The following is a 144,179-nucleotide window of genomic DNA, read 5'->3' on the forward strand; positions in this document are numbered from 1 at the left end:
GCTTATGGAATCTACTCTTTCTCCTTGGTGTTCTGAAATGATACAATGATGTGCTTTGGAATAGGTTTTCCTCCATCCATGTTGATAGTTCAATTATAGAAAATTTTCTTGAATTATCTCATTGATAATTATCTCCCTTCTGTGTTTCTTGTGTCTTTCTGGAACTCCTATTATAGGACCTCCTAGACTGGATTGATCTTTTAATTTTCTATAGAGGAAATTTCTTTCCTACACTTCATGCTTTTGGCATTTTTGCCTCAGTTTTATTGTTCCAGCTCTTCTGCTGACATTTTTTTTTATTTCTGTCATAAAATACTTAATTTCTAAAGGCTTTTGGTTTTTGCTGTTGTTCTTTGAAGGCCCTATTTTACTTGTGGTGTGTGTGTGTGTGTGTGTGTGTGTGTATGGTTGCAATATTTTTCTCTAATTTCTTTGAGGATTTAAATATACATAATTTCCTGGAAGTTTTCTTCCTCATGTTATCTCCAAATAGCTCTTTCATATTAAAGACTTTCTATTAAAAAAAACAACAACACCTTTTTTCTCTTTTTCTTCTTTTTCCAAGTGAGAGGATGGGAGATGGAGAGACAGACTCCTGCATGGGCCCCAACTAGGATTCACCCGGCAACCCCCATCTGGGACCAATGCTCTGCCCATCTGTGGCCATGCTCAAAAATGAGCTATTTTTAGCACCTGAGGCTGAGGCTCCATGGAGCCATCCTCAGTACCTGGGGCGATGTGCTCAAACCAATTGAGCCATGGCTATAGGAGGGGAAGAGAGAGAGAGAAGGGGGAGGGGGAGGATTGGAGAAGCAGATAGTCACTTCTCCTGTGTGTGCTGACTGGGAATTGAACCTGAGACATCCATATGCCGGGCCAACATACTACCAGAGTCAACCTGCCAGGGTCTTAAAGACTTTCTAAAATTAAGATTTAATTAAAAAGTTTTTATTTTTTGTTTGAGAGAGAGAGAGAGAGAGAGAGAAGTGTCGACTTGTTTTTCCACCTATTCATGCACTCATTGGTTGATCCTGTATGTACCCTGACCAGGATTGAACCTGCAATGTTGGCATATGAGGACAAGGATCCAACCAACTGAGCCACTGGACCAGGGCTAAAGACTTTTCTTTTTTTCTTTTTTTAAAGGTTTTTTTTTTCCGTTTTTTGTTTTGTTTTGTTTTGTTTTTTTAATTTTTCTGAAGCTGGAAACGGGGAGAAACAATCAGACTCCCGCATGCGCCCGACCGGGATCCACCCGGCACGCCCACCAGGGGGCGACGCTCTGCCCACCAGGGGGCGATGCTCTGCCCCTCCGGGGTGTCGCTCTATTGCAACCAGAGCCACTCTAGCGCCTGGGGCAGAGGCCAAGGAGCCATCCCCAGCACCTGGGCCATCTTTGCTCCAATGGAGCCTCGGCTGCAGGAGGGGAAGAGAGAAACAGAGAGGAAGGAGAGGGGGAGGGGTGGAGAAGTAGATGGGCGCTTCTCCTGTGTGCCCTGGTCGGGAATCGAACCCGGGACTTCTGCACGCCAGGCCGACGCTCTACCACTGAGCCAGCCAGCCAGGGCCAAGACTTTTCTTTTTTTTTTTTTAGATATAATAGTTGCTGTTTGCTTATATTTGACAGGTGGGACCAAAAAGCTGAGTTAAAACTCTGTTAACATGAGTGGAGTTTATCAACTCTAGGCTTCACAGGAGGGCAGTCTGGCTTGGCCGTTTCCTTGGGGAACCCTGATGTAAATACTTTCCCTCTCACTAATTAGTTTTCCAAGAGACACCTCTCTGCTTGTGCTCTGGAAGGTGAGGCAGGGAAGAACCCTTGCAGAGTCTCAGCACAGGTAAGAACACAGTTTCTTACCTCATTGTGGTTTGTTTGTTTTTGTTTTTTGCAGATGATAAATCCTGTCTTCTGCCAGATGAGGAAGAGCTGTTAAAAGACTACTCAAAGTATGGTAGAAGTTCTACGCATATAATTTCTCTTTAAACTGCGTTCAAACAATTTTCCTGGTTTTAATGCCAATTATCTGCCCCCTTGCCTCACCTCCACTTTGAAAGTTTCCTGGTGCCACCAATTTCTGAGACTTTGAAGGTGTAAATTGTATTGGTTTTGAGTTCCCTCACGACCTACTTTGGAGTCAGCTTTCTCCAGGCTGTTAAATCAGTTAGCACTTACCTAATGGTGCCCAGCTCTCCAGATTTTGTGGTTGTTTTGTCTCCTCCCCATCTCACCATCCTCGTGGGTTTAGGTTAAAGACAATCACTTTACTGTTAATTTTGTGGGACTTCACGAGGAGTAACAATAGATGCATGTGCTCGCCCACTCAGTAACCAACTCCCCCCCCTGACTCCACCCCCCTCTGATATTGCTCTCACTTAGTCACCTGTGACCCCCACGTTCTCAAATCCAACCAACCGTGTTTCATCCCTGACTTTCACACTCTCAGCAGCCTTAGTTAAGACCAAATTCTCTCTTCTTGGCAGGTGCTCTTCTCTTGGCTTCTGGAACAACAAACACATCTTTTTGATTTTCTCCCTGCTTCTCAGATGCCCCCTTCTCAGTTTTTTTCTTAGTTCATTTTCCTCTATCCATTCTATAAAGGGTGGTGTCCTCAGGGCTGATCCTAGGCCATCCTCCCTCCTCTCCGCACTTACTCCTTCAGGAATCTCACTCTTGGCCCTGGCCGGTTGGCTCAGCGGTAGAGTGTCGGCCTGGCATGCGGGGGACCCGGGTTCTATTCCCGGCCAGGGCACACAGGAGAAGCGCCCATTTGCTTCTCCACCCCCCCTCCTTCCTCTCTGTCTCTCTCTTCCCCTCCCGCAGCCAAGGCTCCATTGGAGCAAAGATGGGCCGGGCGCTGGGGATGGCTCCTTGGCCTCTGCCCCAGGCACTGGAGTGGCTCTGGTCACAGCAGAACGACGCCCTGGAGGGGCAGAGCATCGCCCCCTGGTGGGCAGAGCGTCGCCCCTGGTGGGCGTGCCGGGTGGATCCCGGTCGGGCGCATGCGGGAGTCTGTCTGACTGTCTCTCCCCGTTTCCAGCTTCAGGAAAAAAAAAAAAAAGGAATCTCACTCTTTTGTTCATGGCACCAACACCGGCCTCCTTTGATTACCCAATTTTTCTATCCAATTGCCTAAGTATCTCCCAGGCATGTTTAACTTTAAATCATGTATTCAAAACAGAACTCCTTTGTTGGGATTTTTGATTACTGATTCAATCTCCTTACTACGGATTGGTCTATTCAGGTTTTTCATTTCTTCCTGATTCAGTCTTGGTAGGTTTTACGTTTTTAAGAATTTTCCCATTTCTTCTAGGTTGTCCAGGAACTTGTTGGCATCTAGTTGTTTCTCATAGCTTCTTATGAACCTTTCCATTTCTGTGTCTCAGTTGCAATGTCTTCTTTTTCATTTGTAATTTGGTTGATTTGCAAAACAGAACCCCTGATATTTTTGTCTCTAAATTTATTCCTCATCAAGTTTTCCTCACCTGCCCAGATATACAAGCAGAAATTGGAGAATCAGTCTATTTTTCCCTATTCCTTACACTCAACATCCAAAACACCAACCAGCCTTCTTGACTCTACCTCTGTAATGTGTCTTCAGTCTATCCATTTTCTCCATCTTCGCTGCCATCCCCTGAATCTATATAAACCATCTCTTGCCTTGACTATTACAACAGTCTCTGAACTGGTCTCCCAACTTTTTCTCTTGGTTCCCTAAAATCTGTCCCCCATACAAATGATCTTTTAAAAACTGAGTATTCTCTTTTCTGATGAAAATATTTTCCTTGTTCTTAAAATCCAAACTTGTTACCATGATTTACACCAGACACAGTGGCTTTCCTACTAGAGACCCTTGTGGTTTCCCTTGGTAACACCGCTTCTTCTGGGTACCACAGTCTCCTGTTAGGACATGGAGCCCTCCAGGTGCCAACGCACAGATCTCTCCTATTTTTGTATATTTCATCTGGTTAGTAGAGTGCCAGGGAAGTGAAATTCATGCCTTCATAGCAAACAGCTTTGAGTGAAAACTGCTTTCTAGTTTTGCTTATGGACTCCTCCTTTCAATAGATTTGGACACAGGTTCACAGAGGAGGGCAGTTCGGGAGGCTGGGGTTTGAGTGGGCAGGAGGTGAATCTGAGTTACAGCACTGGGTGGCACTAACAACCATTTTTCTTATCAACAGCTAAGACCTTGCTTTTTGAGCAAGATGCTCTTCCCAACAGACTCCTCCATCTTTCAAGCAATCACAGTTCACCAGAATCTTTGTCTAAAAATTTAGGGGTCCCCAAACTTTTTACACAGGGGGCCAGTTCACTGTCCCTCAGACTGTTGGAGGGCCGCCACATACAGTGCTCTTCTCACTGACCACCAATGAAAGAGGTGCCCCTTCTGGAAGTGCGGCAGGGGGCCGGATAAATGGCCTCAGAGGGCTGCATGCGGCCCGTGGGCCGTAGTTTGAGGACGCCTGGTACGTAGTTGGTTATCACCACCTACTTTTAAAAAATTCTCTAATTACCCTATTTCCCTCTAGAATATCAGCATATATTCTTGAGGGTCCAAAAGAGATACTGGTGTTCCACCCCCACCCACCCAATCTGGGGCATATTCAATAAGGTCCTTTTTAAAATTTGTGATCCTAAAGTTCTATTTCTATTTGAGATGCTTTGATAAGTGTGAAACCACCTGTTTTCTGACCTACGAGATAGCAGCAATTCTCTAAGATTCAGAAGTGACTTGTTTGCTGATAGCTGAGAACTTGAAATGCACATCAGCTAATTCAACCTCATGAAATAATCTATCAGGAGGTAAAATCAACAATGCAGATAATTCAGATATCCTACCAGCCCACACAATTTTCACTAGGCTCATTTCTCCCTGGGGCAGGCAGGAGAGCACCCTGTGCAACATAGACAATAAACACAATCAAATTATCGTTCTTATATTCATGGCTTGTTCCTGGGTTTGGCCATATGTTTATGAGGGAATTCTAAATTGTGGAAGAAGTATTTTTCACTCTATTTCCAGTAACTGTTCTATTTTTCTCTGAATTCACTATAGGATTACACATAGCATAGATACTGCTTGGAACTGGAACATTTCTCCCAAGGCCCTTAGTAATCTTCCTTTTTCTTCCCTTGAAGAGCAGGAGAGCACATGGAATTTTCTTGCAATGAGGTTGCCCTTGAAGAAGATTTCATGGGCTCCATCTGGGTGAGGGACATGCACAGTGACTTAGAAGTTTGTAGCTCCCTGGGAACAACTCTTAGATTGGAGATTGGCAATATGATCATTGCATGGACTTTAGTGTCATAGAGGCCTGGGTTTAAATACTGGCTCTGGCATTATGGTTGATATTGGACAAATCACAAATCATTTATCCTTCCTAAGTCTTAGTGTTCTCATTGTGAAAATGGGACTTTTAAAAGCACCTTTGTCTTAGTGTTGCTATGAAGATTACATGAAGTAATCTGTATTCAAAGTACTTATTGTACAGAGATGGGGCCATAAATGTTAGCTATCATTAGTCATCAGAGCCAGGTGGAGAACTGTGCCTTCCTCAGACTGTAGCAGTTCTGTGGAAGCCTGTCCGTGTGCACCAAAGAGCCAGCTGATGCACTGTTTATCAGAAGGGCTGTCCTTGCAGGGATGTATACCCTTCAGGGTCTCCTGTTGGTTTCCATGGTTGACTCTGGGTGCAAAATGTGCTGCATCTGTGCAGAAAGCTGGTCCTGCCTGTGACTTTTGCTTCTTTGGCCAGAGGTGGGACACAAAGAGAGGGAGAGCTGCCCCCCACATTTGGAGTTCCATTGGGAGTTAGCGCTCTGTCTTGCTCTGAGGATGCAAGCGCTCTCAAGGACATTGTGAGAGAGCAGGTAAGGGCAGTCCTGCAATGTCAAAGCAGAACAGAAATTAGACCTAGCTATACTAGTTAGTCAAGGGATAACAATGATAAGAATAAAATATTTTTTGGCCCTGGCCAGTTAGCTCAGTGGGTAGAGCATTGGCCCAGTGTGCAGACGTCCTGGGTTTGATCCCTGGTCAGGGCACACATGAGAAGCAACCATCAGCTTCTCTTCCCCTCCCTTTCCCCCTTCTCTTACTCTTCCCTTCCCATAAGGGCACATGCAAGAGTCTATCTCCCCTCCTCTCACTTAAAAAAAAAAAGAATTAAACATTTCTAAAGATTAAAATAATAGCCTGTTCAGAACTTACCATGCACTGGCCTGCTTCCCGACAACACTGTGAAGCTGATACCCTGCCCATTTCCAGTTGTAGATGAGCTGAAAGACAGAAAAGTACCTATGGTCTTATAGTTGGTAAGCATCAGAGTCAGAATTTGAACACAGGTTTGTTTGAGGGGGAAAAGGAATGTAAAAACATTCTAGTCTCTCTTTAATTACCCCCAAACACAGGCGGTCTCAGACCAACCCCTCTAATGGGCAGTGTAGGGGAGCTTCAGGCATATGGACAACTTCCGCCCTCAGATGCCCTGTGGGCACCCCATCAGCCCCTGAGCTGCCCGCTCCCTCCGCTCCCGCCGGAGGAGCGGTTTCAATAGGTAATTACAAATGAAAGACCTGGTTGTCTGCTCTGCTCATTTCTTTCTCCTTCCTCCTATTTACTATAATCAGGACGTCCTGTTTTTCATTTAGAATAGGCAATTACTTTTCTGTCGACTGAAGACTCGTGGAAGCAGACTGAGCCTCATTTCTACAGTCATTTACAGGGACGGGATTGAGAGATAGCCTGACTCCCCAGCGTCTCTCCCCCTCTCGTCATATACCTTATCTGATGATGACATCAATCACAGCAGCAACAGCCAACATGGCAATGACAGTGTAAATGACTGTGGCGCTTTCTCCCTTATCTGGAAAATGATGACTACAATTCTCCATCTGTTCCCCTGAGCTGCACTGTGGTGTGGTCTAACTTTATACAGAAGTATAGTTAACAGCCTGCCCCACCCTAGGGGTGGTATAATAAACACGAAAATAAATTTGTGTTTTTCCACTTGCCTGGGACTCATTTTCATTTGCAAAGCAACTCTTTTTTAAAGGAAGTGAATAAGAGGTACCACGTCTCTTTAATGCCAGAGGGTCCAGGTTAGCTGTCATATAATTAAGCAAATAGCAAACAAAACTTGTCTGGAAGTGCTTTCTCTTCTTTCTGATGAAAAATCTCAATTATCTGACCTACTTTATGCTATGCAAACATTTTTGAGAACCTTCAAAAGCCCCAAGAAACAGTTTGTCTCCATGTTCCTGGCCATGGTCAGAAGTGAGAACATTCTAGTCCACATCTTGAGCTTTGCCTTAGAAACCCAAGCCCTGTGCTCCTGGGATCCTGGCATTGCAAACTAGCAATCTTCTGCCAAAAGCACCAGCCAAACTCTATTCCATCTATTTCAGTTCTTCTCTTTTCATCAGAATATATTTTTACAGGTGCATGCTGATTCTCAAACTACTCTTCAGCTTCATATGTTGTTAAAATCTTCATGGGTTCAAGGTGAAAGTGTAATCAGAGAAAGCTGATGAACGGGAACGGGACCACTGATCTTTTCCCTCTCCCCACCACCTCTCATTTTTTTTAAGTGAGAGGAAAGGAGATAGAGACAGACTCCACATGTGCACCAGCAGGAGTCCACCCAGCAACCCCTGTCTGGGCTGATGCTCAAATCAACCTAGCTATTCTCAGCATCTGAGGCTGACGCGTTCAGACCAACCGTGCTATCCCTCAGCACCCAGGCCAACTTCAAACCAATCGAGCCACTGGCTGAGAAAGGGGAGAGGGAGAGGAAAAGAAGCAGATGATCTCTCCTCCTGTGTGCCCTGACTGGGGCTCAAACCCTGGACATCTGTACACCAGGCCAACACTCTATTCACTGAGCCAACCAGCCAGGGACTGCCATTGATGTTAATTAACATTGTGGAAGGCATTATTTAAATCTAGAGAAAACACTTTGTCCACACTCAGGAAAAAGTAACAATCTCCCCTTCCCTTTTTTCTAAAGAGAAGTAAGATTCCATGTGTGTGGACTAAGAGATCTAGGCTCTAATCATTCTCTCTCTGACATTTAGAGTAACCTTTGGCAAATTACTCAACCTTTCCTTGTTCCAGGTGAAGAGGAAGTACAGAGGACAGTATTATTAATTTACCCAGTACAATGTTAGAAGACACAGATAATGATGGCTCTAATGGTCCTTAAGAATATGTAATGTGGCCCTGGCTGTCTGGCTCAGTGATAGAGCGTCAGCCTGGCGTGCAGGAGTCCCGGGTTCGATTCCCGGCCAGGGCACACAGGAGAAGTGCCCATCTGCTTCTCCACCCCTCCCCCTCTCCTTCCTCTCTGTCTCTCTCTTCCCCTCCTGGAGCCAGGGCTCCATTGGAGCAAAGATGGCCCAGGCGCTGGGGATGGCTCCTTGGCCTCTGCCCCAGGCGCTAGAATGGCTCTGGTTGCAACAGAGCAACACCCCAGATGGGCAGAGTGTCGCCCCCTGGTGGGCATGCCGGGTGGATCCCGATTGGGCACATGAGAGTCTGTCTGACTGCCTCCCCGTTTCTAACTTCAGAAAAATACAAAAATACAAAAAAAAAAAAAGAATATGTAATGGATATTTTATCAAAATTTCTCCAGGTTTTCAGAATTCTCTTGGAATGAGTACTGTGAGAATATGACTTTCTGTTCTCACCCCGATCTAGTCCCCTTCTATTACAGTTCACAACTTGAAGTTGTTCTGTCATTTAAAAAAAAATTACCCATCCACCTCATCATCACCAGATTTTTCTCTCCAAGCCATTTCCAGCAGAATGTGCCTCAGAGAATAAATCAGATATTCATTGCATCTTATCAATGAAAGGAAGTATTATATAATGAAATCAGAAACTTAGAAACATCAGCAGCTGCTTTGTCCTGGGTTTTCATTTGGGGTGTGATGAAGTGCCACCAGACATTAATTCAGGCAGCGGGACAAATTCTGAAGACATTGAAAGAACTCGCCAAATCTCTTTAACCCAATGTTGCTGACCTCTCTTCTTGTGAGAATTACTTGGTTTAAAGATTAGTGGAGGAAGAATTTATAGTGTTTAGTTTCACATTTGAATTTCATTTCCTATATTAATGTTTTATGGTAACATATCCAATTACTTTTTTGGGGGGGGGTAAAATTTCCTCTCTCACCTTTTCTAACTTCTTAAACCAAGTCAAAAACTCATGTATCCTCTTGCCATTTTAATAATTCAGTTTCCCTTGTTCATCCCATCTGTCTGCAACACCTCAATTCCAGGTGTACCATGTTTCTGCCTGGAGCTGGAGTCATTCTTCACAGGTGAGAGATGCATGAATGGGCCTGTGTCAAATGACACTGCTGACTTTTTTACCCAGGGGTAGGAAGTGGAATCAGAATTTGTGCTTTAGGGTGCTAACTCCAAGCTCTCTTCTTTTTACCACAAAATTGCAATTTGTAGATCAATGAGGGTGTGCCAGCTAGCCAGGACGGGGGACTTGATGGTGGCGGGGAGGCAGTGCTCAGTGGAAAGTGCTTTAAAATCCTCCAGAGGGACGACAGGGGGTGTGGTGGGGCACTTGCAAAGGTATGGCATTCAGGGCGAGAGAGACTTACCTGGGGTCTGCACCCCATTTGCCAGAATTATTGCTGCTACTGCTCCTCATTTATATTACTTTTTCACAGGGAAAAACTGAAACTTACAAGGCAGTGAATCCAGCTTTACTATCTTTCAGACAACTCATCCTGACAGCAGGTTTAGGGTCGTATGCAGCATCTGTTCTGTCCTGGACCCTGACTAAAGGTCTCTTCCCTCGACTCACAACATTGGGGCAGACCCCAGTGATTCTGGGTCACAGAAATAAGACCTGGAGGTGGAATGGTTTGGGGACTCTAGAAATGAGCCAGGGGTGGTACTCACCACAAAGGGTCTTAAAGCCACAGATACATTATTTTGAGAATCCCACCAGGTAACAAATATCACTCAGCAATAGCTTTTAAAGGCATAGTAAAAAATAAATAAATAAAGGCATAGTCTACTGTATGGCTCTGGATAGCTTTGGCTGAGGTTTTTCAATTTCCTGTTACAACCTCCCCCCCCCTTAGAATAATTCATTCTTTTTGTTGCTTTTAAAATTGATGGTAAAAGATGAGCAGTTGATACCATTCAAAATAGAAAGTCTGAAGAGATGGTTTAAAATAATTTATTATATTTCTATAATTATATTTAATTTATTACATTTATTGAAGTTTTGGGAGAATATTCAATGCCAACTCAAAGAGTTGTAGTTAAAAGAACACTGAGCCATTGGTCAGAGGCTCCAAGCTGCCGTTGAAACTTCAGCTCTGTCGGAAATAACAACTCACTCTGTGACTTTGGGCGATTCCACAAACCTCTCTGAGCTATGATGTCCTAGCTGGTGAAAACAAAGGACTGGATCAACTGATCTCTAAGTTTTTTGGACTTAAAATGTCTCAGAATTTATGGTGTATGTGATAGCAAGAAGAGAGGCCATTGGAAAAAAAAACAACAGATGGTTGCTCCAGAGATAAATGATTACGTAACAATGGTAGTAAGAAATTTTATTTGCAGAAATGCTGTCAGTAGTAACATCAGAAAGGAAGGAAGAAGGAAGGAGGGCAAACAAAAAAGACTACCATTTTCCGAACTTCTGCTGGGTGCTAAGCACCTTCGCAGTGATCTCATATGAGATCACTCCTTTCAGATATTTCTTCCTTGAAAGAGAGAGATGCCACTGTTGTTCCTTGCTCTGAACATGCAGCAATCGCCAACACTGATGGAGGCTTCCTGTGTGCCAGGTGAGTGCTTTCCAAGCACTTTACACATCCTCACACAATTACCGCCATTCACAGCTGAGAAAATGGAGACTCCTAGAAAACGGAGGCGCGGGTCCTGGAGGATCTTCCAAAGCTGAGTGTGCGCCGTATCTCCATCCATCAAGTCTCTGACATGCCTGAAGAAAGTGTTAAGCGGTGACTGGAATATCAAACTAGGAGTCAGAAGCTGGGACAGAGATAAGTTGCTTTTCATAAGAAAAGGAGCAAGACCAGGACAGGGGAGACTGAGGTGGAAGTGGGGAGCCAGGTGTTGGGAAGTGAAGATAATCACTAGAAAATCAAAGCAGGAAATCAAAATATTTGGGGAAAGAAATGTTTCTTCAGATATCTTTCACAGGCTGATGCCTCCTAAATTTATTTTTCTAGCCTCTATCTTGAGTTCCAGATTTGGAGCCATGTGGTCATGAAAACTAGCCTTTATAGAGCTACTTTTGCTATATTCAGGTAACGAGGTTGTTTTACGTATGTAAACTCAAATTTCACAGGCATCTCAAATTCAATCACAACAGCACTCCTCATCCACCTGCCACTTCCAGCCCTCTCCACCCCAATAAATTTCTTACCAGAGGTTTGCCTCTAGTATTCCTCTTCTCAGTAACTGGCCATCCTATTCACCCAACGCCTCGAACCATCCACTGTCATCAGCTCTCTCTGGAGTCTCCCAGTGCTCTCCCAGGTCCCACTCTGCCTCTCTGGAGTCTCCCAGATCCCACTCTGCCTCCCTGGAGTCTCCCAGTGCTCTCCCAGGTCCCACTCTGCCTCCCAGGAGTCTCCCAGTGCTCTCCCAGATCCCACTGTGCCTCCCTGGAGTCTCCCAGTGCTCTCCCAGATCCCACTCTGCCTCTCCGGAGTCTCCCAGTGCTCTCCCAGATCCCACTCTGCCTCTCCGGAGTCTCCCAGTGCTCTCCCAGATCCCACTCTGCCTCTCCTGAGTCTCCCAGTGCTCTCCCAGATCCCACTGTGCCTCCCTGGAGTCTCCCAGTGCTCTCCCAGATCCCACTCTGCCTCTCATGAGTCTCCCAGTGCTCTCCCAGATCCCACCCTGCCTCTCCGGAGTCTCCCAGTGCTCTCCCAGATCCCACTCTGCCTCTCATGAGTCTCCCAGTGCTCTCCCAGATCCCACTCTGCCTCCCTGGAGTCTCCCAGTACTCTCCCAGATCCCACTCTGCCTCTCTGGAGTCTCCCAGTGCTCTCCCAGATCCCACTGTGCCTCCCTGGAGTCTCCCAGTACTCTCCCAGATCCCACTCTGCCTCCCTGGAGTCTCCCAGTGCTCTCCCAGATCCCACTCTGCCTCTCCGGAGTCTCCCAGTGCTCTCCCAGATCCCACTCTGCCTCCCTGGAGTCTCCCAGTGCTCTCCCAGATCCCACTCTGCCTCTCCGGAGTCTCCCAGTGCTCTCCCAGATCCCACTCTGCCTCTCCGGAGTCTCCCAGTGCTCTCCCAGATCCCACTCTGCCTCTCATGAGTCTCCCAGTGCTCTCCCAGATCCCACTCTGCCTCCCTGGAGTCTCCCAGTACTCTCCCAGATCCCACTCTGCCTCCCTGGAGTCTCCCAGTACTCTCCCAGATCCCACTCTGCCTCCCTGGAGTCTCCCAGTGCTCTCCCAGATCCCACTCTGCCTCCCTGGAGTCTCCCAGTGCTCTCCCAGATCCCACTCTGCCTCTCATGAGTCTCCCAGTGCTCTCCCAGATCCCACTCTGCCTCTCATGAGTCTCCCAGTGCTCTCCCAGATCCCACTCTGCCTCCCTGGAGTCTCCCAGTGCTCTCCCAGATCCCACTCTGCCTCCCTGGAGTCTCCCAGTGCTCTCCCAGATCCCACTGTGCCTCTCCTGAGTCTCCCAGTGCTCTCCCAGATCCCACTCTGCCTCTCCGGAGTCTCCCAGTGCTCTCCCAGATCCCACTCTGCCTCTCCGGAGTCTCCCAGTGCTCTCCCAGATCCCACTCTGCCTCCCTGGAGTCTCCCAGTGCTCTCCCAGATCCCACTCTGCCTCCCTGGAGTCTCCCAGTGCTCTCCCAGATCCCACTCTGCCTCCCTGGAGTCTCCCAGTGCTCTCCCAGATCCCACTCTGCCTCCCTGGAGTCTCCCAGTGCTCTCCCAGATCCCACTCTGCCTCCCTGGAGTCTCCCAGTGCTCTCCCAGATCCCACTCTGCCTCCCTGGAGTCTCCCAGTGCTCTCCCAGATCCCACTCTGCCTCTCTGGAGTCTCCCAGTGCTCTCCCAGATCCCACTCTGCCTCTCATGAGTCTCCCAGTGCTCTCCCAGATCCCACCCTGCCTCTCCGGAGTCTCCCAGTGCTCTCCCAGATCCCACTCTGCCTCTCTGGAGTCTCCCAGTGCTCTCCCAGATCCCACTCTGCCTCCCTGGAGTCTCCCAGTGCTCTCCCAGATCCCACTCTGCCTCTCTGGAGTCTCCCAGTGCTCTCCCAGATCCCACTCTGCCTCCCTGGGGTCTCCCAGTGCTCTCCCAGATCCCACTCTGCCTCTCTGGAGTCTCCCAGTGCTCTCCCAGATCCCACTCTGCCTCTCTGGAGTCTCCCAGTGCTCTCCCAGATCCCACTCTGCCTCTCTGGGGTCTCCCAGTGCTCTCCCAGATCCCACTCTGCCTCTCTGGAGTCTCCCAGTGCTCTCCCAGATCCCACTCTGCCTCTCTGGAGTCTCCCAGTGCTCTCCCAGATCCCACTCTGCCTCTCCGGAGTCTCCCAGTGCTCTCCCAGATCCCACTCTGCCTCTCCTGAGTCTCCCAGTGCTCTCCCAGATCCCACCCTGCCTCTCCGGAGTCTCCCAGTGCTCTCCCAGATCCCACTCTGCCTCTCTGGAGTCTCCCAGTGCTCTCCCAGATCCCACTCTGCCTCCCTGGAGTCTCCCAGTGCTCTCTCAGACCCCACTCTGCCTCTCTGGAGTCTCCCAGTGCTCTCCCAGATCCCACTCTGCCTCTCTGGAGTCTCCCAGTGCTCTCCCAGATCCCACTCTGCCTCTCTGGAGTCTCCCATTGCTCTCCCAGATCCCACTCTGCCTCTCATGAGTCTCCCAGTGCTCTCCCAGATCCCACTCTGCCTCCCTGGAGTCTCCCAGTGCTCTCCCAGATCCCACTCTGCCTCCCTGGAGTCTCCCAGTGCTCTCCCAGATCCCACTCTGCCTCTCCTGAGTCTCCCAGTGCTCTCCCAGATCCCACTCTGCCTCCCTGGAGTCTCCCAGTGCTCTCCCAGATCCCACTCTGCCTCCCTGGAGTCTCCCAGTGCTCTCCCAGATCCCACTCTGCCTCTCCTGAGTCTCCCAGTGCTCTCCCAGATCCCACTCTGCCTCTCTGGGGTCTCCCAGTGCTCTCCCAGATCCCACTCTGTCTCTCTGGAGTCTCCCAGTGCTCTCCCAGATCCCACTCTGCCTCTCTGGAGTCTCCCAGTGCTCTCCCAGATCCCACTGTGCCTCCCTGGAGTCTCCCAGTACTCTCCCAGATCCCACTCTGCCTCCCTGGAGTCTCCCAGTGCTCTCCCAGATCCCACTCTGCCTCTCCTGAGTCTCCCAGTGCTCTCCCAGATCCCACTCTGCCTCTCTGGAGTCTCCCAGTGCTCTCCCAGATCCCACTCTGCCTCCCTGGAGTCTCCCAGTGCTCTCCCAGATCCCACTCTGCCTCCCTGGAGTCTCCCAGTGCTCTCCCAGATCCCACTCTGCCTCCCTGGAGTCTCCCAGTGCTCTCCCAGATCCCACTCTGCCTCCCTGGAGTCTCCCAGTGCTCTCCCAGATCCCACTGTGCCTCTCCTGAGTCTCCCAGTGCTCTCCCAGATCCCACTCTGCCTCTCTGGAGTCTCCCAGTGCTCTCCCAGATCCCACTCTGCCTCTCCTGAGTCTCCCAGTGCTCTCCCAGATCCCACTCTGCCTCTCCGGAGTCTCCCAGTGCTCTCCCAGATCCCACTCTACCTCCCTGGAGTCTCCCAGTGCTCCCCCAGATCCCACTCTGCCTCTCTGGAATCTCCCAGATCCCGCTCTCCCAGATCCCACTCTGCCTCCCTGGAGTCTCCCAGTGCTCTCCCAGATCCCACTCTGGCCTCTCTGCCCACCCGTCCCGTTCTTCACCTGCCCTCAGTGTGACAGTTTGCTAGAGCAGATCTAATGCTGGCAGTGTGTGGCTTAAAGCCCTCTCACGTTTCCTACTCTGTTAGGATAAAGTTCAAATCCTTTCTTTGGCTGTTTCCACGCACAGGCTGGCCCAGCCTGCTCCTCCACCTCCTCTCATACTTACCTCATTTCCTCTGCTCAGCGGGCTCCAGCTCTAGGGGCCTTCTTCCATTTTCACCAACTGCCTGTCTCCTCCCCAACTCAGGCAGTCTTTCTGTTTGACTCCTCTGCAGACGGTGACATCGCAAAGTAACTGGATAGGAAAGAAGTATCTCACCCTAAATCCGAGGGAAGCAGAGGCTTCTTCAGCGATCTTGAGAATACTCTGTCTCAGAGAGCTGGTTCTTCTTAAACCCAAATATTCAGGGAGAAAGGAAAAAGGGCATAGGGCACCTGAATTCCAACGGGGTGGGGCAGCTACGACATCCTGGAGGACTGCACCACTGCCACCTCACAGCTGAACCAAGGTGACAGGTGGGGCCACCTCGAAAGGAGAAGCAAAGCCTGCAGGGGAAATGCCAGCCTGGGCTCTGGGGTGGGAGCAGGCTTAGCGTGAGGGGGAGGGGACCCTGGTCTTGGCTCAGGGGTCTTTACACACTTCTGCCTTATGGATTCTGATTAGTGCCTGCCAGAGTGATGTCTAATGCTCTGCTCTAAACTGGATCGTCTTTCATCTAAATTAAAATAATTGAAGTGAACTGAATTACTACAGAAAGATTATTTATCCAGGGGACATTTATTGGGGGCCTCCTGTGTGCCAGGTAATGCCCTGGACTCGTCCTATGAACTGGATGCTACATACTGAATGTTATTGACAATGTACTCTAGTCTACACTCTAAAATTATATAGAGTATAACAAATACTATACTTATATATTCTGTATATTTTATAAGATGTATTAAACAGTACACACTACAGTCTATAGACAATAGATAATATACACAATATATTGTATGGATAGTGTTTTGCTATAATAGGTATTTTGTGAATACATGTTGAATGAAGGAAAACATTCAATACCATGTATTCTGGCAGTACCTGGTCATTGAGGATTTATTCTTCCAATCCTCCTTTCTTAGCCCCCTTTATCAGGGAGGTTTCCTTCCTTTATCACATATTCTGGTTCCTTTTAGTAAGTTTGTTTGCCCACCCAAGTCTGAGTGGGGTCTGTACGAGGGAATGGAGGGCTGATGGAAGCTGGGCAGTGGACCCCAGAAAGTCAAGGCCGTCCGGTGGGTTTGGAGGGAAGCCAGCCGTACTTCGCAGCCCCATCCAGCGAGGGTGTCCAGATGTCACACAGTTCCTGGTCTTTTGCTTTCTTGAGAACAAAGTTCTGATCAGGAAGTGGCAGAATAGGAAAGGGTGTTAATGACAGAGTCTACTCCAACTCTTTCAGAAATCATAGGTCCCACTCCTTACTCCCCAAACCAACTAAGACAGGGTGGGCTGTGGCTGCTCCTTAAATATTCTCCCCTAGTTTTCCAGAGTTGAAACACGCTCCAGGGCCGCCTTTCATTTTCCACAACTGGCACCTCCCCAACTCAGATACTTTATTTTATTTATTTATTTATTTATTTATTTATTTATTTATTTATTTTTTTGTATCTCTCCCAAGTTGGAAATGGGGAGGCAATCTGACAGACTCCCGCATGCGCCCGACCGGGATCCACCCGGCACGCCCACCAGGAGGAGACACTCTGCCCACCAGGGCTTCGCTCTGTTGCAACCAGAGGCACCCCAGTGCCTGAGGCAGAGGCCAAGGAGCCATTCTCAGCGCCCAGGCCAACCCTGCTCCAATGGAGCCCTGGCTGCGTGAGGGAAAGAGAGAGACAGAGAGGAAGGAGAAGGGGAGGGGTGGAGAAGCAGATGGGCGCTTCTCCTGTGTGCCCTGGCCTGGAATCGAACCCGGGACTCCTGCACGCCAGGCCGACGCTCTACCACTAAGCCATCCGACCAGGGCCAATACTTTTTAATTTATTTTTTAATTTTTTAAAAAATTGATGAGAGATGTTGATTTGTTGTTCCACTTATTTATGCATTCATTGACTGATTCTTGTATGTGCCCTGACCAGGAACTGAATCTGCAATGTTGGCTTATTTGCACAACGTTCTAACCAACTGAGCTACCCCACCAGGCCCAGGCACTGTGTTTGAACTAGGAAATGAAGTGAGCAATAGTCACTGCTACTGAAATAAGTATGCAGAGAGCCTGGGGTCTCTTCCTCAGTGCTTCAGCTTCCCCCAGAATGGTGAATGGAATCAAGGAGGAAGAAAGGGGAAAAGGAAAGAAGGAAAAGAAAAAGGAAAGAAGGAAAGAAGGAAAGAAGGAAAGAAGGAAGGAAGGAAGGAAGGAAGGAAGGAAGGAAGGAAGGAAGGAAGGAAGGAAAGAAAGAAAGAAAGAAAGAAAGAAAGAAAGAAAGAAAGAAAGAAAGAAAGAAAGAAAGAAAGAAAAAAGAAAAAAGGAAGGCAGGAGGATGGATGGATGGATGGATGGATGGAAGGGAGGATGGATGAATGGGTGAACAGGTGGATGGGCGAATGCATGAATGCTCAGAGCCTGAGCCCTAACTCCTGCCCCCGGGCCAAACCTCTGGTGGGAGCTCCCCCGTCCCACACCCCGACACCCGAGACCCTTCTCCTCCTGTCTTGGGCTGCGGCCTCTGCGCCCCCGCAGGCTCCGGGGCACGGAAGGAGGGTGCGGGGGAGAGGGGACGAGGGGTGGGGTGAGGGAGAGAGGAGCGGGTAGGGGAAAGTGGGGAAGGCGAGGTGGGGAAGGGGAGGGCCTTGCAGGGCGAGAGGTGGGGCCCTCGGGGAGAGGGCGCAGCGGAGGGGGCGGCTGAGCGCCTAGCCGAGGCTCGGTGGGCTCAGGACGCGATGCCGCCACCGCCACCGCCACCGCCGTGTCTCGCCAGACCGGGCTGAGCCGCGGGGCTGAGCCGCCGCTCCCGCCTCCAGCCTCCAGCCTGCAGCCGAGAGGCCGCCAGGCGCGTCCGCCGCGCGGGAGGATGGGCTGCGGCGGGAGCCGGGCTGATGCCATCGAGCCCCGCTACTACGAGAGCTGGACCCGGGAGACCGAGTCCACCTGGCTCACCTACACCGACTCGGACACGCCGCCCAGCAACGCCGCCCCGGACGGCGGCCCGGAGGCGGGTGAGTGAGCCTGGCCCCCCGCAGACCCCCGGGCGCAGGGCGCAGGGGAGGCCGGGGCAGCGGGGGAAGCGGGCAGGATGCGAGCCGGGCGGCGGGGGGCGCCGAGGACGGGGCCGTCAGCCGGAGAACTTGGGGAGGGGACAGGGAAGGGGGAGACAGACAGCAAGTGCCCAGCCCGGCTGACAGACCCAGGCCCGGGGAGCAGGGTCGAAGAGGAACCTCAGGGGCTGAGCGCACCTCTCGTGCCTGGGGGAAGCCCAGCACTGCTCTGCTTCCGCCCGGAGTCTCCCTCCTGGGCCGGGTGGGGTGGGAGAACAGCACCTGGCACGCATACTACCTTCAGCCCACCCACGCTCCCGGCGTCCGGGTTCGCCTCCGCCCCCACTTCGGTCCGTGTCCCGTCTGGCCTCCTGTGTTCCCAGCCAGGTCACTTCTCCATGCACCGGCCACCTGACCTCTTGCTCTCTCTACCTGGACTTAAGAGACACAATGCCTAGCTCAGATCCTCTGTGTGGAGTCGACTTCGTTGCTTCTCCTTACTCCCTGCTGGGAAGATGTCCCTTCCATACCTTCCAAAGCCGGAATCCTAGGTCAGGGCAAAATAAACGCCCTCTGGTTTTATCATGAGTTCTATACTGAAGCTTACTTTTCAGGCAGTTGTTTAATAGTGACGACTTCCCTCCGAATCCCCTGGTGCCTCAGTGCCTTTACATGAGGCAGGGCATGAAAGTGGATCAGGACTAGAAATCGAATGCTCTTACCTAGGTCATCCCCCACTAGCAGAATTCTGATGGAAGGATACGCCAAGAATTTTCTGGTCAGGTCACAAAATCGGGTTTGTTATTATTGCTGTTATTATTTTAGCAGACACTAATAATTGTAGGCTGGAAATGAGAACAGACAAACTATTGCCACAGACTGATTTTTACATAAACTGTTGGTGATGTGAAAAGGCAAAATCTCACTACTTTTTATATGGATGTTGTCAAAAACCAGATCAGTATTTGGATTGCACTGTTTCAACCATTTTCAGGCCTCTTCATGTTATTGGCATTATTGAATAATGAAATCTAAAACAGAAAATGAGGTTAATTTGAAGTATAATGTATAACATAAGGAGGAGGAAGGAAATGTGAACTACTCTTAAAAGATCAATAATCCTAAACCCATGCCTCCTAAATAAAAGCTGTCACTTTAATCTGGAAAATCGGTCTCTCCATCTTTTTAGGACTGAAGCTGGCTCCCTTTTCACATGACCTCTGTGACTTCCTTTTTTTAAAAGTGATAACTGTCAGTGAAAAATGTGCAAGGAATAACACTATATTTGTCTCTAATTATTCTGACTCAACAGTAGCAATCAGAATGGTTATTTTGTGTTGCTGATGCTTTCAGCAACTTTCGAAATGACATGATGGCCGAATTCAGTGTCAGAATGAGGATAAGAGGTAAGCCTTTAAAGTAGACCTGGTAAATGTTACATGTAACTACCGTTCCCAAAGAGGTGTGGTACTTCTTAGCAGAGTCAAAGGCCAGACTGTACTCCAAAGAAATTAGGTTGAAAAAGGTTGAAAAGATCTAGTGTGAAAAAGAACCAAGTATAGCATCAGGGAATGGTTGCCATGGTGACTGGGAGTCTATGGTGTGTGTGTGTGTGTGTGTGTGTGTGTGTGTGTGTGTGTGTGTGTGTGTGTTGTGTGTGTTCATATTTATGGGTATGAGAGAATTATTATGTGCTGGCTAAATATGTACATATTTATTCATTTCCAAAGGTTATTCACTTACTACTCTGCTATCCTGAGTCATATCCCATTATGCATCATGAAATCTGGTCCTTGCAATGGGTGGGGCCTGGGACAGGCAAGCTCCTTTGTGGTATCCTGCCAACAAGGGCCCACCCTGCCAGGCACATGCTCCTGAAGACCTGCATCGTTCACAGGAAGAGCTCAGCTTCCATTCCGGTACAGCAAGTAGCCTAAAATTGGCAAGACTCTTAGATGGGCAGGATCATTTCAATTTCTTAGAAATTTTCATCAGCCTCAGGGGAGAGGGACTTCTGGAGATCAAGATGGACCTTGGCCAGTTGGCCCAGTGGTAGAGTGCTGGCCTGGCATGTAAATGTCCTGGGTTTGATTCCCAGTCAGAACACACAGAAGAAGTGCCCATCTGCTTCTCCACCCCTCCCCCTCTTGCTTCTCTCTCTCTCTCTCTCTCCCTCTTTCTCTCTCTCTCTCTCTCTCTTTCTCTCTTCCCCTCCTATAGCCATGGCTCCATTGGAATGCATTGGCCCCAGGTGCTGAGGATGGCTCCATGGCCTCCACCTCAGGCACTAAGAAGAGCTCAGTTGCTGAGCAATGGAGTAATGCCCCAGATGGGCGGAACATCATCCCCTAGTGGGCTTACCGGGTAGATCCCCATTGGGGTGCATGCGGGAGTCTGTCTCCGCCTCCCCTCCTCTCACTGAATAAAAACAAACAAAAGAAGAAGATCAAGATGGAACCAAGGCTTCCATGGAGGCGTACTGGCAGTCCCTAGGGCCTTTAGAAAAGTGGCCTCATTTCTGTGGACTTTTCAGAATGGGAACTGGACATCTTTAGATAGAGCATTTGAGAAAACTACAAATCTCCTGTGTTTCAGCTGCCCTGGGAAGGTAGCCAGGGTTCTTTATTCCTTTCTGCCTCACTGCCCCACATCTCACCCACACCCCCCAGTGAACTCCGTCCCCAGCTTCTGGGAGGCACCTACTGGCCCACAGTGAATGTGCTGTGATAGGAAGCCGGATGCCATCCCCCCCCTTTCCATCAACTGCTTTCTGATTGGGGACAAAAAGAAAGCCTGGATTCAGGAGAGTCCAGATTGTAAAATCACAAATATGGCTTCATTACTAGAATTCAAAAGCTAGAGAGGTCTCTGGAGGTCACCTATTCAAGGCAGAAGGGACTTAATTAAATTGCCCTGGTATACACATTCTCTCAACCACTTCATAGCTCTTACCCACAGTACCCTCTGTCTTTAAAGGTCCTTTATTTCTGAACCCCTGGTCACTCTCCTTTAGTGTTAAATCAAAGCCACTTTCTCTGGCCAGCCCAACCTCAGGGGCTATGAGGACAGGGAGTGGATTCATCATCTCTATGTCTTATGTGCTAGCCCCGTGGGCACCAATGACAGGTGCTCAGTAAATATTGGTGGAAAGGGGGCCTGTTTTTTTGTCAGTCCCACAAAGGAAAGAGCTTCTTGCATCCTCCTTATTCAAAAAGTGGTCCTGAGCCTCTGGTCTCCATTTCTGGAGATCATTGCCAGAAGCCAGCAGAATTCAGTTAGGTTTTTAGCTTCAGCTATTATGTATGCTTAGAATTAAAGACTTAGCTGAAGCCACGGTAGCTGATATCCATTGCTTCCCTGTGTCATCGAAGCTTGTCTTTCTGTCACAGGAGGAAATTAAATTCATCTGGCATGATTTAGTCCTCATAAAATCAGTTTGCTAGATTGATTTTTACTTCTGCTGTCTGATGGGGGTCTCCCACAGAGAAAAGGAGGCCGAGATTGCCACGCCCCAGTGAGCAGCCATTCGGTATGTGAATAGCTTCCTAGCTTCACTTTGGTTTAATCACAAGTCCCTTTAATTGCATCCTTAAACATCCCCTTTTGTACTGTTATCTTTTTCTAACTTCTCTAGAGAATAAGACATTTCATATTTCTCTAAAGTGCTTCTATTTCTTAGTTTTAAATTGGTATAATAATTGATTTAGTAAATGCAACATGAAAGACTGTGGACAAATGATTTACCTAAATAAATGGAAATGTCAACTAAAAGGAAGAGCACCTAATAGCACCCTTAGCTGGAGTGTATTGATGAGTTACGGGGGGCCAGGCACTGTATCAGTGGCCCCTGTGGAAACCTGGGCTCACCCTCACAGCAGGGATAAGGTGGGAACTGTTACTCTCCCCCTTTTTACACACGAGGGTTAGACTGTGTGGTAACTTGTCCCTGCCTAGGACCAGAGTCCAAAACCCACACTCCTAAATACTGCCTTCCTGATTAATGGAGAGCTAAGTATAGAATCCTTGATTTTGCAGTTGATGAGACTCAGAGACTAGCCTGACCTCCTGATATTCTAGTCCGGTCTCAGACTGCAGTTTTCTCCTCCAACACCCCTGAGGGTGGGCTGCCTCTCCCTAGGGAACAAGGCTGCCCCGCACCTTTGTGGAGCGGTTTGTGGGAAACTATTCCTTCTGCCTTGTAATTTCTCCCTGGTGAGCTCTGGGTCCTTGGGATCAAGTCTGCACAGACGACTATCTCGGTATCTGAAGGCTGCCATTGCATCTCCTTTACCACTGGGCCTCGGGTCATTTCCCAGACCTCTGTAGGCTCAGACATATTCCTCCCAACCCTGTTTGGTTTGTCAAAGTACCTCTGCATACAAGGGGACCTATGGCTAGCTCCAAGCCACGTACAGATGACTCACATAAACCTGTGGTTAGTTAAAATACTTAGATCTCTCACTCTAGTTAAATTTAAGTTCTATGGTATCAGGGATGTTGTGTTTTCACTGCTGTAGACCCAGCACCAGGAACATGTAGCCAGCCACAGGAACAGGGACTGGAATGTAGGTGGCATTTAATAAATGTTTGTTGAATGGATTTTCTCCCTCTGAACTCTATATTTATACTATTGATTTCAGTAACCCAGATTTGGGATTTTTGTATTTGTTCTTGTTAAAATGAATTTTGTTGGTTTCAGTTTAATGTTTATACTTTCTGACCTTGATTTATTTTGATAGTGCCATGAAGACAATGTCCTAGGTCTTCCTACAGTGGCGGGATAAAGACATTTACTTGCTCTTCTGCCCGTGCAATATATATTTGGTACAAAGATGAGTAAGTTAACAGAACAGGGGAGACAGGCATAAAGGACCAGCATGAGGGAAAGACGCAAGAGAGTGCAGGGACTGAGCGGTTCGCGTCTGAGCAGTGTGTGTCCAGACCCCGCGGGCCCACACAGCCTGAGGGAGTGAAGAAAGGTTGTCGGAGTTCCTTCTCTGAGATGAGAGTATCTGCAGAGAGCCCACCTGGGGCTTTCTGATGGTTAGCCTCCTCCTTCTACCCAGATCTCTGTATACACCTGTTACACTTGTGGTTGTATTTTCAAATAACTATTGACTCATGTCTGCCCCCTTGGGAAGGACAAGGCCAGTTAAGTAAGGGGTCTTTCTTGCTACCATTGTATTCCTGTCCTAATGCTATGCCAGGTATAGTAGGACATCAAATGCTCTCTCTTGAATGAATGAATAAATCTCCTAAAACTTCCAGGTGCCTATTTTTTTCTTCCAGTAGTCCCCAGAGGCAATGTTTTCTTTCCTCAAAAGTTCCATTTATGCCTGACCGGTTTTGGCTCAGTGGATAAAGCGTCGATCCAGAATGCTGAGGTCACTGGCCCTCATCGGTGCGGGATTGCTGGCTTGAGCAGGGGAATCATCCACACAATCCCAAAGCTCACCAGCTTGAGCTCAAAAAGTCACTGGCATGAACAGCCCAAGGTCGCTGTCTTGAGCAAGGGGACACTGGCTTGGCCCCATTAAGGAACATACGAGAAGCGATTGCTGTACTGTACAACTAAAATGGAAGCAACTATGAGTTGATGCTTCTTGCCCTCTCTCTCCCTTCCTGTCTCTCTCTCTCAAAAATAAATAAGTAAATAAATAAAAATTTTTAAGAAATTTCATTTGTTTCTTCTTTTGGGTTCTTGTCTACCTGATTGGTCGCAAGTTGAGAAAGCATCCTGGCCTCTACACAGCCCTCTTTGTCAAACACAAGCCTCTTTGTTATAAGGGTTGTTTTGCAAAAACCACTACAAAAAACAGCTGGTAGCAAACCTAGGCAGTATATACAGTTTTAGGAAGTCTCATGTTCTCATGACCCTGTCATGTTCTCATGACAAAGCCCAGCTCCTCCCACAGGCTCACCAGGCACTTGTGCAGCCCAGCGCTAGGCTGATCATACTGCATTGCTGGGCTTGTTCATACTTCTTGCTTTCCAGTTAGTCTGTGAGCTCCACCACATTGGGGACCGTGTGATCGACATTTGCACGCCTGGCATCTACCACATGTTTGTTCAATGACTGTAAAAATGAAGAAGTGGATGAATGATCCAACTATGCAAATGAAGTTTTGTATGTCTGTCTTGGACCTTCTTTCCTAAGTCTTAGATGATTTTGTCTTAGAAATTGGTCCACTGAACCATGTGTTTGTTGGACACTAGATAAGCTATTCTGACTCTAATCAGAGGTGAATTTAGGATCCCAGGTTTGGGCTTTGCTGGGCTTCTCAGTCTGCAAGAAGTGTTTTTCTGGCTTATCCTGCATTCAGCAGTCCCTCCGGCTGGTACCCTGGGAGGCCCCACCTCCACCCTTGGATCTGTGCACCTGTGACCCACAGCACCTTCCCCTGAGAAGGCTGTTCTGCCTGCAGCAAAGTTGGGTGTCTGAACCTGTTGTTCCTGGACAACGGTGCCTAGGCTTTTCCATGACAGGCCCAAGGCCTCTGGCCACTCTCAGAAGATCATGTGGCTTCTGTTGAAAATCTTATTCCAGCCAGGATTCCTCCAGAGATTCTCTGACCAGTCTGAATGCCATCTTTGCCGCTGCCAGTTATAGAGAAGACTCGATGGGTGTTCCCTGAGCCACGTTCTCTAGCTCCTAACAGCATTCACTTCCTCACATGCTCTCCTCCCACTCTCTTCCTGCCCAACCACCTCCATCTCTCTGGAGAGAACACTTTTGTAGAATATTATTATGAATTGTGCCTCCTCCAAATTTATGTTGACATCCTAACCTCCAATATATTAGAATGTGACCTTTTCTGGAGATAGGATCTTTTCAGAGATAATCAAGTTAATGCAATCATTAGGGTGGGCTCTAATCCAAAATATGCCTGATGTCCTTATAACAAGGGAATGTTGGACCCAGACACACAGAGGGAGAACGCCATGTGAAGATGAAGGTAGAGATCAGGAGATCAGAATGATGCTTCAGCAATCCCAGGAAGGCCAAAGATTGCCACCGGAAGCAGGGAGAGCGGCATGGAATGGACTTCCCTTGGCTTTCAGAAGGAACCACCCTGCCAACACCTTGATCTCTGACTTCCAGCCTCCAGAACTGTGAGACAGTCCATTTCTGTTGTGTAAACACCCCGGTTTGTGGGGCTTTGTTATGGCAGCCCTGGAAAACTAGTAGAAACATGTTTATGAGCACACACACTGTGAACATTTGGAAACCACGGGAGGACTGCTGCTGTCACTGTTTTCTAAGATTGGAGCTATTTCCTTATCATTTAAATTCAAATAGCATTTATTGAACATCTGTTATATATGGGAATTTTTCTTTTGGAGATTAGTTTAGGTAACTCCCTAAAATATCCTCAGTAACCACTGTGACCACCATTTCCTAGGTGAGGAAGCAGGTTCAGTGAGGTTAAGGGACAGAGCAAGGTCACCCAGCGAAGGAGTGAAGAGCCTGAATCAGAAGCCAGGCCCCTTGTTCCTAAATGCAGGGCGTGTCCATTGTACTGTAACAGCTAACCACCAGCCTAGAACCCTCCTCCACCCCATCTGCCTTTGGAGTTCTTGAAAATATGAACCACTTGGAGTGGGGGCCTCCTGCCAGTGTTTACCAGGCTGAAGACCTGGGTCCTTGAGGGGACCCCTGCAGCCCCTCGCCCGGCCGCCGCAGCCCCTGTGCCGGAAGCCTGAGCAGGGCGGCGGGGGTGCTCAGAACCGCGCCTGCGTCCCCGTCGCCGGACAGACGCGCTCACGGGAGGCGAACAGTCTTTGGGCAGAATAATAATTTTCCTGGTTTCAAATGCAGTGCACGTTCCCGATAGAAACTGCAGGACGGATAGAGCAGCACACAGAGGGGAGCCAGGCCTCTGTCAGCACCGAAGTCCTCCTTCAGGTCCTGTCCGTGCGATGCGTATTCAGAGTTGGTGGGTGTGGGGAATCCCTTTAAATGCTTGGAAGCTCAATGCCGCCGAAGGAAAAAACTTTTCTGTTTTTCTTTGTGTTTAGGAGGTTGTGAAATATTGAATATTTGGAGGTTGTGAAAACTAAAGTCTGATGTGAATGGAGAAAGAGCAGGGGGAGAAGCCTCGGAGAAGCGAAGGGGCTTTCCCCCCTTTTCTGTTTCAACACTGAGCCATTGTGAGTCGAATGCAAGTAAATTTCATACCAGGTAAATGCAAGTCGTAACTCCACTGTATAATTTCCCGTGTCCCACTTACTGCCCTCCACAATTGGCTCAGCTGAGAATGCTGTTTATATTCTGCCCAGCTGTTTTCTAGAATTTATGGTTGCTTTATGGATGTAGAAACCTGGCTTGTGGTGTATGGTGCGTGATGTGTGAGTGTGTGTGAGTGTTTGTGAGTGTGAGTATGTATGGGGTAAATGGTATGAGTGCGAGTGTGGTATGTGTGTAGTGTGCAATGTGTGAGCATGTGTGTAGGGTTGTGTGTGAGTGTGTAAGTGTATGTGGTGATGAGTATGGTGTGTGAGTGTCTGTGTGTGTGTGGGACCAGCTCTCTGTCTGAGTGTCAGACGCCCCAGTGGCCATGCGGTTGGCCGCCCAGCATTCTGGTTGGTCCAGCCCCTCACATTTCCAGCTCTGGGTCTCTGTCAGATGGGACAGCACAGAGGGTCTGCCTACATCTTGCCACGTGGCTTCTGTGTAATGAGGCGAGCCAGAAACCTCAGTGGATTTTTTCCTTTCTTTTCTCCTCTTCTCTTCTCTTCTCTTCTCTTCTCTTCTCTTCTCTTCTCTTCTCTTCTCTTCTTCTCTCTCTCTCTCTCTCTCTCTCTCTCTCTCTCTCTCTCTTAGTGAGAAAGAGAGACAGGGATAGACAGACAGGAAGGGAGAAAGATGAGAAGCATCAATTCTTTGTTGTGGCACCTTTGTTGTTCAGTGATTGCTTTCTCATATGTACCTGACCAGTGAGCTCCAGTTGAACCAGTGACCCCTTGCTCAAGCCAGCAACCTTGGACTTCAAGCCAGTGACCTTTGGGCTCAAGCCAGTGACCTTTGGGCTCAAGCCAGCAACCATAAGGTCATGTCTATGATCGATGTTCAAGCCAGCGACCCCACACTCAAGCTGGTGAGCCTGTGCCCAAGCCGGCAACCGTGGGGTTTTGAACCTGCATCCTCAGCACCCCAAGCTAACGCTTTATCCACTGCACCAGCGCCTGGTCAGGCTGGGTGGATTTTTCTTAATCTAGACACATCTACTTTACAAGTGGTGCTGGTTTCTCCCAGAATCTGGGATTAGGTTATCTGTTAGTCTCTGTTTTGGGTGCTTTTGTGCATCTTGGTCCTCTTCTGACTTCATGGGCATTTTAGTGGGCAGTTGAGCAAGGCTGAGTCAGCAGCTGCTAGCCATACGCCCTTCAGCCTGGAAGTCCAACCCAGAGCCTCTTGATCTCCTTCTCCAAGCCACAGCACACCCTCTGGTAGAGCCATGTCCATGGGGCCACTCAGCCAGATCTGGGCTCTCAGTCGCAACTTCATACACCTCCCTCCAATGAGCCAGCACTGTAGCCATAAAATCAGCTCAAACTGGTCCTAGCCCATTTCTGAGAAGATCCAGAACTAGTGGTGGGATTCAAATAATGTAGTAACCGGTTCTCTACCCTAATGACCATTTTAAGTATAAAAAAGGTTTACCAAAAGGTAGTTTATTATTTCATGCATTTAATACTTAAATAAAAACCATAAAAGAGGTACACAAAACTAGATTATAAGAAAGAGTTTTCCGGGTTCGATTCCCGGCCAGGGCACATAGGAGAAGCGCCCATTTGCTTCTCCACCCCCCCTCCTTCCTCTCTGTCTCTCTCTTCCCCTCCCGCAGCCAAGGCTCCATTGGAGCAAAGATGGCCCGGGTGCTGGGGATGGCTCCTTGGCCTCTGTCCCAGGCGCTAGAGTGGCTCTGGTCGCGGCAGATCGAAGCCCCGGAGGGGCAGAGCATCGCCCCCTGGTGGGCAGAGCGTCGCCCCTGGTGGGCGTGCCGGGTGGATCCCGGTCGGGCGCATGCGGGAGTCTGTCTGACTGTCTCTCCCCGTTTCCAGCTTCAGAAAAAAAAAAAAAAAAGAAAGAGTTTTAAAATGTTAATGAAAAAATATTAAATAATATCTGACAAAAAACAATAAAACTGTCATTTAACCTATTTCCATATTGCTTCCTGATTGGCATCCTCACTTGCAGTTTTTTTCACGTACAGATGAAATGAGCATTACTACGGGGGCTTAGAATACGCTGTTGCACAATGAACATTAAAAAAGAGTAAGGAATGTAAATTTGTGATTTCCACATTGGGCCGCTGCCCAGGCGCCCACCTTAGAGAGAACTCTGATTACAAGTGCCATTTTAACAACCAGTTCGCTGAATCCAACAAGAAATTAGGTGTCAGTTCTGCTAAACTGGTTGAACCGGCTGAATCCTACCACTGTCCAGAACCCAAGTTTATGAGTAGCACGTGTGAACCCCACTCATGAGTAATACCTGTGAAACCTTCACTGTTTCCGTCCATGGAACCAAGGGACCAGGGTATGACCGGTATCCAAATGCCAAAACCCTTTTAGAAGTGAAGGGTCCATTGTCCTGGTGGTCTGGTGCTAAAACTCCTTAAATCTTGAACCCTGGATCAGAGGGTAGATTTGAGCCTTGACGCCTGTCTCGTTGCTGGTCAACCTTGCAGTAAAAGCTTTTTCCCCTCAAAAGCCAGTGCCATAGTGTTAGCCTCTGTGTGCCTGGGCAGCGAGCCTTTCCTCGGTGACAGGTTCTCATGGTGTATCATGGCCTCCTGGCACATCCCTGGATCTTTTCCTGCTTTTTTCATCATCATCTTCCTTGTCATTTTGCTTGGAGATACTACAGTTCAATGGTTAAGGAATTAGACTTGACAACAGATATTGACCAATGGTGTGAACGTGAGCAAGTTTCTTAGCTTTTCTGGGTTTCAGTTTCTACAGCGTAGGATGGGGATCATTGAAGAAGTAATGCGTTTACAAATATGAAGGGTGTCATGTTTCAAAGCTGCCCATTGAAGCACCCAGGTCCCCTCACCTCCCCAGCCTTGCGCTGGGCTCATCATTCCAATCACACACCTGGGTCACCCTCCCTCTCTGCCTTTTGTGCCCCTGTTTCTCAGCTGCCTGGCACTGCTGGAGATCCAGGACCTCAGTGTTCCTACCACCTCTTGGAAGTCCTATTCATTCCTTATTAATATGCGCTGACAGTCCCCATGTAGCTTCTGATGCTATCCTATTCTTTCCCTTTGAAAGACATAAAAACATGTGCTGTGAATAAAAAATAAAAAATAAAAACATGTGCTGTGAATTCACCCATCTTTTCCTCCCAGACCTTATATTGTATCAATATTTCCTTCTTGCCACCTCAGTGTTTTAGAAACATCTTTCTCTATTCCCTCTTCGAATCTGCCTGTTTGGATTCTAAGTGCACCGAGGAAGTCGTGCCCTGTAGCCAGCCACAGGCGGGGACATCACAGGCACTTCCATTAGGGTGAAGGTCTACTCTGCATCTCCACAGGCCCTCCCTGAGCCCAAGCCACCATGATCTTTCACTTGGACCTCTGTAATAGCCTGTTTTCACTTTTACCTTTGACAAGTCATTCATCATGTCACAGAGAGAACAATTTTTTTTTTTTTTTTTTTGAGCAAGAAAGAGCAAGAGAGGGTCAGACAGGGACAGACAGGCAGGAAGGGAGAGAGGTAAGAAGCATCAATTCTTCATTGCAGCACCGTAGTTGTTCATTGAGTGCTTTTTCATATGTCCTGACTAGGGGGCTGCAGCCGAGCCAGTGATCTTGGGCTCAAGCCAGCGACCCTAGGCTTCAAGCCAGCGACCATGGCGTCATGTCTATGATCCCACACTCATGCCAGTGACCCTGGGGTTTTGAACCTGGGACCTCAGCTTCCCAGGTCAATATTCTATCCACTGCTCCACTACTGGTCAGGCAAGAGAAAACAATTTTTGAAAACATATATTAGGTCCTATTCTTCTCTTGTTTAATATTTCTGGTAGCTTTCCATTCTGTTAGACATAGAATAAAATTCCAACCCTCGCCCTGCCTCCCTCTCTCCCTCTCTCTGCTCCGGCCACACTGGCTTCCTTTCTGTTCTGTGAACACACCCACCACTTTCCTGCCACCAGGATTTTGCCTTTGCTGGAATGTGCTTGCCCTCTTCCCACTCAGTACATGACTGACTCCACCTCGCCCTTCAGCTCTCAGTTCAGATGTCACTTCCTTAGGAAGACCAGCCTTCCAGTTACTGTCTGGTTATTTCCTTCCTAACACCACAGCCTGTCATTGTCTTGTTCATTTATTGTTTATCTCTACTCAGCACGGTGCCCAGCACAGAGTAAGCACCCAGCAAACATTGTTGAATGAAGGGAACCCTCCTCACCTTTTGTACCAGATTGGAGTTGTGTTTAGTGGCATGAATAGAAACCACACAAATATGACTTAGTATGTAGAGGGCTTATTTTTGCAGTTAAAGTTTTGAGCTAGGCAGCTACACTGCTCAAGGATGCTCTCAAGGACCTGGGCTCTTTGAGTTTAGTTTATTGCTTTCTGTTGTTGGTGTGTGGATTTTATCCTCAGAGCTGCAAGATGCTGCAGCGTCTCATTTTAGATAGGAAGAAGAGGGAATGCAGAAAAGAGCAATCCACCTGTTTCTGTTTGTTTTAAATTCGTAGAACAATAGCTTTTCCCAAACCCAGTAAGCTCTGCTTGAGTCTCCTCAGCCAGGACTATATTATGTGGCTACCTAGCTGCAAGAGGGAAGGAAATCACATTAGCTGGACACATACCCCCCTTAAAGTACTGGCTCCATTAGCGAAGAGGAAAAGAGAACAGGGATTGGGTAGGCTGCAGCAGGGAGACTGCCCCCTTCATCCTAAGGCTGTGTCAGAGAGGGGAGAAGGTTAGCAGGAGCAAGGGAGAAGGAAGGAAGTAGGAAAGTGAGGAGGGGGAGATGGTTTGTCAGAAACCGTGGGGTCAAAATTACTGATATAGTAAGATTTTTCAATATTAATAATAATGATTTTTTGGGAGGGGGTTGGGGAGAGGAGAGGGGCACAAAGAAAACCAGATAGAAGGTGACGGAGGACAATGGGACTTTGGGTGAGGGATATGCAACATAACCGAATGTCAAAATAACCTGGAGATGTTTTCTCTGAACCTATGTACCCTGATTTATCAATGTCACCCCATTAAAATTAATAAAAAAATAATGACTTTTTAACATTCCCATGTGTCAAGTGAGTTCATAAAAGAGAATATTTGCTGAGAAATACGCGTTAATATTGAACTAGTTTTAGAAATAATGCAACAATACCCTAATCTTAAATCTTCTAGAATGATCTGCTGACATCAGACTCTGATATGTACATGAGATACGTGGTGGCCATTTCTTTGTTTTCTGCTTTTTTTTCATGCCAAGTTAATGCCAGCAGGAAACTGATGTGCCAGCTGATATTCTGTGGCACTGATTTCCAACTAGTAGGAGCATTTATAGAGGTTCACTGTGCAGGGTCACACTGATGCTCAGTCTGGGGCTTCTGTTAGAGAAGCCGAGATAGCCAACTGACTAATTCAAGGAGTTGAAAGTATTTCTTGTCGAAGCTCTAAAATATCACCCTGCTATTGTCTCAAGGGCTTATGGACTTTCAGGCATGAGGAAACTGAAAGGATTTGTAAAAAACAACGGGCTGTTTGGGAAATCGGTCGTCATAACAACAGAGCAGGCACCGGTTACAATGGAAGTAGAGAGTGCCCACACACCATAAGAGGGACAATTCAGGTTTAAGCACCTCAATAAACAACAGGCGTGCTTGAAATTGAGGCCTCATTAAATTATTATGTCCAAGAATAATCGCTTTTCAGGGACAGTCTTCATAGCACCAGGCTCAGATTTGCTTGCTGGGGTGATAAGTGATGTGTGTGCAAACACAAATGAACACAGCCACTGCCCCGCGAGCATGGTTCAGTTAATTACGCACCCAGCATGTGCCAGGCATTACGTATAATATTTATCACCTGCTTCTGTTATCCCCGTGAGGTACTTGCCCCAGTGCATGCAGGTTCTAAGTGGCTGAGTTGGGTTTGGAAGGCAGGTCTGGATTATTCCGAGCCTCGTGGTTTTTTCTCTGTGCCAGCCCCTTCACTGGTCACTTCTGTCTTTTTATTGCTTTTCACCTGACCATTTGCAACAGCTTTCTGACCAGTTCCCTACTCCAGTCATTGTCACTCCGATCTCTTTCAAACCATTGCTAGGTAAAAATTACAGAAGCATAGTCGGGGTCATTATCGTGTTATTCCTCTGCTCTGAGACTTGTGTGATTTCCCTTTGCCTACTGAAGGCAAATGTCTTAGCCTGGCACGTAAGGCTTTCCCTCCAGCCGTATCTTCCACCAGCTGCCCGCAAATCTGCTCTGCCCAGCCTGACTCAGGGCTGCATTTTGTCTGCAGCACCTTATCCCACCTCCCGCGCACCCCTGAGAGGCCTACAGCTTCCTCACATCGCCCGGTCACCTGTTTCCTTCCAGCGCTCACCTTCAGGGACTCTTACTCTGTTTTGAATTTTCTTGTTTATAACCACAAGTTACCTCATCTCTCACACTGTGTATTTATTTATTTATTTATTTATTTATTTATTTATTTATTGTGACAGAGAGAGACAGATAGGGACAGACAGCAAGAAAGGGAGAGAGATGAGAAGCATCAATTCTTTGTTGCAGCACTTTAGTTGTTCATAGATTGCTTTCTCATATGTGGCTTGACCGGGGCTACAGCAGAGTGTTACCCCTTGCTCAAGCTAGCAACCTTGGGCCCAAGCCAGCGACCATGGAGTCATGTCTATGATCCCATGCCCAAGCTAGCAATCCCGTGCTCAAGCCGGATGAGCCCACTCTCAAGACGGCAACCTTGGGGTTTTGAACCTCAGTCCTCAGCATCCCAGTCCGATGCTCTATCCATTGCACCACCACCCGGCCAGGCTCGTGCTTGATTCTTACAGTGCACTTGGTTTTATAACTATAGAAACACTTGTTTCTGCTAGCCTCTGCTCCTGAAATACTGCAGGGCTTCCCTTTGGTTGTTTTTCTTCCAGATAGTGGGAGAACAAGATGGAAAGAAGCCAGATAAAGAGAAGATGGACGCTAAATATTCATCATTTAAAAGGAGAGCAGGAGGGCCCTGGCCAGTTGGCTCAGCGGTAGAGCGTCGGCCTGGCATGTGGGGGACCCAGGTTTGATTCCCGGCCAGGGCACATAGGAGAAGCGCCCATTTGCTTCTCCACCCCCCCCCCTTCCTCTCTGTCTCTCTCTTCCCCTCCCGCAGCCGAGGCTCCATTGGAGCAAAGATGGCCCGGGCACTGGGGATGGCTCCTTGGCCTCTGCCCAGGCGCTAGAGTGGCTCTGGTTGCGGCAGAGCGACGCCCCGGAGGGGCAGAGCATCGCCCCCTGGTGGGCAGAGCGTCGCCCCTGGTGGGCGTGCCGGGTGGATCCTGGTCAGGCGCATGCGGGAGTCTGTCTGACTGTCTCTCCCCGTTTCCAGCTTCAGAAAAATACAAAAAAAAAAAACAAAAAAAAAAAAACAAAAAAAAAAAAAAAAAGGAGAGCAGGAGGATTTTGCTATAACAGACTTATTTTCCTGTTGTTTTTACCTTCTCTGGCTAAATCCAGAGCCATGCTTCTTGTGAGGCCAAGCCTGAGAAAGCAAAGTGGAAAGGTAGCACGGAGTTCTCTGATGTTGAGATGATGTGGGAACTGTTGGTGTGGTGGGCGCAGGTATGTGACTCCAGAGGAGCCTGAATGAGTTTACTATGAACACACATCAACTTTTAATTCAACAAACCCTTTCTACAAGCCTCTTTGCCACAATGCAGGAATTAAGAAGGAGATAAGCTTTCAAGAATGATTACAACATTTCCGAGCAAGATTGCTTCTTATCCCCCTTTTTGTTTTCTTTGTCCAGATTCCAGCCAAAAAGACTCAGCTCGAGGAATTGCATTCTTGGAGATGTCGGGAAAAGTTCCCTGGGTCTTGGAAGATGACTTGAAATATGCAGGGAAGGAATAAAATTGAAGGGTGTTCTTATTACAAAACACTTGTCTGATTTATCTGATCAAAAATTCAAAGATTTATATAATGGGCGATAAACCTATGCAACATTGTACAAAAATAGATAGTCAAAAGAGGGAATTGGTCAACAGAGATGACAGTAAAGAAATGGAAAGTGACAACACAGGAAGTGAAGTTGGACGTGGTGAGACTTGAAAATGGTGACAGCGTAGATAGGATGAGACTTAGTTCTACATGGAGCTACTGTATGAACCATATTTAAAAGTCTGATGAATATAAAAAACAAGGTAAAGTTGCTTCAGCATCCTTCAGATTAAGCTGTATTAGTAACAGAAAGCTGCTTAAGAAATAGAAGATTCACATCTACTTTGGACAGGGTAGTGTAATCAAATCATATCCCAGTCATTTTGGCTAGGATTCAGGCCAAAACACTGAAATGCTGCATCGAAGGAAATGGTAATTACAAGGAGATGAATACAATATTTTACTGCCAGTAAAGGCTGGTTCCATCATTTTAGAAGTCTAAATGAATTGATTAATGTTAGGCTGTCTAGTGAAGCTGGAAGCTCAGGTATGGATGCTGCTGTGAAATTTGCACCCACATTCCAAGAATTACAGGCAGTTCTGGCTTTGGACAGTAGAGCAAGACTGTACTGTGCAAAATCCTTAGTGGGATTTGAGTGAAATGTCAATGGAGTTGCAGAGGAGGTAGCAGACCAGGGAATGTTGCACTGCCTCCATTCAAGAAGTAGTTCTGGATATGCAGGCAGAGGAACTTCGTGATGGCAAACATATAGTTATAAATGGAGAAAGTCATTGTGTTGTAAAGGATGAACATGTCTCAGAGGAAGTGATGCAGATGGAAATATTTCATGTTGGATGACGTCAGAGTAATGACAGTGTGAGAGATACTTCTGATCTCTTTCCTTGAAATTTCAACAAATTGAATGACTATAATGCAGCAAAGAAACCCTAGCTGGGCTCACAGGTGTGTCTGAAAAATCCACACACTGAATGGACTAAAGGTGGGATGGGGTGAAAAGGGGGGCAGAAGACAAAATGCAGGCACCTGGGCTTTGGAGAGGAGAGGAGACAAACCTGGAGTGATTGGGTTTGTTTGTTTTTTTTCTTTGATGGACTATGGAAAGGAGCAAAGCTTAGTTTCTCTGGATTTTTTTTGAGGGTTACGGACAGGGAAACCTGGAGTGACTGGGTCTCCTTCTGCTGGGAGGAGTGGTAAGACAGAGAGGCAGAGGGGAAATAAACCAAAGTGGCCAGAGCATGGTATCACAGCCAGTGTTCCTGCAGTCTGCCTGCAGCTTGCACTCAGCAGAGATAGAAAGCTAATGTGCGTTTCCCTCCAAGTCTCCCAGATCCCACCTCCCTCACCTTGAGGTACCAAAAGTGGCAGAGACAAACCCCATAACTAGTTCTCTAGAGCCACTCTCTCCATGGAAGAACAGAGGTGCTCTACTTCTGGTCCCCAGGTCTGTTAAGATGTGGGGAGGAGCACCTAGAAGCCTGAGATTGCTATTGCTAGAGCTGTAAATCTGGAAAGCTGAAGCCATAAGGCCTAAGCTGTAAAGACCTTACAACATACCCTACCCACCAACGTGACTGTGATCCCATCTACATTGTTGCAAAAGCAACATCTCAGTGGAGGACAGCTCAAGAACCTCAGAGCTAAAAAGTTGTAATACAGCGACACCTACTGGAAGAAACCTCTCAAAACCAAAATTTTTTCTTTTTACCTCTTTTTCTTCTTATTCTTTTTTTCTCTTTTGAATTTCATTTTAATTTTTATATTTTTTATTCTTATTTTTGGTGGGTGTTTTGTTTTTGATTTTTTTGTTTTCTTTTAATTTTTTCTTCATATGGGTTTTATTTTTTACTTGTCATAATATCTTAAAATTTTGTATTTTTATTGTATTTTTAATTATTCATTTTGTTAGTTGTCTTTTTGTTAGGGTTCTTAACAATATCACTCTCAAATGCCATCAAGGAAAAAGAAATCAAATATGATGGCTACACAAGACAGAGACGTAATTCAGAAAGTAAATAAAAAATTTCTAGAAAAAAATCTCAATCACTTGGAAACCTTGGAGTTAAATGGTTGAGAATTCAAAATTGAAGTTCTGAAAATACTCAATGAGATGTGAGAAGACACCAATAGGCAACTTAATGAGCTCAAAAACAAATTAATAAACAAAACAAATGCCTCACCAAAGTGATTGAAACTTTAAAAACAGAGATAAGGAACTCAATACATGAATTGAAGACTGAGGTTAGCAAGTTTAGCTAATAGAACAAGCCAGATAGAGGAATGAATCAGTGACATCAAAGACAGGCAACTAGAAATGCTACAGAGAGAAGAGGAGAGAGACTCACAAATTAAAAGCCTGAGAGAGCTCCACAAAAAATGTCAAACTCCATCAGAAAGACCAATATAAGAATAATGGGTATATCAGAAGAAGAAGAAGGAGAAGGAGAAGAAGAAGAAAAAGAAGGAGAAGAAGAAGAAGAAGAAGAAGAAGAAGAAGAAGAAGAAGAAGAAGAAGAAGAAGAAGAAGAAGAAGAAGAAGAAGAAGAAGAAGAAAGAAGGAAGAAAGAAGAAGGAGAAGGAGGAAGACAACCCTGGCTAGTTGGCTCAGTGGTAGAGCATCGGCCCAGCATGTGGAAGTCCCAGGTTCGATTACCAGTCAGGGCACATAGGAGAAGCACCCATCTGCTTCCCCACCCTTCTCCCTCTCCTTTCTCTCTATCTCTCTCTTCCCCTCCTGCAGCCAAGGCTCCACTGGAACAAAGTTGGCCTGGGTGCTGAGGATGGCTACGTGGCTTCTGCCTCAGGCACTAGAATGGCTCTGGCTGCAACAGAGCAATGCCCCAGATGGGCAGAGCATTGCCCCCTGGTGGGCATGCCAGGTGGATCCTGGTCAGGCTCATGTGGGAGTCTGACTGCCTTCCTGCTTCTAACTCCAGAAAAGTTCACACACACACACACACACACACATACACACACACACACACACGAAGAAGGGAATGGAGAGCCTATTCAAACAAATAACACTGGGGAACAAAATTTTTGTTGCATCCACAAAAACACTTGTTCTTACCTAATTCGAGTGTACTGATCTCAATTCTGACATTAGTTTTTCTCTGTATGCTACAGTTATTTTGCAATTCAAGATTTTAAATTTTCATCTTTGCGTAAAATTTTCAACATTTAGTTTGACATAATGAAGTAGAATGTCTTCTTGGGCATCATCTTTGTGAAAATATAATAATTTATATAATGCAGTAAATACACTAATACAGTAAAAGATATGACTGCATCAGAATTTGTCTACAATTTCAAAATAGAACATATTAAAACACTTATTTTAATCATAAAATTTGCGCAAAACTTTTTAAATTCTATTCAGGCAAAAATTTGCGTTTGTAGCTCTTGCGTTTGTGTACTTGTTGAGGGCAATCTTGTTTGATGCTCCAGCAGTAGTCTGCTCATCAATAACAGTTCCAAGATTCTCAGGAAACTTATCAAGGTGACTGTTCAGGAAGTGAATCTTAATGCTCATGTTACATCCAATGTCGTGGAAAGCCAACAGCATCCTTTGAACCAGAAGTTCATCGTTTTCTGCTTTTTTGTTGCCAAGGAAGTTCTTTGTAACTGCCACAAAAGACGGCCATGCTGCTTTTTCCTCCTTACTCATCTTCCTGGCAAATTCTTCGTCACTTATGAGGGTTTGAATTTGAGGTCCATCAAATACACCTGCCTTTATCTTCTCGAAAGACAAGGCAGGAAAAGCAGAAATAATATGTTGAAAGCATTCACTTTCTCTATCCAAAGCCTGAACAAACTGCTTTATTAAGCCAAGTTCGATGTGAAGTGGGGGAAAATTATCCTGTCTCAATTAACTACAGGTTCATTCACAATATTTTGCATCCCTACTTCCAGAGCTTCACGTTTTGGCCACTCCTTCTGTGTCCAGTGTTTCTTCTGAGCTTGGCTGTCCCACAAACACAGAAAGCAAGGATACTTCATGAAACCTCTCTGTTGTCCTAGCAGGAAATTTACCATTTTAAGATCCACACAAATGATCCAGTTATGCTCCTCATACTTAAGAAAGTCAAGGACAATTTTTATGTTATTATAATCTTCTCACAAATGAGTTGAATAACCAATTGAAACCACTGCATAAACATTACCATTGTGTAGGAGAACACATTTTAGACTCTGTTTAGAGCTATCAAGAAATAGCTGCCGTTCTGTTGGACTGTAAGTGGTAACACCTAGCTGGCTGAGAAGACTACTGATATCATGACAGTAAACAAAGTGTTTGTCTTCGGAAAAAAAGTCCACAAAAATTTGTTCAAGCTTCCTGAAATGGAATACTTTAGCTGACCGGTGAAGTACATTCTTTTCTTGAAGCCTGGAGGCTAATAACTCAGCTGCTTTCTTTGATAAGCCCAAATCTCTTACTAAGTCATTCAATTCGGGTTGGCTAAACTGCTGAGGGGTTAATAACTGCTTGGCATCAGAAGAAGACCCTTCAGATTCTACAACCATTTCCTCATGCATCTTATCAAAATACACTTGATCACCATGTTCACTTTCTTCGTCCTTAGAAGAAATAAAACCATTGAAAACTGGAACCTGGAGTGTCTCAGAGTGTGGGATAGGTCGTATTGCTGAAGCAATATTAGGATATGCAATCGTATGTCATTTTTTCAGATATATTTTTTTATCAGATAATTTTTTACATTTAAGAACAACTACAATTATGTAAAAGTCATGTTTGTAAAACATTAATTGCCTTGTGGTTATGTTCAATCCAAGAGTCACTGTCCTTTAAGTCCAATTTAAAAACCAATGTATGCCATTAACTATAACAAAAAGAAATTAAAATTGCATAAAAACTAGAGCATACACCAAAAAATGGATTTCAGATTTGGAATCAGCGATACAGAAATATATAGAAACAGTTTTAAAACCTCATGCAACAGAAAATGAAAAAAAAACTTGTTCCCCAGTGAATTGATGAGAATTTCCCAAGCCTATGGAAAGAATTAGAACCTCAAATGTAAGAAGCAAACAGAACATTGAGTTACTGCAACCCAAACAGACCTACTCCAATGCACATCATAATAAAATTGTCAGAAATCAATGACAAAGAAAGAATCCTCAAGGCAGCTAGGGAAAGGAAGACCATAACATATAAAGAAAAGCCCATTAGATTATCATCAGATTTCTCAGCAGAGACTCTACACACCAGAAGAGAGTGGATCCAAACATTCAAAGTACTGAAAGAGAGGAATTACCAGCCAAGAACACTATATCCTTCAAAGTTATCCTTCAAAAATGAATGTGGAATAAAAACATTTATAGACATAGAAAAGCTGAGGGAATTTATCACCAGAAAAACCCCACTGCAGGAAATACTCAAGGGGGGGGGGGGTTATTTGACCAGATACAAAGAACAACAACAACAAAAAATTAAAACTACAAGTAAAAGCTCCAACAAGGTCACAATAAAAACAAAGATAATCTGTGACAACAATAACATAAAAGGAGAGAGGATAAAGATCTGCAGTAGCAAAGGAGGATGGAGTGCAGAGGCACTCATAAGACAAAGGACTCTTGTACATATGAACATTTTTCTCTTAATAACCTAATGGTAACCACCCACAAAAAAGCCACTACTGAAATACACAGATTAAAAAAAAAAGAAACGGGAAAGAAGTATGGAACATCACCAAACAAAAACAACTGACAGAAGCAAAAAGAAGAAGAACCAAAAAAGACATGGAGCTACCAGAAAACAAAACATAAAATGGCTGTAGGAAATCCTAAAGTGTCAATAATTATCCCAAATGTAAATGGACTGAACTCACCAATAAAGAGGCACAGAGTAGGCAGACTGAATCAAAAATAAAAACCCAACCATATGCTGCTTTCAACAGACACATCTAAGCTGCAAGGGCAAAAGTGACTCAAAGTGAAAGGTTGGAAAATGATTCTCCAAGCAAATAATATCCAAAGAAAAGCCGATGTAGCTGTACTCATATCTGACAATGCTGACTTCAAGACAACAAAGGTAACCAGAGACAAAGATGGACATTTCATAATGATAAAGGGACATTGTATCAAGAAGACATAACACTTTTTAATATATATGCACCAAAACAGGGAGCACCAGAATATATAAGACATCTACTAACTGATCGAAAAATAGAAGCAGACAAAAACACAATCATACTCGGAGATTTCAGCACATTATTGATGGCTTTAGATGGATCATCCAAACAGAAAATCGATAAAGAAATATCAGTCTTAAAAGACACCAAATGAACATAATAGACATTTATAGGATATTTCATCCCAAAACATCAGATTATACATTCTTCTCCAGTGTGCATGGAACATTCTCTAGGATAGACCATATGTTGGGCCACAAAACTAACATCAGCAAATTCAGTAAGATTGAAATTACACCAAATATATTTTCTGATCATAAGGCTTGAAATTAAAAAAATTCAACTTATAAAGGAAGTAAAGAAACCTACACAAATGTGGAAATTAAACAACATACTTCTAAAAAGTGACTGGGTCAAAAAAGAAATAAAAGCAGAGATCAAAAGATATATGAAAAAATGCTCATCTTTACTAGTTATTCGAGAAATGCAAATCAAAACTACAATGAGATACCACCCAACACCCATTAGATTGGCTATTATCAACAAGACAGGAAATAACAAGTGTTGGAAAGACTGGAGAAAAAGAAACCCTCATTCACTGCTGGTGGGAATGCAAATTAGTGCAACCATTATGGAAGAAAGTATGTGGTTCCTAAAAAAATTAAAAGTAAAATTACTATATGACCCAGCAATCCCTCTACTAGGTATCTACCCCCAAAACTCAAAAATACTGGTATGTAAAGACACATGCACCCCCATGTTCATCACAACATTATTCACAGTGGCCAAGATATGGAAACAACCAAAGTGTCCCTCAATAGAGAATTGGATAAAAAAAGATGTGGTAAATATTCACAGTGGCCAAGATATGGAAACAACCAAAGTGCCCCTCAATAGAGAATTGGATAAAAAAGATGTGGTAAATATATATACAATGGAATACTACTCAGCCATAAGAAATGATGACCTATTGCCATTTACAACAACATGGATGGACCTTGAGAACATTATACTGAGTGAAATAAGTAAATCAGAAAAAGCTAAGAACTGTATGATTTCAGACATAGGCGGGATATAAAATTGAGATTCATGGACACAGATAAAACTAAAGTGGTTACCAGGGGGAAAGGAATGTATGGAGTGGGATGGGGAGCAGTGGGGGAAAGGGTATAAAGAGGGACACATATAAGGTGATGGAAAATATTTTGCCTTTGGGTGATGGGTGTACAACATAATCGACAGTTCAAATGCTATAGAACTGTTTACCTGATACCTATGTACTCTTATTGATCGATGTCACCCTTTAAAGTTAATTTTCTAAGTAAAATTTAAACATAAAATAAAGAAATACTTCACATTGAAGGAACTCTCAGAGATATTTCATACCCATTGAACACATCAAGGATAACATTTCAAAGCTGATCCAAACTTAGAAAGGAGTATGACAATTTTCCAAGACATAGAAAAGATGCTCACTCCGTGTGGTAAATTATATAATGAGAAGAAAGCAAGTGCTATTCAGACTACTCTTGATACATTTTTATATAGACATAAAACACTGTACTTATCAATGTTAAAAAGAGAGAGAGAGAGGAGAGTGGGACAGGGCCCCTCCTCCCCAAACTGCTTTCCAGGCTCCGAAAGATTCATTTGTTGCCAGGGACCTCCTTGAATCAGGGCTTGAAATGGAGAAGATGTGTAGGTGGGAAGGGAAGGACTCGATACCATGTACCATTCTTTGGAATGCACAAGAACACACACTGTAAGGAGGTTCTTCCAGAACCAGCATATTGGGGGAGAGGAGATAGTGGTTTACTGTCATCCTGGAAGATTTATTTATTTATAAAGTTTTTATTGATTTTAGAGAGAGGAAAGAAGTGGGGGAGTAGAGAAACATTGATTTGTTGTTCCACTTATTTATGCATTCATTGATTCTTGTATGTGCCCTGACTGGGGATTAAACCTGAAACCTTGGTGTATCTGACACATTAACCAACTGAGCTATCCAGCCAGGGCCCTGAGTTTATTCTTAAAAACAGTCTCCAGGCCCTGGCCGGTTGGCTCAGTGGTAGAGCGTCGGCCTGGTGTGCAGAAGTCCCAGGTTCGATTCCCAGCCAGGGCACACAGGGGAGGCGCCCATCTGCTTCTCCACCCCTCCCCCTCTCCTTCCTCTCTGTCTCTCTCTTCCCCTCCCGCAGCGAGGCTCCATTGGAGCAAAGATGGTCCGGGTGCTGGGGATGGCTCCTTGGCCTCTGCCCCAGGTGCTAGAGTGGCTCTGGTCATGACAGAGCGACGCCCTGGACGGGCAGAGCATCGCCCCCTGGTGGCCATGCCGGGTGGATCCCGGTCGGGCGCATGCGGAGTCTGTCTGACTGTCTATCCCTGTTTCCAGCTTCAGAAAAATACAAAAAAAAAAAAAAAAGTCTCCAGTGTGCTTAAATAAATGTTTGAGTGTGACTCTGGATTATTGAATATGTTCAAACCCAATGCACATATTGATAATTAACAAAGTGCTTTTGCCTCTTTGAAAGGTGGTAATAATCCTCTTAAAGAAAACCATCCCTATTTAATCTTGTTGTGTGTAATGCTAAATACAGCATCTAAACTGGATTCATCGTCCACAATGCCCAAAGTGACTGAGCTTGCCACAATTACAGGATATATTAAGATGTTTTCAATCCAAGTGACTCTGAAAATACACATTTTACAGATTATTTCCACTGACAGGTTCATAAGACAAACTTGAGAATTTAACTCCATGAGTGGTAATTGTGATGAAATGTGATCCTTTTGCCTTAATGAGCCACTTAATTCCGCTATTACACTCCAAATAGTGCCATGAGTAATTGTTTATTTTGTTACCTAAATTTACATTCTTCTTGACAGAGACAGAGAGAGTCAGAGAGAGGGACAGACAGACAGGAAGGGAGAGCGATGAGAAGCATCAATTCTTTGTTGTGGCTCCTTAGTTGTTCATTGATTGCTTCCTCATATGTACCTTGGCCAGAGGCTACAGCAGAGCAAGTGACCCCTTGCTCAAGACAGCGACCCTGGGCTCAAGCCAGCAACCATGGGGTCATGCCTAAGATCCCACGCTCAAGGCAGCAACCCTGCACTGTTTTCAACTCTTAGCTGATTCTCTTGGTCTTGATGTCCATGTTTCTAAATGATATGCAACTCTTACTCTTTCTTGATATTTCAAGTTTCAGGCCTGGTCTATTGATTGCCTATATGGATGGAAGTTGGGGATATTGCTCTCAGTATAGTTGTAACATAACTTGGTCAGATCAGTGTTCATTGTTTGTATTATTATGACTTTGTAAACAATATTCACTGCTGAACTATGTGATATGCCATGATACCCTTTCCTTTCACATAGTATTTTATTTTTGCTGCACTAAAATTTTTTTTTAATTTGTAAGTATCACTAATTCATATTGAACTATCCTCTCAACATGTTTAAGCACATTAGAAATTTTTGTTCATTTATTTTTTATTTTAGAATTGCCCTTCAAGCTTTCTGACCTACTCCTATCTGGGCAGGTGGTTGTCCAAGCTAGCTGCATAGCTGTTTGCTTAACCTGAGGACACCCCCCTGACCTCTCTCATGTGGGGTTGATCCCACATATCTTGATTCCTCTGTCTTCCAGTTTCTTGATTGTTTCTTTTATATGGTCAAGAACAGCCACAAGTAGCTTCCTGTGTGGAAGGTAACATTTTTGAATCTTTGCCTTTCAAAATTTTCTTTATGCTTTCTCTACTTAATTGATAGTTCAGTTGGATGTAAAAGTCTAGGATGGAAATCTATTCCTTTCGAGTTTTGAAGGTATTATTCCATGTAGTCTAGCTTCTTGTGTTGCTATCTAGAAAATTGATGTCATTGTGATTTGTGATTCTTTGTATAAAATCCCCCTCTTTTCAGCTCTTCATTCCTCTCTTCCAGGTTTTTTTCATCTGGAACCCAAGAGCCATCAAATATGGACACATTTTTTTCAAAAGTTTGTTTTTCTCTTAGACTGGTTCTCTAATTTTTTTTTTGTTTTGCTCCGACTTTCCATCTCTTTGATTGTTTTACTCTACTTTTTAGGAGGTATTCTCACATTATCTTCCAACATTTCTGTTGAGTTTTTCATTTCTCCTTCCTTATTTTTAATTTCTAAGAACTTTCCTTTGTTTCTTTGAATGTTCCTTTTTATACCACCTTATTCTCATTTTTAAAATCAGTAGCTCTTGATGATGGTTTTAATTAGGTTCTTTCCGCATGCAATCTTCATTACTTCATTTATTTTTTCTGTGCTTATTTTTCTGCCTGTCTTTCCTTTGGAGGTTTCCCTCAAATATCTGGTGGCCCCCTTGGATGTTTGCTCATGTATAAGGAGAGGGAACTAAGATGTTGGTTGGAAGCTTAATGTACAATTTGGGGTTGAGGCTTGTCATTTTTACTGTAGAGTATCTGGCTGAGTCATTCCTTTGAGGAACTCTTGGTGTCTGTATTTTTTAGGTCTTTTCTGGGGGGCAGGCAGTGGTGACCAGATTCCATTGAACAGATTCTTCCAATTTCCTATCTGGAGGGCGTTTGTATGTCTGAGTAGGGGAAGAATTCTGGCATCTACATGCTTCCTTTTTTAGTACAATAGACTGGACCTCCATTGTCCTAAGTGGTTCTTATTCCGGAAACTTTAGCCAGAAAATAAAGCTACAACCTCTTCCACAGCTGAGGAAGGGCAGTCATTCAAATATAGAGGTGGGAAAAAGTAGATTTACAGTTGTTTGTGTGGAAAAAGACATGCAGGTTATGATGATACTAATGGCTTTATTAATTCAGAATATCGCAACAGCACCATGCACTTAGGTACAATCTTGTAGGTGCTCAAACTGTCAGCCTTCATTATTTACACACTCTCGTCATCTACTTGTGATACTCAAGCACACTTTGGCTCAGAGTTTTCACCTACTTTTGCCCATCCCTGTTTGCTATGTGGCAGAGAGAATCTGGGGTTCTAACTGCTTCTTAGGCAGGTTTTTCACAAATCCATTCTCTCCTACTTCCAAAATTATCCAGTGTCTCCAATTCTTCAGTTGTTTGGGGATATGGGGATATGAAACATGTTGCTTCTTTACTTTCCTCCCTTCTTCCTAGGATTCATCTTTCTTGGACTGCAAAAACAGTACATTTCCAGCTTCCAAAATTTTGTAGTACATCTCCTCTTCCCTTCTCTTTGTCCTTGTGGGTTTATACCTTTAAAAAATCCCTTACAGCCTGACCAGGTGGTGGCACAGTGGATAGAGCGTCAGACTGGAATGCGAAGGACCCAGGTTTGAGACCCCGAGGTTGCCAGTTTGAGCGCGGGCTCATCTGGCTTAAGCAAAAAGCTCGCCAAGGTTGCTGGCTCAAGCAAGGGGTTACTCAGTCTGCTGACGGCCCGTGGTCAAGGCACATATGAGAAAGCAATCAATGAACAACTAAGGTGTCACAACAAAAAACTAATGATTGATGCTTCTCATCTTTCTCCATTCCTGTCTGTCTGTCCCTATCTATGCCTCTCTCTGACTCTCTCTCTCTGTCCCTGTAAAAAAATAAATAAATCCCTTACATTTGTTTTAATGGGATTTGGGAGTGAAACAGAGTTATTTACAATGCATTATAAAATATTTTATTTAAAAATTAGGATTCAATGAGTCTGTTTTTGTTTTTTGTTTGTTTTGTTTTGTTTTGTTTTGTTTTTTCTAAAAAAGCACTTGGGTTATAGTGTAGAAAATTGCTTTGATAGTTCCTGGTGGTATTTTAAGTGAGAGGAGGGGAGATAGAGAGACAGACTCCCGCATGCACCCCAACTGGGATCTGCCTGGCAACCCCCATCTGAGGCCAATGCTCAGACCAATCAAGCCACTGGCTGCTAGAGGGGAAGAAAGAGAGGAAGGGAAGAGGGAAGGGAAGAGAAGCAGGTGGTTGCTTCTCATGTGTGCCCTGACCAGGGATCAAACCCAGGACTTCCACACATCAGGCCAACACTTTATCTACTGAGCCAACCAGCTAGGACCTTTTTTAAAAAAAATGAATTTTAGACAGAGAGGAAGGGATAGAGGGAGAGAAAGAGAGAGAGAGAGAGAGAGAAGCATCAATTTGTTGTTCCACTTATTTATTCATTCATTGGTTAATTCTTGTATGTGCCCTGACCAAGGATTGAACCTGCAACCTTTGTGTATCAGGATGATGCTCCAACTGAGCTACCTAGCCAGGGTGGTTTCTTATGTTTTTTATTGAATGAAATAGTGGATAGAATTTTTTTCCTCAGAAAGATATGTTCAAGTCCTAATCCCCAGTACCTGTGAGTATTTGGATAAAGGGTCTTTGCAAGGGTAATCAAATTAAGATGAGATTATTCTGCATTAAGGTGAGCTCTATCCAATCATTGATGTTCTTATAAGAAGAAGAAAATTTGGACACAGACACAGGACAAGAACACCATGTGAACTCAGGGGCAGCATTAGAGCGATGCATCTACAAGTCAAGGAACACGAGGACAGCCAGCAACCGTCAGAAGCCAGGAGAGGGGCATGGGACATACTTTCTCTCAGGACCTTCCAAAGGAACCCACCCTGCCAACACTTTGATCTCAGACGTCCAGGCTCCAAAATGTGAGACAATAAATTTCTCTTGTTTTAAGCCACCCAGGTTGTTGAACTTAGTTACAGCAGCTCCAGGAAACTAATATAGATGGATGTTAAACTATATGATTTAGTGTTCTTAGAAACTTTCCATTTTCTTAGTTGAATGTGCTTCGAGAAATAAAAGGTGATTTTGTTCTCTATTATCATTTATCTGGCAGTTTCACTGAGTATGTGTCTTAAGTTTCTCAACTACTATAAAATTGTCATAGTGTAGCATATACCTGTGTCTATGGTGCTTCTCTGGCTAGCTTTTAAAATGCCTATCTGATTCTTTGGAAAACCATCAAGTTAAACAGAGCCAACTGAAGTTAAAAAAAAAAACCAATCCAGGAATTTAAAAAAAAAGAGAGAGAGAGAGAGAATCCAAATATATTTCCATTCATTTTGACCCAAACCCTGGAAAATCTTCTAGCAACAATGAACCCAATAGGACTTCCTCCACTTCTTCCTGAGGTTATTGGGATCCCCCTAGAATCTAACTTGGGTCTCCCAAATTCATTTATCCAATCCAGATTCTCATCCCCCCACATGGATTCTTCTAAGGCAGGGGTCCCCAAACTACGGCCCGCGGGCCACATGCGGCCCCCTGAGGCCATTTATCCGGCCCCCACCACACTTCCAGAAGGGGCACCTCTTTCATTGGTGGTCAGTGAGAGGAGCATAGTTCCCATTGAAATACTGGTCAGTTTGTTGATTTAAATTTACTTGTTCTTTATTTTAAATATTGTATTTGTTCCCGTTTTGTTTTTCTACTTTAAAATAAGATATGTGCAGTGTGCATAGGGATTTGTTCATAGTTTTTTTTTATAGTCTGGCCTTCCAACAGTCTGAAGGACAGTGAACTGGCCCCCTGTGTAAAAAGTTTGGGGACCCCTGTTCTAAGGACTTCCTGCCACTTGTAACTAAGTCCCTCACCTAAGCTGGTGGCCATCACTAGGCTTTTTCAATGCTCTGGAAACATTAATTTGAAAGTACACATTAACAAATGCTGGGTGACCCTAGGGACCCGTGGAGACAGCAAGGCGAGGCAGAGGAGTCTCAGGGAAGATTCACTAGAGGACTCTCCATTTCCCCACCTCTCTTTACTCCCAGTGTGAAGCCTGACTGAACTCAGGAAACCCAGGCAAGGTGGGCTTCCCACCAAAAATCGAGATTTCACACGAGAGAAGGGTTGTCTATCAGTCCAAAGGCAGATTCTTCATAAATTACTTTGCTCGTTAGTGAATCCACTGCAAACCCCCAGCTTGGTTCTGCCTGAACTTTGCTGCAGATGCTTGATCTCAGCAAGTCAGTCCAGGATTCTCTTAAGTAGGAGTGAGTGGGCTTCCCTTTAAATCATTTACTGCTGTCCTCACTCTCTCTTTGGACATCTGCTCTGCTCCTGTTCCTGCTCTGACCCTGCCCTTGCCCTTGTCCACTTCTGTTTCCGCGAGACACAGTGGATAGTTGCAGCAAACTTTTATAGACTGCATTGAAAATAGTTGTCTGAGAGTGCTTAGGTGATTGATCACGTGACACCCCTCCACCAATGAAAAGAGTATTTGATTAATTAGCTTTTGGCAAATTGGTCTTTCAGTAAATTGGTTTTGGGTGAATTGTTTTTTGACAAAGTGACTCAGAGGCTAAACAGCCTATGAAAGGAAGCATCCTTTACTTTAGAAAGTCAGTAGAAGGTTGTGAGGATCAGGTAGCCTGAATTCTATTCTGGCTTGCTTCTTCTCTGCTGAAACAAATTTATCCAGTTTCCCTATAAAATGAGGCCATTATGCCAACTTTCCAGGTATAAAGAGTAATTGATCCCAGAGATAACATAAACTGGTTTTGTTTTTAAATTACAACCTATCTACCTTAAAATGTACACATTAAATTGTTAAAGCTATTCCTTACAGCTTATAAAAAGTCATAAAACAAAAAACAATTTACAAAGAGAGACCTACAAATTAGAAAGCCAGTAGCATTGATTTAACACAGGGGTAGTCAACCTTTTTATATCTACTGCCCACTTTTGTATCTCTGTTAGTAAAATTTTCTAACCGCCCACCGGTTCCACAGTAATGGTGATTTATAAAGTAGGGAAGTAACTTTACTTTATAAAATTTATAAAGCAGAGTTACAGCAAGTTAAAGCATATAATAATAATTACTTACCAAGTACTTTATGTTGGATTTTCACTGTTTGGTAGAATAAATCTTTATAAAACAACTTACTATAGTTAAATCTATCTTTTTATTCATACTTTGGTTGCTCTGCTACCACCCACCATGAAAGCTGGAACACCCACTACTGGGCGGTAGGGACCAGGTTGACTACCACTGAATTTTAACAGATAATTTTGTAAAAACTGAATTGTAACTGTTAGTTTTTTTGTTTGTTTTTTAACAGAGACAGAGAGAGAGTCAGAGAGAGGGATAGACAGGGACAGACAGAAATGGAGAGATGAGAAGCATCAATCATTAGTTTTTTGTTGTGCTTTGTGACACCTTAGTTGTTCATTGATTGCTTTCTCATATGTGCCTTGACCATGGGCCTTCAGCAGACCGAGTAACCCCTTGCTCAAACCAGCGACCTTGGGTCTAAGCCGGTGAGCTTTTGCTCAAACCAGATGAGCCTGCGCTCAAGCTGGCGACCTCGGGGTCTTGAACCTGGGTCTTTCCGCATCCCAGTTCGATGCTCTATCCACTGTGCCACCGCCTGGTCAGGCTAACAGGTTTTAATGACAGAAATATGTTTCCTGATATTCCATTTCACTTTCTTCACTCAATGCTTTCTTTAATCACTTTTTTAAGTTTAAATTTTATTTTTACTGATTTTAGAGAGGGGAGGAGAGAGAGAGACATTGATTTATTGGTCCACTTATTTTTTTAGCAAGAGAAAGATAGAGAGAGAGACAGACAGGAAGGGAGAGAGATGAGAAAAATGAATGCTTCATTGCAGCACCTTAGGTGTTCATTGATTGCTTTCCATACGTGCCTTGATGGGGGGGGGGGGCTCCAGCAGAGTGAGTGACTCCTTGCTCAAGTCAGTGACCTTGGACTCATGCCAGCAACCTTGGACTTCAAGCCAGCGACCTCGTGCTCATGCTGTTGAGCTTGTGCTCAAGCAGGATGAGCCCACGTTCAAGCCAGCAACCTCAGGGTTTTGAACCTGGATCCTTATCATCCCAGGCTGTTGCTCTATCCACTGTACCACCACCTGGTCAGGCTGTTGGTCCACTTATTTATGCATGGTTGATTTATATATGTGCCCTGACTGGGGACCGAACCTACAGCCTTGGTGTATGGGGATGATGCTCTAACCAACTGAGCTAACTGGCCAGGGCTTGATTTTAAAGTACAGTGGACCATCATTGAAGTCATCATCATTATCACAGTTATTTTTTATTTTAACAGTGGCTCATCTTTCATAATCTACTATACTTACTGCAAGTCAGCACCTCTAAGGATGGGAACTGTGCACCAGCCTCCTTAGAGTGGGAATGCCATCCATCGCCTCCGTCCTTCATTTCCAGCTCAGCACTGCTGTAGTTTCTTGTGCTGGGTGATTATTCGAGTCTCCCACCCTTTTCTCTACTTCTGTGAATCAGAAGTCTTTATCCATGATGTCATTCCTCCTTCATTTACTCAGTGTAGAGGTCTTATTTATATATTCCTTTCTTCAGACTTTAAGACTATTAAAGGAGTTGGTGCCAACATAGCCTTTAAAACAATACAAATGGCCCTGACTGCTTTGCTCAGTGATAGAGCCTCAGCCTGGCATGTGGATGTCCCAGGTTCAATTCCCAGTCAGGGTACACAGGAGAAGCAACCATCTGCTTCTCTACCTCTCCTCCTCCCCCTACTCTCTCTCTTCCCCTCCCACAGCCATGGCTTGATTGGTTGGAGTGCATCAACCTGGGCACTGAGGATGGCTCCGTGGAGCCTCCCCCTCAGGCCCTAAAAATAGTTCAAAACAAACATGGTCCCAGATGGGGGTTGCTGGGTGGATTGTGGTCGGGGTGCATGCGGGACTCTGTCTCTCTATCTCCCCTCCTCTCACTTGGGAAAAGAAGAAACAAACAAACAAACAAAAAACAAAACAATACAAAAACAGGCATCAGATTATGAAATTCTACTAAGTTGATGAGCACAAATATGTGTATAATATTTTTTTCCACAATTATCCAAATGGAAACATGAGAGTGTAGCCTCAGTCCTCCCAGGAGTGTGCTGACCCTGCATTTTTAGACACATTGATCCAAATGTAGGCAAGCATCCAGCATGTAATAGGCACTTGGTAAAGAAAGGTTTTTACAAAATTTATGTTAAAACTATCTACCAAGGCCAGAGATTTCTAACCCAATGAAATCATTTGGGTATCAATGATCCCATGTTTTAACATACAGTATTAAAAAGAGATTAAGAAAAATATTACTCAACTTAAACCTTGACAGAGTTGAATTTGAATCTAAGTAACTAGTAACAATGGTGCCAGAAGTGAGTCAAGTGACCCACAGAATGCAAAATTAATGATGGTCCTGGCCCCACAGTCTTACAACTTTCATAGGAACCAAAGGCTCTAGATAAATTATTTTTAAAAACATAAAGAAGAAAAGGCTAGGAAAAAGACACCCTTCTCACAATGAGCGAGAGCTGTCCTTGCAGAGAACACAGGTGGCCTTGGTCCGTAAACAATCTGAAAATGATGCAACCGGGACCCAGCACAGCGTTTAGAGGGTTCCAACCCCAGAAACTGATGGTTCCTTAGGCTCTGAAAGGGGACTGGGTCCTACCTCTCTCTAACAGCCTCCTCCGTCAAGATGGACTTCTCTAGGGAAAGGACAGATTCACAAATTCCAACCTGGTTGTCAAGGAAACACCTCCAGCATTAAAAAAAAAAAAAAAATACCAGTGTGTTCTGGAATAAGAGAGAAAGTCAGCCTGTGTTTGTTGAGAACAAACTGCCTCAAGGCTACTGCTTCCCGTGTCAGGCTTTGCCAGGGGCCAGCCAGCTAAGCAGACTCGATACCGAGACCTGGGAAGGGCTTCCTCCCGACCCTCATAGCACAGGTGCTGCTCCTTCATGACCTTGGCTTCTGCTGCAGGGATGCCAACCAGCTCATGCTCTGTGCTCACCTTAATGACCTGCGAAGATGCAGAAGAGGGCCGGGGAAACTGCCTGCACGTGTTTGGAGATAGATAATGGGATGATTCAGAGATGTTTGGATCTGGAAGAGACCTGAGAAACAGGAAGGGGCCTGGGCCGTGCCCTGTGGTTAGATAAGCTTGGGAAATGCTTTACACTCTGAACCCCTCTTAGGGACTCACCATGTACTTCAGCATATTAAAGGCTATAAACCTTTAGGTTTACCTGAACGGTGGCCCTAAAGCTAGGTCAACAGTCCTAATCCCCAGAACCTGTGACGATGGCAAAAGAGTGAATGTTTTTCCATATGATAAAAGATGTGATTAAGTTAAGGTTCTTGAGAGGAGTAGTTTATCCTGGATTATGAGGATCAGCTGTAAACACACCCATAAGAGGGAGGGGGTGGAGGAAGGGAAAAGGCACAAAGAAAACCAGATAGAAGGTGACAGAAGACAATTTGACTTTGGGTGATGGGAATGTAGCATAATCAAATGTCAAAATAACCTAGAGATGTTTTCTCTGAATCTATGTACTCTAATTGATCAATATCACCCTATTAAAATTAATAATAAAAAAGAGAGAGAGAGAGTGAGAGGGAGCTATAACACTTCATCACACACAGAGAGAGAGGCCACGTGAAGACAGGAGGGGACTGGAGTGATGTGGCCTCAACCTAAGGAACACAGAAGGGTGTCAGCACCCACCAGATGCTAGAAGGGGCAGGGAAGACCAGTGGGAGATGGCCCTGCCTTGCTGACACCTTGAATTTATACTTCTGGTTTCCAGAACTGGGAGAGAATAAAGTTCTATAGTTTTAAACCACCAAGGTTGTGGTAACTGTTACAGTAGCCTCAAGAAATGAATATACCTTAACACAGAATTGCCCAAACTTATAATCATAATTTTTGATCATAACTCTTTTTACAGAACACCAGTTATCATTCTGCAACTTTCAGCTTCTGAAGAATCTACTCTGGGAGACAACAATTGAGATGATTTTACAAATGACTGATCCACAGAGGCGCCACTGAGGCCATTTACAAGTCTGGGTCCAACTCTAGGCTACTGGAGTCCGCAGAATGGCTAGCAATTCCCAGCCACACCACACGGCTTCCTTTGGTCCTTCCATCAGAAAGGGCATCCTGACATTTCTTGCTGCCTCTTACCCATCTTATCTATTTGAACTATTTTATATCCATGAGATATAATATTCAGAACTTGCTGACATTTCCATCTGTCACACAAGCCATAAATGTTTTCACAGAGGTACCATCTTAGCTTCTTAAGTGTTTTTGTGCTCTCTCTCAAGATCATTTGTAGGGGGAGTCATCTTTCTAATGCTGGACTGCACAAAAAATGTCAGGATGCTTAAGGCTAGAAACTAGTCAGAAGATTTATCTGGTTCTTTCTTTTTTTTTTTTTTTTTAAATTCCTTGTTAAATTCAATGCTCATCCTGTTCTTAGATACTACCTACACTGCTTTTAACTCTCTGCCTGGAGATGATCACTTCAAGGGACTGTGTGGCCCTAAACTCCAATGTGGTGCTGCTGTCTACGGGGCGGAGGGTCTACACACACAGCTGGGTCTCTGCAGATTTCTGGCTCACCTGTTCAGCAACTCATCCCTTTAGAAACCACTCTGTGGACTATAAGGGCAGAGGTTTTAACAATTTATTTAGCTTTCCCTCAAACCATTCCAACCTCCATGGACTAATGCCATTAGATCTTACCAAAGGCAATGCCCCAAAGAAATCCTTACGAGACAAAGCCTCTAGATATGTTAGAAAATGTACTCTCAACAGCAGAGGTGGGTTTAATGGCAGGTGCACCCGTGCGTGTCCTGCGCCCTGACTTCTGAAGGGCTCCTCAAAACCCCAGCTTTACACTTTTTTTTTAGTATATGTGCTGCCGAAGCGAGCACTACACTTTATTTTGGTTTTTTTTTTGTTTTTGTTTTTTTGTTTTGTTTTTTTTTTTGCATTTTTCCATAGCTGGAAACGGGGAGACAGTCAGACAGACTCCTGCATGCACCCGACCGGGATTCACCCAGCATGCCCACCAGGGGGCGATGCTCTGCCCCTCTGGGGCGTCGCTCTGTTGCATCCAGAGCCATCCTAGCAGCTGAGGCAGAGGCCACAGAGCCATCCTCAGCGCCTGGGCCATCTTTGCTCCAATGGAGCCTTGGCTGCTGGAGGGGAAGAGAGAGACAGAGAGGAAGGAGAGGGGAAGGGGTGGAGAAGCAGATGGGTGCTTCTCCTGTGTGCCCTGGCTGGGAATCGAACCTGGGACTCCTGCACGCCAGGCTGATGCTCTACCACTGAGCCAACCGGCCAGGGCCACACTTTGTTTTTAACGTAAGGAGTCCAGTAGTTTCTTCTGCGCCAGAGGCCTCAACCAACCTTAATCCGCCTCTGCTCAACAGGAAAAAAACTGTCAGGGTCTCTAAGCAAATAATTTTTTAATATATTAAATTTCTTTTTAATTTATTGATTGATTTTAGAGAGAGGATAGGAGAGAGAGAGAGAGAGAGAGAGAGAGAGAGATTTGTTGTTCTACTTATTTATGCATTCATTGGCTGATTCTTTTGTGTGCCCTGACTGGGGGTGGACCCGGCAACCTTGGTGTATCAGGACGATGCTATAAGCAACAGAGCTACACGACCAGGACCATAAGCCAAGAATTCTTTTTCTTTTTTCTTTATTCTTCCTTTCCAAGTGAGAGGAGGGGAGATAGAGAGAGATTCCTGCATGAGCCCCAACCAGGATTCATCTGGCAACCCCCATCTAGAGCTGATGCTCTGCCCATCTGGGGCCATGCTCACAACTGAGCTATTTTTAGCACCTGAGGTGGAAGCTCCATGCCTCAGCACCCAGGGCCAATGTGCTTGAAGCAATCAAGCCATGGCTGCAGGAGGAAAAGAGAGAGGGGAAGGGGAAAGGGTGGAGAAGCAGATGGTCACTTTTCCTGTGTGTCCTGACCATGAATTGAACCTGGGACTTCCACACACTGGGCTGATGCTCTCTACCACTGAGCCAACTGGCCAGGGCAAACTGATATATATTTTTTTTACAGTGAGAGGAGAGGTGGCAGAGAGACAGATTCCAACATGTGTCCTGACCGGGATACACTTGGCAAGCCCACTAGGGGGCAATGATCTGCCCATCTGGTGCATTGCACCCTTGCTCAGCAACCAAGCTCTTCTCAGCGCCTGAGGTAGAGACCATGAAGACATCCTCAGTGCCCGGGGCCAACTTGCTCCAATTGAGCCTCAGCTGCAGCAGGGGAAGCGAAAGAGAGAGAGAGAGAGAGAGAGAGAGAGAGAGAGAGAGCAAGAAGGGGAGAGGTGGCGAAGCAGATGGGCACTTCTCCTGTGTGCCCTGACTGGGAATTAAACCCGGGACATTCACATGCTGGGCTGATGCTCCACCACTGAACCAACCAGCCAGGGCCAAGCCAAGAATTTTAAAGTAGGAAATTTCTCCCTTCCATCTTCATTGCACAGAATTATACAGGTTGCAGGTTGATCTCTGTCCAGGATAACCCCGGGACAGAGCCTGTGAGAATGCAGCAGACTGCCTTATGCTCCACATTTACTCATCTCTCTGCCCTCCCCAAACAGCTGAAAGCCTGGAGACTCCTCTCTCTCTCTCTCTGCTTTGACTCAGCTCTGTGTTTCTCAAGGCTAAGCAGTAGAGTCCTCACCTCTGTCCTCACCGCCCCGCCCCCTGTCTCCATCACTTCATTTTCCTTTATTAACATGACTCTGATAGCGTGAACTCCAACAAAAGGCAAGGCTATGCTTGAAGGAAAGCAAAACTTACAAAATTGAAAATGTGTGCAAATCAAATTGCTATGAAATGTTTCCTGTTTACTAGTTTAGTTATATTCTCATTTCAGGATTGTTTTGTCATCATTTCTGAAGGATATTCTTTTGGCAATGGTTCCTGACTTAATTCCTCTCTTTCCTAATTATACTGGAGGAATTCATTTATCTCTCCATTTATAAGGGTCTTAGAAGTTACCACCCCCAGGAAGATAGAGTTTGGAAGTGATGCCTTGAAACCTTTTAATTTAATCACTCATATGTATAGTAAAGGAGTTGAATAGTGAATTGAGATTAGCTCCCATGAATGCCAGGAAACTGCCTTTGGGGGTCCCTGGTCTGGCTTGGCCCCAGCTGTTGACTGTGTGGCAAGAACAGAGAGTGTGAACCCCAGGAGGGCATTGGAGACAAGCCTTGGTGGAGGCCTGCCTATGCCACAGCTGAGCAGCAGAGTTGAGTGTCCTATACTCACTGAACTAAACTTACGTGGTACCAGGTCCCTGCTTTCTATAAATCACCCCCTCGGTTCCTCTTCCTGTTCTGTAGGTGAGGAAATGAAGGCTGACAGATATAAAGAAACTTTCCCAAGATCACACAGCTGAAAGAACCAGATTCAGACCAAGCCTACCTTACTCCAAAACCCTTCCTAAAGGCCCTGGCCGGTTGGCTCAGTGGTAGAGCATCCGCCTGGCGTGCAGAAGTCCCGGGTTCGATTCCCGACCAGGGCACACAGGAGAGGCGCCCATCTGCTTCTCCACCCCTCCCCCTCTCCTTCCTCTCTGTCTCTCTCTTCCCCTCCCGCAGCCAAGGCTCCATTGGAGCAAAGATGGCCCGGGCGCTGGGGATGGCTCCTTGACCTCTGCCCCAGGCGCTAGAGTGGCTCTGGTCGCGACAGAGCGACGCCCCGGAGGGGCAGAGCATCGCCCCCTGGTGGGCAGAGCATCGCCCCCTGGTGGGCGTGCCGGGTGGATCCCGGTCCGGCGCATGCGGGAGTCTGTCTGACTGTCTATCCCCATTTCCAGCTTCAGAAAAATACAAAAAAACAACAACAACAACAAAAAACCTTCCTTAAGGCTATATAGTCTCAGACTTTAGGATTCATGGGCCAGTAAAAAAATTTTTTTAACTGTCTAACATTAGAAAGGAAAAAAAGTGTGTGAGTGTGTACACATGCTAATATAATAGAGTTCCTCATTTTTTATTTTGCCATTAGGGCATGAAAAAGGCCTGTCATTTCCACGGCTCACAAAAATTAGGGGATATTTTATTGCTTCATATTCTTTTTGAAATATCTCCTAATTTTTGTGAGCAGTATATTATTACTACCATCTCATTGGAAAGGTTATTTCACAATAGGAAAAACATTTCTAAATTAATGGAAGTATTTATTGAACACCTATTATATACCAGGCATTCACTGTTCTAGGCACTGCAGAATATAATGGTGACAAAACAAACAAAAATCCCTGCCCTCATGCTTAAATCCTTAAAAAGGCATGCTGGGTTAATAAAAAAGAAAAAGAAAAAAAAAGAAAGTACATAGTATGTTAGAAATGAATGCTATAGGGCAGCGGTTCTCATCACGACCCACAGGTTGAGAACCGCTGCTATAGGGGAAACAATAATAAATTAGGGCAGCCAAGAGAAATACGAGTGTGTGGGGAGGAAGCCTTGCTGGAAAAGGTGAGCGAGCACACCAGTCCTGCTAGGAAAGGATGTGGACTGTCTTAGCACCCATCCATACCCGTAATGTTAACTCCTTTTCCTCATTGTACCAGCACCGGGGCATCCATCTCTGTGGCCCAGTGTTTGGAAACCTCTGCCCCGTGCTGTGCTGGCCTAGCTCCATGGGAGTTGAGATGGGAGGAACTGTTGGGGAGGGCGTCCCAGCCCGCTTCTGGTTCATTTCCTCCTAGCCTTTTCCAAATATGAACTTTCGGTTCCAAGGCTGTTGATTGGCTGAAGTTTTATCTTGCCTAAGACATGATACAGGAAGTTTCCCTTTGTGCTTCAATTTAAATCAATCTTTCTAAGAAAGAACCAGGAGTCAGGACTTTGGGCTTTGTGCGAGCGGAGGCTCTGAGGCCCCGTCCTGCCTCTCTGCTGTGCTGCCTGCCTTTCCTTTGCTGGATGAGTCTGAGCTCCTTGGTATTGGTTTCTTTTCCCCATGTGTTTGCAGCTTTGTGTGGGAGGGAAATTTAGACTAGCTGTCTTTTCGCTCATTTTAGAAAGGGTTTCCTTTGGGTTTTTGTTGTTGAAGTTGTTGTTCAGAGGGATATTACTCAAACTCTAGAAATCAGATGGTGGGGATATTTGAATCTCAGAATTTGTTTCTCTGACAGCCACCGACTCCAGGCAAAGTCCCTCACGTTCTCCGCAGCCTGGGCTCCTCCGAAACCCGAGTTTCTGATTCTTACTGAGTGCAGCTGCCCAACGTCCTCACGAAGTGAGTGGGACAAAGGTGATACTTGAAATGACAGAGTCCAGAGTTATAATTCTGACTGTATTTCTAGATTGAGACTCTAGGAAAGTTACTTGAATTTTCTTAACCCTGGTTTTCTTCTGTTTATTGGGATAAAAGGAGTTCTTACCTCATAGGGTTGCTGTGGGTGTTAAATGAGAGCACATATTCTAAGTGCTTTCTGTGTATTAACTACAGATGGTTTCCGACTTAAGACTTTAACATTGTACAAAATTGATACACATAATAAATGACATAACAGATTCAACACTTGATTATGAAATCAGCTTTGTATTAGATTATTTTGCTCAAATGTAGGCTGATGTAAGTGTTCAAGCACATTTAAAGTAGATAGACTAGGCTGAGTTATGGTGTTTCGTAGGTTAAGTGTATTAAACATGTTTTCTTTTTTTAGGTTTTATTTATTCATTTTTAGAGAGAGGGAGAGAGAGAGAGAGAGAGAGAGAGAAGGGGGGAGGAGCTGGAAGCATCAACTCCCATATGTGCCTTGACCAGACAAGCCCAGGGATTTGAACCAGCGACCTCAGTGTCCCAGGTCGATGCTTTATCCACTGTGCCACCATAGGTCAGACCTAAACACATTTTCAGATTACCATATTTTCAATTTATAGTGGATTTACAAGGACTGATATAACCCCATCATAAGTTGAAGAGCATCTGTAGTTGAATTCTCCATGAATTCCTTGTATTTCATCGTTTTTATTTTACAGAAGAAGGAACTAAATAAAAAAAAAGATAAGTAGCTTTTCAAGGTAACCCTGTGTTCCTGGCACATAGAGTGATAATTTTCATTAATATAGTCTCTGGTGGAGAAATTAGGAACCATCTGGTCTACCCTTGTCATCAGAGCTCAGCCTGAAGCTGCTGCTTAATAGCATAATTTTATTCATACCAAAGGATGTGTCAATGTATATTTCTCCAAAGGTTAAAAACTTAGTTCTCATACAAAGAGTAAGTAGGTACAACTATCGAACTCATTAATTAGGGTTACAGCAGGATAATAGAGCCAGGTTGAAAGAGAATATGAGGGTATAGTTACTAGAAGGGCAGCATGAGGGATCCTTGTGCTGAGGGAACTGTGCTGTGTCTTGACTGGTGGTAGATACATGACCCTACACATGTGACAAAATTGTATAGGACTAAATACAAATACACAAGTGAGTACAGGTAAAACTGGGGAAATCTGAATAAGATGGGTAGATTGTACCAGTATCAACACTCTGGGTGTGATCGTGTACTATAGTTCTGGGGAAATGGGTCAAGGGCACACAGATCTCTTGGCATTATTTTTGACAAGTGCATGTGAATCTACACATGGTCTCAAAATAAAAAGTTTATTTTGAAAACAAAATAAATAACTCAGATAAAAAGAGAATATGAGGAATGTTAAGTAGTCAGTAGAAAGAAGGAAAGCTGAGATGAGATTGCTAAATTAAATACAAAACTTGTTATATCCTATGAGGGGAAAAAATTCGTAGTCTGTGGGGTTATCTTTTCTATCAGATGGAAAAGAAAGTCATCACTCATCAGTTCAAAGAACTGTAAGATGTTCAGACCCTAATCAAAAGTGCAGACAGCCCTGGCCGGTTGGCTCAGCGGTAGAGCGTCGGCCTGGCGTGCGGGGGACCCGGGTTCGATTCCCGGCCAGGGCACATAGGAGAAGCGCCCATTTGCTTCTCCACCCCCCCCTCCTTCCTCTCTGTCTCTCTTCCCCTCCTGCAGCCAAGGCTCCATTGGAGCAAAGATGGCCCGGGCGCTGGGGATGGCTCCTTGGCCTCTGCCCCAGGCGCTAGAGTGGCTCTGGTTGTGGCAGAGCGACGCCCCAGAGGGGCAGAGCATCGCCCCCTGGTGGGCAGAGTGTCGCCCCTGGTGGGCGTGCCGGGTGGATTCCGGTCGGGCGCATGCGGGAGTCTGTCTGACTGTCTTTCCCCGTTTCCAGCTTCAGAAAAATACAAAAAAAAAGAGTGCAGACAAACTCTGAAGTGAGGTTTCTCAGCCTCGGCTCTATTGACATTTGGGGCCTAGAAAACTCTTTTTTGTGGGAGCTGTCCTGTGCATTATAGGATGTTTAATGTCATCCCTGGCCTCTCCCCAATAGATGCTAGTAGCTGCCTCCCAGTTGACAACCAGAACATATCCAGATGTCTGGTAAGGTAAAGCCATCCTGCTTGAAAACTATGATCCTAGACTGTAGAGCCCACAGAGTCAGAAAACTTTCAGATGAACTTGTTAGGAAGTGCTCCTAGCATGACATTAATCATCTTTTGACATTATTCCTAATTTTCAGATAATTGTTCTTCACAAAGAACAATTACAGGGTCACTGTACTGGGCAGAAGCACAATACACCCGATCAGGAGTCACAGACTCAGCAGTACGGGAGCCTTAGAGATTCACTAGTCCTGGTCCTACCTCCTCATTTTTCAGCTGAGCAGTGTGAGTGGCAAACAGCTAGTCATGGCAGAGTGTGTTCTTTTAAACCTCGTCTTATTCCAAAACAGATTTGAGGCAGTCATGACGGCGTCATTATAACTTTTGAGCACGAGTTATGTGCCAGGCACTGTACTAGGCTCCAGGCTTGGGAGATGACCAACTGGATTCCTGTCCTGAAGGAACTGATGGTCTTACCGGAGAGATGAGGCTGTGAGCAGATCTGTTGGAGACAAATATTCAGCAGTGAGTGAAAATGGTATGAAGGTGGGTGAGGGCAGGTAGAGGGTCGTGATGGCCTTAGGGTCTTAGGGCTTAGGGGACTCTAATGAGGGGGGTTTAATGGCGCAGGGCCAGGTTCTGAGATTACTGGCAGGCCCAGGAGAGAATGATAAAAGATGGGGTTGCAGAAATTGGGAGCTGTGAAAAACAAGGGAGCAGATTGATAGCCAAGAGAAAAGGCCAAAGCTAGGACAGGATGGGCTAGTGAGAGGGTGGTAACTGCAAGACAGAGAAGGGAAGACAGCTGGAGCCCAAGAAAGAAAAAAACAAGTGGGTTAATCATGCAGTGTTTAGAGCACGGTGGTGCCAGTGGCTGTTTGGTACTCACCTTGATGGGTTCTCAGGGAGCTGACGGCGCCGGGATCAGAGCCTGGGACGCCGGGCCGGTTGCACCAGGGCCCATGTGCTCGGCCTCAGGGAGGACATGCCTCCAGAGTGGAGACCGGGATGCTGGCTTCCGAACAGAACTGGGCAGAGCGTGTGTCCAAGCCTGGCAGGCACCGGAGCTACTTCCAAGATATTTTACATGCAGAGCGTTGACCTCACACACTGTAGCCGTATACGGAAGGAACCTTTCAACTTCAGGGTCTGCGGAGAGGTAACATGGCAAATTGGGGACCAGTGGGATTTCAGAGGAGGATCAGAAATCGGGAGAGAGTGAGGTGCAAGGAGGGTGCTGCTTGGAAGGTCTTTGGAGTTCAGTAGGCTTCTCCGGGGAAACCCTTGCTGGAAAGAAGGAAAACACGCTGAGGCATAATCGCAATGATTATATGAAGATAAAGATAGTGTAGAAAATGAACTGTGACAAAGGTTTTTCAGATTCTCAGAACTTATCAGCCCAACTTATTTAAGGCAAGTGACTCTGGATAAGCCAAGGTCTATGTATGGCTTTCTGCTCCCCTTTCCGTTCCGGGCATTAGGTTAGAACCCACTGCCCCCAGTGACAGTGTCCCTGAGGACGCAGCACCCCTGAACTGGCGGGGGAAGAGAGGAGGTTTTCCTCTCTCTGGGATGAGAGATGTGGAGTTTAGGTTGGCCCTGGGGTTTAAGGCCTTTTGGACTATTTAAAAGAAAGAGAGACTTTCTCAGGACAAAGAGTGGAGGTGCAGCAGCCGTTGGCTTTTCCGTAAGGGTCCCTCCCTACCACTCTTCATGTCATAGGATGTGGGTGTTTGTGCTGTGGGTTGGTGGGAAGTTGTAATTTTAGAGCATTAATTTTTGCAAAAGCTCCCGGGCGGGTCAGTCTGTGAGTGCAGAGTAGCCTGAGTGGTTCGAGGTAACTCTATGCCATTAACTAATAAAATTCCTCAGTCATCGCTGTCTCAGTGTACACTGACGGCCCTATGTGTACATGACCTAGGGGCCACGGCCACAGAGGATTTGAACCTAATAGCCATGACAGAATCAAAGAGAATTTGGTAATAGATCTTATAAATACTAACACTTCTCAGCACTTCCTGTGGGCCAAGTGCTGCATGAATGATTTTATTTGATTCTCACAGCTATCCTATGAAGTAAGTGCTATAATCTCATTTTCTAGACCAGGAAACAAAGAGTTAGTGAGAATAAGCAGCTTGCCCAAAGGTCTCACAGAGTAACTGCAGGAGGTGAATTTCAATCTCAGAAACGGTGACTTCCCTGCTGCTGAGGCCACATTTAGCTCTCTCTCTCTGTCCCACTGCTGTGTGGTCTGGCCCGCCTGGACAATGATGCACCTTGTTCAGAGGTTGCTCTGTGCTGCGCTGGTGGCGGGGCCCACTTGAGTATCAGGTTAACGTTGTGTCACATGAACACGGGACTTCGCAACAAAGTGAAGTTGAGACTAAGCCTATGCTGTTCACTAGACATCGGTACGCATAACTTCTCTATACACCAGATGCATATTCCAGTGTCATTCTGGGCCAGCTCCTGATCCCTCCTCCCAGAGGTTTTGAGTGGAACTCTCAGCAGAGAATGACACGTGGCATTTCCTTTCTGCTTTTTCTAGAGCCTCTTCTCCTTTTGTCCTCACTCTGCTTCCTTTGCTGCCCCTTGTCCTGCCCTGGTTTGCCATAGAATTGAGTAACATCTGAGAAGTCTACATTTCTTTATTTGCAGTTGGGCAACATTCTAACTACACTATAACTGCAGTTTCTACAGCTGTTGCCTATCGTGCAAGGGTCCAGCCAGCTCCCTTTCTAGGATGCTATTGTTCCTGTCAATGGTGGGATTCAGTTGGTTCACACCAGTTCAGCAAAACTGATACCTAATTTTTGTTGAGTTTGGTGAACTGGTTGTTAAAATGGCACTTGTAATCAGGCTTCTCTCTAAGCAGACGCCCAATGTGAAAATCACAAATTTACATTCCTTACTCTTTTTTAACGTTCATCTATGCAACAGCATGTTCTAACTGCCCATATGTTCATTCCGTCCGTAGGTGAAAAAAATTGCAAGTAAGGATGCCAATCAAGAAGCAATATGGAAATATATAACAGTTTTATTGTTTTTTGTCAGGTATTATTTAATATTTTTCATTAATATTTTAAAACTTATAATCTAGTTTTGTGTACTTTTTTATTGTTCTTATTTAAGTATTAAATGCAAGAAATCATAAACTACCTTTCGGTATATCACTTTTTTATACTTAAAAGGGTCATGAGAGCAGAGAGCCAGTTGTTAAAGTGTTTGAATCCCACCACTGGTTCAGGGCCACACAACGTTAGCGTGTTCCTACGGTGACTCGTCTTTGAGGTGAACTCTGCAAAGTGCCTCCTTCGGCTACCGTTATGGCCAAATGGCTTTTCTTGCACTCTACCTCATTTTATGGTGTGGAAAAGAGGGATAAAGACATTAAGCAGGTGAATATATTTTAAGTGAACAAGTTTGCCATCCAAAGATCAATGCTGTCTAGTGGGACTGATGCACTATTTTCATGACCCCTGGAATCCAGAGGTGGGGGCAGGTGGGAAGTGGTTCTCATCCTCATAGCCCTGAGGGTGGGGACACTGTCTCATTGATTGTGTTATCTGCTTAGTTCGTATGTATGCGTCAGGAGGAGCGAACTGACCAGGAATCCCTGAGGTCCGCATTCATCCCAACATGCTTCTCCGTGAGAGGTATTCAGCTGCAAGTAACAGAATCCCCACCGAAGGCTACTAGACAGTAAGGAACTTGTCACTCTGAGCAAGCAGCTGGGAGGCAGGACTGCTCCAGGGTCAATGAACTCCACAGCGCAGTCGGTCAGGCCTCCAGGTCTCCTTCCCTGTGGTGACAGGTCTTCATTTGTTCTCACCACTCCACCTACAGGCAGGAAGTAAAGTTTTTGCCTTGGTCTCTTTCCTTTAAGCCCGCTAGAGCAGGGGTCTCAAACTTGCGGCCCGCGGGCCGCATGCGGCCCACCGCATGAACAATTTTGTGCGGCCCGCAGACTAATCCACGAAGTTCAAAATATTTTGGATAAAATTAAGTAAGCCTAGGGGCCTACTTGTATTTTTCATTTCTCTAGCATCCTAGCTAGATATTAGCTTAGTTAACAGCAGTTGTGATGCGAACTACAGTTTCTGGTCGTTTTGTGACACTGAGTAAACTGCATGTACGATTGTGCTTGTTGTACTGATTTTTTTTTTTTCAACTGCAGTTGAAAAAAAAGTGTTGCATAACAGTTGCCTTTTGTAGACCTAGTGCGGCCCGCCGAACGGCTGTGATCTTGCTCTGCGGCCCACATGCTGAGTTGAGTTTGAGACCCCTGCCCTAGAGGATGACCTTTCTATCTCATGGGACAGAACTAAGTCACATGCTCAACCCAGCACAAATCACTAGGACAAGAGGAGATGTTACCATGACTGTCTCAAACCAGACATCCTTTGTCACCTCAGGCTGGAGAGGGACTGCTGGGAGAGCCAGGGCTGGTGTTTCAGCCTCTGTCACAGGAGATGGGGTCTGTCGAGAAGGAAAAGAATGGCCACTGGGTGGACAACCAGCAAGAAAGCCAAAGATGAGAAGTGGGTGGGGGGGATCACAGGGAATGTCTTCCATCACCAGATCCCACTGTCCTCATTCCCCCGGGGTTAGCCACCAGCCCTTCGCCCTCTTGCCTTTGGAATCGCACAGAGACACGGGAATGCAAGGGCACCGCTGGTGCAAGGCGCGCTGCACGGTTAGCACAACCGCACACCGTGTGGAGGTGAGAGGGGAAGCGGGGAGGCCCAGATCCAGCGAGGGTCGCAGACCACGTGACTTAGACCTTGGCAGAGCCTCTCTGGCCCAGGTGTCACAAGGCAAGTTTCCTTACAGCAGGTGGGGCTTCCGGCTTCAGTACAGCTGCCACAGAATTGCCAGAAGGCTCAGTTCTTTTCTAACACCGGTTGAGGTGAATAACTCTCCAGCCCCACCACCCCTACTCCATGCTGCCCCACAAACTATGAGTAATACTGCATATAATTACTCCAATTGGCCCCAGGCATAGACATCATGGTTGCGTCATTGGGCACTGTTAGGTACTAACTGAATTCCCATGCATGATCCCTGAAAGCGGGGTAGGAAAACTTTCCATCATGTCAGCTGTGTTAGTTTCCTGTTGCTGTTTTAACAAATTACTACAAACTTAATGGCTTAAACTACACAGTTTGTCATCTTCCGGTTCTGTAGGTTAGAAGCCTGACGCGGTCTCACTGGGCTAAGTTGTCGGCCAAGCCCCTTCCTGGAGGCTCTAGGGCAGACTTCAGAAACCTTGCCGCGCCCAGCTCCCGGAGGCTGCCCACACTCCCCAGTTCCTGGCCCTTTCTCCATCTTCAAAGCTAGCAACGTTGCATCTCTGTGCGTTTCTTCAGTGGTCCATCACCTTTTGAGTCTCACTCCTCTGCCTCTCTCTTCCACTTTTAAGGCTCTTGTGATTACATTGAACCCACCAGGATAATCCAGGATTATTTACTTTAAAGTCATCTTAAAATAACAACCTTAATTGGAATTAGCAACCTTAATCCATCTACAACTTTAATTCCCCTTTGCCATGTAACCAAATATATCCACAGATTCTGGGGATTAAGTTTGGTTTGGGGAGGGCGTATTCTGTGTACCATATTATGTTACCTGTAAGAGTTTTAGTCAAAACGTAGAGAGCTGCAGGGGAAAAGATCTGTCATTTATTGAGCACCTACTATGTGTCAGAGCACCTACTATGTAGGTGCTTTATAGATGATCTCATTTAATTTCCCAATATCCAACCCCTAATTTACAAGTGAGGAAATGCTGCTCAGAGAAGTTTAGTTATACTACCCCAAATCACATAGGGATGATTGTGGAATTCCATCAGTATGTCCCTCTAGTCCATGCGGCCTTCTGTTCCCCTTATAGGCCCAGGGGCTTCAAAATGTATGTGAGCACTTGGCAGTGTATGTGGGGGTGAGAGACAAAAACATAAGAAGTCACCTCCTGAACTTGAAGCTAAGGAGACTCTTCAACTTAAAACTGATGAGAGCAGCAACCAGAAGTTGATGACTCATCCAAGGAGAAGGGGTAACTGGCAAGGGATGACAGAAGGCCATCAGGGTGCTGACTCAGGAGACCCATCTAGACTAAACCACAGGCAGCTGTCACTTACTCAGTTGATTTCTAACTGATGTAGGGGTACCTTTGGAATCTGGTCGAAGCAGGAGCTGAGTAATATGGTCTCAGTTTCTTATCCAGCCCTGTGTAAACGGAGGGTACAAGTGTAATGACAGATCATAGAGCAGTCTTACTGTCCCTGGTGTCACCTCTGCAAAGCCTGGGTGGAACAGCCTCAAACCTTCTAATTCTTTCTGCTCTGCTTCTATGCCCACCAAGCGACTTTGTGCCTGATTTGATCTTTTATAGCTGATTGGCTCTTCTGCAAAACCATGATTTTAGCCCTCAACCTGGCCCTGATTACTGCAAGGTGATTGACTCAGCCTGGATTGGCCTCTCTCTCAGTGTTTAATTAGCCATTTGGAACCTTCCCCACCCCCAACCTCCCCTCCTGTTACTGGCCCCGTCCTCTCTGGGTGTACCCGCCTCCTTCTGCTGAGAAACAAACATATATTTCTCCAAATTTTATCCTCCCAGCTTTTCTGTTTTTTCTTTTTGTTTTAATCTTCTTTTGGATTTTTTTCCTCATTTCTGATGTTTCCCCCCTATGCTAGTTTGGAATTTTTGCATATTCTGGTAGCTATCCTAGAGTCTTAACACACATAGTTAATTTATCAAGTCTAAAGTTTATCAATACCTTTCCTTGTTCCTATGTTCCCTTTGTTCCTTCTTATATATCACATATAAAATAAAGACACTGGTGGTTGAGTGACACGTGGGGCTCTGCCTCAAACCTCCACGTTAAGTGGTTTTCAGGAACCCATGGGGAGATTGGAGGGGCTGGGACTGCAGACTGGAGTTTGTGTGATACTATGTTTCTCTCCTCCCCCAAACACAGCCATTTCCATTTGAGAAAGTATTCAGTCACCTGCCACCCCCTCTGGTTTCTGCTGGTCCTTCCTCTTTGCTTACTTAGTGTATTAGTTTCTAAGTGCCACTGTAACAAAGTACCACAGACTAGGTGGCTTACAACAGGAATTTATTCTCTACCAGTTCTGGAGGCTGGAAGTCCAAGACAATGGTGTGTAAGCAGGGCTAGTTCCTTCTGGAGGTTGTGAGCGAGAATCTGTCCCGTGCTCCTTCCCAGCTCCTGGTGGTCTGCTGGCAAACTGGAGGGTTCCTTGGCTTGTAGAATGTTGCCTCGGTCTCTGCCTTCATGCAGAGATTGTGCATCTGAGCCCAGTTTCTCCTGTTTATAAGGAAACCAGTCTTCTTGGATTAGGGCCCACACTAATGCCCTCATCTTAACTAACTACACCTGTAACAACACTATCTCTAAATAAGGTCATATTTGGAGATCCTGAGAATTAGGACTTCAACATATGAAATTTTGGGGGAAGGGGTAGGGCATAATTCAACCCATTATACTAAGAAATACTTTCTATGCATTTATTTTAAAAATCACAGTGTATCTAAAGGGTGCTTTTGAACCTAAGGGTTTAACCCCAATGTTACTTACTAATAAAGCATTATAACTTATCTTCCCCACAGTCTCATTGAGATATAATTGACATGTAACATTGTGCCCATTTAAGGTGTACAACATGATGATCTGATATACAGAAATACTGCAAAATTTTTAACACACTTAGGTTAGTTTACACATCCATCACCTCAAATAGTTATGTGTGTGTGTGTGTGTGTGTGTGTGTGTGTGTGTGTGTGTGTGGTGAGAACTTTTAAGATCTACACTCTTAGCAACTTTCAAGTATATAATACAGTATTGCTAACTATAGTCACCAAACTGTACATTAGCTCTCCAGAACTTAGTCATCTTATAACTGCAAGTTTGACTTTACCCCTGCCCCCCAATCCTTGGCAACCACCATTCCACTCTGTTTATTTTTTCATTGTACTATTTCTATGAGTTCAGTTTATAAGTTTTTAATTTTTTCAAAAGGGTAGATGACAATTTTTATCATTATTAAAAAAGCAAAAATTTTAAAACCAGTAGTTTGAATAAAGCAAGACTAAGGGCTTAATACTTGAATTCAGTTTTCTTTTTTAGATTCCACATATAAATGAGATCATACGATATTTATCTTTCTATGCCTGACTTATTGCACTTAGCATAATGCCCTCAAGATTCATTCATGTTGCTGCAAGTGGTAGGGTTTTTTTCTTTTTATGGCTGAATAATAGTTCATTACCTATACACACACACATCACATTTTCTTTATCCATTTATTCACTGACGGATATTTAGCTTGTTTCCATGTTCTGGCTATTATATATAACGCTGCAGTGAACATAAGCATGCAGATGTCTCTGATTTCATTTTCTTCGGATATATACCAAGAAGTGGGATTGCTGGATCATGTAATAGTTCTAGCTTTAATTTTTTTGAAGAACCTCCATACTGTTTTCCATATTGGCTGCACCATTTTACATTCCCACCAACAGTGCATGAGGGTTCCCTTTTCTTCACATCCTCACTAGCACTTATCTCTTATCTATTTGATGAGAACCATTCTAACAAGTATAATGTGATATCTAGTGGTTTTGATTTGCATTTTCTTGATGCTTAGTGTTGTTGAGAACATTTTCATGTACCCATTGACCATTTGTATATCTTCTTTGGAAAAATATCTATTTAGGTCCTTTGCCCATTTTTAAATTAGATTGTTTGGGTTTCTTTGTTGTTATTTGTTTGTTTGTTTGTTTGCTAATGAGCTGTATGAGTTCCTTATATATTTGGGATATTAACCCTTATCAGATATATGATTTGCAAATATTTGCAACCAATTCTGTAGGTTGCAAAACCCTTCCATTTTGTTGATGGTTTCCTCTCTTGGGGTTCTTAGTTTGATATAGTCTCACTTTTTTATTTTTGCTCTTATTGCTTATTTATTTGTGCTTTTAGTGTCAAATAAAAAAAAATGATCAAGACCAATGTCAAAGAGTCTTCCCCATATGTTTTCTTCAAGTTGTGCAGTTTCAGCTCTTACTCTGAAATCTCCAATCCATTTTGAGTTTTGAGAGTAGTGAGTTTTGTGAGAGGTCCCGTTTCATTCTTTTGCTTGTGGATATCCAATTTGCCCAACACCATTTATTGAAGAGACTATCTTTCCTCATAACAGTGCATTATAATTTATGCCAAGGCCTCCCCACTGAGCTGGCCTGCATTACTGCCTCATAGGTGGTCTGAGAGAACAGAGACAACTGTGCCTTTAATCCAGAGCCAGGTGTGCACGGTTCCCTGCTGGGGCTTTGTTCTTGAAGGTCAGCTGCATTTCCATGGAAGAGGTCTTACATCCAAGGAATAGCTTGGCATTGCAATTTCATAGGCATTAACCTCTGTGATTACCCAGAGGTATGTTTTTTTGTTTTGTTTTGTGTTTTTTTTTTTTTTTATATAAATAAATTTTTATTTTAATGGGGTGACATCAATAAATCAGTGTACATATATTCAAAGAAAACATGTCCAGGTTATCTTGTCATTCAATTCTGTTGCATGCCCATCACCCAACCAGAGGTATGTTTGATTAAGTGCACTCACCTTAAATTTGTGTTTGTTTCTTTCTCCTTTCTGTTACACCTGTGGCAAACAGTGTCTTCCTTAGAAATATTTGAATGGTGGGGCATCTCAGTTCCTAAATTTTTGAGGGCACCATAACTGGACTAGAAATCCATCCCTCATCTCTAATGGGAGGAGAGGAGCCTGGGGCAATTTATCAGCCACTACTTTCAGTGTTCAGTTAGTTAGAAACTGCTTTCTGTGATTCTAAGAACTCTACAGATTATGAAGTCATTTTAATAACAGCTTTTAGGAGGATAAAGCACTGAACAGGTTAAATATTCACATCACTTAAGAGATATACTCTAATTTCAGAAACCAAAATATGATGTTTGAAATTTTAGATGTATAGTGATGTGCCACTTCAACAATGAGGATATAGGCCCTAGCTGGTTGTCTCAATCGGTTAAGAACGTTGAAATGACAAGGCTATCGGTTCAATCCCCAGTCAGGGCTCACATGGGAAGCAACAGTGGTGGGATTCAAATAATTGAACTGGTTCTCTGCCCTAATAACCCTTTTAAGTATAAAAAAAATGATATACCAAAAGGTAGTTTATTATTTCATGCATTTAATACTTAGATAAGAATAATAAAAGAGGTACACAAAACTAGATTGTTATAAGTTTTAAAATATTAATGAAAAAATATTAAATAATACCTGAAAAAACAATAAAACTTATTTAAGATATTTCCATATTGCTTCTTTTTTAAATTAATTTTACTAGGGTGACATCAATAAATCAGGGTACATATGTTCAAAGAAAACATGTCCAGGTTATCTTGTCAATCAATTATGTTGCATACCCATCACCCAAAGTCAGATTGTCCTCTGTCACCTTCTATCTAGTTTTCTTTGTGCTCCTCCCCCTCCCCCTTCCTCTCCCCCCCCTCCCCCTGTAACCACCACACTCTTGTCAATGTCTCTTAGTCTTGTTTTTATGTCCCACCTACGTATGGAATAATGCAGTTGTAAATGATCCAATGTAATCATTTCTTATGGCTGAGTAGTATTCCATAGTGTATATGTGCCACATCTTCTTTATCCAGTCTTCTATTGAAGGGCTTTTTGGTTGTTTCCATGTCTTGGCCACTGTGAACAATGCTGCAATGAACATGGGGCTGCATGTGTCTTTATGTATCAATGTTTCTGAGTCTTTGGGGTATATACCCAGTAGAAGGATTGCTGGGTCATAGGTAGTTCTATTTTCAGTTTTTTTGAGGAACCACCATACTTTCTTCCATAATGGTTGTACTACTTTACATTTCCACCAACAGTGGATGAGGGTTCCTTTTTCTCTGCAGCCTCTCCAACATTTGCTATTACCTGTCTTGTTGATAAAAGCTAATCTGACAGGTGTGAGGTGGTATCTCATTGTAGTTTTGATTTGCATTTCTCTAATAACTAATGAAGGTGAGCATCTTTTCATATATCTGTTGGCCATTTGTATTTCTTCCTGGGAGAAGTGTCTGTTCATGTCCTCTTCCCATTTTTTTTATTGGATTGTTTGCTTGTTTGTTGTTGAGTTTTATGAGTTCTTTGTATATTTTGGATATTAGGCCCTTATCTGAGCAGTTGTTTGAAAATATAATTTCCCATTTAGTTGGCTGTCTGTTTATTTTGTTGTCAGTTTCTCTTGCTGAGCAAAAACTTCTTAGTCTGATGTAGTCCCATTCATTTATCTTTGCCTTCACTTCCCTTGCCTTTGGAGTCAAATTCATAAAATGCTCTTTAAAACCAAGACCCATGAGTTTAGAACCTATGTCTTCTTCTATGTACTTTATTGTTTCAGGTCTTATATTTAGGTCTTTGATCCATTTTGAATTAATTTTTTTATTTATTCATTTTAGAGAGGAGAGGGCGAGAGAGAGAAAGGAGAGAGAGACAGAGAGAGAGAGAGAGAGAGAGAGAAGGGGGGAGGAGCTGGAAGCATCAACTCCCATATGTGCCTTGACCAGGCAAGCCCAGGGTTTCGAACCGGCGACCTCAGCATTTCCAGGTCGACGCTTTATCCACTGCGCCACCACAGGTCAGGCTTGAATTAATTTTTGTACAAGGGGACAAACTGCAATCGAGTTTCATTCTTTTGCATGTAGCTTTCCAGTTTTCCCAGCACCATTTGTTGTTGAAGAGGCTTTCTTTTCTCCATTGTGTGTTGTTGGTCCCTTTATCAAAAATTATTTGACCATATATATGAGGTTTTATTTCTGGACTTTTTATTCTGTTCCATTGGTCTGAGTGTTTATTTTTCTGCCAATACCATGCTGTTTTGATTGTCGTGGCTCTATAATATAGTTTGAAGTCAGGTATTGTAATGCCCCCAGCTTCATTCTTTTTCTTTAGGATTGCTTTGACTTGGGATTTTTTATAGTTCCATATAAATCTGATGATTTTTTATTCCATTTCTTTAAAAAATGTCATTGGAATTTGGATGGGAATTGCATTAAATTTGTATATTGCTTTGGGTAATATGGACATCTTGATTATATTTATTCTTCCTATCCAAGAACAGGAATATTCTTCCATCTCATTGTATCTTTTTCGATTTCCCTTAACAATGCTTTGTAGTTTTCATTATATAGGACCTTTACATTCTTTGTTATGTTTATTCCTAGGTATTTTTGTTGTTGTTGTTGCAACCATGAAGGGGATTATTTTTTTTAGCTCATTCTCAAATGTTTCATTGTTGGCATATAGAAAGGCTATGGACTTTTGTATGTTAATTTTGTATCCTGCGACCTTACTGTATTGGCTTATTGTTTCTAGTAGTTTTTTTGTAGATTCTTTGGGGTTTTCGATGTATAGGATCATGTCATCTGCAAAAAGTGATACCTTTACTTCTTCTTTTCCAACATGGATGCCTTTTATTTCTTTGTCTGTCTGATTGCTCTGGCTAGAACCTCTAGCACCACGTTAAATAAGAGTGAAAAGAGTGGACAACTCTGTCTTGTTCCTGATTTAAAGGGGAAAGCCTTCAGTTTTGTGCCATTTAATATGATGTTAGCTGATGGTTTATTATATATGGCCTTTACATGTTGAGATATTTTCCTTCTATACCCATTTTGTTGAGAGTCTTAAACATAAAACTGTGTTGTATTTTATTGAATGCCTTTTCTGCATCTATTGATAAGATCATGTGGTTTTTGTTCTTTGTTTTGTTGATATGGTGTATTACATTAACCGTTTTACGTATGTTGAACCATCTTTGAGATTCTGAGATGAATCCCACTTGATCATGATGTATTATTTTTTTAATATGTTGTATTCGATTTGCTAGTATTTTGTTTAGTATTTTAGCATCTGTATTCATTAGAGATATTGGTCTGTAGTTGTTGTTTTTTTTGTGCTGTTCTTGCCCGGTTTTGGTATGAGGGTTATGTTGGCCTCATAAAATGTGTTTGGAATTATTGCTTCTTCTTCAATTTTTTGGAAGACTGAGTAGAATAGGAACCAAGTCTTCTTTGAATGTTTGATAAAATTCACTAGTATAAGCGTCTGGGCCTGGACTTTTATATCTGGGGAGGTTTTTAATAGTTTTTTCTATTTCTTCCCTACTAATTGGTCTGTTTAGGCTTTCTGCTTCTTCTTGACTCAGTCTAGGAAGGTTGTATTGTTCTAGGAATCTATTCATTTCTTCTAGATTGTTGAATTTAGTGGCATAAAGTTTTTCATAGTATTCTACAATAATTCTTTGTATATCTATGATATCCATGGTGATTTCTCCTCTTTCATTTTGGATTTTGTTTTTATGAGTCCTTTCTCTTTTTTCCTTGGTAAGTCTTGCCAAGGGTTTGTCAATTTTGTTGATCTTTTCAAAGAACCAGCTCCTTGTTCTACTAATTTTTTCTATAGTTTTTCTGTTCTCTATTTCATTTATTTCTGCTCTGATTTTTATTATCTCCTTTCTTTGGCTGGTTTTGAGTTGTCTTTGTTCTTCTTTTTCCAGTTCCTTAAGGTGTGAAGTTAAGTGGTTCACTTGGGCTCTCTCTTGTTTGTTCATAAAGGCCTGAAGTGATATGAACTTCCCTCTTATCACTGCTTTTGCTGCATCCCATAGATTCTGATTTGTTGTATTGTCATTTTCATTTGTCTGTATATATCTTTTGATCTCTGCATTTATTTATTCTTTGACCCATTCATTTTTTAAAAGTATGTTGTTTAGTTTCCACATTTTTGTGGAGTTTTTTTCCTCTTTTTTGTAGTTGAATTCTAGTCTCAAGGCTTTATGATCAGAAAATATGCTTGGTACAACTTCAATTTTTCTGAATTTGCTGATGTTATTTTTGTGGCCCAACATATGATCAGTTCTTGAGAATGATCCATGTACACTGGAGAAAAATGTATACTCTGTCACTTTGGGATGAAATGTCCTGTATATGTCTATCATATCCAGGTGCCCTAGTGTTTCGTTTAAGGCCAATGTATCTTTATTGATTCTCTGTTTGAATGACCGATCTAGAGCTGTAAGCAGTGTATTGAGGTCTCCAAGTATGATTGTATTTTTGTCAGTTTTTGTTTTAAGATCAATAAGTAGCTGTCTTATATATTTTGGTACTCCTTGGTTTGGTGCATATATATTAAGAATTGTTATGTCTTCTTGATTCAGCATCCCCTTAATCATTATGAAATGACCATTTTTGTCTCTGAGTACTTTTGCTGCCTTGTAGTCAGCATTATCAGATATGAGTATTGCTACGCCTGCTTTTTTTTGGATGTTATTTGCTTGGAGTATTGTTTTCCAGCCTTTCACTTTGAATTTGTTTTTATCCTTGTTGCTTAGATGAGTTTCTTGTAGGCAGCATACAGCTGGAATTTCTTTTTTAATCCATCTGCTACTCTGTGCCTTTTTATTGGAGAGTTTAATCTGTTTACACTTAGTATAACTATTGACACTTGTGGGTTCCCTATTGCCATTTTATACATTGCTTTCTGTCAGTTTTGTGTCTTGTTTGATTCTTCTCTTTTGTTTTTTTATCCTTTGTTTTTGTTTGGTTGTATTCCATACTTCTTTCCTCTGTTGCTATCTTTTTTAAATCATGTGCTTCTGTGGTGGTTTTTTCAAGGGTGGTTACCAATAAGTAATGAAAAGGGTTCCTACCCTGTTCATTGTAATGCACTATTTTGTGAGTACTTCTGTACTCCATCGTCCTTTGCTACTGTTAATTTCTGTCCTTTCCCCCTTTTTTGTTTTTTGTTTTTGTTGTTCCATATTGCTTCTTGATTGACGGCCTCACTTGCAATTTTTTTCACCTATGGACAGAATGAACACTACTACGGGTGCTTAGAGTACACTGCTGTGCAGATGAAAGTTAAAAAAGAGTAAGGAACGTAAGTTTGTGATTTCTACATTAGGCGGCTGCCCAGGTGCCCACCTTAGAGAGAACCCTGATTACAAGTGCCATTTTTACAACCGGTTCGCCGAGCTCAACAAAAAATTAGGTATCAGTTCTGCCGAACTGGTGCAAACCAGCTGATCCCCACCACTGGGAAGCAACCTATGAATGTACAACTGAGTGGAACAACAAATGAATGCTTCCCTTACCCCTCCCCTCTCTCTCCCTTCCTCACTCTGTCTCTAAAAAAAGAAAAAAAATATTAAGCCTTGACTGGATAGTTCATTGGTTGGAGCATTCTCCCAAAGCACAGAGGTTTCCAGTTCGATTCCTCAGTGAGGGCACATACAGGGACAACTTGATGTTCCAGTTTCTCTCTCCCTGCCTCTCTCAAAACAAACAAACAAACAAATAAACAAACAAACCAAAAATAACCTCACAATGGAGACATGTTCTGAGAAATGTGTCATTAGTTGGTTTCGCCATTATGCAAACATAGAATGCATAGAGTGCACTTGCACAAACCTAGATGGTATATCCCACTACACAAATAGGCTGTGTAGTATAGCCTGTTGTTCCTAGACTATAAGCCGGTACCGTGTGTTACTATACTGAACACTGTAGGCAGTAATAACACAATGGTAAGTATTTGTGTATCTAAACATAGAAAAGGTACAGTAAAATGTGATATAAAAGATTATAATGAGATTATAATCTTATGAAACCACCACCATATATGTGGTCTGTCGTTAAAGCATCATTATGTGGTGCATGACTGTACATTATTTCTGAGTATTTTCTAAGTGCTGTTGCTAAGAGAATAGTGGAAAGTAAGTCAGACAGTCCCTGCCTTCACAGGGCTTGTCCTCTAACAATGGAACTATCATTAACCAAATCATTACTAAAATAGTCACAAGTGTGCAAAGGGCTTTGAGCTTGAGAGGCACTGCGCTGTGGGACTGAAGATCTGGGAGCCTTGGGTTCGCGACTTGGTCTCCTCAGGCACGTGGCACATGCCTAGAGAGTAGAGCCCGCCTTCTTTTATCTTCTTATTTATTTTTTGTACGAGACATCTTTTCTCTTCTCTACTTGTTGCCAGGGAATTGTGTTTGACCTCACTGTAGCACATCTGGGTCCTGTACTTGCACACAACTGAAGTGTTTGTTGAAGGGGACTGAAGAGTGGACATCAAGCCCCTTCAGGGCAGGGACCAAGCTTCATTTGTCTGTGATTCCCCCCCATTGTCCATCAAGTAACAGCACAAAATGATCACTGTCCACTCAGAAGATGTCCAGGGTCACCTCCTGTTGCCCTTTATGGAAGGTCAGCTAGCACGGGTGAGGCACCCACTAGGTGTCAGGCCTGCTCTAGCCACTTTGTAAGATGAGGAGACGTAGAAAAGTAACTTGCCCAATGCCGTGTAACAAATAGGTAAGGGTGAGGATTGGACCCCAGCTCTGTCTGACTGTAAAGCCAATTCTCATTCAATCTAGCACCTCAGCATCAGAAGAAAAAAAATGAGGTGAATAAATGAATCTGGTTCCTTTTAAAAATTCCAAAGGGTCTTGTCTCTCATCACCAAACTCCACTTCCATTGCCCACAGGAATTATCTTCTGTCCGGATGCCTCCTCTGCACCCAAGCTCACCTTCCTGCTGCCCTGGAGACTGTGGGTTAAATGTGTCCTGGTCACACCATCCTGCTGTCTCTGTCCCCAGAAATGGAGTCTCGAGTTTATTACCCTGTGGCCGTCGATGAATTGACTTGTGACTAAGAGAAATGAAGTGGGTAATTGTGACCAAACTATTGAATACCGTTCAAGGTTATGGGAGTTGCCAAAGTTACTGCAAGTGTTCTCAGGTCCCACTGGCCTCTGGGTGCAGGTGGTCTCACGTGAGACCTAAAGAGCATCTCACCCTTTCCTGCGCCTCTTGTTCTCTCGGGACCGGCCCTTCGCGTCTCCCAGAGCATGTCAGTGAGTCCTCAGGCTGCCGCTCAGAGCAGCCCTGCCAGCTGCTGCTCTGCTACCCCGGGTTTTTGCTTTGTGTTTTTTGACTTTGTGCTGAAGGAACTGTCCTCTCTCTCACCACCCCTCCCCCGCCTGCCGCTGCACATTCCAGGCACTGGCCCAGGGGTCCCCAAACTATGGCCCGCGGGCTGCATGTGGCCCCCCGAGGCCATTTATCCAGCCCCCACCGCACTTCCGGAAGGGGCACCTCTTTCATTGGTGGTCAGTGAGAGGAGCACATTGACCATCTCATTAGCCAAAAGCAGGCCCATAGTTCCCATTGAAATACTGGTCAGTTTGTTGGTTTAAATTTACTTGTTCTTTATTTTAAATATTGTATTTGTTCCCGTTTTGTTTTTTTACTTTAAAATAAGATATGTGCAGTGTACATAGGAATTTGTTCATAGTTTGTTTGTTTTTTATAGTGCGGCCCTCCAACGGTCTGAGGGCCAGTGAACTGGCCCCCTGTGTAAAAAGTTTGGGGACCCCTGCACTGGCCTATTCTCCCGGCACGTTTATTTTTGCAGCGTTTGTTTAGCCCACTTCCAGTGGGCACTGAAGTTATTGTACTTTTAATTATTGCCACAACCACTCTAGAGCAGTGATTCTTAACCAGGTCATTTTGCCCGTAGGAGACATTTGGCGAGGTCTGGAGACATTTTGGGTTGTCACAACTTGGGGGCACCTCCTATTGGCATCTAATCAGTGGAGGGGCCAGGGGTGCTGCCAAACACCCTGCAGGGCTCAGGACAGCTTGCAGCAGCGAGATTTTTAGAGCGGCCATCTTCTCTTCAGTGACATTTGAGCCCCCACCTACTGATTTTTCTGGAAAGAAACTACAAAGCCATGGGTCAGCAGGGTGAGGCCTGACTGAGCCGGTCCCAGGCCAGCCATCCACAGAGGCCATCGTGCTGAGGTTGGGAAGCCCTGCTTTAGAGTCGACACACCCAGAATGAACAGCCTCACATTATAAAGTCTGGGAGAAGACCTCTCCCCGTTTTTACTTTGTGCTGTAATTTAGAAGGGCCACCAAGTAGTGTTGCTTGTATTCTGTATCTTAGATGATGTTGTGGCAAATAGCTTTCTGAGGTTTTTTTTTATGGCCCCCTCCTCTCCATGCGGTCAGGCTGTAGACAGAGACGGATCTGAGGGACAAATGCTGATCCCCTTTAGAGTTATTCCTCCCCTCCTACCCCGAGGCTTGGCTCCTCATCACAGGGTGAGGCCAGCTGGGCCTGGCTCCCTTCCCTTAAGGCAAGTGACTTTCAGGGAGGCTCCTTAGTCCCTACAGCAAACCGGCTGCTAACCTCCACCAGTCTGTCCTGACACGTCTCAGCTCCCGGGCAGATCCCAGCTTAAGCTCAACATCTTTATTTTAACAGGCAACTTTCTAAAACAATGTTTCATTATTTTCTTTGAACACTCAAAATTTGGCAATGGAAGTACTTTTTAATTTCCATTAGACTTTAAAGTGCCTTTCAACTTCAGATCCAAGTACTATTTTTAAGCATAGTTTAAAAATAAAAATCAATTCTTAAGGGGGAAAATGCCTTTGTACCTGTTTTAGTGCAGTAGTGAGGCTTAGATAAAATAAAGCAACCAGTTCAGTGCTTGACATGTAGCAAGCTCTCTATAAGTGGAAACTCCCCTTTGCTTATTTTTAGGACCATTAAAAACTCGGATGAAGATTAATGGGAACCAAGGAAGCCAGCTATAGGTTACGGCAGTAATCTAGAGGGGAGGTGAACTGGACCTCTCCAAGGCACACACCCGGAGAGCAGAGAGCGCTTTGGGAAGATGTGTGAAAGGAAGAAACCGAAGCGCTTACTGTCAGACTTGATTACAGGGCGGGAAGGAGCAGGCAAGGGAAGTGATAACACACAAGTTTCTAAGGCCGGAGGCTAGGAAATTGGTGGCATGACTGACATAAATGGGAGAGTCAGGAAGGGGAACTGGACTGAAGGGAACTTGATGAGTTTGGACATATTGAGTCCAAAGTGACTTGAGAGACCTCCATGTGGAAAAGTGGAACTGCAGCTGCTTCTGCAGGAGTGTCCACATCCCTTCCTGACTCTCTCTGCTTCCCTAATCAGACCCCTGAATCCATCCTGTCCAACCCACCTGCATCCCATTGTTCGAGCTGAGGTCCTCATCCCTCCCCTCGTGCCTTTGGATAGTGTAATTGTCCTAACCAGTTTCCCTTCCTCCAGTCGCATCCTCTTTAATCCATCCTCCTTCATGTCTTTGAACCTTTCCTCATATTTTCATTATGCCCATACTTTTGTTTTCCAGATTACTAGTTCAGTATTTTTTTTCTTTTATTTTTATTAAGTGAGAGGAGGAGTGGCAGAGAGACACCCCGACTGGGATCCACCCCCAAGCCCACTACAGGGTGATACTCTGCCCATCTGGGGCACTGCTTTGTTGCTCAACAACTGAGATTTTCTTAGCACCTGAGGCAGAGGCCATGGAGCCATCCTCATCACCTGGGGCCAACTTGATGTGATAGAGCCATGGGAGTGGGCAGAAAGAGAGAGAGAGAGAGAGAGAGAGAGAGAGACAGATGGTCGCTTCTCCTATGTGCCCTGACCGGGAATTGAACTTGGGACATCCGCACGTTGGGCCCATGCTCTACCACTGAGCCAACCAGCCAGGGCCTACTAGTTCAGTATTTATCTAGAGATTTCATAAAGTGTTGCAGTGCATTGGAAATCGAACTTCCTTTGGTTTTTTTCTCTAGGAAAAGCACATAAAGGATTTAGTTACTTTTTAACAATTTATGAGTGTTGAACATTGTTTCCTTCAATATGATGTCATTCTGAGACTGGACCCCAAGGATGACTTGATTTATAAGGACTGGGTTGATCTCCGACTCTCACTAGATGTGATACCTGCAGGGTGAAGGCCGGAGCCCATGCCTCTGTGAATCTCTTGAGCCTGGTGAGATGTCCGGCATGTGTTGGCATTCAGCAAACTCTAGTTGAGATGAACTGTGCTCTCTAAGAGAGGGCAACATTAGAACAAAGAGTGGGGAACAAGATTTTTAGAGTGGCCATCTTCTCCTCAGTGATGTGTGAGCCCCCATGTGCTGATTTTTCTGGATAGAAACTACAAAGCTATGGGTCAGCAGTATGTGGCCTGACCCAGCACTGCATCGAATAAGTCCCTGCGTGACCTTGGGTTCAGGACGTTTTTCACAGGGCTGCCTATTTTCTTATACACCCCTGAGGTCTGATCTAGATATTTAGAGTGGGAAACTTGAAGAAAGTCACTTTGCTTCAAGTTATTTTACACTGAAGAAAAGTTGTCTTAGAGGAAAATCCCTTGAAAGGATATTGATTTTTCTCAGGCTTCACATCCCCTGGGTCTATTAGACCGAGCCCAGCGGAACTGTTTCACAGTGGAATCTGTGCATTTGGGGTGGGGTCAGGTCACACAAGCAGGTTATTGACTTTGCAGATGATGTACAAACTCTTCCATCGGAAAAGCCACCTCCTTCCGTAAATATCAAGAATGGTAATACGATTTAAATCAAAGCCAGCTGTACCTTCTCCCAGAGCCTTGCAGGAACTTGTCAAAAGGGGGAGCTTGGACTTGACTTCCCAGGGGGGAAAAAAGCTCTAACCTACTTTTAAAGTTATCCAGGGAAAGCTGCAAAGACAGGAACTGGGGATTGGAGAGCCAATTATTGCATTACAGAAACACAAAATCAAATCTGTGCAATTGGGTTTTTGTTTATGTTTCCAATGGAAAGCCCTCAGCACCTTGGTCCTAGCTGGCTGCCACAGAGAGATTTTGGATATAACCAACTACTTAAACATTGACTATGAGCTACACAGTGAGTAGGTTGTCAAGCTTAATCCTGTTCATTCTCTCTGTGTCCTTTTGAAATTGTCACTGAAAACCTTTTTATCTACATTGTGGTTATAGATGATTATCCTAATTAGTTTACTATTGTTTTTCTTTTTTCCTCCTTTCTTTCTAAATGGTCAGTTGAACCTGTCAGGCATGTATTTTGGTAAAAGCCATCTTTCCGAAGTAGTGCAATTTCCAGTTGCAGCCTTCTGAGGGTGCTTTCCAATTTGGTGAGTCCAGCTGGGAAGACAATCATTTTAAAAAATGCACTCAGACCACTAAGGGCAACTCTGGAAGGAGGCAGTCCCTCAGGACAAGGCGCTCTCCTGGCTGGACTCCCGCCTCCAGCTTGAGCCCTTCAAATGGACCTTCCACACAGCGACTGCCTGCCGGGCACTGTCCAAACTCCTTAATAAACCACACATGACTGCCCATGATTTGGTCGCTGCTTCTCTTTGGCCTGGTTTGTACTTTGCCACCAGAAATGCCTCCTGGAAATCTCTCTTCCCTGCATCCCAGACGTCACAGCCAAGTGGCAAGGACGAATCTCTTCTCCTTCACTTCTGCCCCCGCCCCCAGCCTTGGAACAGAGCCTGGCACCTCAGAGAAAGGCAGTGAATACTCACGACTGCGTGAAATGTTTGACTGCAGGCTATATTCCCTGGCTCTGTCCGTTTCTCTTCAGCACAACAGAGGCCCAGTTGCAGGCTAAGCTCCAAATGACCTGTCCCTCTCAAGGAGGTGAGGCTCAGTGAAGGTCTGTGAATACCACTCTTTATCTTTTCTCCCCGACACCCATGTCAGACCTCAGACAACCGGCAGGGAACAGACCCTGTGTAACAATGGTCTGCTCTGTAATCTGAGGCTCCTGCTTCCGCTCGACTTCTGACCTTTAGATTGGTTTCTTGGGGCCCCTTAGTCTCTGAGTCTGAGACTCTTTTGGGGCTACTACACCCTGACCAGACCTGGAACAGAGCAGCGGACTTGGTAAAGTTGATCTTTGTTGAGAGTCTCTTGTTCCTATGGCTTCTCTTATTGTTTAGAAAGGGTCCAAAATCAGCTATTTGCACATTGTTGCTCCTGGCGTGGGAAGCTGTGAAATGAATCCTGACCTGTACCAGGCTCAGCACCAGACTTTCTTTTTTATTTTTTTTTTGTATTTTTCTGAAGCTGGAAACGGGGAGAGACAGTCAGACAGACTCCCACATGCGCCCGACCAGGATCCACCCGGCACGCCCACCAGGGGGCGACACTCTGCCCACCAGGGGGCGACGCTCTGCCCCTCCGGGGCGTCGCTCTGCCGCGACCAGAGCCACTCTAGCGCCTGTCCCCAGCACCCGGGCCATCTTTGCTCCAATGGAGCCTTGGCTGTGGGAGGGGAAGAGAGAGACAGAGAGGAGGGGGGGGGTGGAGAAGCAAATGGGCGCTTCTCCTATGTGCCCTGGCCGGGAATCGAACCCGGGTCCCCCACACGCCAGGCCGACGCTCTACCGCTGAGCCAACCGGCCAGGGCAGCACCAGACTTTCTTTTTTTCTTTGATCACCAATCTTTGATGCAGATATCATAATTCCCGTTTCAAACTCAATGAAATTGAGGCTTAGTGGTGCTAAGTACGGGGCAATGATCCAGAGAGTGTAGATGGGATCAAGTCCTCGCTCCGCCACCGGCTAGTTGGTTATCTTGAACTTTTCTGAGGCTCTGCAGTCTAGTCTGTAAAATGGGAGCAATGAGAGCAGAGAGTTTGACATATGGTAGATTGGAAAAAAAGAGAAAGGTAAATGTTATTATTTAGTAACTTTTGAAATGCGGCAGAGTTTGCAAGGGTTGGAGCTGGGATTTGGTCCCAGGCCTGCCTGGCTCCAAGGGCAGTGCCTGCCCCACTGCGGAACCCTCCTGCCAGGTACACAGCAAGCTGACTACCAGTGGTGCTTGTTGAATGAGCATGAATTTAAATCATTCAACTCACACACTGAGCACCCCAAGAGGTTCAGTCTCAAAATGGAGTCTGATTCAGAGATATCGAATAAAGAATAAAAAGCAATTCAAATCCTGCTTTGTGGCCCTGGCCAGTTTGCTCAGTGGTAGAGCATCAGCCCAGTGTGTGGATGTTCCCAGGTTCAATTCTTGGTTAGAGCACACAAGAGAAGTACCCATCTGCTCCTCCACCCTTTCCTCTCTCGCTTTTCTCTTTCTCTTTTCCCCTCTACAGCATGGCTCAATTAGAGTGAGTTGGCCTTGGGCTCTGAGGATGGCTCCATGGCCTCTGCCTCAGGTGCTAAGAAGAGTTCGGTTGCTGAGCAATGGAGCAACACCCCAGATGGGCAGAGCGTCACACCCTAGTGGGCTTGCCAGGTAGATCCCAGTTGGGGCGCATGCAGGAGTTTGTCTCTCTGCCTCCGCTTCTCTCACTGAATAAAAAAAAATTTTTAAAGCCAAAAAAACAAATCCTGCTTTCTTACAAGAATATCACAAAGAAAGGATTTCACTACTTGGGGGCTTTATTGAGGCATAATTGACAAATTAAATTATAGGGTATTTAATGTGTGCAATGTGATTTGATATATGCACACATCATAGAAAGATCCCCCCCCATCCAGTTAACACACCCGTCACCACATGTTTACCCTTCTTTCTGTGAGAACATTTAGGCTCTACCCTGTTAGTTATTACAGTCATCCCTCGCCACATCATGGTTCACTTTTCGCGGTCTCACTGTGTCGTGGATTTTTAAACTGTATATATCTAATTTTGTATCACAAATTTTTTGCTATATCATGGGATTTTGCAGTATGTAGGTATTTTTATATATTTATTATTTTAATCATTTTTGTGGTAAAATAAGCATTTTCTAGCCCCAAAAAATTGAAAAACAATATAAAAGTATTAATTAAAACATGTTAAAAGAATATTAAATTGAAGCAAAGCCTTAATATATATATAAATAATAAAATAAATATAAGGTCACTATTTCATGGATTTTCACCTATCATGGGGGTTTCTGGAACCTACCCCCCATGACAGATGAGGGACCACATAGTCACCATGTTACGCATTGATCCTCAGACCTTATTCATGTTAGAGCAGAAAGTTTGTACCTTTTGCCAACCCCTCCCTATTTCCTCCGTCCTCCAGTCCCTGGCAACCACTTTTCTAGGCTATGAATTTAACTTTGTTCTTTTTAGGATACCACATTTAAGTGGTACCATGTGGTATTTGTCTTTATCTGTCTGGCTTATTTTACTTTGCAAAATGCCCTCTGGGGTCCTCCATGTTGTGGCAAATGGCAGGATTTTGGAAGGAGTTTACTTCTGATGCACAAACAAAACCTCTTTGGAATCCTGTGACTCGGACTTGCTCACAAACCAGGCCATGACTCCCCTCTCCCCTAATCTCTCTCCTTCCTCTTTCTCTTCCTGACACCTCTCTTCTCCTTCCCGTCCTCTCTCTACCTAAACCCTGTTCAATAGATCAACTTAATGTCTCTCTTTTCTTTGACTTCCTTTCCAGTGGTTAATTACCTGGATTCTTCAACCCAGAAGCAAGATATGAGCCTATCCTAGCAATCAAGAATCCTCTCTGCCTTGAAAAGATTGGGGGAGGTGAATTTACCTTACCCTGTTGCTTCTCAGAGAACTAACTAAATTTTAAACCTTAGTGCTAATCATAGTGTAAAAGATTCTGTCCGCTGGGTAAGGAATTTTGAGCATCCTGGCAAGGAAGAAACATTTTGCACAACAGTTTGCTCTGTAGACCTGCCAGCCTGGCCTCGAAGGCCCAGGGGTCAGCCCTCAGTCCCTCTCTGGAGCCCCATCAGCCTCCCCACCCATCAGTGATGCAGCCACTGCAGAGAGAGGAAAGGAAAGCCCAGTGTGACTTACCTTTTGCCATTACCAACCAACAGGCAGCATTGCCCAGCCCAGTCCCCAGCCCTTCCTGTACCTGGGTTCAGGGTGACCTCTACTGAGCTGAGGTGGTGACACTGCTTTCACCAGAGGACTGTGACATTCCCGATGAGAAGCCATCCCTCCTTCCTGCGACACAAACCCCCAAAGGGCAAATGAAATCTGGGAGGACTGGCAGAGCTGTGGTCATATTTACACTCAGCCCTAGTCCTGGCAATATACCAGTCTTGACTGGGAGCTTCTGGGAACCCAGCCACCCAAAGAGATGTGTGGGGTGAGGTGCTGGAGGCATATGACAGGTCTGTGTTGGGGGCTGTCACAGTGTACACAAGCTCTTCCCTCCACTCTCTGCTACCCCCAGGAGTCAGAGCAGCAAGTATAGTTCATGTGTCCTCTGCTCCCTCCAGAGCCCGTTAGTGCATCACGGGCCTGAACAACTCACACGTAGAGGACGGAGCTTCCTGCAGTGACGAAACTAGCTCTGCCCCCTGCGTGACGGTTCAGGACTTTTTCAATTAATATTTCTTGAATGCCTAATATATGCCAGGCATGGTGACGAACACAACAAGCATGGAGCAACCAGGCTGGTGGGAGGCAGGCATGAAACAGAAAGTTCCACGAGTGGTGAGTGGAACTGGAACAAAGTTCCGAAGAGGCAGCACGGGGTGCTGTGGGCGGAAACGGAGCCCAGCTCGTGTGAGGGAGGAGTCCGGGAAGGGCCCCGAGGAAGGCATGCTTCTGTAGAGGCAGAGAGTCGGCCAGGCCAGGGGAGAGCGTCCTGAGTGGGAGCCACAATGCTGTGGAGGCAGTGGGGTGCGTGGCTGCCCAGTGAGCCTGGGACAGAGGGGGCAGGGGAGAGCGCAGGCCCGGGGCGCCGGAGGAGGAAGCGAGCTCACAGAGAGCCTTGCGGTGCACTTAGGGACTTGGGGCTTTCTCCTCAAGGCATTGAGAGGTCGATGAAGGGGCCTACATCAGATCATAGTTCTAAAAAATTATTCTGGCTGCAAGAGGGAGACTGGAATTCACATCTGCCATGACTTCTCCTAGTTTGGCGGCCTCTCTCTGTCCCCTGAATTGGATTACCAAATGTCTGTGCAGGCTGGCTTTGTGAATTTCCCTGGAATAATTTTCCACCCTAGAGCGAGTGGTCATGCCCCCGCCTGGAGTAGAAGGCTGCCCCCCGCCCCCAAACAGGAGCTGTTGAGAAAATGAGCCTGGCCGTGGCTTCCGAGTGTTCAGGGATAACCTGTGGCTCTTCAGTGGGGGGCCCCGAGGGCTGAGCACCAGGCAGGAGGACTGAGGGTGGAAAACACACCCAGGGAGTTCAAATACACTCACTTCACTCTGTTCACTTCAGCGTGACTGCTTGAATGTGCTGTCAAATTACTGGGATTCTAAATTCTTCTAGAGATCTGCTCCACCCTGGAGGAATAAGACCTCTGAGCCATGGATTATCTTAGTAACAACAAACAAAAAGCTTTTCATTTATTCTGATGACACCATGCGTCTCCTCGTTATTGCTTAGCCCTGAAAGGGGAGAGCATGCTTCACTGAAGACTTAAAAAGTGATGTCAGTGAACACAGCTGCATGTGAAGGCACTGGGCTTAGACGCTGGCAGGCCGGCAGGGGGAAGCCTGGCACTGGCATCAGCTGGAGGATCACAGGCAGGTCACCTAGCCTCTCTGAACCTCCGTTTCCTCTTCTGAAAATCAAGGGAGGTGCAGGGTGTAAGATAGTAAGTAGCTCACCTACAAGGTCGCTGTGACCATGAAGTACAGTTGAGAATCAAATCCCAGTTTCATGCTCTTAGCTAGCAGGTATTTCAGCAGCCTTTCTCTGTATCCTTCAGGCTGAGCTTGGGCTGGCACCCAGTGGAGCCCACACATGTGAATTTCATTTCATTTCTTCTATTAGCCTACATGCCAACAACCCCCAGACCTTCCTTTTAAACACTGCTCAGGAATCCCCTCCTCGTAAAGACTAACCATGCTGATTGCAGTCCTGTCATCAACCCCCAGGTTCTCATGAGCTACTGTAATTTATCCCGTCCACATGAACCGTTAGCGTACCTGAGTGATCACTGCCGCCTGCCACGCAGGGTCAGACATCTCATCTCTTCATTTCAGAAACGATTGAGCTTTGTTTGTAAAATAGGGTAATAGCCAGGTATTAATTCTTGTATGTTGTTCTTATTCTTGTGTGTCATTATATTTAGATGTAACCTAATAACTAAAAATTACATAGGAAAATACTCTGGGTGGTCCAAAGCCTTTACTAATGAAAAAAAGGCAGAATATGACATAGCTCTATTTTTTTTTTTTTTAAGAATCACTTTTATTTCACAAGTAATATATTTTAAAAGTAGAAATGTTACAGCCAAGGCCTCATTATCCCCTCTTCTGACCTTGGTCCTTATGCAAAATATGTAACCATAATAACATAGGTTTTTTTCTATATATTTGTACATATTTACCATCTACTTGCTTTTTTATACTTTTTATTATATATATAATATATATATATATATATATATATTAGATGTCCATCTGTATAAATCTACTTTATAGTTTTACATTGTTGTGTAGGGTTGGACAGGAGGAAGTCCCCCCCCCCACTGTTCCTGAGATCTATAGCTAGACTGATAATAAAATTCACACATGACCAGATTAACAAAAGAAAAACCAATTTAATACATGCCCACAGGAGATCATAAATTACACTCAGAAATGATGAACCAGCTGATTTTTTTATCCCTTTTAGACAAAGAAACAGTAAAAATTTTAAGACTCGTAAGACAAAGACCCTTAGGTGTGGGTGCTCATTAGTGAGGAATCTAAACGAAGTTTGGGCTCGGGTATTGAGTTAGAGAAGGAGTAACAAGGTCTGGTTCTGTGAGCTGTTTAGCCCTGGATTCCTCTACTCTCACTGAGGGCGCCTGTGTTAGACCCCGGGAGCGAGGGGGGCACCTTCCACAGGGGAGACTTGTTTCCTGTATTCAAGGCGACAAGGGAGGACCAACCTGCACTTCTTATTCTGGCTGCTTGTCAAGTAACTTTCAATCAAAGTTATCAATATTTTGGGGTATTTGGGGGTAGGCTGCTCTGGGTTCCGACAATAGAATATCATACTATAGCTAAACCACAGCTTAATTAATTATCCAACTGATGAATGGCTACATCGATTCTAATTTTTACTATTACAGTGGCATAAAGAACGTCCTCAACAGGCCCCTTTGTGCAATAGTAAGAGGTTTGTTACAGGAGTTACCAGGGACCAGAATTGCTGAGTCATAATGGTGTGCACATCTGAGCCTGAATGGGCGTGCCCATCGTTCTCCATGGTGGGTAGCTAGCTCTGTTTGTACTCCCCCAGCAATATATGAGAGAACTCCTTAATCCACACCTTTTCAAAATTTAATATTAGACTTCTTAACTTTTGCTATTCTGATAGGTAAAAAATGATATTTTATTTTTGAAATTTTGCATGGCTCTATTTTCCAGTAATTTTTCAATAAACTTAAATTCCCAATTAAATCACAGAAGCATAAAGGATTTGGTAAGTGCTTTGTATCCTCTAGTAACACAGTGTTAGGCACAGAGTTGGCTCTAATAGATATAGGCTAGAGGGCTGATTGATTGGTTTGGATTATTTTTAAATTCCAAGAAATAAAACAATTCAATTTTAAATTCCAAAAAATAAAACAATCCTAATTCTCCTAAATTCTGACTGACACAAATATACTTCTTATATCTGACAAAGATGTATCAACTAACATCTAATGTCCGCCTAAGAGAACAATAAGTACCAGCTACAGCTGTCTTCGGAAAGAGTCTGATGAAGAAGTTATTTGATAAAACAATCAGACACCAGCTGCCACATTCTTAAAGGGCTACCACCCCCAAAGTGAATGAACCAAGGAATAAAAAAACAGGGAGGAAAATTGCATTGGAAGACTCTTTCCTTACGGAAAAATTTCACTGACTGAGCAAAAAGGCAGGCCTAGCACGGGGGAAAAAAGGAAGCTTAGCACAGGGCCAGGGACCTTTGGAGCAGTATAGGGGTGATTTATAATTCCTGACTGATTAGGTCTGCGACTTTGTGGAAAGAATCCAGGCCATGAGCAGAATACCATGTCTGGACACATAAGGGAGTGGGATAAAAACAAAAGATCAAAGTAAATCTCCCCATCCAAGCAGCAATGGGACCATGGTGTTCAGGCCCTTGGACAGGATTACACCCACCACAGAGGGGCCATGTGGCCCACAGGGCCCTTCTCCTCCCACCCGGCGGCCCCTGTCTTCCCACACATCCTCTCAGTACAGTACGTATTCCATGACAACGGCGCCCTCGTCAGAACCCTGGGACTGCACAGGTAAACAGTTCCTTGGAGAGGCACTCCCGCCTGTGGCAACGGGTGAAATCCAAACTGAGTCACGTGAAAGACAAGTCAGATATAGTACACAGACAGATAAACTTAGTGTCTTAATGTTCGTTGCCTTGCCTCACATTGTCCTAGTTTGTTGTATTTTCTTGTGGCAGACCTACAAACTAATACAAAGGTAGACATTTTAAAGTTTCCAAGTGTAATATTGGTGGCCAAGGCTAGGCAGGCTCACATTGGACTCAGGCAGACAGTAGAAAAACTGCAGAGCTGGAAAGTGTTGGGTCATTCTGTTTAATAAAGTCTCAAAACGGCGTCAAGCACACAGGCAGGGGAAACCACCTCTCAGGCAAACAAACAGCAAAACGGCCCCTCACAGTAGCGGGCAGGCAACCCGCACATCCACAATACCCCAGATGGCAAGCACCCATATGCCTTACGTAGGCCATATACACACGTGGCGCCGCCATGTTGCTCATGCACTAACCAGGCAAAGGGCTTGCAGCTGGTAAACCAGTGAGCAAGCCTAGCACAGCTGCCCCACACCAAGAATTATTCAAGAAGAGACAAAGGCAAGGGAGGGCATCAGAGGAGGGTTCAGAGCAAGTAAGGAGGAAGACAGTGGGAAAGGACAAGGCGTTGTTACCCTCGTAGCAATGCTGCATGCCATAGAAACAGGAGAGAGGGCTGGGTTTGCATCACAGGAGGGCAGCCCCACAAAAAGTAACACAGAGATGTGGCGAGTACCTGCCCTGCTCTCTGGTGACTTTGGAGCAGAAGTAGAAACTTCAAGGAAGGAAGGTGCCACTGAGCCCATCAGAGGGAGACGAGGAAGGGTAAGTGAGCCCTCGGAGAACGCTGACAGATTCTAACGGTGTCAGTAGGGAAAAGAAAAGTGAGATTTTGACTTTTCCTTTTGGTTGCCTCCCAGTTCATTAGCTTGTTTGTTGCCTGCTGGGTGTCTCCTTGGGGAGAAAAGACTTCAGGTCTGATTTCACTAAGGACAGACGGGACTCTGCTTGCTTCGTGCTGTCCTTTCTGTTCCAGCTGCTGCTCTCAGCAGGCATCTTTCCTGCACGCTGCTGGGTACCACCACCAACTCCCACGGCGAAGTGCAGATATGATAGGCTGGGGATACATCTCAGGGAAGAGGAGCCCTCCTATGTCAGGACCCATGGCCTTTGGGGACTGATAGGATAGTACTGCAGTGGTCCTTATAGACTGTGTCCATTAGTCAGTTTCTCTCCCCAACTATGGCTGTACAAGTTCAAATGTGCTCCTTTAGTCAATTTAATATTCAAAAATGTGTTGTTCACCATTCTTTTAATTATAGCTTTATTGAGCTATAATTTGCATATCATACAACCGATCTATTTAAAGTGTACAATTAAATGGCTTTTAGCGCACTCTCAGAATTGTGCAACCATCCCTACAATTAATTTTAGAATATTTTCATCACCTTAAAAAGAAATGTCTATTAACAGTCACTCCTTATTCCTCACCCAGCAACTTCAGCCCTAGGCAACTAGTAATCAGCTGTTCTAGCTATAGATTAGCCCATTTTTGGATATTTTATGTAAATAGAATGATACAATGTGTGGCCTTCTGTAACTGGGTTTTGTTATTTTTAAGACTTTATTCACTTTAGGAGAGAGAGAAAGAGAGAAAGGGGTGGGAGGAGCAGCAGGAAGCATCAACTCCCATAAGTGCCTTGACCAGGCAAGCCCAGGATTTCAAACTGGCAACCTCAGTGTTCCAGGTCAATGCTTTATTCACTGCGCCACCATAGATCAGGCCTGTAACTGGCTTCTTTTACTTAGTGTAATGTGTTCAGGGTCTGGTCAATGTTGTATCATATATCAGTACTTTGTTTTGTTTCTTGCCAAAATATTTCATTGTATTTAGATATCATATTTTATTTATGCATATATCAGTTGATGGATATTCAGGATGTTTCTACTTTTTGGCTATTATAAATAATGCTACTATAAAAAAAACTGTACTCATGTACAGTTTTTGTCATTTCTTTTGAGTATATACCTAGGAGTGAAATCTCTGGGGTATAGGGTAATTGTATGTTTAACCCTTGGGGGAACTGCCAAACTGATTTCTAAGCTGGCTGTGGCATTTTATAACTCCATCAGCAGTGTATGAGGCTTTCAGGTTCTTCACATTTTGCCCACACTTGTTATTATCTGCTTTTTATTATAGCCATCCCAGTGGCTGCTTCACAGTTTAGATTTATATTTTTCTGATAGCTAAGAATGTTGAACACTTGTTCATGTGCCCATTGGCCATTTTCATATCTTTTTGGAAATATGTTGATTTAGACTCTTTGCCCATGATTTAGTTTGGTTATTTATATTTTTTATTATTGAGCTGTAAAAATCTTTAGGAATAAGAATCCCTTATCATATATATAATTAGCAAAAATTTTCTCCCATTCTGTGAATTCTTTTACTTTATTCATGGTATCCTTGGAAGTACAGAAGTTTAAAATTTTGATGATGTCCAATTTATCTATATTTTGTTGTTATTATGCTTTTGGGGTTTTTTTTTTTTTTTTAACTATTGCCTAACCCAAGGTCATGAAGGTTTATGCCTATGTTTTCTCTTAAGTGTTTTATAGTTTTAGCTATTATATTTATATTTAAATATTTGATCCATTGTCCCACACAGTTGTTGAATAAAACAATTCTTTTCTTGTTGAATTGTCTTGGCACCTTTGAACAAAATCAATTGACCATACTTTAATGGTTACACTAAAGGAGAAGAGAAAGAGAAAGAGAGAGAGAGAGAGAGAGAGAGGAGGAGGAGCAGGAAGCATCAACTTGTAGTTGCCTCTCGTATGTGTCTTGACCGGGCAAGCCTGGGGTTTTGAACTGGTGACCTCAGTGTTCCAAACTGACACTTTACCCACTGCACCACCACAGGTCAGGCAGGATTTTTTTATATAAGCCGTACTAAAAGTCATATATCATCTTGTTACACATAGTGTATACTCAAAAATTACTCATCAGATTGAAAATGATAAACACCTTCCCATTCTAGTTCATTGTGAAAAATGAAGAGACAAATTCTCAGTAAGTGGCTACTGTGGAGCAGCTGTGTTAGACTTGCTCACGGGTACCGGTTGCAAGCACTTTGCCAGATGGGTACGTGAGCGTGTGGCAGTGCCACGTGTGTATGGCCTGTGTAAGGCTATGAGTGCTTGTGGTTGAGAGAGATGGGGGACTGTGGATGACAGGGTGCCTCCCTGCCACTGAAAGGGGCCATTCTTGCTGTTTGTATACCGGAGGTTTCCCCTGCCTGTGTGCTTGTCTGTCATCATGAGACTTTATTAAACGGAATGGCCCTAATGCTTCCTGGTTCTACAGTGTCTCTACCGTCTGCCTGAATTCAATGTGTACCTGCCTGGCCTTGGCCACTAACATTATAGCTATATAGTTGCAGTTTATTTAATGTATAGCTTAGTTCAGACAAAACTATCATCAGCCATTTATTTGTTCAGGGCCTGAGCCTCCATGGTCATGAGCCAAAGTTTTATCCAATTTGACTGTAGGAGATTTTCCCCAAATAGGTTGCTAATGTCTTATACTTCGGTTTCCAGTCATTAGGGGAATGACTTGCAGGTGGCTGCAATGACTTTGGACAGATTCGGAGATCACCTTCATCAAGGAAAGCCAAGCACTAGCTTTTCCTAAGGAGGAATGATGCCTTGGTCTGCTCTCCCCATGGCTTCAGCTATCAATTGTAATTTCTATTCTCTAACCCCTCCCAGCTCCATTTCCAAAATAGCAAGAAACTTTGGCAAGAAGTCATTGGGTGTGATTTATCAGCAAGCTTTAGACACAGCTGTTTTCCATCATCTTTTGGCTAAGTCGGTGACTGGGCTTGCCTTCTGGATGAAATGAAAATTCTGTGAGGAGTGTAAAAGAAAGACATATTCTCTAGGCAGAGGCTTATTAAGGTTGGTTGAGGCCCCAGGCGCAGAAGAAAATATTGGGCCCCTTAAAAAAAAAGATAGACAGGGAAAATAAAAATACATGTTAACCATATTTTTAAATAAAAAATATTATGTACTATTAATGTTAAAATTGCACGTATAAAACCAATCTTGATGCCATTAGAAAAAAAAGTGTAAAGTTGGAGTTTTGCGGGGCCCTTCAGAAGTTGGGGCCCAGGCCGGGTGCCCAGTGTGCCTGCCTTTAAATCCGCCTCTGATTCTAGGGGCACACAAATGTCCCTCAATTTAACTTTGCTTCAGAATTCATGGTGGGAAGAAATATAGATGCGTTTTGCTTGCAATCCTCTGGGGAAAACAGCTGTGTTAGGATCGCTCACTGGTTTACTGGCTGCAAGCTCTTTCTTTGCCTGATTAGTGTGTGAGTACGTGGCAGCGCCACGTGTGAATGGTCTACATAAGGCTATGTGTGCTTGGGCTCAGGATGGATGGCGGATTGTGGATTGCCTGCCCGCCACTGTGAGGGGTCAGTTTGCTGTTTGTTCACTTGCTGCCATGAAAAGAGGTTTTCCTGGACTGTTTGCTCGTCCACCATTGTGAGACTTTATTAAACAGGAATGGCTCAACGCTTTCTGGCTCCACAGTTCCTCTACTGTCTGCATGAATCCCATGTGGACCTGCCTGGCCTTGGCCACTGGCATTACAAACCCTTGAAACCTACATGAGTGTTACTGAAGCCTCAAAGTGCAGTCTTTAGAGTTCCCTGCCTCAGAATCACAGGGGACGGAACAGGGTAGAGGGAACTTGGTAAAATGCATGTTCCTGGGCCTCTACTGAAGTAGAAGTTTGGAGGGTTAGATGTAGAGATCTGCATTTTAACAGACACCTCAGGTGGGTCTCATGCACACTAAAATTGGAAAGCTGCTGGGAGTTTTTCCTTTAAGGAAATGCAAATATTTGCTAAGACCACACACTTTGGAAACATACAGAGCCGGTCTGAACATCAGTTTCTTCTCCCTGAGTTAAGGGTCACGCCCCCTCCAGCCAGGCTTGAGAGGAGTGGCGTGGAATAGAGATGCAGGAGCTCGGGGTCTAATACAAGGCAGCTTCCACAGCCAAGTCCCCCAGCCCCGGGCACTTGACTTCCAGTAGGATTGCCAGATAAAATTCCAGGGTCAAGGGATGGAGGAACAGGCTCCTTGGAGGGACTTGGGGCATTGTTCCTTAATAGATAGTCTCATGCCTCAACCTCCAGCCCTCCCAGAAAGTCTGTGAGCTTCCCAGACCACTTAGAAGGATTGCTTTTCTGCTGTAGTTCACTGGACTCGATTTCTGTTGCTTGCAGCTAAGAATCCCGACCGAGACAGCATCTGTAACTCCCTACTCCACAACTCGCCATCTGTCCTTTGTTCCCACCACTCATCTGAGCTCTCCCTGAGTCATCAGGAGCCTGCTAATTACACAGCCTCTTGGGCTTTTCTTGATTCTGTGCTCTCTTCCGGTGGAGGAGTGTATAGAGAACACGGGGCACCCATGGCAACACTGCTGGGAGGGAACCAGGGGAGCAAGGACGACCTCAGTCTGCTACCGCAGACCCCTCCCCTCGATAGCTAGTGACGCTCATCAGCAAGCCCAACTAGAAGCCAGTGGGCAAGGAGCTTGTGGACATGGTGCATTCAGGTCTGTGTCCTGAGACGCAGCAGGGTGGAGAGGAGGGGAGAGTGATGTGCGGGTGCAGAGGAATATGTCCAGCTTGCGGGGTATACACACCGTCTGAGGTGAGAAGCAGAGCCCGAGATGAGGAGATGAGGGTTTTAGGCAAATGACTCCTGGAGACAGTCCTGGGAGAACTGTGTGTGAGGGAGGGGGGAGGGCAGCAGGACAGGCCAGGGGAAGGAGCCAGGCAAAGACATGGCTTCAGCATTCGTCTAGCCTCAGCCTGATCTCATGGGGTGCTTTGGAGTGAAGGGACTGGACCTGCCGCTCAGAGGCAAGGGGGCTGGATTGTTGTACACCCCACTCCACCACACACACACACACACATTTAGTTGACACTGATCATGGGCTGCCCCTAGTATCATATAACTGGCCAGTCTCTCCCGGTGAGAGGGCTTCCTTTAGCGAAGGGCAAGACTTAGGAGAAGGGGTCAGGCATGAGCTGCTAGCCGCCAACATCTGCCGCAGCTGGGGGCAGAGTGCAGAGGTCAGGTGAGTGGACGGGGCAGGCATCCATAGCACCTGCTGGAAGACATACACCTCCTCACTAACAGGCTATTTCTGGGTGATGAGGTAAAAACTATTTTTCCTTAGTGTTTTTCTATAGTTGACAAGTTTCCTAACATTGAGTCTACTGACATTGAAATCAGAAAATACAAATTCAGTTAAATCCATGCAGCAAAATCACCTGGTTTATTGCAGACAGAAGTACCAGTAAATGACCCCATGTTCCTGACCGCCGGGGTGAGGCTGGTCTACACTGGACAGATGCAGCGTCCCTTCCCAAGTCCAGCCCGGTCTCCTTGCTTGTCATCAGAGCTTCTCCGCTTGTTTATCAGGCTCTGTGGCCAGTTGTTAAGCACTTAAGGGACGCTGATTGTAGGACTCACAGATCAAGAATGTAACCACTCTGGCTAATGGGCAGAGGCACCGTGAGAAGACAAGGCTGCTAATGTGGGCCATAAATAATCATGAGTACAATGTACGTGCCAGATGCTGTCAGAACCTTCATTGGTGGTGTCTTGTTTAATCGTTATGACAGCCCCATGAAGTGGAAATGATTATTCTCATTTCACAGATGAGGACATCCCTGGATTGGGGAATAGGAAACCAGAGTTCTGGTTTTTGTTCAGCCACCAATGATCAAAACACTGAAGCAAATGAATGATTTTCAGACTGCACTTCTAGGAGCCCCAAGGCTCAGCAGCGCTGCCCAGGGAGTGGAAAGAGAAGGACTGGCTGTTTGTCCCTCAGCCATAGCAGCTCAGCCTTGGTCACTTTTGCCATTACTGGCTTCATGGGCCTGTCGCGAGTGCAGCCACACAGGACCTGCCAGGCTCGAAGGGGCCTGGTGCTCAGGGTGTAATGCTGGCAGACACCATCTTGAAATTCTTAGTAGTTCTATCAATGACTGTGTTTTGTAAGTGAAGTCTGGTGGATTATTGGAGCATGTGCCAGGGCATGGAGCGCTGACTGATGCTCAGTCCCACTTCCTGCTGCCTGTCCACCTCCCAGGGTGTGTTCTCCACTGCCTGCTCTTGGCCCCGGTGCCTCCAGGCTCCCCTTCCCACCTTGCTGCCCTCATTCTGTGTCAGAAACCGGGTTGCATTGAAGGGAAGGGAGAAGGGAGCTGTGACCCACATCCTCTAAGCCCCACAGGGGCCTGGCTATGGGCTCAGGTGCACCCAGTCCTGACTTGAAAGTGTCTCAGGGTGAAAAGGTGGCGGCCGTCCTCACGGAGGCTGAAAGCAGCATAGTACATTCACTGGGTGGCTCTTACCCCCCTCAACCTCATGGAAAATGGTAACAGTCACCTCCAACAACCATGAAGCAATCTCACATGTGGGTCTGAACTTGTAGACTCAGTTCAAATATCAAATAAATCTGTAGCAGTAGGTTTAAAATAAAATTTTTTTTTAAGAAAAGGGAAGGGTTGGCCCTGGCTGGTTGGCTCAGCGGTAGAGCATCAGCCTGGCATGTGGGGGACCCGGGTTCGATTCCCGGCCAGGGCACATAGGAGAAGTGCCCATTTGCTTCTCCACTCCCCCCCCTTCCTCTCTGTCTCTCTCTTCCCCTCCCGCAGCCAAGGCTCCATTGGAGCAAAGATGGCCCGGGCGCTGGGGATGGCTCCTTGGCCTCTGCCCCAGGTGCTAGAGTGGCTCTGGTTGCGGCAGAGTGACGCCCCGGAGGGGCAGAGCATCGCCCCCTGGTGGGCAGAGCGTCGCCCCTGGTGGGCGTGCCGGGTGGATCCTGGTTGGGTGCAGGCGGGAGTCTGTCTGACTGTCTCTCCCCGTTTCCAGCTTCAGAAAAAAAAAGAAAAGGGAAGGGGTGGCATTCCCATGGCACACTGTGGTAAGCAGCCAAGGCCCACTGGCTAGCCCCGAGGGCTGAAGGCAGTTGTACCCTAGGCTTAATTAAGCCGGGTCTTCTGTTTTAGAAGCGTCCTCTCCACCCCCACCTTGGCCCCACCCTTCCCCAGTGGGCAAATTGTCTAGGGGCTAAGGGGACACACCTACCAAGGCCCCCGGTCCTCCTTCAGAACCCGTTGCTTTTTCTTTCCTGTCCATCACAGACTGCTGTGCAGCTCACACCACTTGTGACTGACCGTGTGAGTGTGACAGCTCCAGAACTGGTCTGTAGCTGATTTAATCTGAGAAGGTCAATGGGACAAGTCACCCTTGTCTGTTCCAGCAATGTCAAGTTACCATAGACATGTCTAAGTGCTTGCCTTTTCTTATTCTTATCCCACAGCAGATCAGTAACCACAGTTTGGTGCCCGGAGCACACCAAGAAGCTCGTTCTAGACTCCGGTGTGGGTGCCGGGATTCTGGATCTACAACCCACATCACACCCTGCCTGTTTCCAGGTCCTTCTGGGCCTTTCCTCCTGATTCATCCTCTAGGTTTGCACACCCTGGGCCGAGGCATGGCTGTTCGCAGGGAGCAGTGGAGAGACGGACCGAATGTGTGTGCTGGGGTGTCCACACACACGCATTAGAGGCCCTTTTGGCACAGGATGGCTGGGGAGATGGGAAGAAAAGGGGTGCAGGCTGTTGGCTGGTGGAGGAAGAGGGTGCAAAGATCTGGGGTACGCCCAGTTGACCAAACCCACTTCTCTGCACATCTGGAGCCCATTCACCGAGTTCCCATGTACTAGGGACTGCCAGTCAGGAGACTCTGGACCGGGCATTTTGTATTATGACTTCCAATGTTTTGAATTTTGATTTCTACCAGCGGCCACAGTTGAGAGCCCCTTAGCAGTCTGCAGACTAGGTGGGCGGCATGCAGACACGTGTCCTTTGGCTCACTGCTTCCTCAGTGTTGGGAGTGGAGCCTCATCATCTCTGCTTGGGCAGCTGCCTCTCCCTCCTGTGCTTCTGATGCCTGCCCCACGCTCAGGGAAAGGGCTTGGTTTGTTTTCCTGAAGTTTGATTAAAAGCAAACACAAGCAAATATTCCAAAGGAAAGGAGGCAAACGGCTTAACAATTAAAAAGACAAAAAAAAAAAAAAAAATAGAAAACCACACATACACAATTAACCAATAGGCACATAAATAATGTAATAGCTCTAGTGAATCAAGAAGTGTAATTGTCGTTAGTGGCTTCATGGGCCTGCCGCGAGTGCAGCCACACAGGGCCTGCCAGGCTCGAAGTATCGAGATACTTTATTTCACCTCTTATACTGCCAAAGGTTAGAGACAAACAAACAATAGTCCCTGTGAGGATTTAGGAAATACTGCCATTTCATATACTGTTAGCAAAAGGGCAATAGGTAATTGGAGATTTATAGGAATAAATTTAATAATATATTGCAAAAGACCTTAAAATGTGCACACCCCTTGAAATCTTGAACACTTTTTCTTCTTACTTCCATTGGCTGCTGATGTCAAAACTCCAATGTCAATCTCATTCTTGATTATTTTTCCTCTTCCGAAGCTGTTCTTATTATCAGTGACGTTCTGAAATTTCACTAAGATCTGTCTAGGTTGGGGTTTGTTTGTTTTTTTCATTTATCCTGTCAAGACTTTGGAAGGCTATTTCAATTTCCCATTGTTCTATTCTTACTTAAGCCAGATATTTGCTAGAATGGCTCAGAGAGCTCAGGAACACTTTACTTACTTTATTGTAAAGAACATGATCAAAGGTCTGGATGAACAGCCGGAGGAAGTGGTACATGGGGCGAGGTCCAGAAGAGTCCCAAACGCAGGAGCTGCCATCCCCATAGAGTTGGGGTACACCACCCTCTTGGCACATGGGGTGCTTTTACCAACCTTAAAGCTCCCCTAGATATGGTCATTTAGGGGGTTTTATGGAGGTTTCATCAGGTAGGTATGATCAATTATTAACTCAGTCTCTAGCACCCAGAGATTGGGAGGTGAGACTGAAAGCACCAAGCTTCAATCAAGGTTAAATCCTTCTGGCAACCAGCCCTCGTCCTGAAGCTATCTGAAGGCACATGAGTTGCCTCATCAGAACAAATGGTGCTCCTATCTCTCATGTCACTCCGTGAGACATACCAGGAGCAAAGACGAATTACAGAAGATGCTCCTATCACTTGGAGAATTACAAGGGATTGAGAAACTCCGTGCCAGGCCTTGGGGGTGAAGACCAAATATAAATTTCTTATTATATCGCAGTATCTCACCCTCATAGACTGCTCCATCATTGCTGACCGGCCTCAGATGGTGGAGGGGGTAGTATGGCCAGCATGCCGGCTGTTCCTGGCCTTCCTGTGGTCATTACACAGCCTCTGCCGCTCCTTGTCACCCTCCGGGTTCTCACCCTCATGCTTTTATGCTTCTCTTTTCCATCAGATACTCTTTATCTATGATTTCCTCACTGTTGTCATTCTCGTGTGTTTCAGTGACGCTATTTATTTAAACCTATCATTTCTCGGCATTTGTTATGGGAAGAACATAGTCCAACACCTTGAGATGGAATTATGTAAAAAAACTAAATAACCTTCAAACCAGTAATCCACTCCTAAGTATTCATCCTGAGGCAGTAATTAAGAGTAAAGCTTTGCCTGACCAGACAGTGGCGTAATGGATAGAGCCTTGGACTAGGACGCGGAGGACCCAGGTTCAAAACCCCAAGGTTGCAGGTTTGAGCATGGGCTCACCAGCTTGAGCAAGGGGTCGCTGGCTTGAGCTTGGGATCATAGACATGACCCCATGGTTGCTGGCTTGAGCCCAAGGTTGCTGGCTTGAGCAAGGGGTCACTCGCTCTGTGGTAGCCCCAGTCAAGGCACATATGAGAAAGCAATCACTGAACAACTAAGGAGCTGCAACAAAGAATTTATGCTTCTCATCTCTCTTCCTTTCTGTCTGTCTCTATCCGTCCCTCTCTCTGACTCTCTTCTCTCCGTCAAAAAAAAAAAAAAAAAGAAAAGTATAAATCTTTAACTACAAAGAACTTCATCACAGTAATGTATTGACAAAGTAAAAACATATCCAACTAGGAGGGATCAGTAAAGTAAATGGTGACACACCCACACAACAGCATGCTACGTGTAAAATGTAATATGACAATATTTAATGGCATGGAAAATGCCTTTACTGTATTAAGTAAAATTTTCAGGTTACAAATTTATTTTTAAAATCTCATGTTTGTATAAAAAAAAGAAAAAGACACAGATGTGCCTATAAGAAAGGGTAACTTGACGTGGTAGGATTTCTGGTGACTCTTCTTCCTTGTCTTTGGCTGTACTTTCCCCCATGCTCTCGGGAACTGTTAGTGCATGACTCCAGCGCCATCCTCTGTTTCGCTCCCCAGGTGCACTGGAAGATGGCCTGTCTGCCAATGGTGTGCCCCGATCTGCAGCCCCAGCTGGAACATCCAAAGCTGAGAAGAGGATGAGTTGTGGGACCCAGTGCCCGAACCCTCAAAGCCTCGGTGCAGGCGTGCTAACCCAGAAACACAATGGCCTTCGAACCATGGAGGTGGGTCACAGCCCCGGAACCGAACCGAGGTGGGACAGGAGAAAGGGAGGCAAGCGAGCTTCAGGGCAGGGCCATGCTGAGACTACCCAGGGAAGGAAAAGGAAGGTGCACCTTGTCCAAGGACATTCTCTGCCTTGCCCACGGGAATTGTTGCAAACAAAACAGCAATCCCAATACCAACCCCATCCCCTGCCTTGAGGGTTGCTATATTTTGTCAAATCAGCTGAAATGCATCCTTGATATTTGATAAGTGCGTTTGCACAGCTTTGTTCAAGGGTCTGCTTTTCTGGGTCAGGTCTCACCATCTTGATCAGGGGTCCCCAAACTCCGGCCCACGGGCCGCATGCAGCCCCCTGAGGCCATTTATCCAGCCCCCACCGCACTTCCAGAAGGGCCACCTCTTTCATTGGTGGTCAGTGAGAGGAGCACAGGATGCATCCTGGAGTACTGTGTATGGTAGCGCCGCAAAGCACGGTGTCGCTCACGTACAATACTACTTCCTGTGACGTGGGACACAGGCGTGACGGCTCTGGAAGTGCATCATATCACTTGTTACGGCTAGCAGTGACAAATATGGAACCGAATATTGACCATCTCATTAGCCAAAAGCAGGCCCATAGTTCCCATTGAAATACTGGTCAGTTTGTTGATTTAAATTTACTTGTTCTTTATTTTAAATATTGTATTTGTTCCCGTTTTGTTTTTTTACTTTAAAATAAGATGTGTGCAGTGTGCGTAGGGATTCGTTCATAGTTGTTTTTGTTTTTTTTATAGTCCGGCCCTCCAACAGTCTGAGGGACAGTGAACTGGCCCCCTGTGTAAAAAGTTTGGGGACCCCTGATCTTGATAACGAGGACTGTGCTGGCGAGAGCAATGGTTTCAGGCCCGGCGTTTGGCCGGCCGCAGGGTTGGCAAGGTAGGCAGTAGGCAGGGAAGGAGAGAGGCAACCAGTGTGGAAGGAGACAAGCCTGGCATTTTATCTCAGACCCTCCAACGAGGCAGCCGGGTGGAAGGCCCCCAACGGGGAATCTCGCTGCAGAACGTGGTAGAAGCCTGAGCCTGAGGTGGAGGCCATGGAGCCATCCTCAGCACCCGGGCCAACTCTGCTCCAATGGAGCCTTGGCTGCGGGAGGAAAAGAGAGAGGCAGAGAGGAAGGAGAGGGGGATGGGTGGAGAAGCAGATGGGCGCTTCTCCTGTGTGCCCTGGCTGGGAATCAAACCCGGGACTCCTACACGCCAGGCCAATGCTCTACCACTGAGCCAGCTGGCCAGGGCTCCATTTAATTCTTAAACCAACCACAAGAACCCTGAAGGGCACAAGGAAAAGTTTTCCTCCCTGAAAGCAGAAACCCAAGAGAGCAAAACCAAACTATTCAAACACATTTCATGTCTCTGCTCACATCACACCAACCAACCTCCTCTTGGCCAAAAAGCGAGTCACATGGACAAGCTCTACATCAGTAGAGCAAGGACATATGTTCTGTCCTCAGTGGAGAGATAGCTAGGAGAACAATACAAGCTACTGCATATAAAATACATACAGAAAAATGCATAAGTCATAAGTTCAATGAATTTTTTAAGGTGACATGCCCATATACATAGAACATTATCACCGCCCCAGAAATCCTCCTTATGAACCGTATTTCCCTATGTATAAGATGCACTTTTTTTCAGAAAAAATTTGGGGTCTAAAAACTGAGTGCATCTTATACAGTGGTTATAGGTTTTTAAACTTGCATTTCCTGCTTTTTTGCGCTTGTTTTGCGCTCATTGTTGAAGACAGTGATTTGTCATCAGACACAGATGAGGACAAGCTAATGGATGGGAGTTTTGACAGTGATGAGTAGTATGAATTTTATGATGAATAAAACTTGAGCTTAATAACTTTATGTAATATATATATTTTTTCAAATTTCAGGTCCCAAAATTAGGTTGCATCTCATACATGGGAGTGTCTTATACATAGGAAATACAGTACCTCCTCAGTCAGCATCTGCCACCATAACATAACCACTTGCTGACATCTGGCACTGTATACCAGTTTTGTATATTTTCAAGGTTTTTATAAATAGAATTATATAGCATGTACTGTTTTATATCTGGCTTCTTTTGCTCCACATTTTGCTAGTGAGAAATATCTATGTTGTGAGTTGCAAAAATTTCCTCATTTTCATTATGTATATTTTATTCCACTGGAAGAACATTTGGTTTCTTTTTAGTTTGGGGCTATTGTGAATAATAGAACTATTAACTTTTGGGGGGTCGTATGTGTATCTTTTAAAAAAAATTTTTAGACCCTGGCCAGTTACCTCAGTGGTAGAGCATCGACCTGGCGTACGGGAGTTCCAGGTTCGATTCCCGGCCAGGGCACACAGGAGAAGCACCCATCTGCTTCTCCACCCCTCCCCCTCTCCTTCCTCTCTGTCTCTCTCTTCCCCTCCCGCAGCCAAGGCTCCATTGGAGCAAAGATGGCCCGGGCACTGGGGATGGCTCCATGGCCTCTACCTCAGGTGCTAGAATGGCTCTGGTCGCAACAGAGCGACACCCCAGATGGGCAGAGCATCGCCCCCTGGTGGGCGTGCCAGGTGGATCCCGGTCAGGCGCATGCAGGAGTCTGTCTGACTGCCTTCCCGTTTCCAACTTCAGAAAAATACAAAAAAAAAAAAAAAATTAAATTAAATTTATTAGGGTTAATAACATTTTAAAGGTTTCAGGTGTACAACTTTATAATACAACATCTGTATACGCCATTGTGCTCATCACCCCAAATCTCGTCCCCTTTCATCCTCATACAGTCGACCTTCCTTTACCTTCTTTGACCTCCCCATACTCCCTTCCCCTCTGGTAACCACTACTCTGTTGTCTGGGTCTGAGTTTTTTGTTGGGCAATTTGTTGCTTTCTGTTTTATATTCCACATATGAGTGAAATCATACTGTTCTAGTCTTTTTCCACATGACTTATTTCACTTAGTATAATGTTCTCCAGATCCATCCATCTTGTTACAAATGGCAACTTTTCATCCTTTTTTTTTATGGCCAAGCAGTATGCCATTGTATGTACCACATCTTCTTGATCTCATCATCTGTGGTAGGACCCTTAGGTTGTTTCCACATAACATTTTTATGCATGCCTTTCTGTGGACATTGACTTCTTTGGAGTATATATGCAACATTAATGGATACTGAGAAATAGTTTTCCAAAGCAGTTGCACTAGTTCACATGCTAACCAGAAGCAGATGAGTTCTGGTTATGGAACATAATTTAAAGCCAGCTAGTTGTGTTTAGTCCCCCTTCCTTAGGCCTGACCTTCTAAGCATAGTGTAGGATTCTAAGCACATTGCTATCTCATTTAATCCTCACAGTGATGCTAAAATGTTGATATTGCTGTCTCCAGCCCACAAATGAAAATGGAGACTCAGATACAGCCAAGAAGAGCATGCCCTCAGTCCACTCACATACCTCTGGGGCCTTGTGTGCTCATTAAAATGGGGCCGAGCAGAGCCAGACCCTGGGATCCAGCAGCAGAGGAAACCGTCGCCAGGGAGTGAGCACCACATGCACGACTAACAAAGCCGGACGGAGCAGATGGCCTATACGATAAGCCATCCATGCAGCTTTTGTTTCCACAATTCAATGAACAATGGCTACACTGTAACTATTTCCAAAATAAGATCAGGGAGCAGACAACTTCAGTTATGAGGGTTCCAGCTGTTGCTGAAGTGTACCGTGGTCTTCCTATCCTGAGACTTCAGCCACCAGATGTCCTGGGTCCCTGGAAAGCCTGTGGCAAAGGTTTTCTAAGGTGTCAGTTTCCAAGACAAGTTTACTTGATTTCAGTTCTTGTCAGCAGAGCCATCTCATACCAACGCAGCTCTCAGCTGCCTAGAATCTGTCCAAGGAAATGAGTTTTCCTATTCCCTCCAGGAACACTGTTTCCTGTAATAGCTTGTCTCTTGTAGTCTGGGCTAAAGCTGCCTTCCTTTTCAGTGTCGGGCTCAGGCAGAACCTGCTGGCCTCTTCCTGTCTTCCTTGCTCCCCCACAATGACCTATCAGCACTTCACCGCAGTCCCCTGAACATCGTCAGGCCAACTGGCTGGTGGTTCTTTGGCACTTTTGCAATATTCTCCTTTTCCTGAACCCGTTCCTGAAGCATGCGTTCTCACACACAAGCCTACTGCAACATCCCGTTCAGATTTAAAACATATTTGTGCATTAAAGCTGATCCTTGCTAGGCCTGGAAATTTCCTCACTAGCTCCCAGAAGTATGCGTCGGAGTCATTCATCTAATGCTCGTTTATTGCACACCATCTAGGTACCAGGCACTGTTCCAGTGCTAATCACCCAGGAGTGGAAAAGGCATGCTCTGAAGCAGCAGCCAATATTAACGGAGTAAGGGTGGGGACCTACATAGTATAAAATAAATGGTGCTGTGAAGGAATTAAGAGGTCACTGGTGGGTGCTAGCAACCACTTCATTTGACATACATAAAATCACCCCACAGTTCAACTCACTCTCTGAGGGTGACAAGGGGCTGCTGATGCTGGTGGGCAGCAGCATCTCATGTGCAGAGCCCATAAAACAAACCACACCTCCCCAGTGTCAGTGCCCTCTGGCCCCTGTCTTATGCCTGCTGTGAATAGGTGCTAATTGGCAAAAAGAATGTGATAAAAATGACCTTTCACACACTGGAACCGGCTATCTCAGTGGGGAGCTCTTTCTCTCTCTGGCACCCTGATTTCCTCTGGTCACTTGGTACCTCTTGGACACCACTGCGTCTGATAAATCCCTGGCTGCTCCTCTCACCCCAGCTCCTTCCCCGAGTTCAACAAAGCCCAAGAGGAAGCTCTGTGGTTGCTTGCTACTCCTGCTAATTAATTGTTCAGGAACTCTGGCAAACTTCAGATATTCGCTCTCCAACTGGAACATGCTCTTTCCTCAGGCTTAGGACTCTTGTAGAACTACCTGCTTGAGGGTTCAGCTAAGGGAGGAGTTATACATGGCCATAGCTCTGGGTAGATGAGGCTCTGAGCACAGGGCTGGCCTCCCGTGAGCTTCATGTCTTCAGAAGTTGAGTCTTTTTTTTTTATCTTATTTTTATTAATTTTAATGCAGTGACATTGATAAATCAGAGTACATATGTTCCGAGAAAACATCTCCAGATTATTTTGACATTTGATTATGCTGCATACCCCTCACCCAAAGTCAAATTGTCTTCCGTCACCTTCTATCTGGTTTTCTTTGTGCCCCTCCCCTCCCCCCACTCCCTCTCTCTCTTTCCTCACCCCCTCCCCAAACCTCCACTCCCACCCTGTTACCATCACATTCTTGTCCATGTCTCTGAGTCTCATTTTTATGTGCCATCTATGTATGGGTTAATATAGTTCTTAGTTTTTTCTCATTTACTTATTTCACTCCGTATAATGTTATCAAGGTCCATCCATGTTATTATAAATGAACCGATGTCATTGTTTCTTATGGCTGAGTAGTATTCCATAGTATATATGTACCAAAGCCTTTTAATCCACTCGTCCTCTGACGGACACTTGGGCTGTTTCCAGATCTTCGCTATTGTGAACAATGCTGCCACAAACATGGGGGGGTGCATTTCTCCTTCTGGAACAGTAAGCTCTCCGACATCTCTCACAGCAATATATTTGCTGATTTATCTCCACAGGCAAGTGAAATAAAAGGCAGGATAAACAAATGGGACTATATCAAACTAAAAAGCTTTTGCACAGCCAAAGACAATAAGAACAGAATAAAAAGACAAACTACATAATGGGAGAACATATTTGACAATATGTCTGATAACGGGTTAATAACCAAAATTTATAAAGAACTTGTAAATCTCAACACCAGAAAGACAAACAATCCAATCAAAAAATGGGAAAAAGAAATGAATAGACACTTCTCCAAAGAGGACATACAGATGGCCAATAGGCATATGAAAAATGCTCAACATCACTAATCATTAGAGAAATGCAAATTAAAACCACAATGAGATATCACCTCACACCAGTGAGAATGGTGCTCATCAACAAAACAACACAGAATAAGTGCTGACGAGGATGTGGAGAAAAGGGAACCCTCCTGCACTGCTGGTGGGAATGCAGACTGGTGCAGCCTCTGTGGAAAACAGTATGGAGATTCCTCAAAAAATTGAAAATCGAACTGCCTTTTGACCCAGCTATCCCACTTTTAGGAATATACCCCAAGAACAGAAGTTGAGTCTTTTTGAGCTGCCTTCTTATTGTCAGTCAAGTGACCAGACCAGGCTAAGGGGCTTAGCCAGTGCCTCGACTGAGTCTCAGCTAAGCTTCGTCCTCTGCACTCCCTCCCCCATTCCCGCCGTGTCTGTTGGCAAGATTTGCCCTTCAAAAAAGACAGATGAAGTCTCACAGAAATGGCTGTGGCCAGTGAGGGGATCCTGACAGTGAGGGGATCCTGACCCAGAAAGGCGGTTAGGGCCATCCCAGAATTTCTGCTGGATGGCAATACTATGACATAGCTGAAAAAAGTGTGCAAAGTAAACCTGAGTTTCTCCTAGAAAAACAAAAGCAGGCCATTAAGAGGAGGAGAAAATAGAATAAACTACTGAGAAAAACCAAAGAGAGGGAGACCTCTTAGAAAAGTACTTGGAGATACTCATTCCATCCTGGCCTTTTAGGGATATGGGGTGTGCATGCGCGCGCGCGTGTGTGTGTGTGTGTGTGTGTGTGTGTGTGTGTGTGTGTGTAGTGTTTTGAACGAAGTATCTCTCTATTGGCTACTCCCTTATATAGATGAAGAATTGCAAGACTCACTATTCATCTATTCCTCTAAAGGTCTGCAGAAAAACCAATTCTCGTAGAAAGCTTTTGGGGCAGAAACCTCCTCCTCCCCCTTTGTATTCCTCCTCTGCTCCCCGAGCCTACTTCAGAGTTGTATGCTCCTGTGCACTTACTGCTTACATGCTGGTTGAATGAGGCCAGCCTAATGCTTTGCTAAAAGTAAAAAGGGTTCCCATGGCTCCACTCCCGCCCCCCATTCTGCCCCCCACCCCACTCCAGCACCACCACCGGATGACCGATGACTAGGCTGTGGGAGCCCGTCTCTAAAGCAGGTTCTACTGCCTTCCCAGTGTTTGATCTATCTGAGTTCAAGTTGCAAAGCAACACCTGCTTTTGGCACTTGATACCTGATGGATAAAAACCCCAGGCTGAGTCAGCCCAAGTGAGTACCTTGCATGGGGCTGTGGACTACACGGGATTTGTGTCAGATTTGGGGAGCTTTGGGGAGTTTTGCTTGAGGCATGTTCTGAACCCTGTCCTTGGAGGCCAGCTACCTGGCCCGAGCTGGACCTGCTGAGATGAAATGTTTCCTGACTAACTTGAGTGAATGCCATCAAATTTATGAAGCAGCAGCAAATAAATCATGGAATTCAGGAACAGTTAGAGGTGTGTTATTGTCTGTCTCTCTTTAATGGGATTTGACTGAAAAGAAGTAAAATGTCTTGAGTTACAGCTGACAAGCCTGTCTTTAACTTTTCAAGAAGGAGGAGAGGAAGAAACTAACATTTTCAGTGCCTACTATGAGCAGACACACCCCCATGGTGTTATCTCTAACCCTCAGAACTCTAAGGGGTAAGCAGCATAACTCCCCACCCGGGGAAACAGGCCCGGAAAGGTGGCACAGGGCCTCCATGGCCCAGGGAGTATGGCTTGCTGTGTTGGAATTCAAACCCAGGTCTGCCTGCCTCCAGGCCCCATGCTCTTCCTTCCCGTTACCTGAAACAAAATGGTGGAGGATTTAAAGTGAGCTTTGGCAGGTGTGGGAGGCTGGATGTGGGACCTGGGCCACCACTTTTAGTTTAACTCACTACCTATAAATGACATGGGCTTTGGGCCAATTGTATGGCCGGAGTGACTCCAGCTGCCTCTTGGGGAAGGGAACACAGCAGGCATCTCTTAGGGACGGTGCAAGGACCAATCAGTGAGAAGCAAAACTGAAACCCCATAGGAAAGTTGATGTTGAGGCGGGGTCATCTTTCCAAGGGTTTTTTTTTTCTCTCTCTGAAGATTTATCTTCACACACGTGTTCTTCATCAGATTATTTGTTGGGAGTCTATTATGCAAAAGGCATTAAATTAGACTGGGGATACCGAGGTAAACACAATAGACTGACTGGGTCCTTCTTAAAGTTGATAATCTCATGAGGAGGTAGAAATAGACAAGTAAACAAGCAAATAAATATATAATCAAGCCACGGGTAAAGGCCAGGGGGAAGCACAGCGTGGGGAGAGTAGGATGGCCCTCTGCTCGTATGTGCTTAGGACATCATCACATCCATAAGAAATCATTTACCAAGTAGCTCTGGGGGGGAAAAGGGGGGCAGAGTGTGTGAGCAACTGCTGCTTTTCAGTGGGCCCTTCTCTACTCTGAATTTCTTTTACCCTAATTATGTATTGCTTTTATAGTTAAAATGCTAGTTAAACAGAAAAATCAGTGTCTGATAAACCATCATCTCAGCCTTTTTTTCTTTGTGGTCCGCAAGGAACTGTGAAAAGGTTTGTGCAACCTCATGTTAGGTAGAGATCTATCTGTGGAGTCAAAGTGAAGCTGAGACATCTCTCTCCGTCTGGGGGGAAAGTGAGAAAGCTGAGCAGATATAGCGGCACTGGAGCCCAGGCCTCCCCAGATGGCCATGCTGTCCCCACTTCCTCAGGGAATGAGCTGCGGCAGTGCCTTTAAACCCCCAGAGAAACAAACCCATCTGGCTTTGAGGTGGCCAGGTTATCAGTCAATCTGGTTACCCGTGAGAAATGGCAGCCAGTTCATTACTTTTAATTAAAGAGGCGGTATTAAGAGAACTAAGATCAATGAATGATTCACGGGGTATGAAACCTGCAGAAATTAAAATGAGGCAAGGGAAGAATTGAAAAGCTGTAAAACTGGGTGAGAAACAAGAGGTGGCCCATTAACAAGCCTCAATGGTGAGAAAACTCACAGAACAAGAATTTTAGATGTGGAAGAAGGACTGAATTAGCAGACAGCCAAAAAAGCTCAAGGTGTCAAATAGACTTCTGTCGTCATTGAATTGGGGACTATAAGACTTTTTTTTTTTAAGCCAGTAATTGCAATAATTTTCTTTTCCTCCCTGGCCGGTTGGCTCAGCGGTAGAGCCTCGGCCTAGCGTGTGGAGGACCCGGGTTCGATTCCCGGCCAGGGCACACAGGAGAAGCGCCCATTTGCTTCTCCACCCCTCCGCCACACCTTCCTCTCTGTCTCTCTCTTCCCCTCCCGCAGCCAAGGCTCCATTGGAGCAAAGATGGCCCGGGCGCTGGGGATGGCTCTGTGGCCTCTGCCCCAGGCGCTAGAGTGGCTCTGGTCGCAACATGGCGACGCCCAGGATGGGCAGAGCATCGCCCCCTGGTGGGCAGAGCGTCGCCCCATGGTGGGCGTGCCGGGTGGATCCCGGTGGGGCGCATGCGGGAGTCTGTCTGTCTCTCCCTGTTTCCAGCTTCAGAAAAATGAAAAAAAAAAAAAATTCTTTTCCTGTCATTAATTTAAAAAGTAGGATGTTAAATAAAAAGGTTGGCTGGTTGAAAACTACCTTGGAAGGGAAAACATCTATGTTATACAAAATGCCATGGACCCTAAGGAACAACGCTGTCATTGTTCCGTGTATCTCTAGCACTCCTTTCCCATGGGAGGGCAAAGCAACTTACCTCGTGGAACTTCTAGAGAAAATAATCTGGCATTGTAGTTCTCTGTCTTGTCTTCTTTCTCCCTCATGTGGGCTGGAAACCTGAGGTTTCCAAGTTGTGACTAAACTGCAGTGACAACTGACCCCTGAATGTCGGAGCTGCTATAGAAGGGGTGGCACCTTCCCACTGATGCCTCAGACTTGAAAGCTTCTCCTTTATAAATTGCTTCCAAGAAAATGCATTGTTTTTCCAATCATTTGCTTTTCTAGATGTAATCTAGTGTAATTATTTGTAAAAGGCGAAAGATTTATGCGAGCTGAAGAGAAACCAGAGTATATGTAGTGTAATTTTTTGGAAATGGATTTGCCTGTGACGTGAAACTTTCTGTGCCCATCAGTGGAAGACAGGACTCCGGTTTGTCCTTTATCCAAGTGCATGTCTGATGAAGTTGTTATTACTGATGTTATTTAAAAGGACTAGTAGCCACAGTCATAGTTTCAGAAGAATTGGAGTTCTATGTAAATTTGGTCTGTTTGGCATCATTTTGCAATTAGAACTAATGTGAATGGTTCTCACTTGGGGTGATTAACTGTCCTGAGGAGGCTCCCAGAATGTGGGACTTTCAGTTTTAAAACAGGTTAGTCTTGGGCAAACCAGGAGAAGTTGATCACCCTGTTAATCAGTGGTAGTCAACCTGGTTCCTACTGCCCACTAGTGGGCATTCCATCTTTTACGGTGGGCGATAGCGGAGCAACCAAAGTATAAATAAAAAGATAGATTTAACTATAGTAAGTTGTTTTAAAAGATTTATTCTGCCAAACTTAGCAAAAATCCGACATAAAGTACTTGGTAAGTAATTATTATTATATGCTTTAAGTTGCTGTAACTCTGCTTTATGAATTTTATAAAGTAAAGTTACTTCCCTACTTTATAAATCACCATTACTGTGGAACCGGTGGGCCGTTAGAAAATTTTACTACTAACAGAGATACAAAAGTGGGCGGTAGGTATAAAAAGGTTGGCTACCCCTGCTGTTAATGCTAAGTGACATGTTTAATTTTCTCAGAGAAACCTAAGCAGTAGGCATTATTCCCCCAGTTCAGGTAAGGGGACTGAGATTCAAAGTTTAAAGCAACACGTCTTGTGACAGCAAATGGGTGGGGAGCAAAGTCTTGTGCTAAGTGCAGGTCTCTCTGGCCCCCACCCTTGTCCTTTGAACAGCTCCATGGTGCAGGCTTTTGACATGCAGATTTAAGAAATTGCCCCTTTGTACTTGAGACTCACACCATACATCTTCTGTGGCTGTTCTGGGCATAACTATTTTGTAGCCTTTGACTCTTAAACTGGTTGGGAAATTAAGAATCAACCAACTACTGAATATTTGCTTAGATTTTTTAAGCATAGAAAAACAGACTGAAATATAGAGCAGAACATTTTCTGTGTATAATCTTTAATAACCGTTTATGAAATCTTGCCAATAACTCTAAAGAAAGCAGTTAGGCAGTTTGGAAAATTTACATTTCCATCTGGAACACTCTCTTACTGCCCACCAGTCTGAGGGGAATGCTGCCGTGAACTTGGCTCATTTCAATAAGACCTCTGTGTCTCTAGTCCGTTCCCAGTCCCCAAAGCTTTTAAGCAATAACACCTGAAATCAGATGGAATTAGTCTCATAATTGCCACACTTGTCTTTAGGAAACAAAATTGGTTGTGGAACTTTATGAGTTCTCTTGCTTTTCGGGAAAAATAAACCCAGAGATGGCACTGCTGGCTCCGGTGCCAGGATAGGTTTGAAAGAGCTGAGTGTGAGGCTGGATCCTCAGACAGCACTGACCGCCGATTGTTAAAGCAAGGGTATGTGACAAATGTGGTCTGCTGGCACTCGTTCATTTATTCAACCAAAGTTACACCGAGAGCCTGCTGTGTCTCACTGCGCTACGCTCTGGCGACATGAAGAGAAAACAATGAAATCCTGTCGCATGCAGTCAATGAATAAGGTTAACATTGCATATAGTCAAAGTCGTTCTTAAACTACAAGCCACTGTTAAGGGAAATCGAAAAAGATACAATGAGATGGAAGAATATTCCTTGCTCTTGGATAGGAAGAATAAATATAATCAAGATGGCCATATTACCCAAAGCAATATACAAATTTAATGCAATTCCCATCCAAATTCCAATGACATTTTTTAAAGAAATGGAACAAAAAATCATCAGATTTATATGGAACTATAAAAAACCCCGAATAGCCAAAGCAATCCTAAAGAAAAAGAACGAAGCTGGGGGCATTACAATACCTGACTTCAAACTATATTATAGGGCCATGACAATCAAAACAGCATGGTATTGGCAGAAAAATAGACACTCAGACCAATGGAACAGAATAGAAAGTCCAGAAATAAAACCTCATATATATGGTCAAATAATTTTTGATAAAGGGGCCAACAACACACAATGGAGAAAAGAAAGCCTCTTCAACAAATGGTGCTGGGAAAACTGGAAAGCTACATGCAAAAGAATAAAACTCGACTGCAGTTTGTCCCCTTGTACGAAAATTAATTCAAAATGGATCAAAGACCTAAATATAAGACCTGAAACAATAAAGTACATAGAAGAAGACATAGGTTCTAAACTCATGGACCTTGGTTTAAAAGAGCATTTTATGAATTTGACTCCAAAGGCAAGGGAAGTGAAGGCAAAAATAAATGAATGGGACTGCATCAGACTAAGAAGTTTTTGCTCAGCAAGAGAAACTGATATCAAAATAAACAGACAGCCAACTAAATGAGAAATGATATTTTCAAACAACTGCTCAGATAAGGGCCTAATATCCAAAATGTACAAAGAACTCATAAAACTCAACAACAAACAAACAATTCAATAAAAAAAGGGGAAGAGGACATGAACAGACACTTCTCTCAGGAAGAAATACAAATGGCCAACAGATATATGAAAAGATGCTCATCTTCATTAGTTATTAGAGAAATGCAAATCAAAACTGCAATGAGATACCACCTCAAACCTGTTAGATTAGCTATTATCAACAAGACAGGTAATAGCAAATGTTGGAGAGGCTGTGGAGAAAAAGGAACCCTCATTCATTGTTGATGGGAATGTAAAGTAGTACAATCATTATGGAAGAAAGTATGGTGGTTCCTCAAAAAACTGAAAATAGAACTACCTATGACCCAGCAATCCCTCTACTGGGTATATACCCCCAAAACTCAGGAACATTGATACGTAAAGACACATGCAGCCCCATGTTCATTGCAGCATTGTTCACAGTGGCCAGGACATGGAAACAACCAAAAAGCCCATCAATAGATGACTGGATAAAGAAGATGTGGCACATATACACTATGGAATACTACTCAGCCATAAGAAATGATGACATCGGAACATTTACAGCAAAATGGTGGGATCTTGATAACATGATACGAAGCGAAATAAGTAAATCAGAAAAAAACAGGAACTGTATTATTCCATATGTAGGTGGGACATAAAAATGAGACTAAGAGACATTGATAAGAGTGTGGTGGTTACGGGGGGGGGGGAGGAAAAGGGGAATGGGGAGGGGCACAAAGAAAACTGGATAGAAGGTGACAGAGGACAATCTGACTTTGAGTGATGGGTATGCAACATAATTGATTGACAAGATAACCTGGACATGTTTTCTTTGAACACATGTACCCAGATTTATTGATGTCACCCTAGTAAAATTAAAAAAAAAAAAGTCATCCTTAAACATTCCTCAAATCACCTATCCAGCACTACCTACGGGCAGGTTTCTCAGAAGCAGGGCCTGCGATCAGGATTCTCGTAAGAGTGAGAGATTGGAAGAGTCTCCGGTGAAACCCGGAAGGAGTTGGGGAAGCAGCGTGGGGCAGAGGACCAAGTTCAGCAAACACACCAGCCCAGCTGAGCGGCTGTGGTCTAGCCTCAGTCCGATCCCATGGGGAACTCCGAGCATGAGTGACATCAGATTTATACCCACTTGAGGCAAAATTGTCCACTTGTGTCCCCTACAGTCAGGTGTTGGCTTTGGGCTGCTCCAGGAATTAGGGTGTAACCTCTTGGGCATCTCTGGTGAAGTGGCTCCAATCAGATGAAGGCAGTTTTTAAAAGAAGGGCGCTGTTGTGAGTGGACAGCAGCTCAAACTCATAGCAGCTGGGGGATGGCTGCACCAGAGCGGTGCCTTGCCAGCAGCCACCACAGGGTTTGCAGGTGTGATAGAAACCTACAGGTCATCTGTTAATAAAGACAACAGAGCAATCTCTTTTTCTCTAGTGGCTCAACGGTCTACCGTTTCTTTGGATGCACTACAGATAAAGTAGTTGCTTTGTATTCAAGGGCTGTATTGTATAAAAATATGCATTTGTCATCAGTACACTCACACCCAGCATGGGGAGGCACTCCCACCTTGGGAGATCAGAGACTGACTGGCTTTCCCTGGAAGCAGATTCCAAGATGACATCAGACAGGATGTCCATTGGGAAGTGCCCTGTCAACACCTGTGGGAGGGAGGGCTGGAAGCGGGAGCAGGCAGAGGGAGGGAGAAGCTGAGCCACAGTGCAGGTCCGACACAGCCCACACGGAGCTCTGAAGATGAACGGCCTGTCAGAGCTGGCCTGCTTTGGGCCAAACAGCCCAGCTTTCCACCCCTGCAGTAACACCCCTCATTGGGCCACCTTGGGAAGGACAAAGCCCTGGGTAAGGTGGCTCTACTCTGCAGGGACAACTGGAGGCTCTTTGCTGACTGCATTCCTGGGAAGGGACTCAGCGGCACGTATCTGTTCATTCACGACGGAGACAACTCACAGGGCGCATCTCATGCTCACTCCAAGCATGTGGTCCTTGAGTGGAATGGGCACAGAATTGCCCATCACTAATTAAAGTTGTTTCCTCATGGGGGGTCGGGAAGGTTGAACACATATGGTTGAAGAATCTACAGTTTAGTCAATGCTTTCATATGTAATATAAAGCCTGGAATTTTATCCTTGGTGCATCATTACTTAGAAGTGGATACTCTATCCTATTTTTCACTTATTATACTAAGTCTTTTTTTTCTGTTCTTATTTAGTGACAGGCATCATGCTAGGAATCTTACATGCATTTCCTTATTTAATCCTTATAATAACCTTATGTGGATGGTACTATTATTATTCTCCATTTTATTTAATTTTTTTATTTTTATTTTTTTTATAAATTTTTATTTTAATGGGGTGACATCAACAAATCAGTGTACATATATTCAAAGAAAACATATCCAGGTTATCTTGTCATTTAATTCTGTTGCATACCCATCACCCAAAGTCAGATTGTCCTCCGTCACCTTCTTTCTAGTTTTCTTTGTGGCCCTCCCCCTCTCCCTCCTTCCCTCCCCCCACCCCCTGTAACCACCACACTCTTGTCCATGTCTCTTAGTCTCGTTTTTATGTCCCACCAATGTATGGAATCCTGCAGTTCTTGTTTTGTTCTGATTTACTTATTTCACTCCGTATAATGTTATCAAGATCCCACCATTTTGTTGTAAGTGATCCAATGTCATCATTTCTTATGGCTGAATAGTATACCATGGTGTATATGTGCCACATATTCTTTATCCAATCTTCTATTTTTTTTTTTACAATGATTAAAGCCTTTAATCAAACTCTTGGCCAATACAGCAAGAATCCATAAAAGAATAGTGTCCTTAACATGTTCACCAAGTCCAAGTTGGCCCCAACACCATGCCAAATCCCTGAAAAATGCAACCCAACCCCAGTTTAGTCTGTTAGGAGCTGTCACAAGAAGCAGGAGTCCAGGAAAAGTCCACATCCAGGAAAAATCCGCATGGCACTGGAATTGTTGTCACAATTCTATACTTTGCAGCTCACGTCCAAGTCCCAATGACCACTGCTTCTAGCTGGTAATGATTCAGGTAGACTGGAAAAGCCATCTGGAGCATGTGTGGAGATGAAGCTTCTGTTCTCCTCTGCCTGGAGAGATGAGACCAGGTTGCTTTTCCCTGGAGCTCCACAACTGTGGCTTGGTAAAGAGAACCTTGGGATACACTAAGCTGGGTGGCAAAGGTAGATTCATAATAGAAGTTGGCAAAAGGGGGCAAGAGAGCTCTAAATTAGGAGTAGGTCCCAGCCTGAAATATGAGTGGGGCATTGAGGTAGGAGGAATAAAGAAAACACTATATATTAAACAAAGCAGCAGAAAATAGGACTATCAACACCCACAACAGAGATCTTTGAGGGAAGAATAAAAAACCTGACTATTCAGGCAAGACATAGTTAAGTGGCCCTTGTGCAAATGAGGTCAGTTTACCTGCTTCTTGGAAGAAATACCCTAGGCTTGTCCACAGTGTCATAGATGGGGCTGATGGCCCTGGGCACCTTCAGCCTTCAGTGGCAAACCCCAGCATTCTGGGCAAGGTTAGGTCATAGGTGGCTGGAGCAGGGCTGGAAGGGACTGAACTCTCCCTTAGAGGAGTGAGGGGGAAGCCTACCTTCCAGTGTCCCTGTTTCCTCACAGCAGAGGCATGTAAGTCGGGCAGGCTTTAGCTCAATGACCTTCCTTTCCACTATTGAAGCAGGACCCAGATGGCATCCTATGAGACCCCTTTGGGGCATTGGAGCCTTTAAGGGCATATCCTAAAAGCTGGTAGTTCCCCTGATCTCTATTGGGCTTTTTCTGCCTCTTGGTATCTTAAAAGCCATGCTCAGAAGATCCTGCTGAGGGGTTTGAGGATTCCCATCCGCCTATATAAATATTTTCCATATATTTGGAGCTATCTGGAGCTATTCTCCATTTTATAAATGAGGGAACTAAAGGTTAGAGAGGTTAGAAAAAAGTGAAATTATATAGTCAGTATTTAAACCAAAGTCTGACTCCAAAGCTCAAATCCTAAACTACACTACTGTGAAACCTTTCATGTCCCCTTTGAGGGACCTGAGCTAATTCATTCATTGATTTGGCAATGTTTCACTAAGCATGCCTTAATTCCAGGCTCTGTGCTGGGCTCCGTGGTATTACAGATCCAACAGAGATGACTATGAAAAGAAGCATGTGTATATGTGTTCTTGTGGGTCATTCTTCCTGCCTCTGTGCATGTCTGTGCACGTGTGTGTAACAATCTCAAGAGACTAATGCAAATGTAAGAACCTTTGAATGTCTCCTACTCAATCCACTGTGTTAAACTTTTAACAGGCTAAAAGAGATGCAAAGCGAATGCCTGCAAAAGAAGTTACCATTAATGTAACAGACAGCATCCGACAGGTGGACAGAACTCGAAGAATTACAAAGAACTGCGTCAACTAGCAGAGTGTCTAACTAGAAGGGCGGATGGACTTCTTCGGTGCCTGTCACATACCGGATCCCACCAAGGAAGCTTGAAGGAGTGGGTGCCCCTTGCTGAACGTGAATGCTGCTGAGTGCCTTGCGGGACCGTCTTATCCGGTAGCCCACACCTGCCTGAGCTGTTGGGACATTCTCAGCCTCTTGTTTTTCACATAAATGTATCGGCACACTAGTCACATATGGTAATAAACTGCTAATAAGCAGTTCAGTGTGCCTCTTTGCAATGTCTGCACTTAGGTCTGACTTAGAAGTGCTGAGCTAAAGCCACCGGCCAGTTTTTGAAGCAGAGAGAGCAAGTAGAAGCAGTGGGTTCTGGAGGTGAGAAAGTCACGCGTCAGCTCCACGTTCCCTGGCCGTGGTGGTGTGTGCTGTTTCAGGCAAGCTTGTTCTTTCCTCCCTCCTTTTTGAATGGCACCATCACAAAGCTTAGTGTGTTCACTCAAAAGCTGGCTCTCACCCAACTTTAAATCCTGATATATGAGAAATCAAGAAACAGGAGAATGAACCCCATCAGCACCCATGGCGTGTCTTTGGGAGGTCTCTGTGATGCAATCACACCCTATTCTCATCTTTTTTCAATGCCCCTTTCCCCCATGCTGGTGTTCATATCAGCCTTTGAACTATCATATCACAGTTGTGGTCAATGCATCCAACCTAGGATGCCTGCGCGGGCAAGGCCAGACACTGCATTTTTCAGAGCTCTCTGGTTCCCTTTGCTTATGTTTTTGACTGTTTTCTCTTTCCAATCAGGCCATTTGCAATTGTTATTCAAAGAGTGGACACTGCTCACAAAAGGAGATAACGCAGAGCATGGCGGCTGCACACACGGCCTCCTTGCCCTCTCTCTACACACCCAGCACCATGCCATTTTGGCATCTGCAAAGGAATCCCTTTAGAAAGTCCGCACCTGGTGGACATGCATTCCCATTGACATTAGATTGCTATGCACTGTCTTAGAAATCAGGTAGCTGATGCAGCAGAAAAAAAAAATGTTTTCATGGGCATAAAATTTTCTAGCATTTCTTTAAACATGGTAAAGTGGAAATATTTTCCTCCAAAGTAATGTAGCATGGCCCTGGGAAAGGTAGGACCAAAGTTGTACCAAATGATACCAATAAACTCCATGTGTAGCAGAAACAGGCAGCCTGATGGTGTGTGCTTATGTAACAATCCAGAGAACTGACATCAGCAGGTTACAGTCCAGACACTCGGTCTCCTTACTGCCAATTCCATTATTCCTCAAACACAGCGGGCAGTCTTCCTTTTCCTTCCTTCCTTCCTTCCTTCCTTCCTTCCTTCCTTCCTTCCTTCCTTCCTTCCTTCCTTCCTTCCTTCCTTCCTCCCTCCCTCCCTCCCTCCCTCCCTCCCTCCCTCCTTTCTTCCTTTCCTCCCGCCTTTCCCCCCTCCTCCCTCCCTCCCTTGCTCCCTCTCTCCCTCCCTTCCTCACTCCCTTTTTCCCTCCCTCCCTCCCTTTTCTCCCTCCCTCCCTCCCTCCCTCCCTTCTGTAGATTGTATATTTATTCATTAAACATTAAATGCCAACCCTGTACCAGGCACCATGCAGACACTGAGAGCTTTGGAGTTTGGCCAGTCCCCACTGTGTATGTTGTATCTGACAGTAGACTTAGTGACCGGGAGGCTGAGACACTGAATGTGGTGTGTTACGGATTGCCCTGCAGTGTAATCTCACTTTTATAGTCAGGACAGATTTCTGTATTAACCTCTGGGTGTCCTAATCACTGTACAAGACTTTTTGCCATACACACAAAACTACAGTTTTCCCAAACCTTTATCATTTTCTGACTCTTTGAGAAAAGGATTTTCAGGAACTCCATGTTTCGAAATCTTCAATAATAATAATAAAAGGAAAACCTGTGTCCCCACTGGCATTACTCAGCAGGAACCCCAACTGCCAGAGGTCAGCATTGCTCCTGCAGGTTCAAGGGCTCACTTCTCCAAGGGCACAAGTGTTGTGTTTTTGTGTAGAGTATTCCTTCACCAGTCATGGCTGTCAGCCACGGGCTAAGCCTAGTTTCTCTTTACAACCTTGTGTTTCATCACTTAGCTGCTGCGTGTTGTTTGGAATTTACCAATTTGAGAGGGTGTCTCTGTTTTATATAGAAGCAGTTACTTCTGGGGGAGAAGGGAACAAAGGATGTATATGATCTGACCCTCTACAGAACAACCTGGATTTCACCAAGACAGTGACCAGAAGTTAAACAACGTTATTGAAAATTCATCCAGCATTTTAAAAATATGTTTATGATATCAAAACTGATTCTTACTATCCTATTAGCATCACTTTCTATTGCAAAGTTGGTGTCAATAAAGTCATCAATTTCAAACATAGACAGTTACAAGGAATCTTTACTGGGACCTTAAATTTGTATGTAGAGCTACTTAGATTTTTTTCTCTTTAAAGCAAATACCTTTCACATAAATGATTCCTTTGAATCCTCCAAAAAGCTCTGTGAAGTAGGTAAGAAGAACACTATTAATGCCAAGTTATATTATGAAATATTATGGTCCCCTAGCCAAAAAGTGATGGAGCAGTGATTCAAGTGAGAGAAGTTGTTCTGCAAATTCAGTGCTTTTCCCAGCATATAACATGGAACCTGTCCTGGCAAGAAGGCCCAGCGTGGCTGGGAGACTCAGATGCTCAGAGGGGGATTGCCACAGGGTCTGAGTCAACATTGAGCCCAAGTCTAAGGCGGTGGAGGCTGTACCTAAAGAGGGCAGGTGAGCTCTTGGGTGCTGTAATGCTGGTGGCCAAGGCCAGGTAGGTCCACATTGGATTCAGACAGATGGTAGAGAAACTGCAGAGCTGAAAAGCATAGGGTCATTCTCATTTATTTGATTCTTGCAATGGCGGACGAGCAAACAGGCAGGGAAAACCGCTTCTCACGGTAGCAAGCAAGCCATCTCCCTGAGGGCAAACATCTGTAGTCTTACATAGGTCACACTGTGGCTGTGCCATGTGCTCATGCACTAATCGTGCAAAGTGCAAGCAAGCAAGCCTAACACAGCTGTTTTCTGTCTGGCTCATGCTCCTTTACCTCTCCAGAGGGGTGACTCTGACCTACTGTGACACAGCACCTTTGGTGAAAGTCAGAGGGAAGAGAGACTAGTTCACAATTCAAAGGAGATTAAACTTGCACCCTTCAGAATTGCCACTAAGACCTGAAGGTGAGGGAAGCCATGGCAGCCAGGGACCTTCTCATTCTGCCAATACCCCAAGAACTCCCTGAATATGCACTGAAGCACTGCACCTCCTCACCCTTTTCCTACTGCCCGTCCCACGCCCCGGGCTCCTTGCACACCGTGTGCCCTTCCTGTCTAAGCCCTGCTATGCTGCACCCATTTATGATGCCCACTAGCCCCACTGTCTGGCTGCCCACATGCTGCAGAAAAGAAATCCATCTAATATCCTGTAAACAGGGTTCATAAAACCATCAACTCTGCTCGACCAGATGGCAGACAGGCTTTATTTGGCTGTCATGGCATTAAAACTTGGGAAATGTACAAAGAAAGCCTGCCCTGGCATAGGCTCCTAGTTTAGAACTCCAATATCCATTCTCCCCTCTTCCTTGGATGGGCTAAAGGTTACCCACTTAGACTAAAATTATACCTCTCAGCTTCCTCTGCAGCTAAGAGTAGCTATATGAGTAAGTTCTGGCTAATGAAATGAAAGAGTGAGTCATGGAAGCTTCTAGGAAGTCTCCTTATAAAAGAATGATCAAACCCTTTCTTTCCGTCTTTTCCTTCCCGCTTCCTGGAATGAGGAGGTAATGGCTAGAGCCACAGCAGTCCACTGGGTCATGAGGTGTCCTTGGCAATGGCAGATATACCACGCTGAAAAACAAGTTTGAAAAACCCTGGGTCCCTGATTCCACGGAGCCCCTACGAGCCCAGGACTGCACACCCTAGACCTCTTTTTGTGAGAGAGAAATACACTTATACCTCATTTGAGCTGCTTTCTTACTTACAGCCAAATTTAATTCTGATTAATATAGGAGCTTCCCACCTTCTTCTGAAAACTTGGAAGCTCTTTCGCCCCTGGGCCCTGTTGCCACTCAGATATAATCAGCTGGAGCTGAGACAGCTGTGTTTGCTGAAGCTGGGGGGGGGGGGTCTCCAGATCATGAGCCCCCACCCGCTAGGCCTTACACAAAGCAGCCTCCCTGTTCCTGTTACCTGGTTGTGCCCTGGGACCTATATGTTTGCAAGCCCTGCTCCAGACTGTTTCCAACATATTGTTTTCATGTTCTTTTCAGGACTCGTTGAAAAGAGTCCCTCCAGTCTAGGAAATCAGGGTTAGAACTGTCTGAGTTGACAAATTTCAGATATAACTTAATATTCAAAATTATGTATCGACACCCTCTTTTATTTGCCCCACGTGTCTTCCTCAAGAAGCTTCAGTGTGTCAGAAATTGGGACACAGTGAGGGATAAAACGGACTTGGTCCCCACCCTCCTGGAGCTGGCATCTGTGGAGGAAAGAGGCACAGCATAAAGAAATAAATTAGCACAATCATGTGAGATGGTGATGAATGCTGAAAGAGTGTTAACAGGAGACTGGGCTGGAGACGGCAGGTGTGAACTCAGGAGACCAGAAAGCTGCTGCAGCCACCCTGGGGAGCGATGTTAGCGCAGGAAACAGTGATGACCTCGAAGGTGGAGAGAAGTGGGTGAGGGTGGAGCACGTTTTAGAAATGCAAGCACTAAGATTTGCTGATAGATTGGGGGTAGAGAGTGAACAGACGGGGCAAATCACTGTGATTTCTAAGTTTTTGGTTTAATCAAGAAGGTTCTTGGTAAGATGGTGTAAAATGGGGAAGAGGGCTTACACAGCTGGGCCATATTTCTCACCCTCCCTTGCAGTGAGCTTCTAAACTATTTGATTAATATTGAATTCTCTTTAAATTACTTCACATTATTTCCAGACCTCCCCCCATAGAAGAGCATAAAGCCAGAATCAGAAGAAATGTATACTTAATTCTCTTAGGAATATGGAACTATTAGAAGATTCTGACATGATCAGACAGTAGATCACGCAGATTTTTTAACCCAGCAAAAAGCTAATTCTGGGTACTTATTGCCACAGTGAGCCTTTCAGTTTTATTTCCTTAGCTAGGTCTTCTCCAGATAGAACTCCACTTTAAAAGGAAAATGGTAAATATTTTCCCTTTCTGATCCAAATAGCCCTTTTCATAACATTATCATGTGCCAGGAAGATAACTGAAAATTTTTGTTTGCCTTTTTAATTGTATTTCATCACCCAGAGGATATCTCCTTCTGTTCTAATAGATGAATCAGCTGTGGGGTGACCTATGAAGCAGGACGTGGCAGTCAGGCAGCCAGGAGAAACAGAACACAGGCTTCAGGTGCAGGAGACAAACCCTAACCTGACATCTAACAGCTGTGTGACCTGGAACAAACAGAGATGCTTCTCTGAGACTCCCTGTCTGTGGAAATCACAGCATCTTTTTGAGAGTGCGTTGTAGGATTAGGTGAGGTGACTAATGTAAATAACATGGCATCTGCCACATAATAACAATTATGGCCCTGTGCCCAGTACAGTGCTAGGTGCTTCACATACTCTGATCAATAAAGCAATCCCTCCAGGTGAGCCTTTCCCAGCCCACTTTACAGATGATGAAACACAGGCCCAACCAAGAACATGCAGCTACTAACTGAGCAAAGCTGGGATTTGAACCCATGTCTTCCTGTTTATAAAAAACCCATTCTCTGTCAATTGTGTCATGAACAAATGCTCAATAAATGTCAATTTTCTTCCTGTCATAATGGATAGCAAGTGGTTTTACAACCCTTTTTATAGTATCAGGGTTTTAGCACTTCCAAGGTGTCAAAGCTAATGTCAGGATCTGTGATAGCACCTGAGACACAAATCTGCAAAAGTTTGCCTTTGTTTTTTGGGGATTTTTTAAAACTTTTTTTTCTTAACAGCAACAAAGGCAATAACTGTCTTTTGAATTGAACCATGTTATTAAAATTCTTTTGAAGGTAATACTAATAAATTTTTGAGTCTTTCTAAAATGTATTACAAGCCTAAGTATTAAATACCTTAGTAATAGCAACCTAAATGATTACTGTTCCAGAATAGGAAAGTGAAGTCCTGGGCTAGCTGGGGCCCCAAGGAGAGAGTACACGCCCGTGCAGAGGCAGCACTGCGCATGTGCACAGTGCTCGCTTAACCACTGCTTGCAGAAAGGAACAAAATGCAATAGTATTGTTGTCTAGTTAAAAAACAATTAGCAGTTGGAAATAATTATGATTGCTTAGCACGATGGTTTGCAATATGCCTGCTGGAGGGCTTTCAAAACTATTCATGCTTGGGTCCCAGCCCAGAGAGGTTGGTTTCATTGGTCTAGGGTGCAACCTGGACATCAAGATGTTTCAAAAGTAATCAGAGGATCTACTGGGCAGCCAGGGTTAAGAACCATTGGCTTAGCGGATCACAGAATTCGTGTCTCTGAAACTCTGTGATGGGTCTTAAATCAGAATTGCTGGGTTCGAATCTCAGTTTCACCACTTGTTAGCTTTGTGGCCCTGGGCAGTTCTTTTAACTTCCCCCTGCTCTGGCTTATATCTCATGGTAGCGGGAGGATTCAGTAAGGAAATACATGTAAAGCACTGAGCATGGTGCCCAGCATATGGAGATGAACACAAGGTTGTTAATCATTAGTGAACTATGATCCAGCCCTGAAATTTCCAAGACACAGGCAAGGCCTGGCATATAAAATTCAGTTCTTTGGGGGTAAGTGTACCAGAGAGCTGGCTCCTTATTTAAGTACCATGTTCCATCTCACGCACCACAGATGTACCTTATGTCAAGGTAAGCACTTCACATCCAACACAACAAGCGCCTCGGCACCCTGGGATGCAGGGAGCAGCCCCCTTCAAGAATCCTCCTCGGTAGCTTGAGCTCAGCTCTAGGCAGAAGCACTGACACAAGATAATACGGAGGAAGACAACTCTTGCTTGGTTGCTCTGGGGCTCTAGAGACTTCATGTCATCCCTGTAAACCTGGCCAAGTTTTCATTTGCAAGCTTTCTGAAGAGGGATTTTCTCCACATGGGAAACTAGCAAGTGAGACATGATTTGAAAGGTAAAGGAGTCCCATACGAGGAGATGAGTTGTATGGCAATGGATTTGGGGTTTCCAGGTTTTTCTTTTGCGCTGATTATGTGTTTTTGTTTGTTTGTTTACATCTTTGCCAACAACGCAATGCTGTTGTTCCCTAGGAAGGGAGAAAGCGCAGTCCCATATGTTTGACCGAACTGGTGTAGGGAAAACAGCTGTGTTGGGATCACTCGCTTGCACTTTGCGTGATTAGTTGGTGAGCATATAGCCATGTGTGTAGCCCAGTTAAGGCTACAGGTACTTTCCCAGGGTGGATCACTCCACTACCACCGCGAGGGGCGGTTTTCCTGTTTGCTCTCCCACCGCCTGGAGAAAAGGTTTTCTCCTGCCTGTTTGCATGCTTGCCGTTCATTGTGAGACTGATAAATGGGTGGCCCTACTATTTCCAGCTCCGTAGTTCCTCTACCGTCTGCCCAAATCCAGTGTGGACCTGCCTGGCCTCGGCCACTGGCATTACAGTTGGCAAGCCCCCCCTCCCTCCTCCCCCCTCCCCCCTCCCCCCTCCCCTCACACCCCCCCCCCCCCCCGCAGACCCCCATGCATGCCCATCTATTGGTTAAGACATCCCGGGGTTCTCCCTGGCTGTCACCACAGGGAAAGACCCAAGTAAATATGAATATTCACATATACCACTCAAGTGGAAACAGAATGTTAAGTCCTTTTAAAGAGGAATGCCTTCTAAAATAGTTTTCTTTGGGATCCCTGAAAGAGGATGGATAGAACAGTCCACCACTAATTTTTGAGCAAAATGAAGGCAAATTTTTGGGACTCAGAAAGGCCTATGGACAAAGATGGCAGAGTGGATGCCCTATACTAACTATTGAAACCTTGGTCCCAGCTTGCAGCCTCAGGCCAAGGGCATTCGGACAGAAAGGCTCAGCTTCGTGCTGGGTTCCGGAAACATCAGGGTGAGCAGCACAGTGGACTCTTGGAACACGATCACAGCGTAGCTTTATTTTCTAACTCTCTCTTTACAGGGTATCCTGAAGGGAAGTTTCTCCCTGCCTTCCCCAGGAGCCCTAAGACTTTTCTGTGTACTTTTAGATAACAGAAAGCCCTATAGTAACTGAAAGTTCCAAACATGGTGTCAATTCAAGAATTAGAATGCTAAAATCCTAAGACTATTGACCGTCAGCCATTTCTCTTGTCTTGCCCCTTGTCAGGGGCTACAGAAAGTGACCAAGCTGTTGTAAGGAAAGGGCTCCGATCAATTCCTATTCCTCCTTCACTCAGAAGTTAGCCATCGGGCGAGGAGAAAGGGAATCAAGAGTTCTTACTCAACAGAAGCTTCTAGTTCTTGGGGTCTCGTGATATGTAAAAGTTTGCATTTATTTGCTTCTCTGTTGTTATTGTTTTTGCCTGGGTCCTGATCTGTGTCCTCAGAAACTCCCTTGTTGGGCCTCTCCAACTGCCACTCCTATCCTGGGGACCACGTGGTCGTTGTTCCCCTGCCCCTGGTTCCAGAGGTCTACTCCCTGGGTGCAGCCCAGCACCCACCCATGCTGTCCTCCTGGGCAACAGGCCAACAGCTCCAGCCCAGCAGCATCTGCCCTGGCTCAGGGCGGGCGGGCACAGCAGGCCTCTCTTGCAGAGACCTGTGTACCTGGAAGGAGCCAGCGGCACAAATATTTGGACAGAGAAGACTCCAGGCAAAGTGGAGGACAGCGCAGAGGCTGTGAGTACGGCTGAGGACAGGGAAAGGTCAGTGTGGCCGGAGCAGAGGGAGATGGGCAGCGGGTGGGGTGGGGAAGGAAACAAAGCAGAGACCAGGTAGGGAGGACGCCATGAGCTCCCATAGCCAGGAATTGGGTTTTTGTCTTTAAAAAGGTCCTTTTGGCTACTGTTTGGAGAGGTAGACAGATTTGGATACATTTTAGAGGCTGAGCTAACAAAACAATTTATTTATTTATGTATGTATATATGTATGTTTATTTTTTTATAACTATAATTGGAAAAGAGAGCAAGTGAGGAAATCAAATATGATTCCCAAATTTTGGGTTCGCACAATTGGCTGGTTGATGGTGTCGTTTACTGAGGAAAGAGAAGAGGGGGAAGAACAGGTTTGAGAGATAAATCAAGAGTCCTGACTGGGCCCTGCAGTCTCTGATGTTATTAGACCTCAAGTGGAGGTGTTGAGTAGGAAATTCAGTCCATAGTTTGGGGGTGGGGGAGGATGGATAGGCCTGGAAACACAAATGTTGCACTCTTTGGCTCCAACACGTGTTTATTTCATACCACTAAGCAATTCTTGGACACCAGCTGGGTGTCCTACAATTCAACTCAGTTCTGACACTATTTATATGGAGACGGGGTCTGATCCCGCAGGTTGTGTTTGGTCCTACAAGAGTGCCCCACTTCACCCCACTGTCAGCCCCACTCCAGACTGTGCTTCTGACTGATCAGAGGTTCCCAACACTCCCTCCCTCCTTGGGGTCCATTAATTTGTTAGAGATGTTCCCAGGACTCAGAGAAATATTTTATCTACTTGATTACTGGTTTATAATAAAAGGCTATCACTCAAAAACAGCCAGAGAACATACCTTTACAGAGCTAGGAATGTAGGAAAGGGCATGGGGCTCCTGTACCCTCCAGTGGAACGACTGTCCCACAGCTGACTGTCCCACACACTCATCAACAGAAAGGAAGCCCTCTAACCCCACTGCCCACAGAGGCTTCCTTATACGGCAGGATGGGTGAGACCACTGGCCATTGGTGATGGCACTCAATCTCCAGTCTGTCTCTCCTCCTCGAAGGTCATTAGGTGAAACCAGAAAGTTTCCTTGGCAACAAGCCCCAAACTTAGGTGAGCTAAGGGCTTTTGAAAAGTTCACCTCATTAGCGTAATAAAAATACCTTTTATACTTGCTCTCATCTCTTAGGAAATTCTAAGAGTTTTAGGAGTTCTGGGCCAAAAATCTAATAAAGATTCTTTCTTATTGTAAATCACAATATTTCACTGGCCATACATGATATTTAAATACATGGAGCTGCATGACCTCATGTCAGGAGACACTGTACAAAGAATTCTTTCCTTATTTTGTGGATGAAAACACTGCTCAGAAAAACTGTGTCCCAAGTTTTCACAGCCAATCAGCAATAAAATCAGGATTGGAATCCAAGTCTAATTCCTGGGTCAGGCGACCACTGAAGGATTGTATGATGTGGGACTTCCAACGCTAAAACCATGAGAGTCCCAGGCAACCAGGACAAGTTGATCACCTTCTTTCTGGACCAATGATCTTCTAGCTATTTTCTCCTTCGGTGATGGCAACCAAGATGGACGTGATTACAATCAGTGGCTGTTTATTCTCTTTTTAAATTTTTTTTAATTTATTGATTTCATGAGATAGGGAGAGAGAGAGAGAGAGAGAGAGAGAAAGTCAGGAACACCAACACTGCTTCTGCATGCGCCCTGACTGGGGATCGAACCAGCAACCTCTGAGCTTCAGGATGATGCTCTAACCAACCAAGCTATCTGGCCAGGGCAGTGACTGTTTATTCTTGTCTTTAAAGGAAGATTGCTTTTTTTCTGCTAAATTATTTTTTTCTGTCAATAAAATATCATGTTCATTTTGAAGATGATAGTGCTTCTCCTGAGAGGAAATTGCAGAGCAGTAATTGCCATGTTCTCCTACTCCTCCTGGAATATCAGGGCAGCAAAGAGGACCATTCTCATGGTGCCACATGATTAACCCTCACAACAGTATTGAAATCTAACCTGATAGGAGAGGGGCAGGAGCGCATCAAGTTCCCCAAACAGAGCTGCTTCTGCCACCTCAGCTACTCCTCCCAACCAGCTACTCTGGGCTCTTCTGCTTTATTGCTATCACATCCTTCCTCTCCCAACCTTTACCTTTCACTCTCCCTTCCTAACACCTTCTGAGCTCTGACTGTCCTCACCATGTGCCTTGCATCTCACAGTCAATGGCCCACTCTCCACCACACTGCTCGAAACAGAAACGCTAGAGTTGCCTTTGGCTATTCCCCCTCCCTTTGTTATCAAATCCTGCATCGCACACTTTCCAACTGTCTCTCACATCTGCCCTTTTCCGCTCATGTCTCACAACCACCACCTTTGCTCAGGCCACCCACTTCCTGGATTTCTGCAGAGTCTCCTCACCTCTCTGGCTCCCAATCTGCCTCTGATCCAGTCTACTCGCAGCCCTCTGATGCCTGTCATACTTCCTGCCTTTCACACAAATCCCCTCTGGTACATCCTCTCTCCACTGCTGTTGGAATCTTGTTCCTCTTTTGAGGGTCAGTTCCAGTTACCTCAATCCTCAATGACAATTTCTTAACCCTCTTAACCAGACATAATCTCTGTCTCCCCTAAATTCCCAGCGCTCTCTCTATAGCTTCTGATACCAGTCTATCCATGCTGTTGTTATATCCATGTAACAAACGTTCTTGTGCTTTTCCTTAAAGGGATTAGGATACTTCACTTCATTGTAGGAAGGATCTTACCTCCACGGAACATACTATGTTGAGCATTTTATGTGCTCAGCGAATATTTATTAGATTGAAAGTACTCATGAGACATAAGGCATTACCAAAGTCCATGACCTAAATGCTTAATTAGAAATCCATTAATTTATTTGTTCATTTATCAAGCATTAACCCAGTGCTTTTCTAAGTTCTGGAGATATAAAGAAAATTTCAGACAAAGATCCAACTCTGAATGATCTCATAGTGTAATTAGACAACTAAAATATAATGTGATAAATACGTAACAGGAAATAAGCAGATAAATAAACATGAATATAAATACTTTATTACTGACTATAATAAAAGGCCTTAAAAGATTCTATTTTAGGCCCTGGCCAGGTTGCTCAATGGATAGAGCATTGTCTCAGTGTACTGAGGTTGTTGGTTCAATCCCCAGTCAGGGCACATATGAGAAACAACCAATGAGTGCTCAACTAAATAGAACAATGAGTTGATGCTTCTCTATCTTTTTTTCTCTCTCTCTTAAATCAACTGAAAAAAATTTTAAAGATCCTATTTTAGTCTTTGTAAAATCTTAACCCTCAGATACACAAACTCAGTCATATTAGCTTAGGAAAAGGAAGAAGGAATTATTACTTGTTGAATGCCTACTAAGTTCCAAGCAATGTTTATAAATTATCTAATTGTCAGAGTTACTGTGGGATATTATTATAGATGAGAAAACTTAGGTAAAGAGTTGTTGCATAAGGGTGCCAGGTGGGTACTAGAAATACCAAGGGAACACTTTGTAAAGTATATGATGGTCTAATCACTATGTGTATAACAGAAACTAATATAAAGTTATAGTGAATGTAAACTGTAATTGAAAAAAATTAAGCAAATAAATTTTTTTTAAAAAAGAGTTGTTGCATAACTTGAGTAAGGTCATACAATTAGAAGTTCTGAGCCAGTTTTTACACCCAGGACTCTCTGACATCAACTGGCCTGTAACCTTACCTTTCTAGGCAACAACCAGCTACCAGCGGGCCTGTGGATAGCCTGGACTTTGCACAGGTCTCTAGGAACTTGGACTTTTGAATTGGAGCTGTGGGAATCCACCTCTTGGGCAAATGACCTAGACCCCAAAGGAAGCAGAGATATTCAGTCTAGAGACAGTAAGACCTAGAGGAATCACTAAACCGGAAAGATAAGATATTTCAGTTCACAACTCAGCATAGAAGGACCATTTTGAAGCCTGAACATCAAGTGCCCTCCCTGAAGTCCTGCCTGGTTTGAAGCACCTTCCCGGGCTCTCACAAAAGAGTCAAGGCCTGTTCCTGGTCTACGCCTTGTCCACGGACCTCAGCTTCCACCCAACTATGAGAACAAGGACATGCCAGGAACCTGTAAGGCCAGGAGGATGCAGTTTGGAGTCTCATTAAGGAGAGCATCATGCTGCTGTTTTAAAGAATCTAGAGAGAGAAAAAGAAGCCAAACATTCTCAAGATTTTGTTGAAAGATTATGATGATAGATTTCTGGAAATAAAATATAATAATTCCTAAAACAGATGTTTTCACCATAAAATGGAGGGAAACAAATTATAGGATGCGAAATGTTTTCTCATTTGTATATAAAAATGTGAGGAGGTAAAAGGCAGACTTTGTGCTTTTCTGTCTTTGCCCAGAGACCTGGAACGCCCACTCAGGTACGTTCTCCACGGCAGGGAGGGCAGCGAGCGGCCGGACGGGTTGGACACCCTCCTAACTGCGTGGTGCTGGATGTGAGTTCACACGGAAACGCGAGGGCTCTGCCTGACGCTGCAGCCGGGACGGACGGAGATCAGTCAGCGAACTTAGGCATGCAAGAAATGTAACAATTTTTTCCCCAAGTTTTAGTTTTGATTACAATTCAGTCTTCATTTGTCCAGGTGAAAGAAATGCCATCTCAGTTTATTCAGGATTCCCACCTTTCCTGAGAGTTGTAGCTGCATACCAGGAGTGCCGAAACACGGGGTGGGGAGTGTATGTGAGAGAGCATGTGGGCTGTGGGTGCGTGGTTTTTCATTCCAGTCTGCAGGGTTCCTGCCTACCCGGTGGTTCTCCTACATTCTCTCGGGTGCACAGGAAACATTCTGTGTCCTCTAAGCCGTGCTGGGCACAGAAAAGCAACTCTGTGCTGCCATGACCCGACATGCTTTGGTACAGTTTGGGAGCCTGTGGGGTGATTGCATTGGTCTGTGCTAGGCAAGGGTCAGCGGGTCATCGGTGGGCTATGCAGGCTCGCCAGTCCAGACAGACACGCTGCCCCTTCTCATCACTGTCCGCACTCGTTCTGGGCTGGGAAACAGCCTCTAGTCCCCTCGCCCTCGCACTTCATACCAGTGTGTCTTGGGGTTCTCCCCTCGCTCTCAGGATGGCACCTCAAAAACTCCAAAGCCTGACTGAGGGGTGGAGGAGGTGGTGGGGTATTAGAAACCACTGGGGGAAAAGACCAGGTAGGTCCATTGCCCCCAAAATAGACTCATAGTTTTCTGTTTTATTGTTGAGTCTAAATGATCCCCTCTTCTAAAACAAACAAAAAAAACCTGACCAGGTGGTAATGCAATGGATAGAGCATTGGCTTGGGACACTGAGGACCTAGGTTTAAAACCCCGAGGTCACTGGCTTGAGCACAGGCTCATCAGGCTTGAGCATGGGCTCACCAGCTTGACACAGGGTCACTGGCTTGAGCAAGGGGTCACTGGCTCAGCTGGAGGACCCAATCAAGGCACATATGAGAAAGCAATGAATGAACAACTAAGGTGGCACAACTATGAGTTGATATTTCTTATCTCTCTCCCTTCCTGTCTGTGCCTGTCTGTCTCTCTCTCTCTCTCACTCTTTCTTGCTCGCTTACTAATAAATAAATAAGTAAATAAATAAAAATAAAAACAAACAAAGAAAACAGTGGGATTTTTCAATTACAAAGACGTATTTTAAAGTGTTTGTTTATAGCCCAACTTATTTAGCTTTTGGGACCTATCATATTTTTGACAGTTACACATACTAACTTTCTCTCAGGGAAATCAAGATGCTTTGAGTTGTTGGGATGCTTTGTGTTGAGATACTGGGAGGGGGGACAACTTACCATGTGGGGACACAAACTCAGTTAGGGGAGGCATGTTTTTCTTGCACACTAAGACAGTACAAATGGCTAGAACATGACTTGCACACCAGGCTGTTAGTCCTTTCTAGCCCCGGGCTCTGACATCATGCCTCCTGAGAGAAAGGAAGACAGCAGCTCTGGGACCATCTTTAAAGAGCATACCTGGCTGTGCAAAGAAGCAAAGCAGGCGATCCCACTTAGATGATGTTAGGGCAATTAGGAGACCCTTCCTGCTCCAGACATCTTCTTCGCCAGTCTGCTGTTGCTGGCTCTGCCCTTCCTCGGAGTTACTTCTTTGGTTTAGAAGATATAAGCTGAAGGACTTTGCCTTCACTCTATGTGAAGACAAAGCTCTTCCCAATGCTTTTTTGTCTCTTCTTGGCACCTGCAGAGTGAAGAGCAATCAAAGGCACTGGGATGCTGGCAGAGTGGCCTCTGTCCCTTCAGAGAGAGCCTTGTCTCTCTTCCCTCTCCCCATAATAATTCCCCTTCTAAGCCCTCACTGCTGATATCTCCATGCAGCAGAGCTGTCCCCCACCAGGATCTTTGACTTCTATGTCCTGACACCTTTGGAAGCTCCTGAGAACAAAAAGATGACATGGGAGAAACTTCAACACCTGAGGATTTCTACATGGTGTCATGGGTTTTTCTGCAACCAGCCTTCAACTCAATGCACCCAAAGTTGACAGAACTTGTTGACTCTCCCTTCCTTCTTGGTAAATTTTTCATACAAGCTGGGGCATAATTTCCTTAGCTTTTATTAAGTCTTTCAGGAAGATGGGTGTTGAAACAAGGTGTTGAAGGTATTTTCTACTTGTCACTGGGAAGCAATATCTGACTTGCCCCAGTTTTAAGATGTATTTGCCTTTGGAGCCTCAGAATCAAGCTGTTAGATTGCACTGGGTAGTGGCCAGTAGCCAGTAGAAGTAGAGGGCCCCGGGGATTGCACAAAAGGCAGAAAACTCTCTGATTCTCCTGCCAACTTCTCTGTTTACTACCGAGGCAACCTGGAGAAAATAGTTTGAGCCTTTGTGTTCAGTTTCCTGCTTTGAATTCAAGTTGGAGAAAACAATGCTGGTTGTATTTCTAGCAGGAGCAAATAAAATTGGAAGGGAAGCTCTTTTGGTATAAGTGTTAAAATGACTTCTTATACTTCATAGTCACACATTAGTCATACACACTTTTGGCTCTGTAATAGTTTGTTCATTCTCCAACCTTGACATTTCACATTAAGTTTAGCATAGAGATAGTTTTTTCTACCTTTGCAAAGCATTAAAATATCTTGGGGAGCTTAAAAAATACTTAAACCAGGCCCAATCTCAACAACTCTGATGTGAGTTGGATTGAGGCCAAGGTATCAATATGTTTTTAGAAGATCCCCAGTTGACAGTGGGTTGACGCTGAGACTGAGAACCACTGATAGAGAAATAAGAATACAGGCTTTCGAGTTGGACAGACTTTAGTTCAAGTCTCGGCTCCACCATTTACTGGTTGTATGACTTGGGGTAAATTACTTAAGGATTTTAGGCCTAGATTTCCTCCTCTATCAAAAGGAAGATGAGACAGAGCTTAACGGGCTTTTATTTTGGCAGATTGAGGTAAAATTTGTAAAATGCGAAATTGCCTGGCACAGAATAAGTTTGTTGTAAGTATTTGTGCTCTTTCACCCTTTTATATTAGATTGTTTTTTAACAGATTCAAGTGATACTGCTTTAGAGAAAGAGGGGCAAACTATGCAGGCCTTCTGTTTGGAACGGAAGCGAAAGCTGATTTGGAGCAGTCAGAGTAGACAGGCAGAGAGGATGCAGGCAAATCTCAGTTTGCTCCGGGGTGGATATGTAAGGGCTGCAAAGCACAGCTCCATAGTCACAGCTCCTGGAACATTCTGGGCTTTTAAAAATTATTATTATTATTAAATCTTGTAATGCTATACTACAGAATCTATATTTTAAATTAAATGTCTAACAGACTTCTTCTGAGGTGTTTTTAGATGTCATAAATTACCTGGGTTTATTCCTTATGTACTTTTTACTTGCTTGTTCTCCAATGGTGGCTATCGGTGGTGTTGGGGAGGGAGAGCATCCCTCCTTCTTTAGTTCTCATGGTTGGACTAATAATAAAATAATAAAATTGACACAAGGCTAGGTTGACAGGAGAGAAGAATTTAAATTGTTAATACACGCACAAGGGAGAATTATAATATGATACCCAGATCAGAAAACGAGGCTCAAAGAAATGATCGAACTAGGCATCTTTTTATACTTTTCAGACACATTTTTGAGAAGCTGACAAGACAAAGCAAGGTAGTTAGTGCCCATTAGAAGGAATCCCAGCAAGGTTTGGGTATGGGTAGTAAATCAGAAAAGACGTTTCAAGGTTTGTTTAAACAGGCTCCTTTGACTCTAGATTTTAGAACTCTTGTGATAAGGTTGCGTCTCAGCCCTCAGGAGTGGGGAGGGCACCTATCACACGAGATTTATTTTCTGCTTTCCTGGCATGGAGAAGGGTCCGAGAGCTCTTTTCATTCCGGCTCCTTCTCAAGAGAGTTTAGTGTGAAATAATTCTATGCCATTGGGGGATATCTTGAGGCAGCCTGCCCTGGGCCCCCAACAGTAGGAAGTGTACAACTTTAAAGAACAAAATGATATTTGAAACTGCTGAATAGTACAAGATAACTTTCGTCCTTTTATTTTGGCAAACAGTAATTTACCCCAAACACTGCACCTCTTCCTCCAGACTCCGGCTTTGTCCATCTAAGTGGAAATAGCTCTGAGATTGCTCTCTAAATGTCCTGAAATGAAAACTGTGATGAGAGATGATGCCACCTGGGCCGTCAGAAAACAACAAAAGTCCTGCTCGCAAGAACATGACTCATGCTCTATGTTACGCCTTTGAGAGCTCAATGTGACCTTCTCTGGCAAAGAATTTGAGATGCCAGAAAACCCTTCGACAGGCTGGGGGAGGTAGGACAAAGAATTCAAAGGGCAGAGGAGTACGAGTAGGTTTGGGGAGGGAAGTAGAAGAAGAGAATGTTCCCATGTCTGAGATAAATCAGGTAAAGTGGACTGTGGCCCATCTGACTGTTTTGTTGAAAATTAGTTGAGCGAAGAGTCAAACAGTTTGGTGATTCTGGGTCAGATCTCTTCCTTCTCAGCACCAAAGAATGAGGAGCTGGCCTGGCACAGGGAATGACTCATCATTGCCTTGCTTTTTCTCCCATTTGTTAAAGGATATAGATATTAGGTGCTGTGGTGAAAAAAAGAATCACGTAGCGAGAACAGAACTGGGGTTATTTAGTCCAGACTTTATGTTTTCATGGAGCAATGGTGCTTGACACAAAGTGGTCACTCCAAGTGACCTATTTATGTTTAAAACGTGGGGAAGATTACCTCCCTATTTAAAATTGATGATATACGGTCTGCAAAGCATTTAGAACAACGCTTGGCACATAGCTGGTGTTGATTAAGCCTCAGCCATTATCATCAGTGTCATTGCCATCCTTTTCATCATCGCCACAGCAGCCTAGATTTCATTACCTACGATGATGTTCAGTCCCAAGTTATTTTTGTGATGCTTTCTTTTCCTTCTAATTGCCAATGAATAGATGAGATATTTATTCCAAATTTCCCCAAAAAGACTCAAAAGAGTATTAATCAGTTCCACAAGGCCATGAGACAATATTGGATTTACTATAAATATTGAATATATGTTTGTTAATTAATATTTCAAATGTTATCTCTACATACAGTTAGTCATTATATCCATGGCCCAACAATAGGACAGAATATTTAGAATAGAGACTTTCTAAAATCACCTTGTCTATATTCTGTGATGTAGAAATTTATTGAATTTGACCAAGCCTTGTCCTCACAGCTGTTTTCTAATCCTAGCCCAGGAACCCTATAGCATGCCTCCATTTAGAGGCGGAATGAGTCTCTTCCTGAGTAGAGGCCTGCTAGGCTTCTCATTGGTGCAATAGGACGCCAGCTTTCCTCCTGCCTGTCTGCCTTCTAGAACATCTGCTCGCAAGTAGTATCTCTCTCTGCCAGTATTCCAGAGTCTTATAAGAATCAGTAGTGTACACCTGATCTTTTGCTTCTATTAAGCCCCACTAAAAAAGGGAGATTTGCTGGTCATTGGCTGAAGAATGTGCTCTTCACTCTTCCGAGTACTATAAATGTTATAGTTGTATCACATTGAGTCCAAGGCTACTTATGAATATTAATAACTGATATCTATTGATCACTAACTAGTACCAGGCACTATATCAGTACTCTACATTCATTATCTCACTTAAGTCTCAAAATAACCTAATTGAGGGAGAGTTTCTTATTATCCCCCTACAGCTAACACTGGATTGGCCACTAAAAAGTAGTCATTTACATCCCTTTCCTTCTTTTTTATGACTGAAATGCTGATGTAAGGATGAGGGTGCAGCAGCCATTTTGCAACCATGAAGCAAGAAGCATGAAGCCAGAGACCTCTGTTCTAAGAATGTCAAAGAAGAAAGACAAAGAGAGCTTGGACTTAGGCAACATTCATGAAGGGCTACATTGGCTCTGGATGGCTCAACCCTGGACTTGTTCTTATATCAGAAAAATAAAACTCGAATTCTGATATATTTTCTTTATTCCTTGTATACATATCCCATACATATCAAATTAATGCACCTCATTTTATGAGTGAGGAAACAAAAGCTCAGTGTGTTTGTATAATGAAACTGGTTAAGTCTCAGTACCCAAATCTGCTCCAAATCTGCTCAACACCAATGCATGTGCATTCAATCACAAAAGTGCCTGTACTGCCCTCTCATCATTGTGTTTCCATCGGTTTACTATGGCTCATCCTTTCCAAACTACGTGTCAGAGAATTCGGAGGTTATTCACAGGTGAACTTCAAAAGGAAAACTTCTGTGGTAAAATAAGAAACACTGCATCATATAGTCCTACCCCCCCCCCCCCAATTCACAACAATATATCTAAGTTTCCAAGAAATCCTGCAACAACATCAATTTGGTAAGTCATTCACTGAATTTTATTGAAGTCATTTCCTCAGCTCTGGTTTAAAGTAAAAGAAAGTGAGTCACAACAATTTGCTACTTTGTGAATTACGTTGAGGATTTTTTCTACTATGCAACTCAGGGCCCCATAAAGTCCCAAACAAAAAATTTCTTTGAGAATTTGGTGCCAGGACAATGCATGAACCTCCTGAGGAAGTTGTCTGCTTCCTTTTTTTCTACTAATGAGAATTATGTGACACCGTGCTTTCTCCTTTGTTTTGACTTTCCAGAAGCTGAAAGACAAATGGGAAACAACAATTGCTGGTTCAGGCTCCTGGGTTTTAATGTACTTATATTTTCTTTTATCTGTTGTTGATTTTCTTCTTTATCTTTTTTGATCTTGAATCTGTATTTTAATTTTATTGGTATTATTGTGTATGTTCTTTCAAGTGATATTATATTCTTTGTGGGATGGGTGAAGAATAAACATACTAATTCAACAAACAATTTAGACTACCCTGAAAAAATGTCACATGGCCTCCTCATCAATATGGTTGTACCTATGGTGTCTGATCAAAGAATCAAGTTAATTTATTTACTGTAAAACTTGAAATTGTATCTTATGAATGTTTAATTAAAGGAGGAAGTACATCTTCAAAGGGAGAATATATTCTTGAAGATGAAACATAAATACCTTTATTTGAATGTATTCTAATATAAATTGAAATTTTATTAGAATTAATTCTATTTCTCTAGATTATTGAGCTAAATCAATGTCTACACCACCAAATTAGGTACAGACATTACCTAATTTATTATTAACCAAAAACCTTGCAAGAAAAATAAAATTAAGAAATATATACATGCCCTAATACATGCCATATATATCATATATATATATATATATATATATGATATATACCTATTCCAGAAACTTAATTTAGTTGACCATGGTTGAATAACCATTAATTCCTTGAGATGGAAGAATTTGCTGTAATTGTCAACACAGGGAAGCAGTAAGTTATTCATGATGATGACTGTGCTGTTCATTAAAGGGGCAACCTGATAAGCCCCAGATCAATAAGCAAATGTTAACTAAGGGCATACTGTGAAATTCAGTAGGAGAAACAAAGAAAGATGATACAGATGTTGACTCCTCAACTGTTGAGGGGAGAACACTCACGTGTTGAGTAGCAGCTGGGACAGGCAGTTCAGAATATGTGATTTGCAGCCACTGTTTTGAAGCAAACTCCTGAAGAGCTACTTTCAGGTATCGTCAAACTTATTGATAACTATTCATTTCTCTGTAGGGCTTCTTTAAGATCTTTAAAACTCTAAATTCCAGGGTTTAATCCAAGGCATGGTGATTGCTTGGATAAATTTCATGTGTAAAAATTACATTCTGAAATATTAACATTGGCTTTTTTTCTCTACTCTTTCAGACAGCAAGAAGATGTCCTTCTCATGGTTCTTAGGAAAGGGTTGTTACAATATAATTGCAAAGAAACAAAAGGAATCTTATTTTAGCTTTTGGATTTCAATGTAGATCTTTGAAATGCATGGCAGACAAAATAGCTTGAGAAAAGAGAGTTTTCAAAAACACCCTTGTTAATCTTGTCAACCTTGTTAGAGTTAGTCTTCATAAAACAGAAAATGAAAAGGTTTATATATATCAATTTATTTCTTTCTTATAAATGAAATCTGGTAATGTAGAGCTGGTATTGTTATCAGATAATCAGACTTCATCTGCATTTCAGTTCCCTCCTGGTAATAGCTTCCAGCCACAAGATTATCTCCTGATACAAGACAGTTGCTAGAGCTGTAACCATTATATTCACATCTGAGACAACAGGAACTAGGAAAAAGCAAAGAGTATCCCTTCCTGCTGAATCAGATAATGCAGCCATCACAGAAGTGCCACAAAACATTTATGCTTATATGTCATTTGCCAGTATTTAGTCACATGAACATACTTACCTATAAGGGAGCCCAGAAAGTAGTATATAATCTTTTGTAGGGCACACAGCTGACCTAAATAAAATCAATACTCTGTTATCAAAGTGGAAAGAGAAAATGGATATAGGGTTGCAAACAGCAGTCTCTCTCTGCCACATCCTTTAAGAGCTCAAAGTATAAAGATGATATCATAAATATAAATTGGGAGGAGCGGCAAGATGGCGATGGATTAGGCAGACCCACCAACTTCCACCTCCCAGAACCAAAGTGGATTACAACTTAATTTTAAGAATCATCATCTGGAAAAAACAATTTTGGACTAAACTAAGAGGACTCTTCAACCAAGGAACACTGAAGAAGTCACACTGAGACTGGTAGGAAAAGCGCAAACGTGGAGAGGGTTGCCCAGCTTCCCAGAGCGAACCGCAGCCGGGAGAGACTCATGTGGTGGGAAGTGAGTTTAGCAGAGAGGGGAGGGTCCTGAGCCCCAGGAACAAAGCCCCAGCCTGCAGCCCCAGAGCCTAGAAGAGGTGTATGGACAGTATTTAGCTGGAAACAAGACAAGATACTGTTTGTGAGAAAGAGACTGATTTCTCAGACCCAGGATTCTTTGTAAAGGGACCACACAGAAAACCTCTCTCACAATCACCCTGGGCTCCAGGGGACGAGGAGAGAGGAGAGGTCCCGAGTAGCAGGAAGAGAGTGTAATCTAGGAGGCACAGGGAGAAACACTTTGAAGGACAGCCACCCTAACCCCTGGGACGAGTCACTCCCCAAAACTGAAGTGAATATTTCCCCTGGAAATAGCAATACCAGCAAAGGGAAGCAGGACACCAGCCAAACAAGCTCTCCCGCGGCACTCAGAGCAGAGTCACTTAGAAGGAGGGAGCTTTCGGGACTACAGTAGTGAGTCTTAGGGGCTGAGCTGCAGTGCCCCCACACACACACACACAGCTGAGGGCTCCCCAGAGGGGTGGGCAGCGGCGAGACATGGAAGCATGGTTCCGTTGGCAAGGGCAGAGGCTGGCTGGCCACAACTGAGGCCCGGGTGTGAGCTCAGTCTTGCCCAGTGGGGGAGGAGGGGAAGCGCAAAAGTGGTCAGGCCCAGCTGCAGACTGCCTGCAAACCCGCTTCAGGGGGAAGGGTGGGAGCCCCGGAAGGGGGAGAGACCAACCACTGAGCAACGGTACCCAGGCACACAGCCTCACCCAGCCTGTGGAGCCAAGGCTTTCAGCCTGACACACGAGCTGGCTCCTCCCACAGGGGTGGGGTGAAAGCCCAGAAGAGGCGGAGACCCCTGACTGAGCATGGGTGTGCAGCCCTGCCAGCCGAGACTTGCAGCCCACCGGCAAGCGGGCTCCTCCTGTGAGGGCAAGGCAAAATCCAAGAAATGGGGAGACCTGTGGCTGAGCAAAAGTGCTCACCACTGCCTGCGGTGCAGAGGCTTGCAGCCTGAGTGCTGGGCATAACCCCACCCATGAGGGCAGGGCAAAGGCCAGGCCGCTGAGGCTTGTAGACCCGGGCACGTGGTAACAGTTCCTCCCATGGAGGAGAGGCAGAAACCGCAGCAAGAGCCCCAGGGGGCTGGCACTGGCCACGCCCATAACCAGATGCCCTAGGCAGCAGTGGCGAGAGGGTGGCGGGCCTGCAGACAGACCACACCTAGGGATTACAGAGGCCACACTCATTGGACTCCAGTGGCCACAACCTTCTTATACACAGACAAAATGGGAAGGCAGGGAAATGCAACACAAATGAATCAAGAGAAATCCCCAGAAAAGGACATGAATGAGTCAAATATAACCAAATTACTGGATGCAGAGTTTAAAATAACAATTGTTAGGATGCTCAAAGATCTTAGAACAACAATAGATGGTCATTATGAACACCTAAATAAAGACATAGCAAATATAAAAAAGGACATTGAAATAATAAAAAAGAATCAGTCAGAATTGGATCATTTACAATAACATGGATGGACCTTGATAACACTATACAGAGTGAAATAAGTAAATCAGAATAAAACTAAGAACTATATGAATCCATACATAGATGGAACATAAAAATGAGACTCAGAGACATGAACAAGAATGTGATGGCAATGGGGGTGGGGGGAAGGGGGGAGGGGGATGGGACGAGGAAGGAGAGAGGGGTTGGGGGAGGGGAGGGGCTCAAAGAAAACCAGATAGAAGGTAACAGAAGATGATTTGACTTTGGGGGAGGGGTATACAGTACAATCAAATGTCAAAATAATCTGGAGATGTTTTCTCTCAACATGTTTACCCTGATTTATCAATGTCACTGCATTAAATTTAATAAATAAATTAAAAAAAAAAGAATCAGTCAGAAATGACAACTTCAATATTCGAAATGAAGACCACAATGGAAGGAATTAAAAGCAGGATGGATGAAGCTGAGGATTGAATCAGTGAGTTAGAGGACAAGATAAATGAAGGCATGGAAGCAGAGCAGAAAAAAGAAAAGAGACTCAAAAAGTCTGAGGAAACTCTAAGAGACCTCTGTGACAACATGAACAGAAATAACATCCACATCATAGGGGTTCCTGAAGAAGAAGAGAAAGAACAAGGGATAGAGAGACTTTGTTCAACCATATCATAGCTGAAACTTCCCTAAATTATGTAGGAAAGTGTCTCACAAGTTCAAGAAGCACAGAGAACTCCATTAAAGAAAACCCAAAGGAATCTACACCAAGACACATCATAATTAAAATACCAAAGCTAAGTGATAAAGAGAAAATATTAAAAGCTGCTAGAGAAAAAAAGGTTATTACCTACAAAGGAACCCCCATAAGCATGACATCCAAATTCTCAACAGAAACACTTGAGGCCAGAAGGGAATGGTAAGAAATATTCAAAGTAATGCAGAACAAGAACCTACATCCAAGACTACTTTCTCCAGGAGGCTATCATTTAAAATCGAAGAAGAAATAAAAAGCTTCCCAGACAAAAAAAAAAAACTCAAGGAATTCACTACAACCAAACCAATGCTTCAAGAAATGCTAAGGGGCCTGCTGTTAACAGATTAAAGGGGAAAAGAATATAGCAAAAAAAGAATACAACTTTAAAGAATAAAATGTCAATAAACAACTACATATCAATAATAAGCTTAAATGTAAATGGATTAAATGATCCAATCAAAAGACATAGGGTATCTGCATGGATAAAAAAACAGGACCCATACATATGCTGTCTACAAGAGACACACCTTAAAACAAAAGATGCACATAGACTGAAGGTAAAAGGATGGAAAAAAATATTTCAGGCAAATGGAAATGAAAAAAAATCTGGGGTAGCAATACTTATATCTGACAAAATGGACTCTAAAACAAAAACTATAGTAAGAGATAAAAAAGGTCATTACATAATGATAAAGGGAGCAATCCAACAGGAAGATATAACCATTATAAATATCTACACACCTAATATAGGAGCACCTAAATATATAAAGCAAACTTTGGTGGATATGAAGGGCAAGATCAACAGCAATACTATAATAGTAGGGAATTTTAATACCCCACTAACATCACTCGATAGATCCTCAAGAAAGAAAATTAATAAAGAAACAGCAGACTTAAAGGACACACTAGATCAACTGGATTTAATAGATATCTTCAGAACCTTTCACCCTAAAGCAGCAGAATATACATTCTTTTCAAGTGCTCATGGTACATTCTCTAGGATAGACCACATGTTAGGGCACAAAAGTGGCCTCAACAAATTAAAGAAGACTAAAATCATATCAAGCATTTTCTCTGATCACAATACCATGAAACTAGAAATCAACCACAACAGAAAAACTAAAAAATACTCAAACACTTGGAAACTAAATAGCAAGTTACTAAATAACAAATGGGTTAACAATGAGATCAAAGAAGAAATAAAAAAATTCCTAGAAACGAATGATAATGAGCATATATCAACTCAAAATTTATGGAACACAGCAAAAGCAATCCTGAGAGGGAAG

At 44.6% G+C, this 144,179-nt stretch overlaps 1 protein-coding gene and 1 long non-coding RNA gene across 3 annotated transcripts; both read left to right on the forward strand.

Moving 5' to 3' along the window:
- Nucleotides 1-1,897: 1,897 nt before the first annotated feature.
- LOC136398054 (uncharacterized) lies at nt 1,898-6,481 on the forward strand. Its single transcript, XR_010749970.1, has 3 exons — nt 1,898-1,947; nt 5,758-5,872; nt 6,413-6,481. It is a non-coding gene; the product is annotated as an uncharacterized lncRNA (long non-coding RNA).
- Nucleotides 6,482-17,790: 11,309 nt separating this feature from the next.
- On the forward strand, nt 17,791-119,795 carry BAALC (BAALC binder of MAP3K1 and KLF4). Of its 2 annotated transcripts, none has more exons than XM_066379278.1 (3): nt 17,791-18,126; nt 101,306-101,501; nt 118,358-119,795. In XM_066379278.1, exons 1-3 carry the CDS (start codon nt 17,982-17,984, stop codon nt 118,407-118,409), a joined length of 393 nt encoding a protein of 130 aa, XP_066235375.1. In that variant the 5' UTR covers nt 17,791-17,981; the 3' UTR covers nt 118,410-119,795. The 2 variants fall into 2 exon arrangements, with proteins under 2 accessions (XP_066235375.1, XP_066235374.1); XM_066379277.1 differs by having other exon boundaries at nt 17,801-18,126; nt 101,306-101,472; nt 118,358-119,787.
- Nucleotides 119,796-144,179: the final 24,384 nt, after the last annotated feature.

The sequence above is a fragment of the Saccopteryx leptura genome, chromosome 3 (assembly GCF_036850995.1).
Source record: "Saccopteryx leptura isolate mSacLep1 chromosome 3, mSacLep1_pri_phased_curated, whole genome shotgun sequence".
In the NCBI taxonomy this organism is placed as follows: Eukaryota; Metazoa; Chordata; class Mammalia; order Chiroptera; family Emballonuridae; genus Saccopteryx; species Saccopteryx leptura.

Coding starts and splice junctions, on each gene's coding strand:
- BAALC (XM_066379277.1), top strand. CDS start 17,982: ATGGGCTGCGGCGGGAGCCGGGCTGATGCCATCGAGCCCCGCTACTAC. Junction 18,127..101,305: donor GGACGGCGGCCCGGAGGCGG/GTGAGTGAGCCT, acceptor TTCGCTCCCCAG/GTGCACTGGAAGATGGCCTG. Junction 101,473..118,357: donor ATGGCCTTCGAACCATGGAG/GTGGGTCACAGC, acceptor AACTTTTAACAG/GCTAAAAGAGATGCAAAGCG.